The 121896-nt window shown below is 45.6% G+C and overlaps 4 protein-coding genes across 9 annotated transcripts; 3 read left to right on the top strand and 1 right to left on the bottom strand.

Moving 5' to 3' along the window:
- Positions 1–386: 386 nt before the first annotated feature.
- Positions 387–4210, bottom strand: CLDN5 (claudin 5). Its single transcript, XM_082066107.1, has one exon. The coding sequence runs from the start codon at positions 4140–4142 to the stop codon at positions 3492–3494; it is 651 nt and encodes a 216-aa protein (XP_081922233.1). The 5' UTR covers positions 4143–4210; the 3' UTR covers positions 387–3491.
- Positions 4211–13224: 9014 nt separating this feature from the next.
- LOC309446308 (septin-2) lies at positions 13225–48372 on the top strand. Of its 3 annotated transcripts, none has more exons than XM_082065919.1 (13): positions 13225–13299; positions 18723–18774; positions 19868–19967; positions 21466–21552; positions 22166–22289; positions 26924–27058; positions 27559–27676; positions 32022–32123; positions 32939–33084; positions 34144–34227; positions 35210–35267; positions 41406–41499; positions 47231–48372. In XM_082065919.1, exons 2-12 carry the CDS (start codon positions 18748–18750, stop codon positions 41472–41474), a joined length of 1050 nt encoding a protein of 349 aa, XP_081922045.1. In that variant the 5' UTR covers positions 13225–13299; positions 18723–18747; the 3' UTR covers positions 41475–41499; positions 47231–48372. The 3 variants fall into 3 exon arrangements, with proteins under 3 accessions (XP_081922045.1, XP_081922046.1, XP_081922044.1); XM_082065920.1 differs by having other exon boundaries at positions 13282–13387; positions 47234–48372; XM_082065918.1 differs by having other exon boundaries at positions 13282–13387.
- A 2414-nt stretch (positions 48373–50786) lies between these two features.
- SEPTIN5 (septin 5) lies at positions 50787–89453 on the top strand (the record flags this gene model as incomplete). 4 transcript variants are annotated; one of them, XM_082066105.1, is made up of 12 exons in its annotated part: positions 50787–50913; positions 51047–51057; positions 82103–82199; positions 82658–82744; positions 83301–83424; positions 83597–83731; positions 84283–84400; positions 84748–84849; positions 85751–85847; positions 86851–86986; positions 88851–88953; positions 89135–89453. In XM_082066105.1, the coding sequence occupies 12 exons, from the start codon at positions 50871–50873 to the stop codon at positions 89189–89191; spliced, it is 1110 nt and encodes a 369-aa protein (XP_081922231.1). In that variant the 3' UTR covers positions 89192–89453. The 4 variants fall into 4 exon arrangements, with proteins under 4 accessions (XP_081922231.1, XP_081922232.1, XP_081922229.1 ...); XM_082066106.1 differs by lacking the exon at positions 51047–51057 and having other exon boundaries at positions 50808–50913; XM_082066103.1 differs by lacking the exons at positions 50787–50913; positions 51047–51057 and adding an exon at positions 78339–78428.
- A 4766-nt stretch (positions 89454–94219) lies between these two features.
- Positions 94220–96909, top strand: GP1BB (glycoprotein Ib platelet subunit beta). The gene is made up of 2 exons (XM_082066289.1): positions 94220–94486; positions 95266–96909. Exon 2 carries the CDS (start codon positions 95425–95427, stop codon positions 96037–96039), a length of 615 nt encoding a protein of 204 aa, XP_081922415.1. The 5' UTR covers positions 94220–94486; positions 95266–95424; the 3' UTR covers positions 96040–96909.
- The last annotated feature ends 24987 nt before the right edge of the window (positions 96910–121896 follow it).

Here is a 121896-nt window from a genome sequence, read left to right as displayed (position 1 = left end):
GTATCAGGTCAGGTTGGGTCTGATCCAAGCCGCAGTGGGTTTTTTCTTCCTTTTAGTTTAAACATGAAGGAATTGAAAGCTTAAAGAGCTTTCTTAAAATAGTTGGGACTCACACTCCACTTCCTAATGTGCTCACATCACAAGACCAACCGCTGCTACTTGCTCTTTTGTCCGAGGCTCCAGTGGAGAGCTGAGATGCTGATGGCTCTGCAAGGACCAATCCTTCCTGCATCCCCAGGGTTCCCCAGCTCTCACCCCAAAGACAGCCCAGGTAAGGGTGCCCTTTGGGCACTGATGTCACACCCCACCTTCCTGAGCCCAAACAACACACTGCTTTTTCACACACACACACACACACAAAAAAAAACAACAAAACAGTAAACCTGTTCGGGGATTGGTTTAGATGTTTTTATTTTTATATGAAATCATAAATACAAAATAAAAATAGTAAACAAGTGCTATAGATTTCTCTTTTTGTCGGGATGAGGCTTAGGCCTGATCCTGAGCACTTCCGAGTCTTAAAGCTCAGGACTAGGTCTGTGCTCTTGGAAAACAAAACATAGCGGAAACCAACTTAGACTTTTACCCTGAAGCCAATGACCTCAGTAACAGTGTTCCCTTGGGTTAATTTTTACAGCACAGCAACATGTAGGCATACTGAAGGATGAGACTGAACATAAAAACATCTTTTTTTAAATTCACCCCACTTCCTGCCAGTATTGTTGGGCACTGCCCACCGACCTCAGCAAAACCTTCTTACAAGCAAGTTATGTTTTTGGTAAGACAGTGCTGTGTTTGCTAGGACATATACAGCGCTGCTTCTTCCAACAGGTCTTCTGTGTAATTGTTTCAGATTTTGGTTATGAGGGGAACTAGCCCTGCTGTCACACAAAGCTGTCTCAAGAAGTTTGCCTTGTTTAAAAAACCATCTCCCTTCTGTGGATTTCCCTCCCTCTCTCCCAGACACCAATTTTGATTTAATGTTAAATGCTGGCAATGAACGGCCCAGAAAGTCTTTTGGTCAGAGCTCAAAGCCTGCAGCACTTCTGAAGGCTCTACAGTAAAGACATGCAGGTGTGTCTGTCAGCATGGGGCTGTTTTTTAGTTCTTTAATTTGAGACAAAATAGAGTGAGGTCCAGGATTTAATCTACTATCTCTTGACTGTTTGCTAGGCACCAGAGCGCTGAGGGAGGGTGTAGCGTGTCTACAGGCTGGGTGACACAGACAGTTGGACATGATCATTTAAAACAAAAATAAAGTAACCATGAAACGAAGGCACCAAACCACATAACAAGCCATCTTTGTTAATTTCTTGCAAAATATATGCATTTAAATACATTTACAGTTTATAAGGTTACACTTTAAAAAAAAAAGTTGCAATGATGAAATACAGAATATTTCATTCTTGTACCAGAACTACATCTCACATCATAACAACAATATTATAGCCTTTATTAAAATGCAGATGGTATAAGAACTGCACCTCTTTATAGAACAAAACTGGTTCTAGACGTTTTGCTCTGCTCTTGTATTGTCTGATGGGCTCAGACCCTGCGTGTTTAGCAATGAAAGCGGTTATCTTTAAAAGGGTAAATCGTGCTCAACATTAAACATCAGTGTTTTCGGGGCAAGGTTTTAGTCTCATTCAGGTCTGTGTATGTATTGATACCACTGAGGTTTTAAATTTGCTAAGCGAAGTAAAAACACAGTTGATGTAAATCTGTCACAACCCCACAGTTAGGGTTAGTCCATAAGTCTCAGCATTATCAGAAACTTGTAAGAGTTAATGCTCCCTTAGGTGTGGGCTGTATTGCTACATGATTGTAAGAGACACATGAGGTCATGGTGTTGTGCTGAGGAATACGCACAGCACATTTCCTTGCTAATTGTTGGCAGAAATCTCCTTATGGCGATACAGATGCTGCCACAGTCTGTAGCAAAATTATTTGTTGATTTAAAAGTAGAAGAAATTTGCATGGAAGAGTATCAGGCCAACCCTTAAGCCCACCTTTAAACAAAGTGTAAAATGAAGGTGTCTGCTAATATTCCAGGCTGTGGCAAAGTTTAGCAGGTGTTGAGCTCAGAAATTTAATGTTGCGCAGAGCACCTTCCTTCCAGTCTGCACAGTGCTACCAGGGTAATACAGAGGAGCTGAGCACTGCAAGAGCCATGACTTCACAACCCCTGAATAACCTGCATAAAGTCTCAGTCAATATATTTGGTAAAACTCTTCTAGCAATTTCTTTACCTGATTTAGTAAATGAAGGAAGGCACTTGTTAACAAAATAATGGTGGGGAGCCAAAAAAGTGCACATCCAGCTGAACACACAATTCAAAATTGGCAGCAAGTGGGGCTCAGCAAAAAGGCCATGAAAGCTGTCCGTGCCCCAACCATCAATATCCAACACAATCGTTATGTTTCCAGTCTCCTGTAGCGCAGATTAGAGGACACAGAGGGATTCCCTGCTGGAGCCTGGACATACAAAGATCTCCCAGGTCTCCGAATCTAGTCCTCCAACAATTCTGGCAATAAGTTCATATGCAAGTAAAAACTGAACAGAAGCTGAACAAGGAGAAGGGATAAAGAATCTCAAGGGGCAACCTAGTATAATCTGGTGTGTTCTCCACTAAATGACTGCAACTACCTGAAGTCTCCTTCAAAGGTCTCAAAGACACACAGACCAATGCACTTCTCTGAGGGACTGAAACAACTGAAGAAAATAAAATACCCTTCTCCAAACAGTTACTTGCCCACAGGATTAAGGACCAAGGTTAGTGTCATGCTTTAGACAGAACCCCTAGTTTAGTTGCTCAAATAGACGAAGAACAAAAACCTCTAAGCAGTGAAAGCCCCAGCGGGAACAGCCAGACGCAGTTTTTCAAGAGAGACAACGAAGAAGGGAAAGTTCTCGGCGACAGTGCACATCCGACGGCCCGGTCCCGCCAGCCAGGCTGTGCCCGAGAGGCACCAGCACCAAGGGCGGGCTGTAAAGTACTCACAAGTCTCCGGGAAACGCCGGGGAAGGGCCGGGACCTGCGGCGGGAGCCGAGCCCGCGCCGGGCGAGGAGGCGGCTGCGCCCGGACGGGGCGTCCCGGCAGACACCGCCGCGGCTCGCCCGGGCTCCTCGGTGCCTCCAGCCGCCCCGGCTCGGGGAGATGCTGGTTCGGCTGCGCCGTGCGGCTGGGGAGGGCTTTGCTCGCCCCGGCACCGCGGGCGGTCAGTACCGGGTCCTCGGCGGTGCCGAGCACGGCGCTGCCCGCAGCGAAGAGGCCAGACCCGCCGGGGAGCCGGGCTGGCGGGCAGCGGGGCGCTGCCGTGCCTAGGACTGCCGCTTCGCGGGGGTCCCCGTTAAGAAGAGGCTCTAGGCAGGGGAGCTCACCGCAGACGCTCCCGGCGCGATGTCCCGTGCCCCCGGAGGAGCGCGGCAGCACCGGCTCGCAGCCGCCCGTCCGTGTCCCCGCAGGGCCGGGGGAGCGGGGCAGCCCCGCTCAGACGTAGTTCTTCTTGTCGTACTCGCCGTTGGACGTGGGCCGCCGCGGCGCCGAGTACTTGACGGGGAAGGAGGTCTCGTCGCGCTGGGAGCAGGAGCAGCAGCAGATGAGGCAGCCCCCGAAGAGCAGCAGGGCCGTGGCCGCCCAGCCGATGTAAAGCGCGGCCCCCATCTCCCGTTTCTGGGACGTCGGCACCGTGGGGTCGTAGAAGTCCCTGATGACGATGTTGGCGAACCAGCAGAGCGGGATGAGGACCAGGACCCCGCAGAGGATGTAGATGGCTCCGCCGGCGATCACGATGCGGGACTTCATCTTGCCGGGCTGGATGCAGTTGGTGCACTGCGCGCCCACCACGGTCACCATCAGCGCCACCAGCCCCAGCAGCGCCACGACGACCGTGAGCGCCCGCCCCGCCTGCACCTCGGCCGGCAGCGCCAGGATGGAGTCGTACACCTTGCACTGCATCTGCCCTGTGCTCTGCACCACACAGTTCATCCACAGCCCTTCCCAGATGGTCTGCGCCACCACGATGTTCACGTCGATGAAGGCCGACACCTGCCACATGGGCAGCCCGCAGGCCAGGATCACCCCCACCCAGCCCAGGATGCCCAGTCCCAGCCCCAAAATCTCCACCGCCGACGAAGTCATGGTGCCGCCGCTGCCCCAGCAGAACCTCCGGAGAAAGGACGGCACGGCCGCTCTGCACCCCCGGGCAGCTGCCGAGCCGGCTTGGAGCGCCGCCGCCGGGCAGCGCTATATGAGCAGCCGCAGGGCGACCTCCCACCGCCCGCCCTCCCGCCTGGCCCGGCCCTTTCCCGGGAGAGGGTGGGCGGTAGCACGACCCGCAGTCGGGGGGCAGCTCTCCCCGCTGCTCGCGGCTGCCGGGGGTCCCGCCGCAGCCGGTGAATCGCCCCTTTTCTCGGCCCGGCACCCTGCTCCGGGAGGAGCTCTACGGGACGCTCCCGGGAGAGTGTGGGGCTGGAGGAATCTCCTCCCGGATTTCGGCCGATCGGACTGTATTTCCCATTTACTGATAACGTCCACAGCCAGACCTTCGGAGAAGTCTTGTCACTGCAGGCACTGAGTAGCATAGACATCCTGATTATCAAAGCCTAACTGATCATTTCCCAAAAGACTGAGCATACTGACTGACCTGCACATCTATCTCTTGCACGCTGTGATGGCAAAAGTGTAAGCAAGCACCACCAAACGCCTTAGGAACCACCCTGAAAATGGAAGAGCTTTGCATATGGGATCAGCAAATTGTCTGTCAGTACCAATAGACAGATTCTTAATTTGGTCCAGGAAGAAAAATCGCTATTAGCTTACACCAGGCATAAAACTCTGCTTTGATATTGGAGGTTTTGATACAGGAGATCTGCTTTGATATTGGAGATCAAGGTTTTTTACTTAAATATGTTGCCACAAATATTTCAAACCTCACTTTACTGTTTTAGTTGCTCAAGTACATTTAGAATCTTTCTGGTACATCAGTGAGTTAAATGCCTGTATCAAAAAGAGTATCTTTGCAAGAGGTTTCGTTCATCAGGCCAGGCAGACATTGTAACTGCTGCAGTCTCTTCATGGACCACTGGCGTCTTGGATTGTCCTTGCAAAGAAATCTTGATTCCACCCCTGTGGGCCAGCAGCTCTCAGCCCCTCTGGGCTGGCAGATGCAGCAAGTGTTGGTGGAGTGAATGCTGCTGTTCCAGCTGCAGTAGGAAGAGAACAGATCCCACCACCTGCCTCACGGCACTCGCAAGGAGCTGCGGTCCAGCAGCTTTCCACCAGGTGCCCTGAGAAAGGCTTGTCTTGATTTAAACTGGGATTGGTTTGGTTTATCTTAAATAAGTTTAGAAGTTTTAGACAAAATTGAAAATTATGTTCACACTGACTTTTTGAACTGTTTTGGCTACGCTTGGTATCAGTGAACCCAAGGTATCCTCCTAGTCTAGAGGAGATCCCAGAGTTGAAACTAACACATTTCCTGCCCCTATGTAAGCGGTTTTCTCTGTTGTAATTTACAGCAGGTACTAGGGCATGCAGAGATTTGTAATGGAAATATTAAGACTGATATAAATGGATGTCAGACAGGGCCTGACAGAGGCCAATAGAGCCTGACAGAGCCCGACAGATCCTGACAGGGCCCTACAGAGCTATAAAACTGTGGCTACTGTTAGTGTTAAGCTTTGTAGTCTTGGACTTTCTTAGACATGTTGGGATATGACTTAGCTTGGCACTTGCTCAGTGGCCCTGGTACCTTTCTTCACAAGCCAGAAGACCAAGTCTGACACGATAGCTGACATCGCACTCTCACAAGGTGGCCAAAAAGGCCAACAGCATCCTGGCTTGTATCAGGAATAGTGTGGCCAGCAGGACTAGGGAAGGGATTGTGCCACTGTACTCAGCACTGGTGAGGCCACACCTTGAATCCTGTGTTCAGTTTTGGGCCCTTCATCATAAGAAGGACATTGAGGTACTAGAGAGAGTGCAGAGGAGGCGATGAAGCTGGTGAGGGGCCTGGAGCACAAGTCTGATGAGGTACAGTTGAGGGAACTGGGGCTGTTCAGTCTGGAGAACAGGAGGCTGAGGAGAGACCTTATTGCTGTCTACAACTATCTGAAAGGAGGTTGTAGCATGGAGAGTGTTGGTCTCTTCTCCCAAGTAGCAACTGATAGGACAAGAGGAAATGGCCTCAAGTTGCACCAGGGGAGGTTTAGATTGGATATTGGGAAAAAATTCTTCACAGAAAGGGTTGTCAGGCATTGGAACAGGCTGCCCAGGGCAGTGGTGGAGTCACCATCCCTGGAGGGGTTTAAAAAGCATTTGAACAAGGTTCTTAGGGACATGGTTCAGTGCTAGAGTTAGGTTAGGTCGTGGTTGGGCTCGATGATCATGAGCATCTCTTCCAACTGAAATGATTCTATGATTCTATAAAAATGAGGACGTGACTGATGGGTTAATGCTGAGTAATGCCCTGGTTGCATCCTGACAGTGGTACTGATGACTCTTCTGCAGAGGACCTGAGCGCTGATAACAGGATGATGGCAACAAGGTCACAACACACTCGATGTGGCCTTTCACTTCTTTTTTTCCAGCCAGAAGACAAACTTTAGCCACAAGACAACCGAAAAAGAAACAGAAGAACATCACCAGCTTGTGAACCATCATAGTGTGGACATACTGACACATGGCGACTGCAGCCTCCTCTTCATTATCTCTGCCTGAGAAGCTGTAAACATTTCTAGCATGGAAAACGTCTTCCTAACCGGGGCTGCCTGGTAAATGGAGTCAAGAGGAGTTATCTCCTCTTCCAGCTGTATATGAAATACATGCAGTTTACTTCAATTATTTAAAACTGTAAATTCCAGTGTGCAAGTCCAGGAGGAATGTGTGACTGGGGCTGTGCAGTCTGTCAAACTGAGGCTGCTTACTATCACTCAGAAAAGTCCCTGGTGTCGGGGAGAGGAGAATGTGCAAAAGAACCAGCCACAGAGACAGAGATATCTCAGAGGTGAACAGGAAGAAACCCAGAACACAAGCTGAGACTGAATAACATCTGTATTTACGATGATAATAATGATTATATAGAAAACAGCACAAAAGAACAATTAAAAAAGGGGGGAGAAATGCCAGTTATCTTAGCCTGTAAGCACAGGAAAGCCCCACCCTTGCCACTTGCCTGGGAGCACGGAACTCTGAATTTCCTCTGATAAATGGCCTGTGTGTGCTCCTGTGCGGGCTGGGAGGCACCCACGGGGCCTGCACAGCTGCCCAGGGCTTCGGGCTGAAAAAGGAAACTGGTGCATGGCTTGTGTTACCTCTGCAGCCCTCACCCCACCTTCTCTTGCTACCTGTTACCGAGCAACTGATTCCTACAAATCACTAAATCCAATACAATTATTTTTCTGGGGAAATGCATGCTTAATAATCACAGGGTAAACAAACCTTTCTGCTTAGAGGCATTTTCATTCTTGGTACTTCACCTTCATCTGTTTGATTCTCCTCCTTACTGTAGAGATTAGCTTTTATCCTGGCCACTGGCAACAACCTGCATTTTTAATTACTCTATTCACTGATCCTGAAAGTGAGCACTTGTTGCACAGACAGTGAGGAAGGTTCTCACTGGTCTGCTTATTTGACTTACTGGCTACTTGACTGACACAGGTACTGGGGGCCTGAGGAGCCTGTCAACTTCAGTACAATGTGGCTTCTGATGGTGTTAATGTTACAACACCAGCAATTGATTTAAACTCCCAGAAATGAAAAAGTTATATTTTGTAAAGGGAAACATGAATCAGCATGATGTTTTTCTTGGGATAAGAAACCACTTCTTAATATATTAAATCCTTGCTGGTAAAGTCTGAATCCCTTTCAATTCAAAAGCATGATGTTCTTTCAGCAAAGTAACACGTTAACAAATGACCATTAATGTCATAACATCTATTACTGCTCCAGCTATGTATTTGTTAAATTATTCTAGGGGGGATACACGGGGGGCTTTGCAGCCTGTGGAAATGGGCGGAAGAGGTATTCAAACTGAGAACAATTGCACAGAAGCCATGCTACAGCAAGAGGGGCTTTGGGATTAGAGGTGATTGTGTTTTCACTATTTTCCTGACGTAATCAGGACAAATACCAGGCGCAGAGCTACCGGGAGGTCTGCTAAGGGGGGTCCAGCCTCCTACCAGCGTTGCTTGTCCTGCTGTGTGAGCCCTGGGCCACGACACAGAACTGCTGTGCCCAGCCTTCCAGCCTCAGCAGGGCTTTGCTCAGCCCCAAAGCGTCTCACCAGCAATGTTGAGATAGATCTGCCTTTCGGGTCCTGAAATGTAGTCTGCAGAGCACGCTCAGTTTATAACTTGTGGAGTGTCCCTTGCCTATATGCTTCTGCTCCTTCTCATTCCTACAACATTAAGCATGTGGATGACAGAGAGGAAATTACATTTTGTAGCAAGCTTATGCACAAACTTAGTATTGTTTGTGTGAAGAAGATACAGAATGAATAAAAAAATGAATTAAAATCCTAGTGGTCAGATATAAGGAGAGGTGAAGAATCAGGAATCCTATTAGAGCCAGTTTTTGTGCCATATTTTGTCACCTAATTAGTGTTGAAATAAAGGCAAGGAGATTCATAAATATAGAGGTGTTAGGCAGGGGCTCTTCTTTATTTAGAAAGCTTGACTTTTCTCAATGAAGATCACTCCTTTCTGAATCATCCTTTAAAACACAACTGTTTTTTCCCAAGAGAAGTGATTTAGTTGGAGCTTGAGCATACAGACCTTCTTCCACAGTAAGATAGGCCTCCATGAAGTCCCTGCACGTCAGCAGTGCCAACATGTCTTCAGACCAGTGTGACACATCAGAAGACTGGCACACAGGAATGAGTCTTGTCAAATGAGCAGGTTATTACAAAATGAAAGTGCACCATTTCACCATAGGATTTATCACAAGGTCATTTCTTTTGGAAATAAGCTGAAGTGGTTTTGGCAAAAAACTGAGGTGATTAACACGAAATTGTCACTTCCTCATTTAGTTCATCTTTTGAACACAGAGAAGCAATGAATGATTTAAAAGCAGCACCAGAATTTTGCAAGAGGGACCAGTGATGCCCTGTGACTGGTGTTAATGATGTAGAATTCAATGCTTTTTTTAGTACAAGTGTTGCTGCTGCCCTTCAGGATTGAGAAATCGATGCCCACGCTACTATTCCCACCCTGTGGTGATGTGACAAGACTCATGTAACCGTTATATGTAGTTGGAAGAACAGTGAATGAGGTTACAAATCTGCTTCCAGCCTTCATGTATTTGCTGCTGTATGTCCCTTTCCAAACAAAGGCACCCTGGCCCTGTATCAGTCCCTGTGCTTCACACACTCCCTCTGCCTGGGCTTTTTCTCATACCCACTGGCACTGCCAGGGAGCCAGGAGCGGGGGGTCTGGCTGGGCTACACATGCTGGGAATACTGAGATGGTGTTATGAGCCCAGTCCTCACATAACGAGGAAATCAATTGTTCCACACCTCTCTGCTCAGATTCCTCCCCACACAAACCTCTGGATCAGCATTTGAAACTTCATGATCTTCACATCTCTGTGTCTTACTAAAGCACCCCCCGACGGGAACATTTCCAGTCACTGTTGTCAGGACCAGCTGGGCTGCACTGGTGACCTGCTGAGCACTTCACTCTTTGGCACGTTTTCTCTGAATTTGGCTTATGAGACGATACAGCGATGTCACTGGGCAGCCATAACCCTGTGTTAATGGCCTCTCAGGGCAGGGAATACGGTGACCGATGGCCCTTTCCCAAAGCTCAGAATGTCCCATTGGTAGATGAGCGCCTTAAAGAGCCTGATGATCCCATTCACCAAGAGATCACACTGAAGCCATGTCACTTTAAATACTTCTCCTTAGTGCTATGAACAGCTCTTGAGGATGTCTTAAAGCTTAGACAGGCAGTGGGGGGAAAGCTATAGGAAATATGCATTGTTTCATGCCTAAGGGTCCATTCTATATCATGTTTCCTATCAGGAGAACTGTAGTTTAATTTTGGCCTCCTCCAAAGTTAGCCTCCTTCCATGGATTGTGGTGTACCAGGATCCAGGTAGATCTCTTTCTTGTTTCTCTTTCTCATTTTGTAAAGAACAGCGTCAGTAAGAACAAATGCCATTGTTTTGAATATACATTGCAGATGTTGAAAGTAATTAGTAAAGACGTGACGGTGAAGTTACTGAAAATGGTAATTTAGCAAAGCATACATGAATATTCCAAATCAAACACAAACTTAAATCTTACGGAAATGAAAAAGATTTATGAGTATACTTAAGAATAAGTTGTTTGATCAGGACTTGAGTAATTTTAACTCCAGGGGAGGTTGGGAGAGTTCAAGATGCTCAGTGTTCTACAGCAGTGGGCCAATGAATTGCTCTTATTAGAGCAGCCATTGCAGCAATCACACAGAATTTTAGGCTCAAATTCCAAACATTCAGCTATGTGAGGAACAGACGGAATTGAAAGAAAAATCAAGTTAAAAAGGATCTCACAATCGAAAAAGAGACAGTTTTATTTTGCGTAAGCAGCATATCTTCTATTTTGTTTTAATTTAATAGAAATAATGCCAAGGAACATTGGGTTGTTTTGTCTATCAAATCTCGATTTAGTTTTCAGTTATGTGGTGGTATTTATTTTATTGTAATCAGTATCATACCATTTTCTCTGTTAAGGAGCAGAACAAAAGATACATAACATCTTTTGCTGAATGGATGAGGTATTTCTAACTTGCTAAGATGTGACTCCACACAAAGTTCAGATTTGAATTCAAGGAAGGACTTTAATTGTGCTTTAGAGAATGTAAACCAAAATGTATCAGGAACTCTTATAAAAGGCATTTGAGTTTCCAAGGGAAGACTAAAACAAAATTCTTTCAGAAATAATAATAATGGGAATGGGTGATTCACAGTCAGACTGCCATTCACTGCATTAACACGTCTAGACTATTTAGCCATTTAGAAGGAACAGTGTTCTTCAGTGCAATGATTTCTTCCTTTCACACCTGTGCTAATACCAGTGTAAAAAATAACAAATACGCAGTATGCCTTTTGTGGCCATGCATTCTCTGTAGCTTTTCACAGTGCAGCATTTCTCAGTTACAGGCAACAAATAGTCCCAGTTCTGCTGCAAAGTGGTCCTGCATTCTGCAGTTTCATAAGAAGTTTCATAACAGGTTTCAAAAGTAACCACAGTACATTTTCACTGGGTGCATAATACGCTGTAAAACTCATTGTCACAGGATGCTCTTAATGCCAAAAGTTGAGACGAGTTCAAAAAGCAATGAGAAAAATTCATGGAAGAGAAAACTATCGAGATAAAACTTCTGCTCAGGAAGCTGCTGAGCTCCAGATTGTCGGAAGCCGGGAGGATACACAGACACGGTGCTGCTTTTATCTTTTCGTAAGCATCTGCTGCTGGGCACTGCAGAGCTGGGGCACTGCCTAGAACTGACCCTTGCGCTTACCCAAAGTGCCCTTCCTTATGTTACTTTCTGGCATAACAGGACTGGTTTGGGAGGATTGTGACTTTCCTGAACACTCTATGTGACGGTCATCCATCTGATTCAGCCATGACTTGAGAAAATTACTGGTATGCCTCAATAATGAGACATTTGAAATTTCTGGAGAATGTTGCACCCATTGCACTAAATCCTGCCAAAGGAAAGGAGTGATAACCATGGGAAAGTACGAACTTCCACCAGACTCTGTGTTGATGCAAGTCAACAGTCTGGCCTTGTCCACACTAATCTCTCGTAATTTCTTCAAGTGCTAAATAGTTATTTGTAATATGAGTTTATGTGTGTAAAATACATCATGGTGTTCTAATTTAGTGAAAGAGAAATCGCCAATGTTTTTTCTTCGGTGATAGTACAAAACATCTATATGGATATCCACAGAATAATTTAAAATAAGACAATTTCTAAAGAAGTCTGAAATGCCATCTTTTAACTCCTCCAAGAAGGTACCATATAACAGTACTTTGTGTTATAACATTACACTTTGTCCTAGGAAACGGAACTTGGTTGCGCTTTCATTGGCTTTTGTCTTGTTCTTACTTAGATCACATCAATGCTTGGTTGATAATATGAGCACAATGTGAATTAACAAATAATGCCAGTCTGCCTTCAGCAGCATTTGTTTCACTTCCACATTTTCCTGTTGTGAGCTGCAAGCCTGTTTGCTTAGTGGATGGAAACACAGACAAAACAGAAATGTGCTTCTTGGTATTTAGAATTGTAAGGCAAGAGATTTGCTGCTAGATTGTACATACAAACTGCCCTCTGCAAAATGTTTGGGTGCATCACTAGGAACTTTCTTGAACCTGGTCCTTGCAGCTGGAGGAAGGAAGAACCTTTCCTGAATTTCTGTTGATACTCTGTTGTAATCTTGTCAGCCTTCTATTGAGTGCTTGAGCTATGTAATGCTGTGTTACTGTGAGAAAGGGATCTGGTTCTGTAATCTGACTGCAGGTGTCATTTACACTCTAGGTTTGTGTCTGCTGGAGTCCCCGATACCTCAGAGAACTCGCAGTCGAGCGTTCTGCTCACCGCTCAGCGATGGCACTGACCTGGGCACAGCGGCCCTCACTTCACCAGCGGGAATGCCGTGACGAGAGGGAAGACAGCAATAGTGTAAGTCAAACGAGTATGTTGGGCTTTTTTGCACAACATTTGGGAGAGACATTTGCTTGCTTCATGTGTGGATGAGCAGCCGACAACCACACAGGCTCATATTACACACTCCATTACAGCCCAGCAGCACAAAGCTCAAGCTGGATTTCCCCCTGGCTCTCACATCTACTGCACCAAAAGCTTTTCCACGCTGAGGACTATCACTAAAACCTGCTGTAGGTGGAGGCAATCTGAAACCTCAGCAGTATTTGGGTAGGAAATAGGAATCAAACTTGAGAAGGAGATATTTTAAGCAGAATTGGCTCTGGCTGTGTTTCATTCCTGAAGGTTCACTCCCGTGTGAGGCTCCAGGCCGAGGCTGGTTGTACAAGGCGGATGCCCAAGGGCGCTGCTGGGGGATGTGAAGTTGGGTACCAGGTCAGACTTGTGTCATTTCAAAGTCATCACGGCCCAGCACCGCCTGCCGCGTCGCCATGGCAACGCCCGCCCGCGCGGCACGGCTGGCTGCTTCCGCTGCCACTCAGGCAAGCGGGCGGGGCGGGGGAGACGCTCTATCCCTCCTTTCGCTAGTCCCGGAGCCGCGCCTTATCCTGGGAAGAGGCCTAGACCATAGAGTCGCGCCGAAGGTAGGTAGGCAGGCGCGTAGCCGCGGTGGCGTGTGGGATGCAGGAGGGCTCCGACGCGGGAGGTGCTGTGTCGCGGCCGGAGGCTCAGGTAAGCGCTGGCGGGCCGGGCCGCACCCCGCGGCCGGCAGGTGGGCGCCTCCGCCCCGCGCGCCGCTCGCCCTGCCCGGTGTCCGCGCCCCGCAGCGGGCCCTGCCCTGCCGCCAGCGGGGCAGCGCTGCGGGCCCGGCCCGCTCCCCGCAGCTCCGTGCACAGGCCCAGCGCTCCGGCTCCGGCCTCCTTCTCTGCCTGGGCGAGGATTTTGAAGCTGGTGTATGAAGGGAGGGGACGCGTATCGGGGCAGAACCTCCCAAGCCCCGCAGTCGGGCCGCGGGCTGGTTTAGGCACACGTTTATTTGTTTTTAAAGCAGGGCCCGCGTTCCTGAGGGATGTGGGCAAGGCCCCTGTGCTGCCGGGGTCTGCCCGGCGTCGTGTAGCCGGAGATACGGGCCGAGGATGGGGCAGGAAGTTCTGTCTCCATGAGACATTCCTCGGATGTTTCTCCAGTTGCCACATGGAGCCGGGGATGCTGCGGGAAGCGGACGGCACAGCCCTGGTCCGGCAGCAGCCAGAACGAGTGCTTTACCCCCCTTTTTTAAAATTGTTTTTTTAGGTCATAAATTATTTTTCACATGTAGGTTAGAGACCGTGTGGTATCATGGGACATAAGCATGATGTGGAAGGGATTTAAAAGACCAAATTATCACTGTTTGATATGCAGTACCAGTATATGTACAATTATAGTTAATCTCTGTGGGTGTGAGGCAGAGCTGCCTATTTTCTCATGAGTGGTCATGGCTCCTGTGTTTAGCTTTTCAATTTAATAAAAGCCTCTACTTTTCACATTTACAGGACAGGTTTAGCTGTATTTTTCTCTGATACAGTAACACTGAGAACATACTGTCAAAAATTACTTGTGTAGGAAGTGCATAATAACTAAAACTTACTGTGAACAATATCACTGCCTTCTTTGTGCTTTTCAAATTACTGTATTAATTGAAATAACAATTAAAAACTTGTCTAGAGTAATATGTTAACATTGAAATGGAACCTTAAATAAAATGTTTAGGGTTAGAGATTCATGCATTGGTTTTTCTAGATCTTTTCCTTTTAAGAACAGTACTCATACAAGATTTTTCTCTCTTAAGTGCTTACTCCTTGCCTCGCATATGTGCTGCTAAGACACAGAAGGACTATTAAAGGCATAAAAGTGTGACTAGTTTTGATGAGCAGCAATGCATTCTCAGGAATAACCTGTATTGTGTGTTGTTGGTTCAAACACGTGATCAAAACTAAGTCTGTAAAACTTAGAACACTGAATACCGACTCCAAGACAGTGCAGTGGTGTGCACTTGGCTTGGTCTGCCTGCAGGGGCCACAGCTGATTTGGCTGTTGTTGCATTTACTGTTAAATTCTCTGGAAGTGAGAGTCATTTTCTTGAAGAGTAATGCAGAAACGTATTCAGTTGTTAATGTGTAAAAGGGGCTTCCTTCAATTGCTGACATCTGTTTCTAATGAGGGAAATGGAATCACCTGGGGTTGGTGATAGAGAAGGAGTGATGCTTCTCCCTGGGAGCAGGATTCCGAGCACGGAGCTGAGGATGTGCTGCAAACAAAGTGTGACACACAGAACAGGTGCTGCTGTTAGATAGAATTGGGTGATTCATGCAACTTTGATTAGCATAAGCTACCAAAAAAAAGAGGAGGTGAATTGCTTTGTATCTGAATACCTCTATATTCAGTTTGGGAATACAGTGAGAACGTTTTTTAATTTTCATATAACTTCCTTGTTTCTTTGCATGCCAGATGATTGGAAAAGTTCTGAATCTTTTGTTTGCTTATATGCCTTAGTACTTGACTCTGACATGTCTTTGTGGGCTTTTGTAGTTCTTTTAATTGGTATTTTACTGAGATACTCTTGGTGTTTGTCTGTTTCAAGTTTGAAACGGTGACTCAAGAATGTTGGTGGTGTTGAGACCATTTCCAGCACTTAGAAACCTACTTAAGTCTTTTCTGCTTTCTGTGGTTCCTTGTTAGACTATTAAATACTTTTTTTAAAGTGTCAAGAGTTATATAATCTCAGATGGAAAGAGAGAGGCCTCATTTGATACATCAGGAGGGCTATTCTGCCTGTAAAGAAGATCGTTAAGGTCACTCTAAAGTGATTATTTTAAAGTGTTGTTTAGTATCCTTATATGGAAACACTCTGTACATTTTTCATAGCATTTTCTTTGTGCTAGTTCCTATTAAAAAGCTCCCAGACCGCCTGTTCTGTAACAGTTTACTTCTTGCATCCTGACAGGAACAAAGGAAATGACCCATTTTCCTTCCCCTCTCTTTCTCTCTCACTGGAATACTTTTCTTAGCAGAAGGCAGAGGGATTGCACGTTTCAGGCCTCTGTATTTGTAAAGGAGGCAGCTGTAACTGAATTTGGTGGTAACTGGTTCTCTTTGGTTGCCAAACAGCACATTGTTTTAGGATAAGAATTTGTTGGGATCTGAAATGAAACTTTATGACATTATCCACTGTTCAAAAAACTGATTTGAACATAACTATGCTGTAGTATAGTGTCCCTTTTTTTCTGCTAGACCTGCTAAATGGGGCCTGTGGTTATTTACAAATAAAAGTTTCACCACTTTTTGCAAGTTAATGCAATTGTATCTTAGCTATTACTTTCTCTCTGAAATACTTTGCATGTCCTCCTTTGCTCATCTTATAATGATTGAAACAGTCCTTTGAAAATCTAAAGAATACAGAACAGCTGTGTGCTTGCTCTCTTTTGACTTGTTTTAAAAAATTTCTTTATGAACAATTGATGTAAATTTCCAGATGTGGGGCTATCTAGAGTGTTGTCAGACACTCAACTTCACATTATTTTAGTGTTTGACTCGGCTGAATGGAGACAGACTTCAGGATTTCAGCAGTCACTGATGTGTGGTCTGGTCCATTGACAGCTTATTACTTGTAAGCAATGCTGCAAGTGCTGTGGTTATTTGGTGCTGTAAGATGTAACATATGGTATTTTGCTAATGCTAAGGGTTTGAATTGTAAGGTAATTGTAAGGTAAAGCTTTCGGAAGGCAGCTCATGGTCATGTAGGGAGGCTGGTTGAATTTTCTAGGCAACCTCACGAGGGCAGCATTACGAATTGGAAAATGTGTTGAGGTTGAATAACTGAGGATTTGTTTGAACCTCAGTGCCTTAGTTACGTGTTGTGGAACAGTAATTTTATCTCTTTTTTTTTTTTTTTTTTTTCCCCCCCAGCTAACTTTTGTTAGAATAAAAATATTCTAACTAAAATATGGTGGGAGATATCTAATTTGATGCTTGTTGCACACAGACGTTTAAGCATATGCTGCAGTCATGATGTGATCAGAGCAGCTGTCCTACAGCTTTGGCTACAGCACCTTTTTGGTCAGATTGTGACACAAAGTGAATGTGGTTTGCCCAGTAGGAAACAGGCTTTGTAAGTTTGTGGAGTGATTTATATGTATGTTTGTGGAGTGATTTATTGTAAATTTAACTTTTGATGAGATGACAGAGTAATTTTGGAGCCAGATGAGTCATAATCAGTTGACAACTTTGACTCTTCAGCTTGGAGTAGCTTGGATAATGGTATAATGGATGTGACTGTACTGTCAGTTTAAAGCAGGAGTAATTAGAGAATTTGCCATATGTATTTAATTGTTAATTGTTCCCACTTTTCACCTTTAACTGTAGGCAGCTGCTCTGTGTGGCTTCTCATGTGGCATTACTGTGAGAAATGGGCCTGAAAGTCTGTTAGTGTTCAGACAGTGACTGTTTACAAGTTTTTCTAAATTTTTGAATTATGTTACTGATTTTATAGGGAAAGGTGACAACAGAGATTTCCAACCATAGGAGCAAGATGTGGACAGAGCAATGAGTTACATCTGTCTGTGACTCTGTAGGGATCTGCGATGCTGGCTGGAGGCTGGAAAGAGCCCTTGCAAATTGGTCAAAGAAAAATAGGCTTTGTTTTTTCAAAACCATTCTTAAAGGATATTTCCCAGGCTGTGTTGAGGAATAGCCAATTAGAGGCTGTGAGAAGATGATTAGGATCAAGACCTCCCTATTTTCCAGTTGATTGGTGTATTAGGCTTTCATTAGCAAGCAAATGAACTGGGTATGGGGGAAAAGCAGTTGGAGAAAACACAACTTCTCTTGCTTACAGGGTGGCTGGTGTCTGCACAGCTGCTAGGATTTGAAATGGCAAATGAAATGCCCTGTGAGCTGAAGACAAGTTTTCATTAAAACTCCAAGTTGTGGTTATGCCATCTTCAGCTTTAGTCCAAAGCTCAGCGTTTCAGTGCTAGGATGCGACTGTCAAGCTGCCGGTGTCAGCAACTGGCCTGTCTCTTGCCAGCAGGACTCCCGCTCCTGACAGGAAAGCGTTTCTGCGGAACACGCAGGTGCCCGGGGAGGTCACTTCCCCGGCCCAGGCCAAGGGCTACGCTGACAACAACCCGGGCTGTGAAGTGGGGAACTTCTGCGTTTCCTGCCAGAGCCCTGCGGTCGCTTGAAATAAAAGGGCCTCGCTATTGCCGTGATAACTAATCTATAGCACAACTAACATCCTTGAGAAGAAGATAAGGGCTTGCCAAAGGCCAGCCGTTCTGGGTGTCCGACACTAAAGAACAAATCTGTTTGATAGTCCTTCAGATCAGGGTGGATGTTTGTGTGCAGTGTGGGTTAGCCAAGTGCCAAGGTTCTGCAGTGTTCCTATTCAACAGGACTTTGAAGTGACTGAAAATGTTATAACCTTTACTTGGAAATCCCATAGGTGTCCTGTTCTCATGTGAATTTTTTGTATGTGATCATAATTCTCAAATATAGTTTTTTGGAAAACACCTGTTCGTAAACCCTCTTAAAGAAACATGTAGTTCATAAGTGGGAAGGGTGACAATGGAAGGAAAGGGACCTCCTTATGCTATTCTGCATTGGGGGTTGGGAACAGAATATTTGAATTTCAGGTTTTGTTAGCTAATTACAGAGTCATAACTTAAAAGAAAAATCACATCAGGAGTACCATGTATATATCAGCATTACCTTTCAGTAGATATTTTTCCTTTGAAGACAGGATGTATAAGAGATATTTAGGGATACTGAATTTTACTATTTTAAGTTTTAAAGGAATCTTTCTATTTTAAAATATTAAAGTTTTTGAAAATCTGTGCAATTTCTTTTCTGCGGAATAGATTCACAGAAACCACCATTTTGATGATGGCTTGTTCAGGTGATCTTTGAGTATGTGACTTTTTGTTCTGCTAGAATAAAATGTGATTATCCTATGCAATTGATCAGTTAAAAATTAAAATGAATATGATATTCAAGTCAGCTAATCTGCATTATGGATTTTATTTTCCAGTGTCTGAAGCTTGGAGTGACGAACCATGTCTCAGTCAGGTGAAAAAGTAAAGGTAAAGAGATGACTGCACAGACAAAATTTTGTTTAGAATCTCTTCAACTTCTGAAGATACTTGTGGTTTTATTGGAGTGATAAAATAGTGAATAAATGATGCTTTATTGCTTCAGATGTGTTTCTTAAAAGGAGCTGTTTAGTAGAAACACAACTTGCATGCGGTTCTAGTGATACGCTTTCAGATGTCTGCCGGTTGTTCAGTGTTTATGTACACGTTTAAAATTGTGCCTTTACCTAAGGAAATTTCATTTGACAAACCTTAACTTGCAATGTTTTTGCCCATCTGGGTGGGTTTAAAAGGACTATTAGCAAATAACTAATTGCTTTTGAAGTGATTTCCCCCATATCCCCCACCCACTGGAAGTATGGCTTTAGATAAAAACCTTTCTCATTATAAACTCATCTGTTTGGTTCCAGCTAGCTCATCTGTCCCTAGGTCGGGTATCTGCAGTTCTTGTTTAGGCTCCTATTTGGTTTTCAGTCAGTTGATAACAGATGGTGAAACAGACTTTACTTTTTATAGCCCAAATTTCTCTGATAAGTTTTTCAGGCACATTTCTTTTTCCTGCTTTTGTGTTAGAAATTAAACATTATGAAGATAGGTGAACAGCTTAACGAGCAGAAGATTTCTTTGTGATTCTATCTTGGTAATCTCTGTGTTACTATACAATGCTCTTGCTTTTCTACATGTGAATGTATGCATTATTTCTTTTTGGTATATTTTGCAGATACCAAATTGTAACAGATATTTTTGACATCCAGCTTAAAGTCTTTGATTTTTACATATGTTTACACCTTAGGATTAATAATAGCATGTTCTTGCGAGCTTGCAGGTATTTTTTTAAGTCCAAGGAGAGACTTTTGTTTATGGGTAGCCCAAGTTGCTAAACAGATTTCTATTTATATCAGACTGCTTGGTAAATTGGCCTGTTGCGAGGTCTGTCTTTATAGCAGCAAAATTGTTTCATTCTCTATTTTTCCCTGCGCTTCATATACCTCTGCACTTTACTGTATAGAATCAACAGAACTCTGTTTCAACTTTTTAGGGGGAAGGGGATCTCATTTATACTCAACTGTTGTTTTCTTGTCAGTTTTCTGACTCTGCAGGCTATGTGGGGTTCGCTAATCTGCCCAACCAGGTTCACAGGAAATCTGTGAAGAAAGGCTTTGAATTCACACTGATGGTGGTTGGTAAGTGACTTGTTTAAGTGGTTTTGACTGTTAAACAACAACAGATTTTTTTTTTTTCCCACATAGATATATATGTATCTTCCTACTTAGTAACTGACTGTTATACAGAAGAAAAAACTTTGAACCTCTATATGCTCTCTAATTAAATATCATACTATCTTTTCATGTTGAGTAGGAAGAAGTATTTCTAGTGATTAAAGATGACGAGTTTGAGCCAACAGGACATTCTTGCATTCCTGACTCATCATCAGGTGGTTGGGATAGTTGCTTAATCTTTGTTTGACTCCCATTTCCCCAGCTGAAGGCATGAATGCCCATGGTGAATATCTTGCTGTTGAAATGGTGGTGCTATTCATGTGTTTTCTGCTGTTCTATACTGACTCACTCTGGTATTATAAATAAACCTTTAATTTGTCAGTTCTGTGAATGGGCACCTGTAGGAGTCTTTAGAAAGTGTTTTAGGCACAAAGCTGTTTTAAGCAACATGTTAAATTATACTTGCATTGCATCAGTTTAATGTTATACAAGTGCAAAGGGAATATGTTATACAATCCTATCACCTTTTTGCCGTAGTTACTTTGGAATGACATGTTATTGAAAAATGAAAACAAGAAGAGAGGTGTAACACTTCCTTCTTATTTTCCATGCTCTATAGTACCATTTGGGATTATTTGGTGACAGACCTATTTATTTCACAGACATTGCTGAATGGTAACTTGTGATAAGTGTGGAGTTTTCTAATTCCATGTAGTTAGTGCTAATAAATACAGATAACTTCTCCGTCTCTTAGGTTAGTAGCATCTAAAATAACGTGGCTGATTGTTCTAAGTGCTGACTCCTTTGATTCCTTGGTCTAGGAAAAACGTGACTTTCTGAAATTCAGATTAGTAATTACAGTTACAGGTTTCACTTTGTTACTTTGTAGAACAAAATTTGTATGACCTGAAGTTCTAGAATTGTGGAACTTTGCAGGTGAATTTTGCATAATTTTCTGTTTCATATATCCTAGGACCTATGTAGCTGTACCATAAGGGTGGGAAGCTCCACTGCTAGTTTGGGATTGCTTTATTCATTCTCCATCCTAACAGTGTGCCAGGTTCAATTTCTAGCTTAGGAAAGCCGTAAAGCTCTCAGAAATTCTCAACAGGAGAGTTACAGCTCCTGATTTTGTAAGTTGATATGAAAAAAAGCTTTTATTTCCCCTGAAGTGGCCTATCTCTGGATCTGTAGTCAAAGTGCTGTATGACCTTTCAGCTTTTATTATGAAATCTATTACAGTAAACCTAGCATTTTCATGTAACACTTATAAAAACACTAGAGGCTTGTTTTTCCTGTGTTTTTAAAGTCCTTAGCTGGACCTTTGATGTTTTGTCTCAAGAACTAGGGTGGATCCTGATGAACAAATTTTTCTTCCATACTGTGGGCTTGGGAAAAGGTGCTTTAAAAAGCCTGCAGTAAAATTGCATGTGCTTAATAATCTGAATTATTTTGTTTGTAGGTGAGTCTGGCTTGGGAAAATCCACTTTAATTAACAGTCTGTTCCTGACTGATCTTTATCCAGAACGTTATATTCCTGGAGCTGCCGGTAAATGTGATTTTGTGGTTCTTTTAGCCCATACCCCATGAAATTTCATGTTCTTCCAGTTAACATTCTGATGATAACTTCCCCCATGAGACCCTCTCTTCACGCTGTCTAGCTGTATTTTAATCCTCCAAATTATATTTTGTGGAGCTGTTATTTTCTCATTTATATTTCCTTTCAAAGGTTCAGCTTTTGTTGTTTCTTCATCAATTGTTATTAAAGAGACTAATCCCTCAAACCTTTTAGGTGTCAATATACCTAAATGTGGTTTGGTCTGATCCCTCTTTTCTCTAGTGTTTTTTGCCTATAATACCTTAAATCCTGTTTAGAGGTGTAAATGCCTTTTGACAAAGGACCTAGCATGCTTCTGAGTATTAAAATTTTATTTTTGCATTTTTGTCATGAGTAAATCCACTTTTTCAGTTCATTGCTTCTTGTTTATTTACAAAAATGTTAAATTTTGACTAGCTAGCTTGTTTTGTTTCTTTAAAACATTTTATGTAACGTCGGTTACAATGCACTTCAGATTGCATTTCATCCTGTGTTGCTCTTTCCTGCAGGGCTTTCTGCAGCAGTTGATAGGCACACTAACAATCAAAATGTTCCTTCATTTTAGAGAAAATAGAGAGAACTGTTCAAATCGAAGCTTCTACGGTAGAGATAGAGGAGCGAGGGGTGAAACTGCGTTTGACAGTAGTTGACACACCAGGATATGGAGATGCCATTAACAGCCAGGACTGGTATGTGTGTAAATGCTGCTTTGCTTGATAGTTTGTATCTTACACAAATGCTACTCTAGCACCTGTGTCTCTCTGAACTTAATTGATTCAGCTGGTGATCTTTGGAAAACTTTTACTGAAAGGAAGTAACAAGTTCATTATTCTTAACATTGATGGGGTGTTACCGTTAATTCATAGTAGTGGGTCTTTTCTGAGCCCTTGCAGTTAAGCACAGTCTTCTAAGACTTCTGTGTTCTGGGTGCTCATCTTCATATCATCAGTGACATGAGCGTTTAGTTTGTGTGAGCTTTTAAATCAAATTTCTCCTTTTTTTTGTTGTTGTTGTTTAAAATGCACATCTCTAGTAAAATTGTTTCAATTTTGTAACCTTTTCTTGTTGCAAGGTTGGGTTAGTGTTCTCTGGGCTGTGATTCTCCTTCAAAATGAATTTCCTTTCCTCTAGGTTCTCTCTGACAACTGCGGTCAACTTTTTTGTCTCCGTGGCTGTTCTAATAGGGCAGAATTCTGGTGGAGGGAACTTGTTTTGTCTTTTCCTTTCTGTGTCTGTGGCCCATCCAGTTTCCGTGAATTTAAGACAGTACTTTTCATTTTTCATTCCCTGTCCTTTATATGTACTACTAGCAATTTGGATAGAACTGCTTTTTGTTTTTTACTACTTAGCTCTCTCTTTCCTCAATACTGCTGATAATTTTTAACAGCTGAAATAATTGTCTACAGGTACACAGAACAACATACATAATTGCTTTAGCATAAAGACTGTGAAGAAAGAATTTCCAAATTGTCATCATTGTGCACTTTTCTTTAACCGTGGAAAACTGATCTTATAATAACTTTTTTCAAATAAAGATGAGATATATTAATGTGCTCACTAGGATGTCTGAATTATTCCAGCGCAACTAGAAGCTCAACTTTCAATTTCCGTGTGGCTGTCTTTTAAGAAATGCTAACAGTATTTTTGCTTAGCCATTAACTTTCATTGATGTTGTTTTTTGTGGTGGGGTAATACGAAGACAAGCACTGTCACTGTGCAGAGAACGGGAGCATAAGGCTAATACTGGTTGATTTGAATTCTTCAGTATAAATCAAAGATCAGGAAGGAGGCAAATAGCTGATAAAATAAACATCTATAATGCCAATAGAATGTTTTGTAATCATTTCTTGATAGAATACTGTGTTATCTGGAGCATTCTGAAGAGCATTGTTATCAGACATAGTTTTTCTTTCTGTTGTGTAAATAAAGGCAGTGAATTTGTATAATATACTAAATGAAAATTTCAAAGAGAAGCTGTAGTGGGATTTTACGTTTTCCTCTCACTTTTCCTACTTTATTAAGTTGAAAAAAATGCACTTTTAGAATAGCACTGAGGCATCTTTCTGGGCTGCAATGTGGTCTTGCTTGTTTTGTGCACTGACTAGAGCTTCCTTCCGCTGGAGCGAGGAGCTCTGCAGCCCGTATTGTGTTACACAGAGCCCTTCCTGTTGATTGTGTGCTAATGCCCTTTGTTTATTCTGCTAAGATGTTTCTTAGAGACCTACGTGTTCAGGTTTTTCCCCTCTCTTTCTGAAGGCTTGCTAAATAGAGTTGTTCCATGATGATTCAGACCCAGTAGCACAACTTACGGGCTTATACTTAGTTGTCTGTGACAAATCTTAAATGTCAAAATACGTTACGAGAACAAATAGTACCTGGATACTACAAAATAAAAAGATGCAGTTAATTTTAATTGTCTCTCTCCCAAGTCCCATTTTCTTATGCCACATGAAAAGACTTTGTTTGAGCTGTGATGAGTGTCATTTTGACAAAAGCTCTTAGTCTTTACAGGATGTCACAGGGACGTGGATGGATGGACTCTTTGTTTCAAACTGTAGTCAAGACTAACCCCGGGCAACAACCTTCCTTCCTTGTCCGTTCAGAGGGAGCAGCAGGTTCGTGTTCTTGAACTTATGTTTGTGTTCAGGAGCACTTACTGCAATTATAGTTAACCAGTAGATGGTGCTGATTTTAATCCAAATTTTATAAAGCACTTTTTTGGGAAAGCTGCAGTTTATGCACACTACCTGTTTTTCGGGGTGATGAATTTTACTAAGGTTATTTCTGAACAGAGGTGAATCAAACTGGTGTGATGTCCCTAGGAGGCGGCAGTTGCTGACAGTGTTTCAAATATCTTTTTCCAGAGTAGGTTTCCTAATGGGTTTTGTTTCTGTCTTTGCACTGATGAAAGGGCTTAATTTTAGAGTCTGACTTTCAAGGATGTGCAGTGGTGTCAATTTTTATGTATTTTCCATCATAGAATAAGTGCTAGGAAGGACTATGTGTTGTCCCGAATTTGTCCAGGAGGTCTCCTGGATTGGAAGAACAATAATGGTGGATTGGGAAATGAGTTATTATAAGTCTAGTACAACATATCTAGTGATTATTGTTTGTTTTCCAAATGCTGTTGTGCTTAAAACAGCCTGTAAGAAAAGGTAGATGTTAACCATAGTGATAATTTTTTAGATTCTGTGTGGAGCTTTAGTGCTGGCTGGAGTTGTATATTCTAGAATCAAACTACACCCAGGAATGCTCTTGGCATCTGTTTAGGTGTGTGTTTGGAGAACAGAAAAATTCTTTACAGTGGGAAGTTTGAAGCATAGAGCTCTTCCATGCATAAGGACATTGGGATTGTGAGAGCAGCATGTCCTTGGAGTAACAGCTTTCATTAGACAGAGAAATGATGTAAGGAGAGGAGGAAAAAAAATTGCTTCATGCACAGGTTTGGGATCAAATCTGACCTCAAAATGATGGTTGACAAAAACAGTCTACAGCTGAACTTGTTGGATATTGCTAAACATACGCCTTGTTTCACTTAGTTGCAGTGTCGCAGGTCACTCTTTGGTAACTGCTTTCTTGCTGCTGCTAAGTTTCATTTTTTACTGGCTCGTGTTGAGTTGTATTTTGTGGTTTTTTGGCACCTTGGTAATAGTGTTAATTTTCCCCTGGTGGGCTTAAATGCAACACTTGTGTTTGCTGTTACAGTGCAGGATGTGCTATCTCCTCAGTCATGGTCAGCACAGCGCTGCAGGGCAGGTGTTTCCCGGAAGTCCAGGAGGTACAGGACACTGACACCATATTTATAGGGAAAATTATAGCTGTTAGAGCTAGAAAACTGCACGTAAACTAATTACATTGCCAGAGAAATGTGCGATAGTTGCTTTCCCATTGTTTGTGCTTGGTTTCTGTCCTAACGTTTTACGTCTTCAGTCTCATTACCTTTCACCAGCTAAAAGGAGACTATCTAAGATTAACAGGAATGTAATCCATGTCCTTTTCCACGTTTAAGTATTAAGATATTAGTTCTTAAGGACTTGAGCAGCACTAAGGTCAAAATGGAATAAATTCCATGTGTTGCTCTGTCGTCTTCTGTAGTATGAGTTAGAACAGTGCAAATCTTGCAAAGACATAAACGTGTGTGTATATATATGTTCTAGTATGGATTTATTACTCCTAGACCCAAAAGCTTACTCAGCTTTGGAAAACAAAATTCCTTCCAGGATCTATTCAATCGTTCTTGTAACTTTCTTTCATTACCTTCATTTCAGGCATGCAGCCCAGGGTTGAACTTTGCTGCCTGTCACAGTATTTACCATCATTTTATGAGTTCATTTTCTAGATTACTAATTTTTTTTTGCGTTCTCTGGTCTGTTTCTTCCATAAATTTCTCTAGTCAAATTTGCTCTTTCCCAACAACAGAAATACTATTTTTCAAGTTAAGCTTTCTCCTCAGTTTTTCTCCAAGTAGTTTAAGATATGTTCATGATGCGCAGTCATCTGCCTAATCTTATCTTCATCAGTGTGTTCATTTCCCTTTCCCCTGCAGTACTTAATATAAAGTGTCCTTTTATATTAATGTTGTTTACAGGTGGCTACATGGTCTGGAATTTTTAAAACAATCTTCTTAGTAATGCATTGTGTTTTCTTTCTCTAGTCGCTGCTCTTTGTATCTGGTTGAACTATGTGATCAAATTTTGTGTTCCTTTACTTCTTTGAAGGATATATTTTAAAATACCTTGAATTAAGTAGGAATTATGTTTTTCTTTGCCAACAGAGAAGGATTCTGTAAGGTAACAAAAATAGCTTAATAAATCATGTGATGCTTTAGTGTGTAACTTGCAAATCTATTTGTACTTAATTCAAACAGACTAGAATACCCAGATCTTCGTAGGTATCTATAGAAACATGGTTCTAAGGTCAGGGTTGTAAATCAAGAGGATATCCGGGATATGTCATTTGTCAGCTGGTTTAAAAACAAATCTTCACCCTGTACCCCCAGAAGAAAAGCAGAAAAGTCCTCAATCTTGTGTTCCTGTCTGTGTTGTCTCAGCACTGTCTCAGTGCTTTTCTCTGAGCTTGCACTCGAACTTTTTATCCAGTGGACCAAGTAAAGAAAGTAGCTCAGGGTGGTTGCTCTGAAAATATCTTTCTACATTATTGAAATACTTTTCCTCAGTAGTAAATTCAATGCTAGCAAGTTTAATTTTTGTGACAGAAATGTTCTTAAGACAAGTGTGATTCTCCTCCTGTTTTTATCTTTGCATAACTCTCTTTATTATTTTAAAACTGATCTAAGATACCTCTCTTCCCCCCCATATCACAGCTTCAAAACAATTATCCAGTACATTGACAACCAGTTTGAACGATACCTTCATGACGAGAGCGGTCTAAACAGGCGCCACATTATAGACAACAGAGTCCATTGCTGTTTTTACTTCATCTCTCCCTTTGGGCATGGGTAAGTAAAAGCTCTTGGGCTCTTGTCTTTTAGAGCGTTATATCTTGTTCGTAAGTCTGTTCATTACTTGAACTGGAAACTTAATTTTAATTAAGTTACTTCCCACACTGTCAGTTAGCCAATGCAATTAAAATGGTCCTTGGGGATTAATGCTCTACTCTGCTTTGTCTGCTTTTTGGCTTTTAATATTGTTTTGAAGCAGTCAGTATCGCATTGTTTATCACCCAGAAACAGAAGAGCTTATAACATCCAATTTATTTTATAGTGACAATTTTAATTTCAATTTAGACTCTACACAACCAAGCTGATAAGCAAGTGCTCTGACTTCATTTATTCTGAAAATACTGTTTATGTAGATGCCAGAAATAAATAACTCCTAATACATTTGGTCTGTTTAAAAAACAAACAAAAACCATTAAAAAACCCACCCAAACCCCCTCACAAACAAATGAAAAACTCACCTTTTTATTGTTATTGTGTGTTTTTTTTCTTGTTGGCAGGCTGAAACCATTAGATGTAGAGTTCATGAAGGCTCTTCATGGAAAAGTCAACATTGTCCCTGTGATCGCCAAGGCTGACACACTGACGCTGAAGGAGAGAGAAAGGCTGAAGAGAAGAGTAGGTCTAACACTTGATCACGAGAACAATGCAACCCCTACAATGTTAAAGCCAAATATAAAGTAAATTAAAACTGGAGAGGGGTGGATGATAGTGGCCAAGGACCTAATCTTCAGGAGGTGTGAGGTGGGAAATCTTCACTGGGGTCTGATGTGCTTTACCATTGGCCGTTGCTTGAGAATTGGCCGTTGTTGCTTGATCTGCTGTAGCAAGCAGCGCACCCCGCTGGAGCAGGTTTTGAGCAAAACGGTTTGTAATGAGGGCTCAAATCATCCTGCAGTGCATGTAGTGTAGATGTTTCAGACTAGCTGTTGTTTAGTCCAGTGGACTTAATGCCCATTGGTGGTGGGAGAGCATCAGATGTGTTTCGAGAGTCTTCATGTTTAGTTTCACCCAAAACAAACTTGCTTGCATACTCTGGCTGTGCCATGTGGTTTGTAGGGAAATGTGGCTAAGTCAGGGTGATTGGAAACTTGCTTAATAAGTGCACCATGATACAAATTAACATGCTTATATAGAGGCAGGACAGTTGGACTAATGTATGATGCAGATGCTTTTGGTAGCTCCATTGTTATGGAAAAATGTATGTCGTTTTGTATACGTTTTTTCCTACTAGGTTATCTGTTCATGCGAAATACCAGGATGTACTCAGGATTGCATTGGAAAAAGTCTTTTTGTGTTGGAAGATTTACTGGCTGTCTTTAATATATTTTGCCAAACCTAAAACAGGCCAGCCTCTGCCAAATACGACATGGTAGTGAATTCTACAGGAATGAAGTACCTATTTGTGGTGGTACAGCTCTTTCACCGTAGATCTAATTTCCATTTAATCTCATAATAGAACAATCTGCCCAAAAAATGTAAATATTTAATATTTCCTGTTTGATTCAGACTGGCTTCATGCACCACACAAAGAAAGGAACGGGTAGGTGGTGAGATTATATTATGTTGGAAGATGGCTCAGTAAAATTTATTGAGATTGAGTCAACAGAACCTGAGAAAAGTTTGCAAAATCAGTTCATTCACTTGTTAAGCGTAACAGATATTTTTTTTATTCCTCCACAAACGCTATGAGGAGGTGACAGGTACTGTGGGCAAAACAAAGCCAGATGTGGCTGCTGGCTTCACTGCTTCTCTTCTTCTGTAGCTGTACTGACTTGGTTAAAGATTTTTGTCTGATAGTAGGCAGTGCTTGTGGAGCTGCTACTGTTTATAAAGAATCTGTATTTGATCTTTCAGCAGTGTACTTCAGGCTTGGTTTTCAGAGGTACTTTTTTTTGGTTCAGCATTTCTTAGCAGAATGATGTTGAAAGATTTGAAGCAGGCATTTAAGTGGAACGGTAATCATTTTACAATATAATTCACTGGGAATCTGAATGTTCTGCTTTGTCAGTTCAAGTATATAAAATAAACTGATACAAGTTAGCTACAGTCATCTTTCACAAGAAGCAGCTCTTGGGTGAAATGAAGAGGAACATGCTCTTTCCAGCTTTCAATACTTGCTGTAATTGTTTTGGGACTCCTGTGTGCTCCTTTTATCTGCTGCTTGGTGGCCTTTCCTAGGGTCAAGCACACCACAGTGCACGTCTTGTTTGATGTTCGCTTCTGTGTGTTGTTAACACCGGAGTTTAGCTGAAACGTGGCAGTAGCATAAACAAACATGTTTCCCAATGTGAATTTGGAATTGCTTATTTGTCAGTACAGTTTTGTAAGGGATGTTAGATTGAGGGTTAATGATGTACATTTATTGTAGAAGATGGAGATGAATCCCAGTTTACATACCCTGTGATGAGCAGATTAATTTAAAGGCAACTTCTCTTGACCATGTTCAGTGCTAATCCTTATGTAGTTATTTCTAGACTTTAAAACAATCTTGACTTACATATATGGACACCACATTTATGCATTGCCTAAATGTAACGAGATGTATGGCACTGAAGCTGTAGTCTGAGGGAGTGGTTAGGAAACAGGTAAACAAGTCTTCATTATTTTTGTGCTGCTGGCAAAGGTCACTCTACAAACTGAGTTTATTCTAAGTCAAGTGTATAATGTGGTTCCAAAGCTTTGAAAGTCTAGTTACTGTATATTGTTCTAACTCAAAGCATCTCGGCTCACAGAATCTCTAATCAGGAGTAAGAATCAAAATCCTGCTTTGCTGACGCAGCTTGAAGTCCTATTTTTTTTTTAGATGTTTCTGCCATTTGGCCATCAATCTGAAGTGTGATGTTTTTGTTTTGCCGCTTTGGACTAAGCAGCAAGATCAGCTTGTGGGGCTTGAAAAGGAAACCCAGCTTGGAGTAATTCCTGTTTGGTCTTTCTGGAATTCAAAGTTATTTTTTAGAAGTCTTGAGTGGGAAGAAATGCAAGGCAGTTTCACAAGCTGTGCCATGCAAGGCTGCGAAGGAAACCTGCTCAAAAGAATGACTTCATGAGAGGGGAACTAATATTTTGACTTTTTTTTTTAATTTCCCATGGGAAGGCTAATCTTTAGGAACACAGAATCCTCTGAGGCCAATAAAATTCAGATTTGAAGAAGCAAAATGCTGTTTCATTGTTAGGACCATAAAATACAGTTTGTTTTTATTGCAATTCTTTTTCCTTTCAGGAAAGCACTAGGTTTAACAGCTGTAATATATTATTCTAGCACCCTTGTTGTTGGCCTTCCCGTTATTGTTTCGCTTGCATTTTATCTTGAAGATCTCAGCCAGGTTAAATGTGCTTTCTTGTTTTATGCAGCTACTCCAAGACATTGCACTGTAGTGCTGCCCCACCTATTCCAGCTGTGCATCTTTTAGTATCATTTGGTGACAAGTTAGTTATCTTCCATTTTGCAAAACAGTAACAACATGCATTGGTTTACATTTAGTTGTGTGAATGTAACTGTTAATTGCTTATTGGCAGCACTTATTCCCAGACTTTTTTCTTTTACAAATATTGCTCTCTGTGTAGGTGGGGGCTCATAATATTTTATTCAGTGTGCGCGCGTGTGTGAGTGCGGGGGATGTTTATATACCTGGCAGGGAAACATTGTCCTGGGAATAGCTGTGGCTCATACATGGTCATTCCTCTTCTAATGGTCTGAAGGATTGCTCTGTTTTAAACAGCTGTTTTTAATCAAGCTCTGGTTGGACCAGTTTTATTTATACAACAATACTATGAGAAGGCTCATTAAGGTGTCTCGTCTGTTTGAAGTCTGGTTGTATTTGTGTTATCAAGTTATATGGACAGCCTTGCGTAGGCTTTTCTGACTGTTTTTTATGGTTACCTCAAAACTGCCTCTGGTTTTACCCCAGCTTTGCTGCTGGAGTTTATTACTGCAGTGGTGCTGCTGCTTGGTTCTGGTGCTGGTTGTGGGGTTAACACATGCAGATCATTGGGGAATACTAATCTGGGAAGCTTGCAGATATAACCTTTTCTGCTGAGATATCCAAGATGCCTTTGAAGAGAGTTACTGTGCAGTCTCAGTGTTCTTCATGCTTTCCTTATACCACCACCCCTTAGTGAAAGAAAATCTTGTCAGTGCATTTGATGGGATTTCTGACTTAAAGATTTTGAACAGTATGGCAGTAGAAGTATTATTCTCTTCAGTTTTGAAGAAAGCATTGACTCATATCACCTTATGAAACTGCCCAAGGCCTGGCGTTGTGCTAGCTGCTTACCCTGCAGTGATTTCATTAGGGAAAGAATGCACACAGGAATACAGATAGGATATTTTTTTTTATATTAATCTCAGACATTAGTGACAATAGAGAAAACTGTGTATGGATGGTTTTTCTCTTAGTGGATTTTGAATAGCTTTTGTCTTTTTGATTCAAGAGACAATAGGCACTGTCTTCTAGATATTTGTGTCTATCAAATACCCAAAAATATACTTTGGCATGGGCTGCATGGTTTTGATGCTGTAACTAATTAATCCCTTCTCCAAATTCATTGCCTTTACTTATTTTTTTCGTATTAACTTCACTTTGTTTTTTTCTGTGTCTGTATTATGCTCCATGTAAATCTTCAGGTTTTTTAAAAAATTATTTACTTGGTATGTTTACAGGATATTTGTGGACTTGAAGTCTCTTTTAAATGAAGGAAAAATGCTGGGTTTTTTTCTTCATAGGTAGAATAAAATGAATGCTGTGTAAGATGGTCCTGTTGGACACACACTAATTTGGTAGTACATACACTCAAAGCATAAGTAATGGCAATTTCTGCTAGTGATTTTTTTTTTCTAAGCAGAAGAGCATTCTGATTTTTCTAGATGTGACAGACGAGTAAATCAGTTGTATATATTTCTAATTTAATACATCTTCAATGAAATAAGAACTTGTTATTCTTTCATTTTTGTAAACTTCAGGTTCTAGATGAGATTTCCGAGCATGGCATTAGGATTTATCAACTTCCTGATGCGGATTCTGATGAAGATGAGGAGTTTAAAGAACAAACCAGAGTTTTAAAGGCAAGTTTCACTCCTAATTTGTTATTTTGTTGCAGTAGTTCTTCAAGCCTACAGGATGCTTGAAGGTACTTTATTCCTTTATAATGTGTTGAAAATTCGACTTTTCTTCGGATGTTAACTCCTCTGAATTATAATCCTTTTTATTCCAGTTTCTGCTTCATCAGAATTCTAAATGTAGCGTGTCATGACTTTCCTTTCTCTTTTAAATGTAAGCAACTGTTCAGCAAGAACTGTGATTTGCAGTCTGTTTTCTGACTCAAAAACTTTACATGCAAGCGAAGAGAATGTGCATGTGTTATGGTTACTATACTAATTAACAACCTCCCTCTTGTTAGGGCAGATAATAGATGTTTTAAGTAATTTCCTCTTAGTGCTGTGATACTAGCAAAGGTGCTTGAAGAATGTATCTGAAATTCTCTTTCTAGCTGCTTCAGTCTGTATCTGAAGAATGTTTCTGTTGGCTGTTTTCCATGCATGATGTTATGTCAGATGACACATTATGCCCAAACTGTACTTCAACAACAGTCAAGTGTTCCTAAAGCAAAGCGTCATTTCCTTTTGTGCCTTGTGTTTGGAGACAAACTGATCCTAACACAACTACAGGTGTTAACAATGAGAGGTTGTGTTACCTAGAATAGGATTTTGTGGTTTTCTCATGTGGAAGGATTATAGTAGAGTGCATTTGTCAGCATTTCTTTTCCCCCCTCCTGTCTGTTACTTAAGTCTTTTTGCTTTCTTTAAAAGAGAAACAAAACATGCAAAAGTAACCAGTCAAAAATCAAACCAGGAATTTGTTTTGCTCTGTCTCAACTTAGGCCAGCATTCCCTTTGCTGTTATTGGATCCAATCAACTTATTGAGGTGAAAGGCAAGAAAATCAGAGGCCGTCTGTATCCCTGGGGAGTTGTTGAAGTTGAAAATCCAGAGCACAATGATTTCCTTAAACTGCGCACAATGCTGGTGTGAGTAATGGTAAAATTATCCCATCTCCGGTGGTGATGTAACTGTTAAGATGACTAGAGAGTTACAAGAACATGAACTCCTGAATTCAAAATGAACTCTAATGGCAGGTACTTTCAGCCCGCTGCAGCTCATTTTGCTGCTGTAATCCTCTGATCTCAACTTCGGAAAAGATTTTCTGTGTTTTACATTGACAGTTATATGTGACAGTTTTTATGTCTTATGTGAACTGATGGCTTTACATATACGTTGATGTTTTCTTATAGTGCAGTGGGTGAGGCAGAGAGGCTTTTAAAATATTACTAGAAGTGATTGATTAAAATGTGAAGAGTGTTCTAAAGGGAAAGCTCAGGTTTCTTGGCAGTGTAGGAAATCCTGTTTTAAATAGGATACCCCCTTTTATGATTTTAGTTGATACAGATATATTGTGCCTGTGTAGATGGTTTTAAGTGTTGTGGGTATGGTGGTTTTGGTGGGCTTTGGTGTGTGTGTGTTTTTACGACCTCTCCCTGTTGTTGGAAATTGAGTTCTGTTGTGCATTTCTGGTTTCAGTCTTTGCTGGGCAGGGATCGCCCTCTGCTGGTCACTCATAGTGAGCCCTTCTTTCCTGACAATCAGAAATCGTTAGGCAATGTCAGCTGCTATGTGAGCCAAGGAGCTCCACCTAGTTCTCTGTTACAAATTACACCTAATAGCACTTAAGAGGCAAAAAATACTTCAGGAATTAAAGTATCTTTCTGAATAACTGTCTTCTCAATGTTCTTAAAACTGTAAAGACAGGTATGAACAACTCCTGTAAACTCAGTAGTAAACAAGAGGGTGATGACATACTTTGGGTCTTTGAAGAATATTGGTGGGAGGGCGCTTAAGTGTGAATTAAAGACCAATAAACATGAAAGCAGTGTTCTGGCTAACTTTACGTCAGGCTTGATCTGTAAGGATTATTTTTCCAGTAAATGCATCCATTATAGAAAAAAAAAAAAAAAACCAGAAGATAAAAGGGTGTTTTTCTTCCTTTGACAAGAAGGACAAAGTGTTCAATAGTCCTTTGCATGTTCTAGAACACACATGCAGGACCTGCAGGAGGTGACCCAAGACTTGCACTATGAAAACTTCCGTTCGGAGAGGCTAAAGCGAACCGGCAAGTAAGTGCGTGTGTGCGCCTTTGGGCATTGCTGCTTGTGGGTCTCTTCTTTTTCCTCTGTGCCATTGAACTTGTTCATCTAACTCATCTCACCTGTAACTAATTATTTCTCTTGAGATTTCAATCTATGGAGTTGCCGAAATTTGTATTAAATGTTCTCCCTGAAGAGCAGTAATATTAGCAGAATGCAGTGCTTACAAACAGCCGTTCTTGCTTTTGTATCCATTCCATTTTCTCTATGCTTTTAATTGGAATGTACATAAAGAAGTTGTGGGCTGCAGGCAAGGTAATTTTTTATTGAACGGTGTCTACTTGGAAAAAAAAATTCTAGTGGGCACATTTGAATAGGCCCCATCCTATCTGATCAGGCAGGATGTTGTTTCTCCAGTTATTGCAGGGCTTGCTCGTTCATATACAGCTAGAGAGAGAAATTCAGACCAAACAATCATTTTTGGTAATGTTTGTGGTGTTTTTTTGTGTTTTTTATTTGTGTGTTTTGTTTTTCTTATTTCTTGGTAAGGTTTCTGTCCTTGGCAACTTCATGCAAAAAATCTGCACGTACCTGTGCTGCATCTTTTTTGATAGCAACTTATTCTTGTGTCCACTTTACTTGTTCTTTAAGTATTCAGCCAAGCATTTTGATCTTAAAGAAGAAAGGAAATAGCCTACACTGCCTTTTGATGCTTGATTTTTGTACCATGGATACATAATGGAGGGGATCTCTTGATTAAATAGCTAAAAAATCACTATAGTAGTGAATAAATAAAATTTTAAGAAATGGGGAGTGAATAACAGGAGTGTGAGGTAAAGATGGTGTTTTACAAAAGGGAAGCATGGGTTTAAAAATATCCTAATTTCCCCTGTACGGAAGCATGTAGACTTTTTGTTGTAGTTCTATTAACTGAAATATGAACCTTGAATCTGTTCTTGGAGAGTTTTGCTTCTGTATCCTACACCCATCAATGTGTTCTTTTGTTCAATAGGCCTGTTGAAGAAGAAGTGGTAGATAAGGACAGAATCCTCCAGCAGAAAGAGGCTGAGGTAAGAGGAAAATTCTAAAACTGTTGTTCTTTAATATAACATGCTATATTTCAATTTCAGTGTTCTATGTCAACTGCCTGTGGAGTGTAGGACTGGAGTTGTGAAAAGTGACAGACCTTATCTGAACATACAGGTTGCCCATACAAAGTGTTTTGGTTATAGTCACTTGTGTACTGCGGATGGTAGGTAGCACGTGGATCCTTGGTTGTAGGCAGGGCATTTATCACTTCCAGTTGTGCTAGTTTTCCATAAGGATAGTTGCTATTTAAGTATTAAGGTCAATTTGTTTTTCAGCTATATATACTGCTATAAACATAGTATGTTGGGGTAGACTGATAGTCTAATAGATGTGCATGGCTTACTACAGTCGCGTTACCAGTACATTTCTTCTTATATCTTGTGGCTCTGGAGTAGAAAAATGTTGTTGAATCTTAAGAATCCCATGATATCACTAATACGTATGTTTTTTTAATCTTGACTTGCAGCAAAATTCATAGTATTTCTATTGTACCAGTCTACTTATGGATTGGGTGTTTTCTATCTGATTTCTTACTCAAGTTTCAAAATATTACTAGGCCTTTCAGCTTAACATTTTTATGGTAAAATTCTGAAGATTTAGAGATATTTAGCGCAGTATTTAAATTCAAGCAATGCACTGCCAATGCTTATGACTGCTTGCATTGTGAAAACTTAAGACCTGGGGCCAGTCGGAAGACAGTGTTTGTTCTGTTTACCATTCTTTTGTCCAATTCAGCTTGGATCCAAGTCCATAAATGCAGGAAAACATGATTTAAAAGATAAACACATATATGCAGTGATTTGGATGAAGCAGTAAAAAACTACAAGCAGTTTTGTCTGTTTCTGAGGTGAAAGACTCAGGCTCCCATACATGGAAATTTTTGAAATATAGTTACTTCAGTCTGTGCATTTCCTTTTTCCTTTATAGCATCCACATTTAAAAATAGCTAACCCTGGTATGTTGACTTAAATAGTAACAAATTTTCCTAAAAGGAAATGCAGAAGCAGCTGATTATCACCGTAACTTGTAGTTAATAGTAAGAATTACTCGAGATTAAATGAACTGCATCTTTATCACTGTATAACTTCATAACTTCATTTCAGCGATGTAAGTGCACTTGATGGCCATGCAGTCATGACAGTGGAACTTCTGCAAGTGTTCTGTGCACAAATTAACTGTCTCCCATTTACTGATGTGTGTGTAAAACAAGAGTAGACCAGCAGCTGATAGCCAGGGATATGGGATGTTTTGAAAACGTCAGAGGTATTTTTTGAAAAGGTTTTGTGGTGTGTGTGACTTTTCTTCTTTTGTTCTTAATGCTTGCAGGATTCTGGGCTTAGAGAATTTAAGTCATAACTGTTTCTCCTGTTACTTGAACTATATAAATTGTATGTGTCTAGTAAAGGAGAAACTAGAGTATCCTTGTAGAACTATTTGTCTTAAGGTTTACGTCTGAAGAGATTCTCCTGTAACAGTTTCCACTGGAAACTGTTGATATTGCAGGCACATTATTAATACTGGTCTATTCTGACCACTCTGTGTGAATGTGTATATATATGTATGTGATGTATTTTTTTAATATAACATGGTTGAAGGGGTGAAATCTTTAATTTCTTGAAGGACAGTCTCTGCAAGTTTCCTCTGGGAATAATCATCTCTGAATAACTGCTGCTGAAGTTGCAGAAGATTAGGTTAGAATTTGAAAAAACAAATAGATTTTTAACTTCTGCGTTCTATTGTCCCAAAGAGATCAAGAGGCTTTGCTGAATCTTCTGTAGATAAGCTGGTATGAAATCCCTTCATCTCTGTATCATCCCTCAGGTTCCGACTGGGAAAAGTCTGGGGAGGAGAGAGGCACAGAGGAAATGGGCTCGCATTCCATGGCCTTTGCAGAGAAAACAAATATCCATTTCCCCTCCTGTTTTGCATTCCCATCAGTAACGGTGCTTGACATTCTATTTACAGTTTTGTGAGGTTTATATAACCTTGGAAGGAATGAATGTTTGGGCTAATGCCAGGATCATCTTTATAAAGGCATCACTTTTGCTAAATGATCTTTTATTATGCCAAAGGATGTGGTCCCCAGTTCAGCAATTTGGAATTTATTGCTCAGTCTGGTTGTGATTTTTGCTCATTTGCAAGTGGTGACCTGTTTTTCTGAGCTGGGATGTGAAAATAAGAAGCAAAGCACCCATGTTCCCAACTGTAAATATACAGCAGTTCAGATTATTTGGATGTTGTGGTGCAAATGGGCACAAACTTAAGAAAGCTTGTAGTATTGTGCCATACTCTTCCTACTCTGTAAATATCTCATAATAAAAGCATTTCAAAGTTTTGAGAGGCAATACTTCCAGAAAAATGTTAGAACCATGATTACGTGAAATGACAAGGAACAAACTTCCTCTGTGGGTGGGTTGGTTGGTTGCTTGGTTTGTTTGTTTTCCTCCATGAGCTGCCCCAAGGCTTTGGGCAAATCCCTTCTCTCTACTGTCTTCAGTGAAGCTGGTCAGCAATAGGCTGAATGTAGTAGAATTAATCGCGAAGTCAAAATGTTTTTTGATGTCTTTGCACTTTTAGGCTGTGTTTAACCCTTTATCAGCTGAGCTGAAGAACCCTGGTTTGGTACAGGGGTCTGTAGGGAACAGCGGGGGGGCTGCTGGGCTGCGGCACAGCAGCAGCTTTGGGGTGGGTGAGGATGTGATTGCTTGTGGGGAACCACCTGGTGTTGCAGGTATTTGTGTCTTCTGGAAAGATAAGGTGAGAACTTAGATGTGGAGAGACAGCAGGGCTGCTGGTGCAGGCCTGCAGACCTCGGGGAAATACAAACCGCTCTGAAGTTTCGTTTGTTTTGCGGGATGTTATTGCCCAATTCAGGGGAGCAAAATGCTTCAGACTTCCTCCATAAAGTGATGTAGTCTTAGTCCTGGGAGAACATAATGAGAAGAAAACCCTTGATAAGCAATTAACAATGATAATCCCTTGGGGACTGGAATGAAGACCAATTTTTTCTTTTTTTTGGAGTAACTGCTTTCTTTCTGTCCTTTTGAGTTGTTCTTTGAAGGAACAATGTGTGCTGCCTGTGGAGTGTGATGGCTGTGGCCATAGTGACTTCTATTATTTATAACGTCGATATGTCTTATGAAATACATTTATCTTGATTGTAGCCCCTTTTCTAATATATCATAGTAAATTTGTCAGGAATATTTTTCTTGTCTTCAGTTAACGAGATTAATTGTACTCTTTAGTATTGGAAGTATTTTTAACCAATGGTAACTATCATGGGAACATCTCGATTTTAATAGAAAATGCACTGTGCAGTTTTCCATCTCGCCCTGTTCTTGCAGCCTCTTCCCTTACGAACTTTCTTCTGTAAAGGCATGGGCTGAAATAATAATACTTGGTGTGGGGAGGGGAAGCAGGTCAGTGGGAATCAGATATTGTTTGGTTTTTAACATTTATTTTCCTGTGATATCTGTAGGGTTGTCACCAAAAAGCCACTCACCTTATTCAGACAGGAGTAGTTGGTTTTCTGGGCAAAGCACAGTAGGATAGATGAAATCCTGGAGGTAAAGCAGGGCTGTGGATCTGTGCTTTCTATTAGTGACATGGGAGCTGTTAAGAAGCTGTAGGGTTCACTTTTAACTCTGTAACCTTGACTCTCATTTTAAATGTTTGTTTCCTTTGTGTATTGCTATGGTAGTTATGTGTAGTCATTACCCAGTAGTTACACAATAGTCTGAACTAAATTTTAGTCCTGACATAACCCAGGTATAAACTCCACCTAGTTTACTTAAGTTTACTCTCTTGATGTCTGGGAATTCACAGGACTTACCTACTAGTGGCCATAGGATACAACAATGTGAGTAGTTTTTTTAACAGGCTTTATGCCTCAAAATTTTTCTACTGAATTATGCTACAATCGCTTCAGAAACTTGCCATTTTTTAGCTAATGGATGAGACTGACACATCACCAGCAGACCCCAAAAGCACCACATGAAGAAGGAAAATCTTACAATCTGAACGCTAGAGCAGAGGAGGTCTCCTAGTGCTTTTGCTCTACCTTACATTTGAGTCACACAGCATCTGTTTTCTCTCATGGTGTGGGCATATTTTTATCAATTAAGGTTAAGAAAACACGAGACTGTGCTGTATTTAAGTCTAAAAATATGACGTTAGCTATTAGCAGAATTGTGTGTTTGAGCAATCACTGTAATACATGTGCAGCAGTATCTTCCCCTGTGATTACTGAATGGTTTCTATTTTGGGGATGTTTCATGGCTCAGCTTGGAGTGCTCTTGGGAAGGCTCAAGTAGGCGAGCTTTCAAAAAGCTGGTTTTATTCTGATGGTAAATCTGCAGAGAGGCAGTTGAACAGACCAGGTGTCTTCCAGTTCTGCAAGTTGATCTTTGAAACCTTTTTCTTGGGCCATGGAATCAATGCAACTCTCATTTCTGAGACTTCCTGCTTCTTTTTCCTCCTTCCTGCAGCACTATGCTATGTTTTTGATAAGAGGCTTTTTGTTTAAAGTGTTTAGCAGAAAGATGTAGGTAGGTATATAACCATCACTACCAGCTGTATCTCATGCTGTTCTTGTGTGATTCTCCTTTTGTCCGTGTATCTATGCTGCAGTCACAGGAACCTGAATTAGCCTCTGTTAAACCTGTGCTGCTGCAGCAGGAGAAGTTTATAAACCTGCTGGTTTTAGGCAACCTCTGTAACCTCTGGTTACTCTGCAATCTCTCTTTTTTCCATACTCTTCAGTTTCTTACTCTTTCCCAAATGTGTACCTGAGATCAGGCAAGAAAACCTAATAAAGGCATCTGCAATTAGTTTTGCCGTGGTCTTTCTGGCTTTGGTTAATTTTCAGCGTTTTGTTTTGGGTTTGGTTGTGTTGGTTTTTGGTTTGTTTTTCTTTGAACTTTAACACCTCAACACCACATACATGTAGTCAAGCGTTTATTGCAGATCCTTTTGTGTTGAATCTCATGAAGTAACTAGTATCACTATAGCTAATGTGGTTGACTGGGTGAAAATACAGTTTAATTGTTTAAACATATAGTGCTTTTTTGAGTTGAAGAGTTTTTCTCCCCTCCCCGTCCCTGAAAATAAATGAAAGCAATTCTGTAATTACTTTTTTCTAAAGGGAAAAAAGGCTGGATATATTATAAAATGATACAATGATTCTTAGAATAATGAAAACTTGCTATGCAAGCCTCAGATTATTACGTGAAACGGACTCTTATTTCATACAGTGTGCATGGAAATAGCAGCCTATTTCTTTTCCGGTTAGTAAGATAGGGCACTTGGCAATTGTCTATGTGGAACCTCCCCACCTGCATCTGGAAGGAACTGCCTAGTTATTTGTAAACCAAATCAGAGGTATTTGAATCTACCTTTTGAAAATCTGTGTGTCTCGTATTCTTTCTTAGGAACATTTATTGAAATTGTTATTTTTCGGGGAAAAAAATGAATTATATGAGATGGAAATTAGCTTATAAGTGTCATAAGAAAATGCCTTAGGAAAACAATTATTTCCAGGAAAAGTAGTTGTTTAGATATAAAAATATTGGTGCTTAATATGTTTAGTCTGTCTTTCCCGATTTTGTAAACATATTTCTGTTTTCTTTTTGAAGTAGTTTTAAAATTCTGTCTGCATGTTCGGCTGTTGCTAAAGCTTTGCAGAATGTCCTGGTTAGCCACAAGATGAGTAGTCATACATAATATTATGCTTTGAGCACTTGTATCAGAACAAAACTGCTTCAGTTCACTCAAGCAGTGAGCCTCTGTACACACCTAAATGGCATATTGTGTTTATTGTAGATTGAATGTTGATTCACATGTGTGCAAATATAGCTCTCTCCAAAAGATTTGGATTTTCTTGCTTAATTGTTGTTATAAGTATCTTACAAATCTTTTGTGAAAGTTAAATGTAATACTCTAAAGAATCTGAGACTGAAAAAAACCGAAGTATTCAATTATGCAATTTAATGTGCCATTTCCAACTTATAAAGAGGCAAACAGGATCTGCATTCTACCATGGGAGAAAAAGACGTACAGATTCCTGGATTTTGAACTCCTCGTGAAATTGTTCTAAACATGTGGGTGTTTTTCTCTTCCAGCTGCGCCGCATGCAGGAGATGATTGCACAGATGCAAGCCCAAATGAGGATGAAGCCTGGTGATGATTAAGATGCTTGACATCTGGATGCCTCAGGTATTACTTTTCTGACTTGTTTACTCCTCTTACGTAAGGTTTTCACAATGATTATTGCTAATTTTGCGCTTTAGACTTTCTTCTAAAGTACTTATAGAAAAAAAATTGAGTGATGTTCTGGGTAGACTAGAAAAAAATGTCTATGCAAGTGTTACCTATGTAGCTGGTTTTAAGACCTGTAAATGCTTCTCTTCAGTGCCTTATTTTTGGATCGTCTGTCTTTGTTTCTGTTAGCACAAGCTGCTCAGAAAATTAATTTGGCTATATATAAACAAAAGTTAGGGTGTTTGGGGCCATATAGGCTGCTGAATTTTTAGCAGTTTTTTCAAAGAGCCAAATGAAAGTTTAGACAAACTGGTTAAGTGTACTGAATAGAGACTTCCTTGATGTTATATATCACATATTAGGTGGGATCCAAGTGAGTGAAGAAACAAATGGTTGTAGCAAATATTCATGCTTTCTTCAGAATGCAGCTCTTCTGGTAAAATTTTTCTTTTTAAATGCAAGAATAAAGACACAGAGGGATATGAGGAATCTTGTTGCTTAATACTTCAGTTTAATTCTCCAGTTGTGATTGCTGGTCTTCTGGAATGTAAAGCTTGAATAAAATGGATTATATTATCCCTTATGACCCTGTGGCAGCTGCCAACATTCCAAGCCTAAAATAAGGAGATTTTTTTGTTGCCTTTATTTGAACCTTCGGTCTTCCTGTTTATATAAAGCAAAATAAGAGAAGAAAAAAAGTCTCCTAAGAAATAAACTTATTCACTGGATTCTTATTTAAACAGAAGTTGATGGTTTTGCTGGTATGTGCACTGTGCTCTGTGAGTTAAGTAGTTAAGGGGAAAAAAGTAATTCAAACTCAGGTTTCTTACTGTCACAGTTCCAAGTCTTGCAGATAGAGGAGCCTTCACATCGTGTATTCCAACCTCCATACTAAGATGTATTGTCCTAGAGCTGGAAATGTAAACACTGAGGGTAATTTTGTGGCTCACCATGCAGCATATGCAATAGTGGTGTCTGACATAAAGCTCTTGCTTTCTCAGACAGGAGCTGGTCATTAAGAAGCCTGTTAAATATTTGACTCTGAACTGAAGGTCCCAGATTTGCATGGTGGCTTTGTTATCCTGCGGCCAAACTCTGACCACGTGTGAAAATGGCTGTTTGATGCAGGAAACTTATATAATGTAAATTATATCGCTGGGGTTTTTTTTGCAAAGGGGCTCAATTCTTTCTGTGGCTTACAAATCACGTTTGATCACATAGCATCCTTTAAACGGATACTCTGTAAGGACCACCCCCCTAAATCTAACAGGCTTGTCTGTAGCTGTTGCTTGCAGAGCACGGGATGGCAAATGATACAAATATATTCAGAGCTCTTTCTTCAGTTCCTACATCCTGTATTTGCTGTGAAATCAGCATCTGAGGGCTGATGGTGTGTAGGATTCCCACTAATGGTTAGCCAGTAATGGCACCAGGTTCCCTGTTTTTCACAGCTTCTGGCAAAACTGGGCATGGTATTTATAAAAATGAATTGAAGCATGGTTTGTCCCAGGCTGAATTTGCAGCCATGGATACATAAGTAAACAGAGTTCTGAGCGTGCTCATGTGCATCCAAGTGAAATGTTATTTTATAGATACTTTACATTGCTAATCAGAAATACATCTCTGACCACTAAATGTGTTAAGCAGGAGAGCTTTGCAGATTTAGCTAAGTGTCCGCATGATCTTGTTGTGATTTAGTTTCAACTAACTCTTGAGAAAATTAATTGGTCTGAAATATTGAATGTGAACAAATTGAGGAGGATTTGAATGAGAGCTTCATATGTGGAGGTCCTGCTGTTGTTTTTTTGGAATCTGCTAAACAATATTTCTACAACTGCTATGGAAATCATATTGTTCAACAGCTTGCTTTCAGGAAAGACTCTTGAACCTTTTTTACCCTTGAGATATTGATAGATAGCCAACAAATTATGCTAAAAGTCTAATACACACAGTCAGATCTGTAACTGCAACCCTGCTGAACCAGAGCGTTGCTGTATGAACCTGTCAGCATGTTGAAGTGACTCCTCACCCAGAACTTGGCCTTAGGGGAGTTAACTGATTTCGCAGTTTAGGAGGAATGGTGATTTCAGCCTCCAGCATTCTCATCAGATTTATTTGCTGTATTTTATTGAACTCACTATTTCCAGAGAAAGCAAGAAACTTCTAATGAACACAGTGGTCAACAGAACCAAACTGCTAACAAATTTAAATATATTTGACATCAATCTTTTTGTTTTATCACAGCTTATCTTGAGTATGTCTCAGGCTCTAGTTTTACAAGAACTTAAAGGATCAGCTCTGCTACTGAAAGCACAGTCTCTCCTCCAACTGCTCTTTTGCACCTTTACTTATCTTTCTGCTGAGAAAAATATGTAACTTTATAGATAATTTATGTAGAAATCAACATTTTCACTCTTTTTATTTTAAATACGCACTTACTGATTTTCTTCAAAAATCCCTTAAAAACAATTTCCCCTTCATAAAGCACAGATAAAAGGATGTTTTCAGATATTTTGGGAAAAGAGAAGTATGGTGTAAATACCTTCATAGATAAGACCTGGAGAGTAAATAGCAGGATAATGAAATATGGTAATATCCAAATATGTGAAATACTCCTGTTTTCAGATATATTTCAGGGTGGGGAGAAGATTGCTGAAAGCTTTAGGGTTTTCTGGGAAGAGTCTGGCATTGCATAATGATTAAGAAGTGCTAAACTCAAATCCTTGCCAAAAAGACTAATGAATCTGTATTACCATAAAGTGCTACACAGATGGGATGACTGGAAGGTCTGTTTTGCCTGTTCATTTTTGAGTAGGGGCATCTTTAAAGGCTTTATGGAAAGAGCAAAGGGAGAATTTACTTCAAGCAGTTTCCTTTACTTTCAAGACTAAAGTAAGAGAAGCATAATGGGAATGACAAAGGCAAAGATTATACACAGAAAATGTTCAAAGTTTCCAAAGAGGATGAACTGATTTCTTGCTGTAGAGAAATGGAAACCCAGCGGGGGTGAAAAAGGGCACTGGTGGAGATGGGGTTAGAAGTAGGAAAGGAAGACGATGATTTTGGAAACAGTAGGGACCAGTGTGCCAGCTGCAGTTTTTGACAAAAGCCAGTGAGTACAGACTTACTCTGGCCCTAACAAGCTGTGGTAACCTACACTTGTCTGTTTCCTCTAAACATTTAATAGCTTCTGTGTACAAACAATGTGTGTAGAGGTGCTTCTAAGCATAGTGATGTAAAGTATAGGAGCTTATTTCTCTTATATCTGAAGGTTCCAATTGAAGGATTAGAGAGGAAGGACAGGGAGGGGTGGAATAAGTTACCAAAGCAATAACAGATTTAGGTTTGTTTGGATACTCCGATAACAAATGCTTTTGAAATACGCCTGCAGTAATTCCAACAGCATATTTACTAGTTTCTGAACTCATCCACCTCAGATGAGCAATTATTACGAAAAGCTGGAATTATTTTTTCAAGTGAAATGGTTATTGATGGTGTTTCTTCCTTTTCCCTTTCTATTTCTGGAAATGTATCTCTTTGCAATCTGTTTTCCTCTTGTTATTCTTACAAATCTGGATTGTCTGTCTTCCACTCCACTTCAAGATCATACTGGGACAAACCAATAACAGAAGCCAGACTATGGAAAACAGATATAGCCAGCTGGAAATGTAGTTACGGTTAGGGAAATGTGTTCGGAAAAAGAAAGGAGAGCATCTTGCACTTAAAATATCTGTAGGATGTTGAAAATTCTTCGAGTATAGCTCATGATCTCCACAAGTATTTTAAAGCCTCCTGAGCTCACTAACGCTGTTCTGATTCTTGATAAGAACAGTATTAAAGGCACCAAACAACTCGTTCTTTATACCAATGAATTGACATCATTTAACAGAACAACACAAAGGGTTGTCATAGCAACCAGCCTTCTAAAACGATGCTGGTGAATTGATCTGATGAGAAATGTCACTTAGGGAAGATTATGTTGTAGTTTTTGGCAGCCGAAATTGAGTCTAGAGAATATGAAGCTTGGGCAAATGTGTAGTATTTGGAACAACTGCTTGGCACTGCCAGGGGATGTTTCTCTGGCTAGAAACTGGGGGAGAAGACCACCCACCATTGGTCTCCAGGTTCAGCAAACATTGGTGGCTTTTGAAACTCTCACAGATGTGGGATTCTGAGCTGTGTGACCACGTGCATGTGGCGCTGGTTATGCCACTTACTGAGAAAGTTTTGTTTTAATGACATGCTGGAGAAATGTATTGTCTTTCTTAAATGATGGTATGAATTCACATTGTAGTTTGAGGGGCTTATTAAAGCTGTGTATTGGTGAAAGGAGTATAGGGGACTAATGTTAGTCTAATAAAACTGGAGATCAAATTTGTAAAGAATGGTATCAGCCTAATAGAAGATACTGTCTCATAAGGAGATTAGGAAGAAAGAGCAGTGGAATGAATCCACACTGAAATGCACAGATGTATTTGCCCAAGTGCGTTCACTCAGCATATAAAATGTGGATATTGTGTTGCTAATGTTGCTAACATCAGCGCACAGCTGTGCTTATAAACCCAAACCTTCGTGTTTATTGGAAATTCCAGTCTTTTTGTGGGTCTGAAACATAGGATATGCTTTTCTCTTGAGGGATCTTCTCTCAGTTAGACAGGCAATGGCAGAAATTTAGGGTTTTTTTGTACTCAGAAGTAGCAGTATAGCACAATTTGGTTAGCAGTGTATGGACTATGGCTTTAAAGCCTTAATGCTGGCTTGCTTGTTCTGGGACTTGATGGCCTCCTTCAAATGTTAAGTAATTGTGTATTGAGCAGCTGTGAGGATGATGCAGAGCAAAGGACCCTGTTGTCAGCTTTCCCTGCTCCTTATCCCCCCTGTAATCAGCAGCTGTAGTCTGAGTGCTTCACTGGACTTGACAAGTGAGTTGACACAACAGTGTTTTCTAGGGTATTTACCTTTTCCATCCAGATGAATGTTTAGATTAAGCTATTTTTTCCTATTGGGAATGAGTAGTTTTGGGACTGGAGAATTCAAGGCGTCTCCCAAGTTCCAAATCTGACACAGCTGCTTAAGCAGGGTCCATTTTCCAGGGAAAGCTGGAATTCTGCTTTCTGTGTAGCAGCCTGTTCGAATGGCAAACAGAGACATCCAAAACTGGTACTTATTTTGGAATTACATACTGGTATCCCTTCTTTTGACCATACGAATGCTGCTGTAAAAATGCTTGGAAAAATCTATTTGCTTTTCTGTTTTACCTAAGCAATGTCATAAGTGTGTTCGTGCACGACCTCGAACTCGCTGCTTGCTTTCAGCTCAATGTAGATAAGCAGTTTTCGGCTTCCTCACCAGCAGTAACAGGCTGACTGAGGTTGGTTTCTTGCATGTATTAGTGTTGAGATGAGCTGTAACACATTTCTGGTATTCTTGCAGATGGAGGGGGCTGTGGGTGTTTCAGAAATTGCATAGGTAAAAATAGATTCTAATTTATGTGCTTGTATTAGACATTTGTGATAAATATTTGGGGCCAAACTGCCTCTGATTCAGCCGATCTAGTGGAGGTCCCTGAAATGCTGTTTCTGGACGATGCCGCTTTGCTCAGAGGGGCTCAGGCCGCCCCAAACACTCCGACACTGCTGAGAGTTTGTCCTTTCTAATGCTCTTTGTTTTCCACTTCTGTTCGCAGCAGTATACGGTTCTCTAAGTGGATGGGTGCTCTGTTTTCTTTGACCGCATGGTAACGTTCAAATGCAAAAGCTGGATGCCGCAGATCAAGACCTGCGTTAAAACAAAGTCTGAAGATCGTGTTGTAAAACGGCTTGTTTTATATCTTCAATGTTAAGCAAGTTCTAATGTATCTTTTTTGATTCTTTTGGTAACACTGTCTTCATACTTATAAATGTGGTTTTATTATCCTTCCTATACCTTTTATACCAGAACTGATAGAGTACGCTGTTTAGACTAGTAATTGTGGTGGGTTTAAGAAGTTAATAATGTATCTGCTACGTTATTGTGAACAGTTTCATAATTAATAGTAAAAGACATTGTGGCCTGTTTACAGTAAACATATGTGTGTTTGCACAGTATCATAACTTTCACTTGCCATTTTAAATCATTGTGTATCGTATCAGTTTTTCATAACTTTCTCTGTGCTTTGGTTGCTTTTGAAGCTTCATCTCTGGTGATGTATATTTGTGTGATGTATGAGACAATGTACAAAACACTGATGATTCACCAGTGATGCAAGAAAGCTGACTTTTCTAAATCATCGTGCCTTAACGTATCGTAAACACTACACACGCCAACAACTTCTGTGGATGCTCTGAAGATTTGTCTTCAGGTCTCAAGTATTGATTGCAAGAATTTCTGTCACAGGCATTTTTATCTGTCAGCTGAGCGATGGCATGTACTGAACTTTTTATATACCACAACACTAATTTTCATTGAAGTTTTGTAATAAATTGTACGAATGTGGAAAATGTTGAATTTTGGGGTAGTTTTTGTTGGTTTCTAGATTTTGGCTATTTTAAGCTAATCTATGAAGTGTTGTAATGACATCATGCACAGTGCATATTCAAAGGAATTTTGATATTTACCCTCAGGACTGAAGGTGTTTTCTAGAATTCGGCTACATACAAACTGCTTTGATTTCATATCAAAACAACTTTGAAAGTGTTTTAACGGGAAGTTATGTAGCAAGACTTTGCATTCACTTATTTTTTTGTTTTGTAGAGTTCATTAGGCGCCTACTAACGTCTTTTACATGTGTAAATACCTTTGAAAATCTGATTGCATATCTTAGTTTATAAATTCATGAATGTTGCTGTTTCCTTTATGTTATTACCGAGTGCATAGCTCTCTTCTGCATGCTTTTGTAGTCTTGCATGTATTATATATGCATAAGCGTAAATTATTTTGCAAATATGGGATTGAGACACTTAGTCTTCTGTATTAAGTTGGGGTGTCTTTCATGGAATGATTACCCCAAATTTGCTGCGCAGCAATGAGTGTAGGATTAACAAACAATGTGCATCACAGGGGCGCATATTTGGCTTGTGTTTGGAGTTGAACTGCATAAAATGGACATGACATTGTTACCTCAGTGGCGACGGTAATGAAAGAAGAAATGAAGTGACAGATTTGTGTTCATCCAAAGTATCTTCAAGTTTTATGAAGGTTTTAATTGTAAGGATGTCTGTCAAGAGGGCTGAGGTGAGAGATTTAACCGTAAACATTTTCTCATGGATTGTGTGCCATTGTGTGCACCTTCCTTGTTGTGTTTCTTCCAGAATTTTCCATCATATTTTGTAACCTTCTGAAAATGATGTGCTGTCCTTTTGTGCTGTGAAAGTCAGGACAGCCACACCCCTCCTGAGAGCCAGGACTTGGCTACATTCATTAGTACATGCTGGATTAGCTCTGTGAACAAAGGTAACATGAAAGGTTCATCTTTCGGAGCAAACCAGGACAATGGGGAAGCAGGCTTTCAAAAGCACCTAGTTTTTAATTTTATTAAAATCAGAGCTTTTTTTCCCTCTCCCTCTTTTCAAAGCAGAGCACCTGAAGTCACTGTCACAATTCTTGTGTATGAAGCCTCAGTGAGCAGATTTTTACTAGCAGATACTGATTATTGATTGTCTCTGCCTTCTTTGGGCTTGTGGATTCCAGCTGGAGCACTTTGGCTCAAAACCTGAGATCTATTTTAATAATTGTCCAAGGAGGGCTTGCAGTACTGCTGACACTGAGTGCTTTCCTTTCAACGTACGCTTCATTTTTATGCCTTCTACCACTTCTTTGTTGTTTGATGTTATTATAATCTTCGGTTACGTTTGAACTCGGTTTTGTTAAAATACTTGACAGCTTAATGGGGGAACATATAGTTGTTAAGCCAAGTCTTTGCTACTGTGAAGCTACTGATAGAGGAGCCTGGCTGGAGTCTAATTTCTGATGTTGCATTTCCATGCCTGTCATTCAGCGGTACTGGGGCCATGGAAGACAAGTCCCTTTCTCTGGATTCCATCCCAGCCTTCTCAAGGCTCACACTTCCCTGCACTGGGCTGAGGTGCCCACATGTAACTATTTTAATGACAGTTCCACAGGGTCAGGAGCATGAGATTTAAAACACTGTGGCAGGTGATAAAACAGCTCATGATTTGCTTGTTGGTGCCTTTAATTGTGGTGTAGTCTGTAGTGGTCTGTGGTGCTCTAGCATTTAAAAACAAGCAAATGTGCTGACAGTTACCTGATTTATATTTTTTCTGATTCTTTGAATCAATGGCTAAAAGTGAACTCAGGATGAGTTAATGGGTTTTTTAAAATACACGTGCCTGGGATTGCCAACCTGTGGTTTTGGAAGTGTCGTCTCGTTTTAGTATGAGGCATGTTTTGAATGAGATGGTGGAAGAAATGGCAAGATAAGTGCTGTGGTGACTACAATAATTTGAAAAATTAGTACTGTGGCATCAGTGTCAGTTTTGTGCCAAGGCAGGGGTCTGTCCTGGCGTTTGTGCACCTGTCACCATGCCAAGCTTATCCTGTCCTGTATTCAGGAGAGTTTCAAGTCTGATAATTTACCTGTCTTTGAAATGTAGAAGACATGACCCCTCCCTGCAGCTGTGGAAGGTGCTGGGTGTCCTGACGCTTCCCATGCCCCTCTGCTTGCTCCCTGACTGTTCCTATAAGCTGTGCTTAAATCATGTGCTATACTGTTTTTGGAGTGTTTAGAATTCATTTGAGTTCTCTGCTGCCTTTCCTTACGCAGTTCTACTGACAGCTTTTACCTAAAATAACTTTCTGTATCACCTCTTTAAAATGCTTTAATGGAAATGGAGCACACATGCCTTCTTTGCACAGTACAGTTGCAGTATGATTCAGGGCTTCCCACTGTATTTTGAGATGCTAAATCTGGAAACACATTTCCTATTTATTCCGTTTGTGTTTGGTTTTTTTTTTTTTAAAGGGTGTATTCCTTCTTCTGGGTGTTGTGTTTCTATCCCAGAGCAGGGAGCGCTTCCTAGCGCGGTGTTTTCAGGTGGGTGGACACAGCCGCGATTCGGGGAGCTGCTGTGTCCATCCCCGGGCCCTGGCCGTGCTGTCCGGGCGGCGCAGCGGGGCCGCTCCGGCCGGCGGGCGCTGCGGGAGCGGGGGGTCGGCGCTGCCGCCCCCGGCCCGGCTGTCGCCCGGCGGGCAGGGAGGGCGGGGCCGGGGCGGGGCGGGCTCCCGGGATTGGCGGCGCCGGGCGGCCCTCGCCGCACACACGCTCTCACACTCACACTCGCACACGGCGCCGTTGTCGCTCCCGGGAGGGCCGGGCCGCCGCCGGCACCATGAGCACCGGCATGCGGTACAAGAGCAAGCTGGTCAACCCAGGTGAGGCTGCGGGGACGCGCGGCCGCTCCGCCCCGCGGCCCGGCGCACCGCGCACCCCTCACTCTCTCTTCTTTTCTCTCCTCGCTGCCGGCTCCTGCCGCGGGCATCCCGCCCTCGCCGATCCGCCCTGCAGACGAGAAGCAGGTAGGTGGGTCTGCGGCCGCTGCAGCCCCGGCCCTGCTGGCTCTGTGCTTTCCCGTGGTGCTGCGGCAGTGGGGGGTGTCCTGCTACCTGGGCACAGCGGCGTTTCAGCCTGGGGGTTGGCGTGCTGGCCCCTTTTTAGACTGGATCCACCCGGGAAATAGGCATTTTGGTTGCTTCGCGTCCATGGGTTTTGGGCTGGGTTTCTCCTTTTTTCGGTGCCTTTGGGTGTGTCGAGTAGGTTCGGGTGGAGAAAGGCAGCGCAGGGGCTGGCGAAGGCATTTCAGTATGAGGAGCACGTCTCCCATCGCTCCTGTTCCCTCCGCAGCACAGATGCGCAGGCACAGCCCCGCTCCCTGGCTGCTGTGGCAGCTCAGCACCTCGCTGTCCGCCAGCATTTGGGCGTTGGGGAACGTCTGTTTTGCTTTGCAAAGCTAATAGCTATTTGGAGATATGCCTTTCAGTCCTGGAGGTGGGGGGGGTGTGATGCAATCGGATGACATCGACAGGCTTTTTTGTTCGCTTTTGGTATTTAGAGGGATTTAGGGTGTTTGACAAGAAGAGGAATCCTCCCCTGCTGAGCTTGAATGTCTAGGTAAGATGTTATCAGCAGGATTTCATGTGTTCCTTAGCACCCATCATCATGATGTAGGCAATGTCTGCTGTATATGGAGGAGGTCTTCTGTCTCACAAAGGTGGGGATGAGGCGATGGTTAACACAGCGGGGCAGCGCAATGGGTCCCTGCAGCGGGAGATGGTGCACCCATTCACAACCTGGCTTGCGCTTGCCTTTGGGTCCAGTCTTTCTCCATTTGGGGCTGTAATTCCTTAGGCAGCAAACACCTTACTAGCGTAGACAGTGGCACTGTACAGCTGTTCTGGACCACAGACAAGCAAACTCATTTTGTAGCAGCTTGAGCATTCACCTGGCCAGTGCAGGAGATGGTGTTTCCTTCTGTAGTGCAGACTTGGGCACTGTGAAAAGACACCTGTGCAATTTTTTTAGCCGCTAATTGCAGTGATGAAAGGAACAAAGTAAATCCAGGAGTAATAAGATAATGGGGTCATCAGGCGCATTTTTCCTAAGCTACTTAGTTTTGCTAACATTTTGTAGTTATTTGTGAGTATTGCTGTTAATTTTTGTTTTATTTCTGGAGGGAAACAATCCAGAAAGTGTTCTGAAACTGTAGAAAACTCAGTGTTAGCTGTGAACACCCTGAAAACATGCTGTTCTTTAGTTAATTTGTTTTAAAATAAAGTGGGAAGCATGTTATGTATAAGGCTTGTTTCTGCTCGTTCCCCAAGGGAAGAAGCAAGGTGAAGATCAGAGTAGTCTGCTGTAGATATTACCATAATTCCCAAAGGCCCTTGTCACACCTCATAGGCAAAAGTGGGCTGGAGTCTGTGCCCCAAAGAGCTCGTGTCAGCAGGAGAGCGTGATGCTCTGCTGGGGCGAAGGAGGGTCTTTGTCAATGTGTGTGTGTCCGTGGATCTTATGCTGAGAGCGTAGAGTGGGTCTTGCATGACAGAGCACGGTTCATTATGAATTTGTGCCAGCCATGTTACTTGTGGATGGTGGAGGGAAACCAAGCTGTGAATACAAAGCAATCTGTTAAAATGAAAGTGAATATACAAAAACACAAATGGTCTTTCTTTAGCATCCTTTGAGATCGGGGATTTTCCTCCCGTGCTGCCGTGTTCCAATCCACCCTCATCTGGCAGCAGGTAACAATTTAAAAGGTTTACTAAAGCTTTAATTCTTGCTTGAACCAATTTTTCAAAATTTATCGTAAAAGCTATGTTTTATGAATAATTGAGAAATGAAATGAGCTTCTAAGAGGGCACTACAATAGATTGCATGTAAGTAGAGTAGCTTTCAGTAAAATCTTAATAATATTGTTGGCTTGTGGAGACCAAAAAATGGAACAATGTAGTTTCAAAGAATGTCTTCATCTACCCTTATAAGCCTAGTCAGGGCTGATGCACTGTCTGGGTCCAGGAAACTCTGATTTGCAGGTTGAACTCCTAATTGGTACCATTTATGAAGAAAAAATAATGGTAGATTCACCACGTCTCTGATTTCTAAGGGATGATCTTCTACTTGGTGTATTTGCTGTGGAACTCGTGCCCCATTGAAGTCAGTGGAGGTTTGATACTGGTGTCTGTGTGCAGAGCATCCAGCTTTCCAAGGGGAATGGCTGTGGTTTAAGACCCCGGACTGGGGGAACCAGTTTCTGGTTTGATGCTCTGCAGCAGGTCACCTGGTGAGACAAAGCTCCTTAGTCTCATTATACCTCGGTTCAGCACCTCTCAAAGAGGGATGGTTTCTCTCCTGGCAATGTATATACCACTGGAGCGCTGAGAGGGATTCTCGTGGTGAAGCTCGGTAGGCAAAATAAGCAATGACTAATGTCCCATGTGCAGAAGAGTGTGCCCTGTGTAAGGAAAACAGAACAATTTGTCAAGAGTATTGACTTGAGAACCAAACGGGGCAAGTGCGGCAGATGGATGCTCTGCCAAAGCCTGAGGTGTTGCTGTGGGAGGAGTACAGGTGAAACCTCCCAGATACCTGGTCAAACTGGAGTCTCCTGGCACACTCCTGCAGAACATGCCTCCCAGCTCCTGTTGTTGGCATGTGTTTGTTTGGGGTGTTACATGCCGTGGCTCTGAAGCTGGCTCCTGCTCGCTCAGGCCCGTGTCTCTAATGTTCTTTGAAGTCATCGTTTCTTTTTAAATCAGGAGGATGGGAACCTCTCCATCCCAAGTTGATCTCTCCCCGCCCAATCAACTTGCAAAGCTGTTTGGGTGTGGGAGCAGAGACTACCTGGTGGATCCAGTTCTTTCAGTGGGTTTGAAATTACAGGGCTGTTCCTTTTGCATTAAGCTTGGTCCTTTTTTCTACGTAAGCATGTTTTGAGGTGGTCTGCTTGTCAGTAAAAATAGAAATGGGGGGGGTACTGTGTGTAGAGAGGATGCTGTGCAAAGGTAGTTTGGCTGAGGGGATGGTTTCAGCGTGATTCTAGGTATTGAGAACTCCTGAATTCATTACATTTGTGTCTTGGTTTTTGAGAATCTGGGATTTATATCTTAAAAACTCAATAGAAACTCCTTTGCTTCCTTCTTAGAAAAAAAGGAAAGAAGCAGATATTTCCTGGAACAGTAGATATTACAAGAGCAGAGATGTCTTCCATCCTGTGCATGTGGAGAGATAAGCCCAGATGGACTTAAGAGAAATGTTTAACCCACTGAAAAGGCTGCGCTATGCATGGTGCAGAGGTACCCGAGCTATTTCTAGATGCTGCCCTTGACACACTGATGATGACTCCTGATGACAAAGAGCAGATTAAGAGGAGGAAGGAGCGGGGATTCCTGTGTCTTGAGCTGGTTGAGGATGACCTTAATGTGACCCACGATTTCTGTGTAGACACCTATGTGGTGAAAATTGATTGTTTTGTGAAATATGTGATGAAAAGTCTAAACAGGTTCCCTTGCAAACTGTACAACAAAGATCAGGTCCTTACAGAATCCCCTCAAAGTGTGCTGGAGCAGCTTGGAGGATTCATACCTGCATTAAATGTTTATAGTGTTGCCTTCTTTCATCTATTTTCCTTAGATTAACACTTCTTGTAATGTTGTGACTAGAGGAAAGTTCTTTCTTGCAATTATGCTTGTGCAGAAAAGCGTGGAACCTGGAAGGCGAACAGAGTACCACTCGGAGTTAAACCAGTTATTTTATAGTCCTGGTTCTTTGAGTCACTGGCAGCGGCAGTATGGATCTGTGCTCCCGACTGGCTGTTGTGCTCTGTATCAATTCAGACAGGGTGGTTGTGGTGAGGTTTTTTTTCATTAGGGGAAAGCAAAATTGTATTTGCAGCTGGCGAGTGGGATATTTCACCACAGCTGGATAGTCTCTCACTGTGTCATAGATCGCCCTGGGTGAGGCTGTTTCTCTTTGACTCCCCATGTTAATGTTTCTTCCAACCTCTGTGTTTTCCAACCCTGGTCTTGCATCCTGGCTACCAAGATGCGTCTGCCAGAAAGGGAGTAGCGAATTAGTCACAGCATCTGGAGGTAAATACTGGAAACACTCTTGAAGCAGCACATCTCTGCTTGTTTTTCTGATGTCCTAGTGTATCTTGGCCAGACATATCGTAGGAGTGGAAGCTTTTACTTCTCTGTAAAAAGCTCTCTGTAGTTCATTCATTTTTTTTGGCCCATTTCAAAAGACAACCCTGGTCCCTTGCCCTCTGAGCTGGGCAAGGGCTCAGTGCTCAGAACAGTGTCAGGAGCTGGGTGGAACTGCAGCAGGTCAGGAGGTTCAGCCCTGCCTGTCCTTGTGCTCTGCATCTGTCCAAACAGTCCTGCGGCAGGAGGTCCCTGTGTCGCACAGACGGGCTGTTCTGGGCTGGGGAGGGAAGTCCATCCTGGGTACTTTGGCTTTTTTTCTTTTTCTTCCCATCTTTGCCTGCTTGCCGCCTTGGAAAAGGGCTGTAAAAGGAGGTCAGCACATGGGCTGCATGGTGAAACAGAACTGCTGGAGAGCTGGGCACAGAATCTGCCGCCTGCTGCTGCTGATGTCTCTCTTCAATTATTTATGCTCCAAATGGATAAAATGGTCATTAGTGCAGGGCAGGGGAAGAGGCTGAGCCCTCTCAGTGCGAGCAGCAATCTGCAGTTTATGAAAAGGAGAAGTGTTTCCTGCATGGGGGTTTTTGTCACTTGAATTTCCACAAACTGCTCGGCTACTCATGTATGAGTCCAAAATTCTTCTGCTCTCGTGTGAATTGCGCAGGACTGTTGTGGGCGTGTTAGCCAAATGTGTAAGAGTGACAGATGTTGTGGCCTGATCCTGGCTGATGCTGAGGAAGTAGGAGCAACCTTCATTTAACCCTAAGAGGTGCTTGTGACACTTGCTCAGCTGCTGGGTTGCAGCGTGCTGGGGCGTTACAACAGAGCTGAAAATGTTGCTGCCGTCTGAATGAAGGACAAACCCAGCCCCTGGATGCTTTTAGTCTGTGAAGTCAAGGAGTTTCTCACAACTGCTTAATAATCTCAAAAATGATACTGACTTCACAGTGATGCTGTTCTTCATTTGATTGTTCTAGCAATAAATGCTATGGCAGTTCCCTGCAAAAGCTGAGGAAAGGCAAGTCTAGAGGGAGAAACACCTGGCGGAGTTCAGTGTCTTCTGGAGCCCTTATTGTCCACCCTCAGTTCCAGTCTCGGTTGCTGTTCATTAAATACCCAATAAAATAGACATCTTGGACATCCAGGGGAAATTGCACCTTCAGCCAGCTGGTTGCTTCCCGTGCCAGGCCAGGTTGAGTCCCTGCTGTGTGTCCTCAGAGCTTTGCTAAATTCATTTTAAACGTTGAGTCCAAGGACTCTCCCTGGCAGTTCTGGGACACCCCACGGCTCGCAGCGGCGGCTCCTCTGCCCGCGCTGCAGCTGCCGCTCACGTGTGCGGAAAGCAAGCCGGGAGAGCTCTGCTCCATCCTTGATACTTTAAGCATTTCTTGCGGAGAGAACACTCTTGCTTGGCCAAGAGGGTTCCTCTCCCACTTTTCCTCTTCCAGTTCAAATGGCTTCTGTGTTACTTTTTTCCTGGATAGCAGAGCACAAACTGGAGGGCACCTTCTTTGCTTACCTGCACAGCTTTCTTGCATGACCAACACTAAGCCTTTGTCACCTTCTTGCTCAAGGCAAAGATTTCCCAGAGACAGAGAAACCACACTCTAATATTGATGAAAGAAACATATGGCATCTCTAATAAACTGTGTGACTTCAGATTTTTGTGAAGCCTGTGCATGTTGTTTCATAGCATGCTGGAATAATTCCCACATGGGCTGGATTTTGTCTGTGTGTGTGCGCGTGTGTGTGTCTACAGTGTGGTTAGCCTCGAAGAGCAGGAAAAAATGTTTGTCTGCTGTTACACATTCCTTTTCTCCCAGAGAACTGTCCCTGGAGCTGTGAAGAGGTTTGCAGTCATCTTGTTCCCACAAGGGTGTTGAGGAGCTGGATTTGTGTGTGGTGCATTAGAAAAGCTGGAGTCAGATCCCAGAACACGTGTTTCTCATCCAGTATGTGTGCTGTTGTTCGTCCGCCACTTGGTATCCCAGAAATACTGTTTAAAATGAGTAGAGGAAGGTGGCACAGAGCACGGGAAGAGGAAGCGTTTGTATGTGCAATGTTACAGGGGCTGGGCTGCAGAGAGTGGAAGAGATCTGTTGCTCCCAACTCAAGTGAGAGTCCTTTCTGTTTTAAGGGCTGAATGGGTTAATGTTCTTAATTCCTTCTCTATTGTCAGTGTATTTCCAGTGCATTAATTGACATCTATCATGGCCTGTTAACATTCAGCTCTAAACTGCTGTGCTGTCCCATGGTCTGTCACTCCCAGACTTTACCCACGGGGCTGGTACCCCCAGCAGTGTCACGGCAGCCATGTGCTGGATGTGGCTTGGAGAAGAACGTGCTGGAAGGCTGCAGGGACTGGCTTGCTGATGAGCAAAACTTGGCCAAGTGTTGGCCAAGAGCTGAAGAGGAAGTGAAACCCTGCACAGGCATCTGCAAGGGTGTGATGCCAAGAGGGCGAGGAGGGTTTAGTTTCTGGCTTTAGTACAAATGTCCGCTCCCAAAGTCAAAAAAAAAAGAGAAGTTGAGGCTGCAGTTCAGTTCTCAAAGAGGGCTCTAGCAGTGTGTGCAGGGGATGCTCGAGATGGCACAAACGTCTCTGGATGCAGATGCACAGCCTTCAGATTGCACCACCCTGTGCCATGGCAGGGAGGGCTCAGGGATGCTCAGGGCTGACCCTCAGAAGTGCAGTGAGCTCGAGCATCTCAATCTGTGCTTCACACCAGCTTGGGCCTCTCTGGGGTGGCAGCCAGTGTAGCGTAAAGTCAGCCAGAGGTGGGAAGCCCTTAGTAGAAGTTAACTCCGGTTCTTTACTCACCTTGTCAGTTTGGCCTGATTTTCTGCACGGTGGCAGCAGCTGACAGCAGTTTTGGCCAGTGCCAGGACCCAAGTGTTGGCTGATGGGGAGAGAGGAGCCGCGCCGTGGCTGCCCTGTCCCCGTGTGCCACTGCGGTGGCCGTAGCGTGCAACTGCTTGGAGCCAAGGAGCAGCGGAGCTGAGGTCTTTACTTGCCAGCTTTGTTCAGCTCAGCTCTTTGCTCTTCCTGGGAACACTGGGAGTGCCCCGTCTGTTTTGAAGCGCGTTATCAAGCGTGTGCAGGGTGTGTGTATGTGGAGCTGGGATGGCCTGTCTCTGCCGGACCTCGCCCGGGGCAGCTGGTGCCGTTCTCCCGGAGTGACTCCTGGCAGGGAAAACTGGGAGCGGGGAGTGCAGGCTGAGCAAATAAACCGCGGGATCCTGAGTGCTGGCTCCTGGAGACTGGCCATGGGGACCAAGCCTGTCCCGCTGGCCTCTGGACATTCTCAGTGCAGAAGCAAGGGAGGGGAAAAAAAATCCACTCAGCCTGTGGGAAAAGAGGCTCCAAGGGCTTAACGTCTTCCTTCTGCTTTCTGTGAGGCAAAGCCCGTGGCGGTGCAGATGTGGTCTGGGCTCCGGTGATGATGTTTCATTTTTCCTCGCAGACCCCTGGTGCTTGGAGCTGTGTGAACACACATGAGAGCACAGGCCAGGCCTTTTACTGCTTTATTTTGTATTGCAATTATTTTTAAGATGACTTCCCAGGCAAGTCGCTTTGCTTTCAGCCTTTTGTAATGTCTCCTGGCTATTTCCTTAGTGTGGGAACTATTCTAATCCTGCCTGCTGCACTGAGCTCATTCTTGCTGTGATACATACACACATGAAATCTCTTTAGATTCTGCAGTCTTACATCCACTTTTATTTTCAAATAAATTACATGCTACATTAATTATATATTCAGGTGAAGTATGAGTCACAAAGACATCTGCTGTCTGCCAGCCCTATATACATGGTCACCGTGGTTGGGCTTGCTTTTTATTTTAAAGCTCTCCTGAGTCTCTGCCTTGGGTATTAAGTGATATGAAGTCCTGGAAATGTTGATTAGCAGTATTGGAAATGCCCAGCTGGACCAATAGTAATTTTCCTCTGCCCAAGGTCTGCTGTAAAAAATGTCAGGGCTGTTTATGACTTTTAGGATTGTACAAATTCTCAGAGGATCCTGCTGCTCAGAGGAGCTGGTGCCAGCTGGGATCAGACAGCAGTGGAAGAAGCATCACGGCCTTCAGGAGCTGGTGTGTGTTTACCCAGTTTTGGAGGCGGTGGGCTGAATCAAGGCAGTGGGGTTAAACTGCAAATGATGCAGCTGGCCTGCAGCAAAGCCTTGCTGCTGCGATTGCACAGTGACGAGATGAGCAAGAGTGTGTCATCGCGACAGCAAGAGAGATGCTGTCTGAGATGATCTCGCATCTCCCAGCAGCTGCACTTACCATCTTGACTCTGCATAGATTTCTGCGAGCGCTCTGGATCCCTGAGCTGGAGCACACAGAAGGGAAACCGCTCGTGTCTCGCTCCTGAGATTAATACCTTTGTTGCTCCTCCGCCTGCTTTAAAGAGCTCTCCTTCCCTTAGAAGGAGCCCTTGACAGTGCATGTATTTTTGAAGCAAGCGGATATCAGACAGGACAGTTATTTAACAGGACTTGGTGCTTTTTCCAGGCAGTTAATCCAGGCACATGCTTGGGAAGGACTCCAGGTCCACCGAGCACCCAAATGCTCTGGATCTCTTCTAGTCTGCTGGCAGCCCCAGGGCTGGCACTTCAGCAGCTCAGACTAGGCCCACAGAGGTGAGCAAGCTAGAAACATGTTTTCTGTAGGTGCTCCAGTACTGTCACGTTGATCTGTTTGGGATGCTCCTACCATCACTGTGCAGCAGGACTGTGTCCTTTTTTCACTTGGATAAGCCTCATCTGTCCTGCCCCACCACACTCAGCTCACACCAGGTTCACAGCATTTGACTTCACAGCAATTTAAATAAACCAGAAGTGACTGGATGGAGCCCAGCGTTCCTTTTCCTCAGTGCCCGCTCTGTTCAGCCTGCTGGTCCTTGAACAGAAAGGCTGCATGCCATCTCGTAGCTGTGTGGTGGCATTATTTTCAGCAGCCCTCATTAATGTCAGTGAAAGCCTTTCTGTTTGAGGTGGTAGGGCTGGTCCTTAGCAGCTGCTCGGAGGCTCCGGCCAGTGCCAGGCGTTTTGCTGCCTTGATTGAACGGCCAGTGTCATCTGAACATCTCCCTGCTCCTCCCGTGGTCACACTGTCACAGGCAGGTGTCAGTCAATAGTAGAATTGTTCTCTTGGTAAACAAGTGATGGTGTTATTGGAGCTGCCCTTCATGTAGCAGCAGTACAGTATGTGCATGGGGTTGCTAACGAGGTATATCATGGGGCTTGTTAGTCTGAAAGCTTAATGAGCCATCTTCTGTTTCTTTGCAAAGTGTGCGGATGCTCCTTCACGTGTGCTGTTCCTCTGCTGCATCTTGCACTCAGGTATGTTTGGTACTGACGTGTGTCCCTGCGAGGGGACAGATGTGGGTGACTTGGAGGGCTCAGATCTCATCTGTGATGACATTAATGACAATGGATGTCTAGGAAATGTCTGGTTGAGACCTCTGCTCTTGTCTCTTCAGACACCGTGTGCCCGACGGCTGAGCTATAATAATTTGTGGCTCCAGTGAATCTGTGTGTATTGGGTACCCAGAACCTGTCCCCTAGGGGATTAAGGCTTTCCCTTTATGACAAATAACTATTTTTCTTTCTTATTTTTTAAAAAATAAAATAATTAGGGCATCCACCCACCTTTTGGCTAGCACCCTGCAGTACTACACTGGCGTGTGTTTTCTCTGATGGAGGAAAGCAGTTCTTGCTTTGTATTCGCAAGGCAATGGTTTCAAAATGAGCCTGAAAACTGATTTCCCCACCTATGGCAAAATTACATCAGGAAAGAGTCACATCAAAATTTCTTATAGCTTGGACATGAGTTTGGCCTGATGCTGTTGATTTGATCAGGTAGAGTGGGAATAGTCCGTTCCAGAGGTGTGCGGGTGAGGGAGCACGTTCCCTTTGTGCGCATTATTAAACCAGGCTTCCTCCGTTCCTTGCCCTGTCCCTTGGCACTGCAGGTTACAAATCCTCACATTACAATTCTTTTTTTTCCCCTGAGGCTGGAGATAAGGGAAAAACCCTTGATTTTCTGTAGTCAGAGGGCATGTGAGGCAGCTGTGAGCCAGGCAGACGGCTGTGTTGGGGGCAGAACCTTGTCTCTGGGTTAAGCTGCTTTTGTTTGGGTTGGTGACTTGGAGTAGGGCTGCCGAGTCTGGATAGAACGGGGTGACATCGAGCATGGCTGTGAGGGGATGGCATGTTCCTGACAGACCTGCGAGGTGCAGTGAGGGGAAATCCCACAGCAAAACATGGCTAGAGAATAAATCCCAGAAAATAAATCTCAAGAGATTTGACCTGGCAAGCTGAAGAAAATTCCTCCTTGTTCTGCATGTGACATCGGTTCTGGGATTTGCTTGGAGATGGCTACCCTTGAATTCTTAAAAAATATAACGGTTTGGCTTCATGCTGTGCTGCAGGTCCCAAGAGCCACTTGTGGGTACCTAACCTGATTTGGCACCCCATTCTCGTTAAAGGGCTGTGAATGACAAGTCGCTCCGGGCCTGCTGTGGCTGTCGCTTGTGCTGACGTTGCGCGGGGGTGCTGGCTCTGCGCTAACCTACTGACTGAGCTGAGCGCTCCTTGTCCTGCCCCGCTCTCCCTTCTTACCTACGTGGCTGGTTCCGTTTCCTCTGGGTTGCCTCGTGGGGAAGCACAATCCAGCAAATGCAATTTTTCCACTCCATTGCTTCCGAGTTCTTTCTAACATTGGGTATTGCTGTGCCTTGTGTGTCCAACAACCACAGTGTTTACAGTCAAATGACTTTCTGTCTTGTCTAATATCTTCTTTAGTCCAGTTTCCTTTCTCTGACTGCCAGAAATCCATTATAATCATTTCAAAGGTGACATTTTCATGAACTCTGCTCATCCAGCACCTGCTGTGTTAGCATTTCCCATCTTATATCTTGCACACTTTACCATTTTTATTATTTTCAGGTGGAGCCCAGAAAGAAATCGGTTGAATAGGCAAAACCATTACAAAAATCCACAAGAGTGAGGAAATTACAATTATCTGTTCCTTCAGATCAGAACTGTATTAATGAGTTGCTGTTGACAGTTTTGCTGGAGGGCAAGTAGGGATTGTATTGATGACTCTGGGATGAACTTCATAGTGGAAATCAAGACTGAAATAGCAGCAAGACCAGTGTCACAGCAAAGTTACCTGCAGAGAACAGATGTTATCAAGAACACAGTTTGTTCTGTGTGATTGGGCTGTGTCCCTGATGCAGTGACATTAGCTTTTCAGCTTGGGGCACTAATGTCTTGTGACTGCTTCCTCACTCAGTTTTTGAGGGGAGGGAAATTGTTACCTTAAGGTGCAAAGGATTTGAGGAGCAGTGGAACAATATGATTCCAAATGTGTGGCCTTCATGACCCTCTGTGAGATTTAGGGTTTTGGTCTCTTGTCTCCTGCAATCCAGTTGGATGCTAACATTTGTTCCTAAGGCTGTGATTTTTTTTTTATGAGCGTGGAAATGCTTCTCTCAAATTGGGTAGAAAATTCCATCCCGGCTCTGTCCTGGTCAAACCGGGTTGCCTGGTCTGGCCACAGTATCTTATATTAATTATCACTGGTGAAATTTGCCAAATGGCAGAGCTGGGTTGTAAAACCCCCTGTACCTTCTTTGGAAGATCATAACAGCTGCTCTGATGTTCTTGTTCCTAGTGCGAAGCTCAATGGGGCCTCGTGGCAGAATGGTGGGGATACTGGGTGTGTGCATGGTGGTGGTATCTGTGAAGTCTTCTCCTGGCCCTGCAGTTTTGCATTGTGCCAGCCCAGAGCTGTGCGCTGCCCCTGCCCCAAATTAGACGATCCCATTTGCAGTGCCTCTGAGATTGTCGGCATATTCTGGACTAACCCAGGAGCTGACACGTTCCTCTGGTCAGGGTTGGTGGTGTGGGGATAAAAGGCAATAGGATGAAACATCAGCTTTTCCACAGGGCCATTGTACAATATAGTTATTTTTAAAGGCACGTTTTTTAGGCGGTTTGCAATAATCCAAACCAAGAGCCAGTTTGTTTTAAATATGGATGAAAAGTGCCCGAGTCCTTTGAAACTGAGAGGAGCTGGGCACCTCCTGTCTTTTCATACATTTGGCTCTGGTGAGCAGCTTTGCCACTGTTCTCCCCCCACCACCATCGCTCTCTCTGATTTCAGTTGCTCTGTAGCACGAGCTTTTGCGCTGTCCCATGCGCAGGATGCTGCAGAGGAGTTTACACACCTGGTGTTAGGGTTAGAGCTGCCTTTCATGTGCTGCGGTCCACGGATTAGGTCCAGGAAAGGGGTTGGCGAAGGAAAATAACTGGAAAAATACTGCAGGAGGTAGGCTTCAGGCTGCTCTGAATGGCCCTTTCATCTCAAAAAATCAGTAAGAGCAGTAGCTCTGTGAGAATGGGTCTAAAAGAATCATGGCCACGCTCAGGAGTGATAGACCCATCTAAAATCTAGGTTTCTTTATTGGAACTGAAACTTTTACAATGCTGCTGCTTTTTAGGGACTTTGTTTGGCAAAGATGCTCCATTGTGGCTTAGTGGTCTTAACATATCATCCTACCTTGTTTATTTTGAAAGTTGTCCTCTATATCCTCTTCTTTACTTGCTATAGCAAGAACATCAGTATTGACTGGGCTCCCTGCAGTTTGGAGTGGGTGCTTTCACTTTTAAAATCCATTTCTAAGGCTCTTGTGTAAGCAGTGAAATAGGATCTGCTCCCACAGGAACAGTTTATATAGTTAAATCGAAGTATTACTGGAATAGGAAAATACAACCTTCGTCATCTCTAATTCTGCCAGGGCATTGATGTCCTTACGTCTGTGGAATTCCGTTGCATAGAGGAAGCCGGTTTGCCTGGGAAGAGTGGTGTTTGTTTTTTTTCTTCAATTAGGTTACTTTCTGTTGCTCTTAATATTCTAATGATTTCACAGCATCTCTTTAATATCCTCAGATCTTGCTGTCTACAATATTCAACAGTCCCTCAGTACATCTTTCCAGCCTATAGCTTTGGAAAATATAGGATGTGGTTTTGCATCTGTGAGTTCCTCAAGTACAGTACAGTCTGATTCTTACTAAGCTGCACTCAAGTGAAGCCTTTGCTTTCAGTCTGAATGGCCTTTACCTGTAAATTGAGCAATTTAAAAATTAAAAGCAAACAAAAACCCAGAAAAACAACAATATGTAGGAAAACTCTGTAGGAGCATTAGTGCATGGCTGCTCTCACTTGCAGGATTATTCATGTGCAGTTGTTTGCAGACACAATGGCTGTCCATTCCTGCACACAGGGAGCAGCTGAGCACTGGAGAAGTGTGAAGCTTATAGCAAGCAGGAGTCTCCTGCAAACAGCGTTGGTGGCATTTTCCTTGGGAGAGAGAACATGGCTCAAAGCTGTCCAGGGTGTCTGGTGCAGGGTGAAGAGCACAACCCTTTCTGAATGCCCTCCAGCCCAGGATCCTCGAGGGGCTGGCAGGCATTGCTGGCCCAGCCAGGGGTGTTCGTAGTGATGTTCTCCCCATTGCTGTTTTGGGGGTGGCAGAATCTAGCCCACAACATAACCCCTCTACATTTCTGTCTGGAGGCCATGATTTTTACGGATATGCAAGAGCTACTTTGAAGAAGTGGCTTCACTCCTCTGTGAGTCACTCACACCACAAATGAAGCTTCCCAGGGGCGATGGAGCCTCAGGAGTCCCTTAGTCCAAATGTTCAACTTCAGACCTGCTCCTTCCTTCTAGTGGTGCTCCTCGGGGCGCTGGGGTGTGACACACGCCCTGCTCAGCTCCTGGCTGTTGGAGCTTTCCTGTTGGGAGCTGGCGGGCACTGCTCCTCATCTTCCCAACAAGGCAACCTGTCTGTTGGACATTGGCTTCCCCACTGGGTCATCACTATGCTGATAACTTCTGCTGGCATCTTACCAAGTTACAGGTGTGAGGGAAGGTGTCATACCCAGGGTTGCTGTGGCACACGTGAGGCCAAGGCCATGTACATGGGCTCCAGTTGAACTGCATCCAAACAGCATATGGGTTGCAGTAGCTGTATTTGGTGACAAAATGGCCCCATCCAATAGCTGCCATTGCAATGAGACTGGGAATTCTGGAAGAGACCCATAAACTTTCCTGTGTAAAGCAAAATCTGGAGTGAGAGGAGAAAACCACGACCGTGTAGGAGGGAACTGTGTGACAGTGATGTGTCTTGGCCGTTACTGCTTGAGGCGCTGTTGGATACTGTGGTCAGTTTAGTGCTTCCAAGAATGAGACACTGATTCATCTGTGGTCAATGTGTTCTTAAAATGATGCCGCTAAACTTGTCTGTTTTCTCCTCACCAAGTGTGGCCGTTGCAAGGCTCTTTTCCTTAGGATGCCCCTGTGCTGGTGACCTGAATTTACATCCTCCTTGCTCAGCCTGGTGCCTCAGGTGTTGGATTAAGTACCACCTGATCTAAGTAGGAGAATCCTGCTGCTGCTTTGGCCAGTGTGGTCACCTGGACAGTGGACTGTGTGGCTGTGCTGGAGAGGCCACAGGGTTGTGGTGTTGGTGCTCGGTGCTGCATGGATAGCATCAGTTGCCAGCACAAACCATTTCCAACACCTTGTGCATGGGGAGAAAGAGTTGTGCTGCTGCAGTGCAGGTGCTGGTGGGCCAGCGGCTGGAGCTGAGCACGAGGCAGAGCGACGCGGCTGAGCTGGTCTGACAGCACAAGCTGTGATTTCTCCCCAGTGCTCTGCTTGGGTTGGAGTGGGGGAGCTGGAGGTTGGGGCATAGTCCTGTGAAGCTTGTGCCATACGCTGTTATTAACTCAAAGCAGTTCTTGTAGGGGAAGGAGGGAGGGTGGAGGGTTCAGATGGCAGCCAATGGGGAGGCAGAGATTAATGAAGTGTTGAGCTCTTAATGAGGAACATGCTCTGTTGATTTAGGTTTCCCTCCCCACCCATCCCACTCTTTTCAGTCTGTGGCACAGTCTTGAGAGCAGCTTGAGAACGGAAGTGATTTCAGACTGGAGGTGACCTCATCTGTCTCCAGCTCCGAGGTGGAGCAGCATTTGGAGCCATGGCTACAGCTTACGCCACTAGTTGAATGATGCAGGCGAGGGGCTGAGGCTCTGGGAAAGCCTTGTGCCTGCGACTCAGCGGAGTGCTCTTGGCATGTATGGGTGGTGAGATGTCACCCTGAGGCCTCCTGTGAGGTCCTGGCATCTCACCCCAGTTACCAAGGTTTAAGGCTGCTTGGCGATGTCTGGTGTCTGCCGTGGATGGAAGAGTCTCTGCTGGGATTTTTCTGAGGGCCCTGTGGATCAGGGGAAAAGGGGATCAGAGCCCTCCTGGAGGCTTTGCTTTCTAGGAGTGGAGATGTCAGTGGGAGCGCTGAGGATCTGGAACGTGGGGTGGGAGCCAGCTGGGCTGTCAGCTCCAGGTCCTCGGTAGTGGTGGGGAGCTCAGGAGAGCGCAGGCAGAAGCTGATTGCAGAAACTACCAGAAAATTCTCCTTCCTGACATGGCAAAGGGCCCTTCTTCCTCCTGCCTTGATGTCTGCTGCTCTGAGATGGCCAAGATTTTCTCTTGCACAGTTAGAGCCTGGAGTCCTTGCACTTTGCCACTGTCCAGCAAGCTCAGCTCCACCCTGGCTGCTGGAGCTGGTCTACCAGGCGCGGCTCTGAACTTCAGTAAATGACCGTGTGCTCCAGTAAGGACAGAAGGACGGCTTCCAAGTGCCGTGTCACAAGCTGTGTGGGGGAGTCCAGCCACTTCCCCTTGAGCCTCGTTGTCTTCTGGCTCGAGCTCAAGCTGAAGAGATGCTGGGCTGTGGCGGGCTATGAGTGGGAAAATAAAAGCAGTATTTTCTCATGTCCCTGTGGCTGTGGAGGAAACTCCCTGAAGCTGGGTTGGCAGTATTGGAGGGGGGATAAGTTCACAGGAGGAATTCGCTTTTCCCTTGGCCTCATCCCAGATGGTATCAAGACTCTTGCTTGGAGATAAATCCCCTCCCACCACTGTTAAATAGGGAGATTGTAATCATTCATAGGCTCTACCAAGAGATATCCCCCAGCCCTCCTGCCCCCCTTCCCTGTTGCACTGGAAGCATGGACTGGAAACAGATCCCATCATGCCTTTATCATGTTGAGGACAAGAGTTTGTGGTCCTATTTTCCTCCTTCCTGCCTCAGAGTTGTCTCCATGCCTGTATGTGATGGAACAATCCAAAAGCAGGAATTTTGCTCCAAAAATGTCCCTTTTGTTCCCTCTGCTGGGCATCCCGCAGCTGTGTGCATGACACTGGAGTGCAGTGGCAGGTGACTGTGGCTGGCTGGGTGACAGAGGAGCTCTGCCGTGTCTGTGAGAAGGGGTTTGGGTCAGCGGAACCCAAGGGAGCCTTGTGCTGCTGCCAGCGGTGAAGGACACGCGGTGCCAGTGCTCGTGGCTTGGCAGGGCTCAGGTCCTTGGCAGCCCCCTGCAGCACCCCAGGAAGGGGCCATTGAGCCTGTTGCCCAAGTCAGGAGGGCACAATAAAGAAGATGTGTCCGAGCAGCAGCCTGGAACGGGCTCGTGTGTCGGGAACAAATGAGCCTTTGTACCAGGCGCTGCCTTCAGCAGGAGATTTGTCAGCTTGGGAGATGGGATGCTAATGCAGGGCTCTGTGCCCAGCCCTGCCGCTGGTTCAGGGCTAACCGGCAGCTGGCGGCACACTCACCAGTTCTCCCTTCGCTGTGGGAGGTCTCTGCAGCAGGTCCTGCTTGCCACGGTGTGCTGAATAGCTGCAGGAGGCAGGACTCCCCCACCTCTCAAGTGCTGGTGTCCAGCAGCCTGGCCTGAGCCATGAGCTCTGCATGTGTGCGGGCTCTGTGTGTGCCTTGCCATGCAGCAAGTCCCCAGGAATGGCTTCAGGGTGACTGGGACAGGGCTGTAATGGATCAGGATGGCAACGTCACTGTGTCTGGGGCTATCTTGGAAGAGTCCAGGGCTGAGTGGGACTGCTTGAGGTCAGTCCCCTGGGGTTCCTCTCCCATCTCTGGGTGCAGTATTGGTGCGGAGCTGAGGGCGGCTGTGCCTGCCGGGTGATGGAGTGCCACCCTCTCCAGAGCTGTGTGGTTGGTGGTGGGGTACACAAAACCACAGATGGGCTGAGAAGCTGGTGACAGGGTTGGGGCAGTAGGACAAGATTGTTTTTGGAAGGATCACCTGCATGAAGTTGTGTAGGGTGCTCTAGGCTTTTGATTTTGTGGCAGTTTTGTCCATCTGGTTGCTGCTACTTCAGTGTCACAGGAAGTGTGCTGCTGCTGCATTTTATTCATGGTATGTCCTGATATTTCATCCTTTCTGACCCAAGAGCACTGTTCTCCATGGAAAGCTCCGTTCAGCTCTCTCCAAGCAAGACTACAAAGATTTGTTGAGAAGGAAAGGAGAGTTCAGTGCATGTTCTGCCATGGTTGCAAATGCACCACAGACACCAGCTCTTCCAAAGGTGGGGGTGCTAAGGGGCATTGCAGGGCCTGGGGACAGGTTGGGATGAGCATGACATCTCTTCTGGCTCTGAAAAACACTGTGTACTCAGAGAGGAAGCAGCAACCGCAGGAAAAGGGTAGTTGCTGAACTCAAATTTCTAAGAATTAAGCAACCTATTTCAAAGCATGAAATCTCCTGTTGAGCAAGAGAACCATTTACCCTCCTGAGGCAGGTGTGACTGGTAAAACAAGGCTGCAGTTCAGCTGCCAGACAGGGCAAATACTTCCTTAGCCCTCCCCACACAGGGTGTCCCCCGTTTTCCTCCCTTCCCTCCTCCTGCTTCTGTTTTCAGAAGCCGACTAGTCACTCCTATACCACACACTACAGTTTCTATCCCTGTTGTCTGCTCCATGCTTTTGTGTGGGCTTGGACTGCGCAGGCACTGCTGGCACATCCTGCCCAGTTTTGGGGGAGGTGGGTACATGGTTGCCTCAAGCAGTGCATACATACAAATGCATACATGAAAAAGGAGCCTAGGTAAGGATTGGTTTGCCCAGCGTGATCTCCGTGGGACCCTGATATGGAAAGAAAGAGGGCCTGGTAGCTGTTAATTCTGGGATCTTGGCTTATCAGTAGCAGATGCTTTTTGACTTTGTAGAGGGCAGACCAAGAGATGGGGGAACAGCTTAGTCAGCCCCTCTGCTGCTGCGGTGCCATGCAGAGCAGTAAGTGCAGCGGTGCTGTCTGCTGGGAGCTCTCTGTGCCCCAGGGAAATGGCCTGTGGGTGGGTGTATGATGGAGCTTGGTAGCACAACCCAAGTGGGAGGGCTGCTGTGCCTCCCAGGTGTGTACTTTGCACAGAAGGGAGTACTAGGTTGCTCTGGGGAGAGTGAATTCAGACTGTGTGTCTGTCCCAACTGGTTACAGTTTAGTCCCTCTGTGCTCAGGAGCGCAAAATCTCTCTGGAGTCCTTTGCTCTGTAGCTGCTCCTGCAAGCCAGCATGTAAGTGGAAACAGATGGCGTCATCTCAGTGGTTAGTAGGAATATCTCGCTGCTGGAAAACTGCTAATGAAGTTTGGGGCCGCACTGAAGAACACTGAGGCTGCTGTGCTGATGGGGCATGCTGGCTCCTGGCTCTGTGCTGGGGTGCCAGTTACCCCCTCTCTGTTGCAGACCAGTGGGATTGCTGAGCAGCCTCCCAGCCCAGTGAGCTGCAGTGTTTCCTGTAACAGCTTCAGACAGAATGTTCCTCTGGGTACCACAGAGCCATCAGGACCTATCAGAGTCCGTCAATCTTGGTAAATAATCCTTATGGGCGTCCTTATTGTGAGCTCTGGACCTCGCACCTGCATTATGGAAGGGCCTGGGTAGCTCTCGTATTCAACACGATCTCTGCTAAGACTCTGAGCCAGATACTTCTCCATCCAAAAGGGTCTTTTGCTCTATTTCTCTACAGGTCAGCATTTCTGATGAGGAGAAGCAATGCTCAGCAGTTACTGACTATTCTTAAGCTTGAAAGAAGCTTTGTTTGCATTCCCTTTGACAGCACAATTTGATTTAGATATTCAGTGACTTGAAGTTTTCTCTCATCATCGTAGCATTTAATAAAAATGTGGGTCTCCAGTTGTGCTGCAGGGCACAGAGAAGTGGTGACTTGCGCAGCAAAGGTGCAACCAGGCTTGGTGTTTGCTGGAGCAAGTAGATGGGGGAGAAGGGAAGAGAAAGGTGTTGGAGAGCATCTCTTTATTCCCTTTTTTATTATTCTGACAGCATCCTCCCAGACATGGCTTTGCTGCCTGCACTGGCAGGGTGCAAGGAGCTGGCGTGGACACTGGATGGCTGCACAGCCACAGGGAACTGGGGAATAATCCTGGTCCCCAGCTTCTCTCCGTTAACCTCAGCTGCACCAGCCTTGGGCTGTAAAACACGTTGATAGCCTTTGAAGTGTGGGACTACCCCTGCCGTTTGCTGCCTTGCAGTCCTTACTTTTTCTTTTGTGCAGCAAACTGCCAGGCTTTACATCTGCATGGCCAGTGCCACAGCCATGTTGGTGGTCCAGCAGGACCAACTCCTCCGCTACTGTCCTCTGTCAGGTGGAAATGGTGTGTCTGCATCTCTGCAGGTTCTGGGGATGCTTTTGCAACCATCATGGCTTCAGGGATCAGCACTGCTTCCCAGAGAGCCACTGCTTGGTGGCAGGGGAGAAGGACAGGTATCCTGCAGGCTCAGTGAGCATCTCTGCAGATACTTCATGTGAGCATATGCTCCTGTGATGCAGCTTTTGTGTTGATTTACTCCAATTTCATTGTTCTTCCATTTCTTCCTCAGGTTTCCTGCAGGAGAGTGTTATGATCTTTTTCTGAGAGCATCTCTCACCATTGCTGGTAATCGGGTGTGCTTTTTTAGGCACTACCTGAAAGGAGTGTTTTGCACCACAGCTCATAAATTGAGGTGTGCTGATTAGCTAATTGCTTCCAATTGGCAACAACATCACATTAATTTTCATCACACACATTTTCTGTGTCATCTGGGGAGAAGGGGCAGGGTGCAGTTGTGGGAGGGAAAGCCGTGTTTGCCAGACTGAAAAGGACAAATGCTTCTGCAGCGAAATACTCAAACTGTTGTGCAGCTCATTCTGCTGTTTGTATTGAACCAAGAGCAACATCCAAGGGAGGAAAGGAGCAGAATTTCCCTCTGACTAATGCTGCTGGATCGTACAGAGCTGCGGGGGAACTGCCAGCCAGAGGAACCATCAGGAGGAAAAAGGAAATGGAAAGGGAATCTAATTATCCATCTGCAAAGACAGACACTAGTCATGATGCAGGGCCCAGCCCTGGGCGGGCTGATGTGGGCAGAGAGGTTTGCGCAGACTGGTTGTATGGTGGGGCTGGGAAATGGGCTCCCGGGGGTCCCCTCTGGGGTGGCAGATGGTTGAGCACACGTCATGGGGAGGTGGGTGAGACTGGAAGCCATATAGCTGTGTTTGATACTGCCAGGCTCTGAGGGGTGGCACTTTGCAGCCGGGTATGGCTGTGTCTCCTCTCAGTGGAAGAGGAGGGTGGATAGAGCTGTGCAGATGCACAGGGAGGCGGGTAAATGCCTGGTACCTTCCAGCAGGCTCTTCTCCGTCAGCTGGGCTGGTCGTGCAAGTCTGAGGGTGAGGGAAGGAAGGTGGAGGCCCCTGCGAGCCTCTGCCGTCTCAGCGAGCGTGCACCAGGGCTGTGCTCAGTGTGACGGCAGAGTGTCTGCACGGGGGCAGGGAGGGAGGGTGAGAGAATGGAGCCTGGGGGTCTGAGCACTGTGGGGAGACCTGGAGGAAACCCCCTGGGAAGGAGAAGATGCTTCTTCCTCCTAGTCATGAAAAGCAGCAGTCTGTCTGTCCTTGAGGGGTGCAGTCTGCAGAGCTTTTTGGGGTTATTCATCACCCGGGCTGGGGCTGGCTTTGCTCTCCTTGCGTGCCTCCCAGGGCTGAAGGTTGCTTTAGAGAGCTGCCTTTTTTTCTCCTTAACTAATGGAATTTAAAATGATCTACTGAGCTAAGAGTGGGCTCGTTCTACTCTCTTGTGGGCATCAGCTACTCCTAAAGTTATGTTAATTGTAGCTCAGAGACCCAAACAGAGGTCGGGAGCAGCCCCAAGACAGTTGGCTCATATTCTCCCACTATTGTTTTCAGGAGCCTGCTGGGAGGACAGCAGGATTAAGAAAAACCTCCTTGCACAGCTGGGACTATCCATGAGATGGGTGTACTGAGGATAAACCAGGAGCATCCCTGCTTGGGTGGAGCATCCCTTTTCCAGCCTTATTTGTCCACTGCCTTGCTCTCCGTGGTCCCCGCTCGGTGCGCTGTTTGCAGGTGTCGTGCCCCAGCCTGGACTGTCTTCCCCGGCGATGCCCTTGGATTAGCCCTGCTGGACCAGGTGTGAGTGTCTCAGGCTGCTCAGAGGCCATGATGTCCTCTTCAGGTCAGGATCCAGCCTCTTTGGTAGACAGGCCTGATCCTGCATCCCTTACTCACGTGAGCAGTCGTCTCTATTTCATGGGACTACTCGGTGAGTAAGGATCGCAGGATTGGGACCACTACCTGTAACTTTAAAGTGGACCTTCTGTAGGATCCTGTCCCCAGCCTTTTGCTGTTCATGGAAGTTAATGTGCATCAGTAGCTTCCAAAACTGCTGATGCTCTTGTCATTTGGATGGAGAACCTGAAAGCTGGAGAAGCAGGGCCCTTCCATTTCTGAGGTTAAATCTCCATTATTTTCCACCCTCTCCGTCCAAACAGCTCCCAGTCCAGCCAGCTTCCGTGCCATGGAGCAATGTGTACCTGTTCGTCTCCGAAACGTTCCTGTTCCCGGCTTCCTGAGGCTGGCAGGGCTCTGCTCTGCCTCTGCTTTTCCCAGCTGTGGCTTTGAGATGACAGGGAGGGAATCAATTTAAGTCTGATTTGTGCTGCAGAACTGGAGGATGAAGCAGAGAGAAAGATGAGTAGCAGTAGCGCTGAGAGACTTCTGCAGGCCTTCCCGCACCACCTGGTTTCTCCTGAACAGGCTAAATTTGGAAACCTCTTGCTCGCTAATGTTTTGAACGTGTTTGCAGTTAGAGATGCCAGTGCCTATGACCCTACATGTGGCGGAAGCAATAAGTGTTGCATGTTTGATCTGCAAATTTATTTCTGTCTGTCCCTGCTCAGGGGAGCTGGGGTGGGAGCTCACAGTTCAGAGCTGAGCCCTGTGCCCCACGGGACCTGCTCTTCTGTGGGACGGCTTCTCCCTCGCGTGGAACTCGTCGGTACCGCACCGAGAAGGTCTGGCTGGAAGTGGCTCCTCCTGTGCATCTGCAGAGAGGAGAGCAGCCAAGCGTCTAATGGAAAAGTTCCAGCCAGTTCTACATCTGCCCTATTTGTTACGTTTTGCAGATTATCCTAAATGATAGGCAGAGGAGCCGGGTGTGACAAGAGCTGTGAACTTGCTCCAGAGGCAGTCACGAGTTTAAACAAGTGGGAGGCAATTTATGGCCGTTGATCCTTTTTCAGAGCTGTAAGTGGAGGCATTGGGTGCGTCACATGGTGCCTCTTGGGAAGCGTGAGGCACTTCACGTGGAAGCAGGGGACACAAATACCTTTAAAATGGAATTTGATTGATTTCTGGAGGGATTATGTGGCAAAGCAGCAGTGATCCTTGAGCGGAAATTGAAGCTTGACCTGTGGTATAGGTAAAAGAAAAGGCAAGACATCTGGTTGCTGTGCTGATTGTGCTTGTGGCACTGTATGTACAGGAGATTAATCCTGTGCTTTGGGACTCCTGCAGTGCTGGTATGGTTTCTTGCTTTTCTCTGAATATCAAAGGATGAAGCCTGACTGAAGTGTCAGGGCTCTGATGCTCACAGTAATCGCTTACCTAGAGCCTTGTGTAACAGTTCAAGGCTAAATTAATCATGAGAATTTAGCAAGGCATTTTCTCTTGGGTCAAGTCAGCAGGAGCCTCAGGGTGAATGTGTAGCTCTCCTGGTGACAGAGCAGCAGAGTCCAAACCTTGTGACACCCATGAGATTCACATGTCTGGAGTCAACACCGAGTTCCCATGCAGTGGGAGCAGAGGCAGCAGGAGGAGAAGGTGGGAACTGAGCCATGGAGGTTCCCAGCTGCACAGCCACAGGGGTGCTCCTCAGCCTCTGGTCCAACCTGGGACCGGGCCTCCTGCCCCGTGCCAGGTTTACTGCCTGCTGCTGCTGCCACTGTTTGACTTGAACAAGCACCTCTGGAACTGCTCCTCCTGTCCTGGTAGAAAACAGCCAGGAACCGAATTTCCCTTCTATGGGGAATTCCGAAAATAGCTTTGTCCACTTCAGAGGAAAAAACATAAATGTTGTCATGACGTGACTGTACTGACCGTGCTGAGGCATGGATGTACCAAGTTTCACCACCCTCTACGCAGGTCAGGTCAGCTGGGTGCCTCCCTGACAGGACCCTATTGCCTGGCTCTGTGCTGCTCAAGAGTGTCTGTCAGGACCAGGCTGAAGATTTTCCTGGCACGTCCTGAGCGCTCTATTTTTTTTTTAAATGGGTGTATCACTTCCACATCTGATGACTGTGCAATAGCACAGCCCTGTGTCTGCCTTCAGTTAGTGCTGTTGGTGAAGCCTGGCTCCTTGTTCTTTGTTCCCTGGGCTGGCGGTGTGGAGTGCAGCATGGGGGTTCACCCCTGCCTGCTCTTACAAGGCTAATGGGCTACTCTTGAGGAGCATTTCTATGCTCCAGCCAGCTGCCCAGTGCTGAATTTCACGTTCTGTGAGATTACATCTAAATACCTGCAATAATGTGTTTTCTCTCCTCTTCCCAGAGCCCATCTTCAGTGCTGCAGGCTAGAAGTTCCCTCTAACAAAAGAAGCAGGACATTGCTCCATCACCGCTAGTGCACAGCCACAGCTCTTCCCACACGTGCTGCATCGCTGCCAGGAGCAGCCCTTGAGGCTGTGGTCGCCCCACGCTGGCTTTTACAAGCCAAAGGAGAGGGACATTGCAGAAGGATGGGTGTGCGGTTTGGCTCCGCCCTGGCTCCATTGTTAGTAAGCAAGTGCTTAACACAGAGGGACCGGGCTGTGCCAGACAGTGGTCATTGATTATTTTTTTTGTCTTCCTCTTTTGCTGTCACAGTTTGACAAGAAGGGCTGGTCTTTGAGGTGGAGTTGGCTTGGTGCACCCCGAGCCTACCTTTCCCTTGCTGAGTGATCAGCCGGTTGGGACCGAGCAGTGCTCCTCTCTGGCAGTCAGAGCTCTGGATGCTGCTCCAGCTTCACCCCGAGCTGCTGCTGCCGCCTGCCTGGAGAGGAGGTTAGAGCTACCTGTGCTTCACAAGCCAGGGGAAGAAACACTTTGGCTTCATTCTAGGTCTTGTAAGGGCAAAGATGTGCATTGCTCTGCTGCACACCAGATGTGAGATGTACTGTGTGCTATTTTTCCTCTTTCAAGAGTGTCATAGAGGCTGGGGTTTACTCTAGGCTGCGTGGAAAGGGAGCGGGACTATCAGGAAGGACAGGGGCAAAATAAGGTTGGCTTGGCTGTCTTTGGAAAGTTTGCACACAGACCAACCTGAGCCAATGGCTCTGGGTGTGTCATGTGGCACATCTGCTGGACACGAATGTGTCCTCTCCATGGCCTGTCATTTCTGGTTTGGTGACTCTGGGTAGGAGAGGAGCCAAGAGGAGCATCTGTAGGAGAAGCAGAGGAAGCAAAGTATGGGACCAGTTGACCCTCCTTCAACACTTTGAAAGCTATAGAGTTGTCCAGGCAGTCTTAAGATGCTCTCTGTAGCCAAGACCTGCTCTTCTGGGTTTCTTTTCTTAACCCACTCTCTGCATTCCCAGGCATGGCCTCCTGACTGGAGTTCCTCCCTGGCTGCCAGTCCTGAGAGCGAGTGTGATGTGTGAGAGCTCAAGGCGCTCAGGAGACAGCGGCTCCTTGTTCCTCTCTGCACTGTCAGCACTGCTCTTGGGGCCATGATCAACACTGTGGTTTTGTTGCGACCAAACCATTGTTGACTTCATCTGTGATCCAAGTTCAGAAGAATGCTCTGATTTGGTACAGTGGGCTTGTGGGGACACAGCATGTCTCTATGTACCCATGGAAGATGCTTGTGGTTGTTGGCCATGTGGCCTGTGGTCCCTAGTCAAGGATTTACTAAGCCATGAGTATTCATGGAGATTGGACGGGATTTGCATGCAGCGATTGTGGTTTATGGTGTGGAAGGACTGGTGAAACCTCTGTGTTATCCCAAGTAAGTTTGGATACATCTTTGGGCTGCCCAGTGCAGACAGTGTGGTACCTTCATTGCTCCTTGGTCATGCACAAGCTGCAGACCACAGTGGTGAAGTCCTCCAGTGGGGAAAGCAGGGATTAGGTATTGTGAATCTCAGAGAAAAAAAACAGTGTGTCATGAGCATGGCTTGACCTGCTGGTGGGCTGGGGGGCTGTTATAGGATTATTGTCTCCCTGAGGAATGGAGCAACACTGCAAAGCAGGGGCAGAGCTGCCAAACAGGGATGTGTTCTGAGAGGTGCCAATTCTTGTCACACCTGGGTCTCAGTCCAGACCCTCTGCTTGATTGTTACAGGCAAAGACAATTGGGAACAAAACCCAGGGGTGTGATTTAAGGATGCTGCTGGCAGAGCAGGGTGGTTTGGAAAAAGGCTTTGTGCATGTAATATGGCAGGAGTTTTCCTGCTCTGGGATTGTTTCCCAGCTCTCCTCCATTTATTTTTCTCAGCCTTTAGGACCTTGTGCTTGCAACTCCTGAGATCGCCTTCCCTCAGCCTGCAGGATGGCAGCATAGGTAGAACACTGTTCTTCTTTTTCCTTCTTCTTTCCTTTTTTTATCAGCATGTGGTGTGTTTCTAAGATCTTTCCAGTCTCACAGCTGCCACCAATAGGCCACTGGAACCCTTGCTGTAACTTGGTGCCTTATAGCAGAACCTGGTGTCAGCCATGCTTGGGGTGCATGGTGGAGGCCCTGGGTGGTGGCCTGAGGTGACCAGGGCAGACCTTGCATATCAGGTGGTCTCTGGAGCTGCTGCCAGAGACCTGTGGTTCCCAGAGAAGCAGCAGGAGCTCTGGCTGGGAGTGAGGTGGGAGTGTGGCTGCGGTCTGTGTCCTTCCCTGTTTGTGAGCAGAAAGCTGCTCGGGAACCTGTGTGGCAAGTGGCAGGTTCCTCCAGCACCACCAGTGTTGCCATCTTGTGTGACTTTATTACAGGCAGTGTGATATTAACCCCCTAGTTTCTGGAATCATATGATTATAAGAGATTATCAGCTTTTGTCTGTTTCAAATAAATTCCTGTTCAGTTTCTATGGCAGCAGGGGAAAGCAGGTCTTATATGTAGGTTCAGAATCCAACCTTGAGATTTAAATGATTTTTCTGTGCATGCTAGGCCGTTGCTGGGCTGGGTACTTGTGCTTAACAAATACACATATTACACTTATTTATTTTGAAATGTCTTCAAAGCTGAAAAGGTTGCTGTATGGTCCAGAATACATCAGCTGCTATTCCAATTGGATTCAGAGATGAGGCTGCAGTATCGCCTGGACTAGACAACAGATGGACCTGCACCACGTGGAGGCAGATCCACGTCAACCAGGGCTAGGATCTGGGGCTTAAGTTTGGACTCGGCTTTTGGGATGTTTTTCAGACCCTTTAGACCTTCGCACGCACGACCAGAAGCAGCACATTTTTGCTGAGAGCAGGTTTCCTTGCAGCAAACCTTTGTCTTGGCTGCATCAGTCAGGATGTCTAAGAAACCCTCCAGCTGAATAAGCCCATCTGACAAAAGGAGTCAGACTCATGGCTGGGACAGCATCCGGTACGTGCGCAGCCTCTCCGCGGGATGCTGGCAGAGTGAGAGACAAGAGACGTGTCCTCTGGCCCGCAGCCGCGGTGGCTTTTGTGCTGTCCTTGCCGGCAGGCTCCTCCCGCGGCACCGCACGGCACCGCACGGCTGCGGGCAGGAAACCCCGGGCAGCTGCCGTGGGAGCCATCGCCTCTCCGCTCTCCTCACCTCTCTCCTTGCCTTGCCGGGCTGCGAGGCGAGCTGAGCCAGCCCTGCGTGTGTGTGCATGCGTAGGCGGGGGGGCTGCCGCATGGATTTAGCGAAGGCTGGGAGGGAACACATGGGTTGGGTTTTTTTTTCTTGGCCCGCGGTGGCTGTCCGTCCTGCCGGTCGCGGTTATGGATTCAATCATTATTCAGGAGCGGTTAGTGGAGCGGCTGCTTTCTCCCCGAACGCAGGCACAGCGAAGCCACCCGGCCAAGCTGAAGGTACGGGGATGTATTTATAGCACTGTGCAAGCCGGGGAGCAGCGGGGACAGGAGGGGGAGGATGGTGCCCGAGCAGACGTGTGCAGCACAAGATGAGACCTCTGAGGAGCAGAGGAGTGGAAAGACACTGGTAAGGGAGAGAGGATGGGGACAGGAGGAGGGGAGCAGCCCCTGCAGGAGCAGAGCCAAGGGGCACGATGGACAGCTGGGAGATGCACAACATATTTTTGTGCGGTTATTTGATGCAGTGATTCCCGACTGAATGGCGTGTGTGTCCGTGGGGGGGCTCTGGGCAGGAGTAAGAGCTGCGTATGTGCTCAGACGCAGTCTGGTTTGTGTTATCATGTTAACACTGTCCCTTGCCAGCCTCTTTTCTTTCTGCAGCAGCAAATGCTGGTGGGCTAGTGGTTTTGCTGAGACTCCCATGCTCAGCACCAGGCCTGAGGAAACAGATGTACATGGGAGATGCCCCAGGGGCTGCTTGCGTTATGAATTTATGCAGCTTCGTGGCAATGAAAGGAAGCAAAGGGTCTGCTTCTCCTCTGGGGCTGGGCTGTGCTCGTTCGTGCGGACGCAGATGTGGCGGCTGTGCCTGGCCAGAGGGGAGCGACTGGAGGAAGGGCTGCCCTGGAGGCAGCAACACCAAGAGAGCCCCCCGCAAAGAACTGCAGGCACCAGGATCCCAGCAGAAGGTCCAGAATTTCTGGGATTTGCTCCAGACCTGGGGTAGAGGCTATTCTTCAAATTTTCTGTGGTCCCATGGTGCTTGATTTTAGCCCTTTGGAATATACCCAGCAGGGCTCCATTTGTCCTCAGGCTGAATGGTGAATTCACACAGGGTCTGTATTGGTTTAAACAGTGTGTCCACCAAGCAGGTGAGGAGGGAGGGAGGGATGGCAGGAACGATGAAGGCCGTGCTGTGTACCCTGGCTTGGAGGTGCAGACAGCCCTGCGGACACCTCGGTACCAGGGATGCCTTCTCCCCTGTGCAACAGATCCCAAATGTTTCTGCCCCCAACAGGAAGAGGACTTGAACCCACCAGTGCTTTGCTCGTTGGCTTGAACTCCCAGGGAGAGCACTGCCTGCCAGGGGGCCTTGGCCACCTCGGCTGGGTGGTGAAGGATGTGAGGTCGTGATGTGTTGCTGTGATGTCCAGTGAACCAGCGAGCGTGTGCTGAGGGAGAAGTCAGACATGTTTTGCTTGGCATGGAGTGCTTTGGCTTGTAACGGGGCCCCAAAGATTGGCCACATCTGTTGGTGTCCTCTGCTGCGGTGTGTGGGCGCGTTCCCAGGCACGTGTGAGTGGCACGCTGGGGGCAACAAAGGCATCCCGTGGAGGAGGCGATGGGGAGAGGGGCTCCTCACGCCGGAGTGCCGCTGGCTCTGCTGCCCAGCGCCCGTTCCTGACAGCTGCGGCTGGCCAGGGAAGCAAAGTGCAGCGACAGGCTGTCCCAGCCTGTGTCAGCTTGATGGGAGCTGGCTCACAAGGGTCAGGAGCACATAGGAGGGGGCTGTGGTGCCTCCAGGAATTCCCTTGGTCCAAGTCTCTCATCTAATTAATGGATTTTAGCTTTTCACAAACCAGAAAGCCACCTGCATCCCTTAGTAGCCCTTGCAGTCCTCTACACCCTTTTCAGCGCCCTCCGTCCTGTACACAGTCACTCTGTAGAGAGCGTCTGTGGCTCATTGGAGGGAGGCATGGCTGGGGACAGAGCTTTTCCCCTGTGCCTCTGGCTGCCTCCCACTGCGAGGGAAGCTCTGCTCTTGGTATCGCGCTCAGCTCTGACCTCCCTTAGTGCAAAGGAAATGACTCCATGATTCTTGGGTAAAGGGCAGTGTCCTGCGCCAGCTGGGAATTGCTAATTTTAAATGTTACGATTCCACCGGGCTATGCAGAGGTAACCAAAGGTACCAGAGGTTTCTTGGTTGGGCTGAACAGAAACGAGAGATCAGGTTCAGCCAGTTACACCTGGCTGAAGTAAGTGGAGTTGCACCAGAGCTCAGTTCCCCAGTGTCTTCATTGTCAGCCTTTAGTCATCTAGGTTAAAAACCAAAGAATATAAGAGAAACACGCCCTGAGCCTCAGGTATGGTTTTATTAGCACATTACTAGTACTATTTCGCATATCAATTCAGCTGAGAGAGCAGGTGCTCGTTGTCTTTCCAGTCTGGTGAAGATCCAGGCGGGTCTTTTCCTGCTCTGACACACAGCGTGGCTGTATGAGAAGTGCAAGGGGAAGGATGTTGTATATTTGTGCCCCTCACTGAGCAACACTGGTCCTTGCACTGTGGCTGAGGATGCCCAAAGATGCTCACATGGGTGGACATGCAGCCAGAGGCTGCTCAGGAGCTGCATTGCCCACCTGCAGCGTGGAAATAGGTGCAAGTCAGCATTGCCCTAAGCTTGACACACTGAACTGTAATTTCTGTTTCTTTGAGCGTGTGCCCCAGGAATGGAGATAGTTAAACTTAGGAACACAGGTCTTCTGTGCTGTGCCTGGAGAACCAGTGCCAGAGAGCTGTGGGGTGAGGACAGCCGTATAGCTGAAGGCATCTGTGGCTGGGTGGGAGCTGGGGCTGGTTTTGACAAACTCCTGCCTCTCTGGATTTGCCTGTGGTGTGAATCCCAGGGGTATGTTTATTTTAAGTAATGTTGAAAAGATGAGTCTTATGATGTCTCTAGCTCAGGCATTTGTGAACGGCTGCTTCCCCTTGGATCTAGCTTGAAGAGTATGTGAGAAGGGAGTTGTTTACCAGGGTCCATGCCCACACTCCCTCTGTGATGGGGCCTGGCGAGGGGATGTGCTGCTGTGGGGGTGTGGGCTGTGAAGGCCTGGGGTGCTCAGTGGGTGGATGGATGGAGCGAGTCAGCTGTGTGGCACACAGTTATGAACCGTGTTTGCCTTTTGGGATGTACCCTGCACAAGCATCCAGCAATACCATATGTAAGCCCTCACCAAAAGCATCTCGCCTGTGTTCTCAATTCTTTTGCATCTTCCCGCTTCCTGTGCTCCTTGAACTTCTGTCTCTTCAGAATAACACTAGAGATTACTCAGGATTTCCTCTTGCTTAGCCAGGAGTGGCTGTGACACAGCAGGAAATAATCCTGTCTGAGGTCAAACAGAAGCCAAGCCACCGTGCCTTCCTCTAGACATGGCTTGGGACACCATAAACCCAGGGGTGTTGGTTACAGAGAGCTGTCCATCACGTACCACACGTGCCTCTGGAGGGAGGGATGCAGAAATCGGTCTGAAAGACCAGGGGACAGGTGACATTTGGTGACTCTGCTGTGAAGGGACCCTGCAACAGTGCAGGAGAAGCAGAGTAAGGAAGGTTGTGTATCAGTAGCAGCCCCAGATGTGCTCTCTGGTGGGATTGGTGGGATGTGCCTTTTCCCTTGTGCTCTCCATGCTGGGAGGCTGGAGGGAGCAGCCGAGCAGGGCTGTGGCTGGGAGGACGTGGCCTCCGTGCCCACCTGCGGGAAGGGCAGAAGTCCCTGAGCCTCAAGGAGCTGTGTGCCCTGCCCTACAGCACTGCCAGGGCAGGGACCAGCCTCTCCTCCACCCCCTGGCTCTGCCTCAGGGGCTTCTTGAGTCAGCCCTGTGTCACTGTGTGGGGCTCGAGCAGGAGGGCTGGCACACCCTGACCTGCTCCCGTCCACCTCTGCCCCGCAGGACCATGAGAAGCAGTACGTGGGCTTTGCCACTCTGCCCAACCAGGTCCACCGGAAATCCGTCAAGAAAGGTTTCGACTTCACCCTGATGGTCGCAGGTGAGACTGCCCATGGATGGAGGTGGCTGGGCCATATAGTGGGTGGGTGGAGGGGACCAGCTCTCCTCACTTCCCTTAAGTCAGACAGTTCCCTCAGGAGGAACGGGCCATCCCTGACCACTCGTAGCCCTCTCGAGCCAGCGCCAAGTGTAGCTTCTTCTCCAACAGGGCAGCTGGTCTGCATGGTGAAGGCAGGGCCAGCCAGGGACCCAGGGAAAGAAAGGGGAAGGAGGGTGGAGGAGCTGGGAGATCACATTTATGTAAGGATTGAGACATCTTACAGCAAAAGTCCTCCCACTGCTGGAAAAATGTGATGCCCATAAACAGCATCTGACAGCTCATCTCTCTCATTTCCTCTGACTCAGGATTCAAAGCCTTGTTCAGAGTTTCATTTGTAAGTCAATAAGTGGGTCATGTTGCTTGCTTTTTCCTCCTCTCCTTTGCCTTCTGTCAATCAGGAGAGTCGGGTCTGGGCAAATCCACGCTGGTGAATAGCCTGTTCCTGACAGACCTCTACAAAGACAGAAAGCTCCTCAATGCAGAGGGTAAGTTGGGGATAAAGGGGAGTGAACAGTTCTTGTGCCTGTGGATCTAGACTGTCCTAGGGACTAGTACTTTGGTTCCTTGCTTCAGCAGCATCTACGAGCTTGGCCACATTCCAGCCCTGTTTGTTGCTCTGCTCTCCTTTGGCTGCAGAGGTACTAGTATTTGAGCAAGAAGGCTTTGGCTGTGGGGCTCTTCTGTCCTGTGAAGGGAAGATGAGGCTGCAGAGCAATGCTGTCTTGTTGGGTCGAGATGTTGAGATTTGCCTTTTGCTCTTGGGTGCTGGAGTGTGGAAGGGATTCCTCTTACCAAATGAGTGGAGAAAGTGTTCAGGGCTACAAGCACTTCAGAGGTCTGTGTATCTTCCTGAGTCTGTCTGCCTGCTGGTGTCCTCCCACAGTACCACTGCCTTGAGGCTCCTTAGAGGGTAATCAGGGTTTTTTGAAAAACATGTTACTCCCTGTGCTCAGTGATAAGGAGGGAGCCAGCTTGTGATGGGTGTGAGCAGGAATCCCCAGCTTTACTGCCTAGCTTTAACTCATGTGTTCTTGTTCAAAGAGAGAATCAGCCAGACCGTGGAGATTGTGAAGCACACGGTGGACATTGAGGAGAAGGGTGTCAAGCTGAAGCTGACCATAGTGGACACACCAGGCTTTGGAGATGCTGTTAACAACACTGAGTGGTGAGCAGGCCGCTGCTGCCTTCTTCCCAGTCCTTGGCCACGTCTGTTTTCTGTGGATGCTTCACAGGAAGGCAGTCTGGCAGTGGGAACGGGATGATGCTGCTTCATAGTCCCTAGGAGACACTGACCTGTTAAACATGTGATCTTGTTTTGATTGAATTACCCTTCCCAGCTGGAAGCCTATCACCGACTACATTGACCAGCAGTTTGAGCAGTATTTTCGTGATGAGAGTGGCCTGAACCGTAAGAACATCCAGGACAACCGAGTGCATTGCTGCCTCTACTTCATCTCCCCCTTCGGGCATGGGTGAGAGTCCCCGCTCTGGGGCCAGGGCATGGTAGGGCTGTTGGCACACGAGAAGTTCTGTCTGGATGCTCTCCCTCAGCTGAGCATCATACCACCTCCCTCTCTGGTGTGACAGACTGTCTGTGATAGGGCAGAGCTGTTCTCCCTCAGGCCTGCAGCCTGTTTTGGAATTCAGGAGAAATAATGCCACATAGATTTATATCGTCTATCTAGCTAAGCCTGACTGATAGGTAGGAGAGGGAGTTTTAAGCTGTCCTCTGTCTGTGCCCCTTGCTGGCTCATGTGCCTGCCTCACCTGGAGCAGCTGGGGGATCGTGTTGTCTGCCTGCAGCACAGGGCAGCTGGAGGGAGCGAATACCATGTGCCCGTGTGAGACATTCAGCAGCTAAAATCTGAGACAGGTTTCCTGAAGACACAGCCCCAGCTGAGGGCTGTCCCAGTGCTGCCCCATGCTCTTGTGACAGTGCTGTCCTTTTCCCTTCGTGCTGGGTTGGTGGGGGATCTGCCCAGTCTGTCCTTGCTAACCATGTACCTCCATGTCTCTGCTGCAGGCTGAGGCCAGTGGATGTTGAGTTCATGAAGGCTCTGCATGAGAAGGTCAACATTGTGCCCCTGATTGCCAAAGCTGACTGCCTGATCCCCTCTGAGATCCGGAAGCTAAAAGAGAGGGTGAGATGCTCTTTCTCTACAGGAGTATCCCTGATGTGCTGGCAGGGTTGGGCTGAGGAGGTAGGGGATATATATGTTAAAAAAAAAAAAATATATATATATATAGGTATATAGCATGTATGTGTGTATATATGTATCTTCACATTACCTGCAAATATAACTGCAGCAGTGCTCTACTGTGAGCGGGGAGGTGGTGTCTGCAGAGAGGCCAGCTCTAGAAGAAATGTCAAATCCCTTCACTGTCCATAGGCTATAGCAAACCCATGGTAGCACAAACATGGAATAAACCCAGCGTTTCTGTATTGTTCAGTGTTGCATTCTTTTGTGTTTGTCTTGCATGGACACAGATCCGGGAAGAGATTGACAAATTTGGCATTAAAGTGTACCAGTTTCCTGAGTGTGACTCTGATGAAGATGAGGAGTTCAAGCAGCAAGACAGAGAGCTGAAGGTAAGGAACCTGCTCAGCAGGGGACTGGCAAGGCAAGCTCATGGATTTGGCAGTTGCTTCAGGAGCCAGAGCTGCCCTATGTGTGCCAAAGGCCTGTGCTACTGATACCCAGGGGACAGCCTACGTTGGCTCACATGGTAGATGGCCTGGAGAAGGTGCTGCTGTCCTTGCTGGTGCCATGAAGTCAAGTGTGGCATAAAGGCATGGCATGTCTGCTCTCTCACCAGGCAGTGTCGGTCTTTCCTCAGTCCACTGCAGCCTGTATGTTTAAGAGGGAGTCTGGGTTGTACAGCATTTGTAAGCACCTATTTCTGAGTGATGCCATCAGCAAGGAGGAGCACTTTGCGAGTGATGAGGCACAACTGTGATACATTAGTTGCATGGGGGGAGACAACATGATCATACAGACCTGGCTGGAGGCCCCAGCAGGCCAGGCTTGACCCTCTCTCAAGCAGAGCCAGCCCTGTGTATGCATGCAGTATGGCCTTGTTTCTCCTGTCAGAGACATGCAATGGGCTTTGACTCCATTCTGAGCAGAGAGGAGCACAGCCTGTACATCCCTGCCTCAACATCGTCCCATTTGCTTGGTGTCTCAGCCTCTCTGCTCTGGCTTCCTTGTAGAGCTTCCGCTCAAAGAAGGGATGCAGGCACCTGCAGAGACACAGCCTCCCTCAGGACAGCTCAGAAGGTCAGGCTGGGAATTAGGCTGCCTGCAGATCCCATGCCTTAGGCTTTTCTCTGCAACTGTGTTGTGGTGTGCTGTGGCACACGTGGATGTCCCCGTGCCTTTCCCACCAGCACCTTCCTCCTCCTGCTGTGTTCCACTTGAGCTTGGCCCTTGGAGGAGGGGTCCGAGAGCAGCCTCAGGCTGAGCTGGACTCAGCAATGCCTCTCATTCCAGGAGAGCGCTCCCTTTGCCGTCATCGGCAGTAACACTGTGGTGGAGGCGAAAGGCCAGCGTGTCCGTGGACGGCTCTACCCCTGGGGCATTGTGGAAGGTAAGCGCAGTGCCTGAGAACTGGCGCTGTGAGCAAGGGGCCCCCAGCTAAACTGAATCTTAAACCCTCCTGCACTCCCTCTTTCTCTGCTGCTGCTCCTGTACGTGCTGGAGCCTGTCCTGATGCACAATGTGTTTGTCTCTATCTTCCTTTCTAAAGGGAGAAATTTCATAAAGCCCATAAGCAGAATAACCCTGGAATGGCTTTTGCTGCTGTTGCTGACTCCCTCATGCTGGCACATTGCTTTAAGGTGTTGCAGCTTTAGATCTCCAATGCCTGTGTGTGCACCCATCGGCTGGTACCGGCTGCTTGGGGCTGCCCAGCTGCTGGCTCTGCCCTCTGGCTGGCTCTGGAGGTGGCTGTGCCTGTCGGGGTGCTGGCAATTTGGCAGTGGGATCAACTTTGTGAAACCCTGGGCCTGACACAGCCAGCTTTCCCCAGCCCTGCAGAAAGGTAAACGGAGATCACCATGGCAAGCACACTGCTACTGAGCACAGCCCTTCCACGCAGGGTCCTACTGTGCTGTCTGGAGCCTGGTTCCCCGTGCTAACTTCAGCTTTTTCAGCTCTCCAAAGCTCACAGCTTTGCCCCTTAGCATCTGATTTTGCCTTCAGGGGCCTTTCGATCAGTCCTAAGTTCTGAGGAGATGAGCAGTTTGCCTCCGGCACTGGCTATACTCACTGTGGTTATAGCAATGACATCCCATGTACCCCAGAGCAGCATCCTCTTTCAAGACTCTGCTGCACATGCTTAATTAATCCTCTTACTCAGAAAAAGTCTTGTGAACACAGTGACTTCAGCAGCCTGGCCTCAGTGTCTAGAAGCATGGAGCATCACCAAGGCCAGGGCCAGGGGTGACCCCCAGTGGTGGGAGGGAGCGAGAGGAGGATGAGGAAGGAGACCTGTGGCATATTTCAGTCTAGCCTGAAGGTGGGCAAGGGGCTCCCTGGACAGGGCTGGTGAGATGTGGCATCCAGGTACTCTCCTGTTGTTGCTTCCACAGTGGAAAACCAGGCACACTGCGACTTTGTGAAGCTGCGGAACATGCTGATCCGGACACACATGCATGACCTGAAGGATGTCACTTGTGATGTCCACTATGAGAACTACCGAGCTCAGTGCATCCAGCAAATGACCAGGTGGGTCCCCACTGTTTTAACCAGAGGCAGCAGGAGTGTCTTTATCTCTGTGGATGTGAGGTTGCTGTCAGAATGGCTCATCAGTCAGGAGGCTGTGTGTCTGCTGGGGACATGCTGGGCTGCAGCCTATGGAATGGCATTGGGAAGTAAAATAGCAAATCCAAGCATGTCTTCTACAGTCTGAATGCGTGGAGGGGTTGCTTCTGAGAATCCGTGCTCCTGTCTGAGCATTTCCCATGCAGGTCTTGGGAAATAGGCCTGGAAATTCTTTTGAATTGCTATTCCTAGCACTGGGTGAAATATATCTAGCCTTCATGAAACCAAGGATAAACCCTCTCTCTGGTGGGTGGTAGCTGTGTGCATTGCCAAAGAGGAAGGCATTCTGCAGCCTGCAGTTCTGTCCAAACGACAGCATGACCCTTGGGATGCTGCTGTTTCTCAGACAACAGAGCTCAGGCAATTAGCAAGACTCTTAACACATCTCCAAAGATTTCTCTGCATTGTCTTCCCATGGCATCTGATTCTCTGTGGTTTTAGTCACAATTATCAGAAAACAGAAGAAGGAATGCTCATGGGTTTCTCATTTGAAACCTTTTATTTTTTCCATTGTCCCTTCCATGACTGAAATACTGGTGAAAAATTGTAGGTTTAAGTAGGTCTTGGCTCATCTGCTGTAAACCCTCCCCTGGGCTGGCTGGGTAGCTCTGTGCTGCCACGTTGCAGGGCAGAAGTGGCTGTGCTTTGCCAGGGAGCAGTCCTGCATGTGTGCAATGTGTGGCACATTCTGTTCACACATGTATCTGAGTACTTTTGCATAGCAGACAAGCCTGTCTTTTTCAACAGCGAGGATATGGAGTCCCAAAATAACTATGTGAAATGCTAGAGATCTGTGAGAAGTGTCACAGCTGCTCTTTAGGTAGGCTATGTATCTATTAAAAGAAGAACACGATGAAAAAGCAATTGTTCAGCTTAAGCAAAGCTGAAGTTTGGTACCATTTCTCATACCATGGCTAACTCCAGTGAACAAGTCTCAGAAAACACTGTGGCCACTTCTCACAGTGGGATAAGGGTCGTTGTCTAGAGAGATGTTTTGGGAGGAGATCCCAAGCTCCAGGGCTGGAATTGACTCAATAACAAGCCAGTGGTGACTCCAAGTGGTGAATAATTGCAAGTGGCATCTTGAATTCCCAGTTTCAGCCCAGGTGACTTTGGATACCGCCACCACCACCTTCTCACCTATGAAGAGCTCTGACTTTTGGAAGAAAGTCACCTCTTTTCTCTGTCCCCTGCCTGCACTTATGTGCACCTCCAGTCTTCACTGCAATGCTGCTGTGCCTGTTGTGTCTCATGTCTCCCACCTCCTGACTGTGAGGGCCAGCTTAGTCATCAGACTTGCAGCAATTGAAGTGCTCCCTTGGTTTTATCTTCCTGGAAAAAAAAAGAACCATAGTGAGTGTGTGGTACCTTAGGGATGCTGATAGTTTGTGTTGATGCTGTGTATATATGTAAGCATATGGACAGGTGAGCCGAAGTAGACTGGATAAATTGTCTGTACATGTGTCTGCTAAGCTTGCCATTGCAGTTACAAAAGGTGGTCAGAAACATTTGCAAGCCTGTTTTGGGTTTTCTCTGTTAGCTAACCACAGGCTTCTATTTTGAAAACTTTTACTGACTTCTGTTTCATTCTGTATGCAAGCGCATCCCACACCTCTGGGCTAGATTGCCCCACAGCCCCTCCACCTGGCTGGGTGCATGATGCCATCTTGCTGGCAGGTCTGCTATCATGAGTGACAGCCATGGTGACACTAAAGCCAGCCAGCCTGAACCACAGCTGACTGCGTTTCTTCCCTCTCTGTTTCTCCAGCAAGCTGACTCAGGACAACAGGATAGAAAGCCCGATTCCCATCCTGCCTCTCCCAACACCAGACACTGAGACAGAGAAGCTGATCAAAATGAAGGATGAGGAGGTGAGACCCCTTTTCTGCCTGGGCCTCCTTGGTGTTGGAGCTGGAATCTGAGGAGTTTCTCCCAGATGGCCCCATAGAGGCTATCCTGGGGCTTCCCGCTCCTGCCTCCCACCATCACAGGCTGCTGGTGTGGAGGACACACGGATCCCTTTTTTGACTATTTCTTCTCTGTCTCACGCAGTTACGGCGGATGCAAGAGATGCTGCAGAAGATGCAGCAGCAGATGCAGGATCAGTGAGAGGAAGGTACTCGGAGGGCAGAGGGAACTCCCCAGTGACCATCTGAGGCCTGGCAAGAGCTGTGGACGTTTAGAAAAGGTTTCCTGTTGTATAGAGACTTGTGGGCAAGAGCTGCACCCACACCCTCTAATTTATTAGCAGCAATGCTGGCTTTGCGGTCAGCTGGATTGTGGAGGAGGCTGTTCACTTAACAGTTTACTGATGTGTATTTCTTTTTTATTAATTATTCTTTCTTTTCTTTTTTCTTTTTTCTTTTGTTTTTTTTAAAAGAAAATAGCCTGGGAAGTCTCTAAGGCATCCTAAAAAAGAAAAACAGAAAAGAAAAAGATCTCCCTTTCCCATGTACTAATCTGTTGTTAGGGAATGCTCTGGTATTTAAAGTCCTGGTTTCTCTGGTGTACGAACTTGAAGACTATCTGTGTCAATGCACGTAATTGTTTACTCCCAACTGAAGTGCTGTGCTCCCCTCCCCGTTCCCCTTGTCTGGGACCAGCACCAGTGTTGTAAAGGCAGCCGTACCCTCCGGTGAGTGTGACCTGTGCTGCTCGGGCTCCTCAGCCTGGGGCCAGCTCTGGCACAGAGAGCTGGCGCTGGGGCTTTCTCTGTGCACTGATCTGCTCAGGGGTCCTGATGGTTGCCTGGTTTCCTGCTTGGGTTTTTCTGAAGTGCTTTTATTTAATTGGTTGGTTTTTTTTTTTTCTGTCAAGAAACTCCAGGATATTTACACTGAACAGCAAGGGACTGAGTCTCTTGAGGTCAGTTAGAAGAAAACGGCTTTTAATGCTCTCAGTTATGTCTTTCTAGCAGAGAGCATGAGTTGCCGACTGTTGCCTGCAAGGAGATGATGGGAGTGAGCACCTTCACGGCCATGCTTTCCTCCCACAGCAGGCTGGAGGTGTTGGTAGGAGAACCCCAGGGCCTTGCAGTAGCTGAGTGAGGGTATCTCATGGTTTAGCTCTGATCATCCAGTTGCAGTGTCTCCAGTGTCTGCTCTGAAAAGCCCCATGGCAGCCAGAGTGCTTGGCTGGGACTGCTTTGGAGGGAGTAGAAACCCGAGGGCTGAAATCCAACCCCAAATGCAGAGCTTTGCCCTACCCCCAGACATTGCGGTCCCACAACTGCTTTGCTGGCTCTGAGCTTCTCCTGGGGAAAGGGGCAGTTTTTGTAGGCCTGTACTGGAGATCTGCAGCTGCCTGTCTAGGCAGGTGTTGGCTCAGCCTGGCAGGTGCAGGATTGTCCCTGCATGGACAGCAGATTTGGCACGTGCTCCCCTGCCCTTCCCTTGGGACTCAGCCCTTCTCCCCCTTCCCCTGTCCGAGGCTTTTCCTGTCTCAGTGCTGGGAAGACTGGTGGATCTGCTGGGCGGAGATAAGAGCACTCTGGGCAGCAGCTTCTGTCCTGTTCTTGCTTCCTGCGGTATTTTTAACTTTAGTCCAGCCAGAGCAGAGCCGCGGGTTGTGATGCCTGGCAGGGCAGGCCTCACCAGCAACACTGCCGCGCTCGCAGGGAATCAGGGCTGTTGGAGGGAGAGACAATTGTCTCTTCTCTCTGATCCAGGGAGTGTTGTCATGGGCTGGTCCCTTCTGCTCCTCTGGCTCCTGGCTCAATTCCTCTGTCCCCTTTCCCCCTTTGTATCTTCTCCTCCATCTGTGGCTCTCCCCAGCAGAGCTCCCTGGGTAGGAAGCAGTGTTGGCCAGGAATAGCCAAGCCCTTTATTCTGTTATTAGGTGCTGTGTTTGTCTGATTCCCCTGGTGGGGCTTTAGATTCCTGATCAGAGCTTGTCCAAGTGGTAAATAGGTTGGCTGGTTTCAGTTATTCACTGTACAGAGCCTCTGCTTAGCCAGAAAATGGGCTGCAGGGGCAGGGGAGAGACCCTGGCAGTGCAGAAGGACAAAGCGAGGGTGGAAGCCCCTTGCAGAAATATGCAAGCTGGGCAAGAGCCATGTCCAACAATGCTTTGGTTTTCTTCTTTCATTCTCTCCTGTGTTGGGTTTATGAGTGACAGTGGCAGTGCCAGCCTAGGAGAGGGAAAGGGTTCAGCTCATCTTCAATAACATGCAGGACCAAGGAGGAAATTGAACCTTTTTTTGTGCAATGTGCTTATGTGAGCAGTGGAGTAGCCTGAAACAGGAGCTTCCTCCTGGTTCTCTGGAGCTGGTTTGCTGCTGTCTGAAGCAGGAGGACTGCTGAGTTCTCAGCTTTATCCGTGCTAGCACAATGGGAAACAGCTTGCAGAACCTGTCCTCTCTCTTTTCTTACACTTGTCTGTGAGGAGGATGTTCTACGGCGAATGAGCCCTTTCTAGGTAGAGGTGTCCCTCTTTCAAACACGTTCATTTCTAGAAGATAAAGGAGGCCCTTACCCTTTAGCATGGCCATGGAGGAGCTGACAGCTTTTATCCTGGGCTGTGTGAAGGTGAGAGCACAGGGTACTCTGGTCACAGGTAGGTGGGATTGCTGAGGGTGACTCTGCCCCTGTCCCTCTGGGTGAGGAAGTCTCCATCAGCTCAGCACACATGGCTCCCACATCAAGTCAATAGTCACAAGTCTGTACTCTACAGAGGGCTGAAGCCTTCGGCTACCAGCTGGCAAAGATGGTTCAAGTTGCACTTGGGAAAAAAATGCACAGGAGGCACTAGAGACAGCTTCTACTGAGGGGCAGTGGTACTGCTGAAATCACATCCCTGTGTAGAAGGTTTGCTGCTCAGAGCAACAGAGTTTGGGGGCTGCCCGGAAAGGGATTAGAGGTTGGCTTTGGGGGACACCATGGATTCAGACTCTGTCCTGGAAGGTGGCATCTGTTTATTAACATAGGAATGTTTTGTACTGCTGCATTGAGCTGCACAGTAGGCAGAGACTCCTGAACAAGTGTAGCTTGGCCGTTTGGCTCGGGCAGTGAGAAGTGTGGGTAGGAAAGTAATTTAACACCCCCCCCCCCTCACACAACCCTCCACAGCCTCACATGCGACCCCTGCGCCCTCAGGCACATTCCCACGCCACTGCCAAGCTTTGCCCCACTGAGTCACTGCAGGGGTGGCTCCCATTCCGCAGAGCTGTCCCAGGCTGCAGCTGGGGCTGTTGGTATCATGTCTGGGACCTTGTGCCTGACTGGGGAGGGAGCTGTGGCATGGACTCCTTGTGTCCCGCTGCTGTGCTGGTCCTGCCCATGCAGTCCTTGCTGCCTCCCTGCATGCTTCCCCCAGAGAAGGAGGGAGTCCCACTATTCTTCGTGCTCTGCAATGGCGTTCCCTGCTCCTCCTCACAACCAGCCCCCCCATGCTTTAATGCTGGCTTGGTCCTGCCATGTGACTTCCTCACCCCCTGCTCCATTCCTAGGCTCTTTGTTTCCTGTCCATCTGTTGGGTTCTTACAATATATATTTTTTTGTAAATTTCCGTTTGAACATTTTGTCATTGTGAACAAAGAAAACTGAAACCTTTAAAAACATATCCATTTTATTAAATGATTATTGTTATTATTATTATTAATAATGTTTACTACCTGAATTGATCAGTGAAATAAATACATTCAAAAAAGCCAGCCTCTTTCTGTTTAATTTTCAGTCCCCTTGAGCAGCATTGGTGATATGGGCACGGGATAGCAAAACTGACTGTTTTTCTTTTTATCCAATTCCATCAAAGCGGGCTCCAGTCAGGGCTTCTTGCATGGGATTTCTGGCCTGTGTTTATGTCAGAAGCCGGATGAGATGATCTTCTATCTTTAAGCTTACCCTGGGAGTGGTGTCTGAACCAGCAATGGACAGCTGGGCAGGATCCAGTCCCAGGAAATCCATTTTGTGAGTGGTTAAAGCAGCATTGCAGAGTCTGTGCTTCATGCAAAGCCAGGTTGGGTCTGGCTCTAGATCAGCTCCATGCCACACCTGACCTGAGCACCTGCCTGGGAATAAATGTGGCAGCAGATGCATGAAACAAGGTAAATTTGCTGAGCAAACTTACCCTGCAATAGCCAAGCTGCTCCCAAGTGCAGGTGCTGCAGGAAAAACTGTGTTCATTTGTTAGCCTAAGATCTCTTTCCCACTTTGCCTCCCTGCAACAGTGAAACAACTGGAATGATCTCCAGTTTACTAGAAACTTAGAGCTTAATTGATTCATTTAGAGCATTAGAGATTTTCCCTTGCTTAGGGCCTATTTCTGCTGTTGTTTACACCCTAAATTATGTTAACATCAGCACATTCAGGGTGCTCATGATTTCTGCTCTGTACAATGTGCCCAGTACTAGGGTAATGGAGAGTTGGGCCCAATGGGGCAACAGTTTTGCAATGGAATTCTGGTGGCCTTACCCTAAGAAACGTAGCCAATGCCTCGGGTCAGGCTGATGGCAGAAAAATGTCTGTGAAGGTGCAATGGCCTTGAGAAGACAAGATTCTTCCTAAATGTAGTTTTGACCCTTGGACTTATCTGTTCAAGTGTTCATGTAATGCGACTTCTGAATACAGGATGTGGTCCGTCTTTCTCAGTAACTGCAAGTAGCACTTGTTAAGAGCTGCCAGCTCACTTAGCTATTAAAAGAGCGATCCCTCAGAACACTGTCTTTCCCAGTTTGTCATCCTTCCTGTGAATCTAACTAGTTTATTTTGATGTAGACAGTGAAACACCAAGAGTTATATTTTACCTCTATAACAACCATGGGAGGATGCAAGTGTGTGGAACATCTTTCTCCTTGGCTCAGCTGTTGACACCAGTGTGGTCACTGCAAGTCCGTTTCTTTCAGCAGATCTTCCACTGCTAATTAGGAGTAGATTTTTTCCCTGTTTCAAGGGAAACCTCAGGTTCAGCACGCTGCAAAGTGTGAGCTCTCACTACTCTACCAAAAGATAATCTTCCTGACGAGATGGGAAACCAAAGGCTAAAGTGCTCAGGGAGTGCAGTACAAAGCAGTAACATCACCTTCCAGGTTGAAATGCGTTTTGAGTTACTACTTTGCAACTGAGACTTTGCAGTGTTTCTGTTGGACTGAGCATGGTGGCCCAGAATCACAGTTACCAGTACTGTCAGCATCTCTCCCAGCAAACATGTTCTTGTGAGCAGTGTCAGCTCCCATTTCTTGGAAGACTTGCTCAATGAAGCCTCAGCTTCCAGTGACATGCAGCAAACTTACAGGAAGGCCTCATGTGGGAGGTGTCCCTGGGATGAGCCTGACCCTTATCTTGGCAGCCAGCTGCAAGGGGATTATCCGGGAGCTCAGCTATGCAGCTGCAAACACTCCTGCACTGGCTGGACTGCCTGTAAGGTCTCTTGTAAAGCCAGCAAGAAATCAAGGATTGAACTACTCTGGTAAGTCAACAAAGCTACCTTCTGGTTTTTGTTTTTGTTTGTTGTTGTTGTTGTTGTTTGTTGATTTGGGTTTTTTTTGTTGTGGTTTTTTTTTTTTAATTTTTATTTTTATTTGGCTGATGGATTGTGCAGAAAAGCACTGCCTTGTTACAGATGTGTGTATTTGTTCTAACGAAGTTCTAGCAGCTCATGTTCAGCAGTGGTATGAGACTGCACTACAAAGACAGCTCATTGACCCAAGTCTCCCAGCATGGTCACAGCTCCAGAAGGAAATTATTCACCTGATGATTATTCACCTGCTGGAACAATGTCTAGTGTGGAAAACTCTGCTGACCTACAACCCTGGTGGTCAGCAACCCCCAAGGGTCGGCCAAGGACTGTTTATCACTTATTTTCAAAACTGGAAAGGCTATTTTTTACTTGTGGTAACAGTAAATTTATTTCTGAATCTCCTCTTGCAGTTTGCACAAACAAAGCTTTGTTTACAGATGTAATTCACAGCTATGATAAGGCGCGAGCAGTTTCGTATTCTAATTTTTGATTCCTTTACATAAATTTTCTTAGCTACCCTAATAATGTGCCTCCAGTAATGCTGAAAATTCAAGCAGCTCTTGTATACTTCTGAGCACTAGTGAAAATTTGATGGCTGCATCTGAGCCTCTCAGTAGCCATCTGTTCATATCCTTCCTCAAATCCAGGGTTGGCAGACCAGGAACATTCCTTTTCCTGTAATGAGAGACCAAGAATTTGCACACCTCTCTTAACTCTGTTTTTTTCAGAGCTCTCGTAGGACACCGAATTTACCCAGCTTTGGAAACTCATCCTCAGAACAAGCCAACAAAAGACCTGGGCTGTGGTGTCAGTCCTAGAGTGTGTGGTGTCTACTTGCCTGAACTCCACCTTATCCAGTTTCACCAGGGGGGTGTTTGCTGCTCAAGATGAAGAGTGGAATTCTCTTCTTGTCCCTCCTTGGCTTCCTCCCTCTTGTGATACCCACATGCCCTGTGCCATGCAAGTGTGCCACCAGTATTATCGACTGCACGTCAAAAGGCCTGACTGTAGCAAAACTACCAGCTGCTTTCCGTCCTTCAGCTGAAATTATCCACCTTGGTTACAACAGGCTCACCTCTATTCCCAGTGGGCTCTTTGACAACCTGAAGAGCCTCCAGGTAGTCTACCTGCAGGGCAACCCTTGGGAATGCAACTGTGACATCCTCTACTTGCGCTCGTGGCTGCAGTGGCAGCAGAACCGAACCTTATACAGGGATGTGAGATGCAGCTCCCCAGCTCACCTGCAGGACAGGGTCATTGCCTACCTGACAGAAGATGAGATCATCTCCACATGCCAGTACTGGTATTGCAACCTGGCTCTCCTCTCTCAGCTATGCCTCTTCATCCTCCTTTTCCTCCAGGGTATCTTGGTTATCTTCATCATTGTCTACTTGCAGAAATTTCGGAGAATGACTGCTGAAGCCCGCAGTGCCACCCGAGATCTAGACCTGCAAGCAGACACTTGGGTATCTTCTTCAAGAGGCCCCTACAACAGTGATTAACGTCACAAGACCGAAGACCCTCCTTCCCCTTGGGTGATGCTGTGCCAGGGATATGTGGTTTGTGATATCCAGAGGGGGCAATTTAGTGCAGCATCTGATCCTGACTGCAGTCCAAAGCAGAACTTGAACTGATCAGACACTTGCTGTATTTCCAAAGACCTGATCCTTGTGTTTTTTATTGCTTTAAACTTGTATTGCTTTGCTGAGCTGGGCATGGTTCTGGTTTGGTAGACTAAGGAAACCATAAACTACAGCAATCAGAACTGACTCAAACAGCTTATAAACTCATAGGGGCTACAGTGCTTGATCCCTTCTATGCTAGAGTGTTTCAGCCGTACTTTCCATGATGCTTCTGGTTGCATTGGGTCAGGTGAGGGCAGAGACAGGCAGTGAACAGTTCAGGTACTGGACTAGGACAATGGACAAATACAGTTTCCTTAATGCTACCACAGGTTGCCTTAGTAACACTTGAACAAGCGACTTAATCTTCTCCTGACTCAGTTTCTTATCAGGGTAAAGGAAAGGATGTTTCTTGTTGCCTGATGGATCATTTCCAATGTTTTTCTGGCAGGGGGAGAAGGATGTTTGAAAACCTACCCACTTACTCTATCTTCATTCCTTTTAATCTACTGGTAGTTTTAATACTGACTTCAGCATGTCCTGAGTCAACCTGGGGCCTTGAATGTTTATGAGAAATTCACCCTGAAGCCAAGAGTTGTTGAGACCAGAGGCTCTTTCTGGCGATGCTTGTACAGCACCTGGCACAAGAGAGACTCAAACTGCAACACCCACCGATGTGCCTACTGTTGGTTATGTCTCTTAATTATTTTTTGAATGAAGCAAAATTGAAATAAAATAATGATGCATGATGATGTAAAAGGCTTATTTTTCAATTCTGCACTAGGTGTCTCACACTCTGTCACCCTCTCTGATGCCTGAGCTTAGAGCCAAGCAGAATGAATACTGAAGGCAAGTGGATGTGTTACCAGAAGTGCTCCATAGGGTTAAACTTGACAGTTCCCAGCTGCCACAGTGGGTCAGTCTGAATGCGGAGTTCCTTGTTGTTCTCCTCAGCTGCTGCTTATTTTTATATGATGAGGGCTGGAAAGCAAAGGGCGTTTTCTGTTGCAAGCACACCTGTGGGGCAACGGCCCTGCCGGCTGCAGGTGAACGGCCCCTGTGCCCTCAGCCCCAGTTCAGGGAGGTTCAAGTTCTCCACATAAAAGCTGAGCTTATCCGCAAGACGAGCCCCCGCCTGGCGGCCAAGGCCGGGACAGCGGGAGGGGTGTTCAGGGGCTGCCTGAGCAGAAAAGGCGGGACCTGGGGCTTCTCTGCCTCAGGTTGCTTCACCTCAGCGTTCCCTGCTGCCCAAAAAGTGTGACGTGCTGCAGTGGAATAAGCCCCTGGTGCTGGGGTGGAGGTTGTGCAGGTGGAGGCCGAGGCGGGAAGGTGAGGTCCCACGTTGTGCTGAGGGAGCGCCGACGTGCCGTGTGGCCGATGGCGTCGAAGGCTTCAGTTCACCCACCGTGCTGCGTGTGCCTGGGCCGGCCTGAAGGGAGGTAAGTGAGACCTGGCTCTGCCTCAGGGGGCTCTTTCCTCCCTTCGCCGTCTCTGCCCCATGTCCCTCCAACACTAACCCTAACTGGAGCTGATGCACCTCTCAGCAGGGGCTGTGATATCCCTGCGGTATCACCAGTGGTCGTGGCCTCCAAGGGGCTTCTCCAGAGGAGCCTGCTCTGTGGGGATGCAAAGACTAACGCTCCATGAGGACACCTGACACTTCAAATCCCTGAATTTGAAGTACTGGGGCTTTTTGGTTTGGTTGGGTTTTTGTTTGGGTGGTGTGTGTTTGTTTGTTTCTTTTTTCCCTAAGGAACAAGCTTTCCATAGGAATACAAAGCCTGTTTTCTGGATTTTTCTCCCCCAGTGTCCTTTTCCCCAAATCAAGTTGCAGATGTTTAAGGAAGTAGCTCAACCTACTGTCTTCCCTTCACCGCTTCCTTCTCACTTCTTTAGATCAGCTATACTGTTGTTTTACCTGGTTTATGCCTGTTGTTGAAGTCAATTTCCTTTACTGATACATGCAAAGGATGTGAAAGGCCCTTTGCTTCCCCAATGCTATTTCAAAGTGTGCTAGTGTGGCAGAATGAATCCCTGGTTTTGCCTGCAGATTTTTAGCTGAATTTAGCTGGGTCGGAGGATGTTGATAGCGCACATGGGCAGGTACTGACAGTGCGACAGGCGCAGGCTCAGCTGCTGGGACAGGCTGGGCTGGGAGCAGGCACCATCCCAGGCCTGCGCCGGCTCAGCTGCTGCCTGTCAGCGCTGCTGAGGACTGCTGGAAAACCTTCGGGACTCGGTGTGCCCACAAACACACAACAACTGCTGACTCTGGTTTCACTTCCCTGGGGAGGCAGGAGGGGTCCTGACTCTGCATCATTAAGTCTTAGCACATGAAAGGTAAAAAGCCTTTTTGGCATCATTTGCACCTGTGGAGAATGTGACCAGCCATAGCAATGTGATAATGAATTGCGCAGAGTGATTTGTATGCCATGGCAGCATGTCTAATCCATAAATCTAGAGCCTGCATGTCTTGGCTTCTCCTGGCTCAGAAAGCTGCACGACTCGGATGCTTTCCTGCTCTGTCGTGCTGTTGAAGAGAGAACTGGTTTTCTTTCTGAAGCGGAGGGCTGTCCAAGGCTGCACAGTGGCTTCAAAGGGGAAGCTGCAGGTGCTTGTTTACATGTGATACCTGGGAATTTACCTCTCTTGGTTTAAATAGGCTTTCATAGTTTCTGCACCCTCATATGCGGGATGAACATATCACATAAAGAACAACTTGTTCTGATCCACTGTAGGGCTTGATCACTGAGACAGGCCAATTCTATGCAACATTTGGAGATGATATGGAGGAAAGTCCTGCAAAAGTGTGGCATCTCCTAGTTTATCAAAATATGTTGGGAGGTATTTATTTATATTTCCACACAGCAGCATTAACCTGAGAGTTACGAAACCAAAATGCCAAGAATGCTCTCTATGTATGCAAAATGATTCAGGCTCTGTAGCACTGATCTGACACCCTCATCTGTAATAACTGATGATCACTTCTAGCCTGTCCTGTCACAGCTGTTTGATGCCGTAGGAGTCATCAATTTTGCATGGAAACGCAGCTCTGCTCATTGAAGTCTGTCTCCAGAGCTGTTACCCGTACTGACATGGAATTGGGTTTGCTCGGAAGAGGGCAGCAAATAGCTTTTAATCTCCTGTTTGTTTTGACTAGTGAAATAGACGTGCCATGTGGGCCTGAGAGAGAATGAAGGCAAGTGTTATGTGTGTGTGCCCAGAGAAACTGACAATGGTGCTCCAAACTTAGTTGGCCAAGCAGCAGATGTGGCTTTTTGAACCTATAACTACTAGTTTAACTAGTCCTTTTGTTGTTGGTGTTCCAAAACATCAGACTGAAACTGAGAGGCGGGGAAGCTGGGCAAAATGTTGCTACGGCTATAATGGGAATAGTATTAGTTCTCTGTGGGGTGTTTAGACTGATGAGCTTTGGAGGCCTGAAATCCACCCCTTGGCAGGTGGGGGAAAAACTTGCCCATCATCACTGTGCATCTGTGGGTTGGAAAATTCAGAGGCTGAACAGGCAAACATGTAAGCACCCAGGGAACTTAAATATCCCTGCACTGGGCAGGAGCTGTGGGGAGCCGAAATCTGTATTGAAGTACTGTGAAACAGCAGCATCTCCTGTTAGGAATCACAGCCCTTAACTTGATTGTCTCTCATGGGGTAACATAAGGGCTGTGCCTGTGTTTGGCAAGCTTTTTCCACCAGGGGCTTTTACCTCCGACATTCTCAAGCTCACCAAGAGATGGTGCAGGTGCCCACACTTGCTCAGCATCTCCATTACCTGATCTTTCAACATAGTGTTAGCAAGCTATTTTTCTCCCAGGATGAGACTTTAATTCGCTCCCATTGATCATGGCCAAAGAAGAGAGCTCAAATGCAGATTTTATTCCAGAAACAATGGCCCCCTTATGTGCTGTGTTGTGCTCTCTGTGAATGAACCTGCTGGTGAAATGAAGGCTTTTCCCCAGGCTGTTTTGTACCTTTCTCAGGTGAATCTTCATATTAGATCAGCTGCCTGGATTCCTGCAGGGAGAGAGAAGGGAGGTAAAGTATAAAATCTTTGTTCCATGGGGACATGAGACAAAATGACAGTGGGGCTTTGTATTTAGTCTCCATAAATCCCTATGTGCTGTGCCAGGATTGTTGACATTACACCTACGAAGTGGAGGGCAGCTTCCTTGTGCAGCTCTACATGCTTTTCTGCCTTGTAACGCTTCTCTCCAGGTCCAGTCCAAAGCCTCCACCCTGGGCTGGCTGTTCACTTCAAACCAAAGCTGGCGTCATCCTTCTTGCCTCATCCTCGGCTCTGCTGTCAGCTGCTGCCTATTCTGTTGGTACCTGCTCTTTCCCACCCTTCCCAGTGCTGTCAGCATTTCTCAAGTTGTACATAAAATATAGCTTGTTACTTTCCCATGCTTGGTTCTTTGCCAGCCAAGCTGCACCAAAACCATCAACCTGATTAATTTGACAATCCAGTGCAGGCTTTCATCAAGATGTTGTTGTTCTCAATCACTTCCTCTACTCTCACCCCCGCTGCCACTATCTGTCAAGAATGGCATTGTTAATGATTCTTTTGCTGCTTTTCCCCCTTGTCTGAGATTTGCAAAAGTACAAGAAGCAATGCTGTCATTTCTGCGGTGCCTACCCCTAAATGAAGTGCTGTGCCTGAAATTCAGCATGCAAATTCCCCTGCAATTTTCTACAGTGCTTCAGGTAGAGGGGTTTATAGCTATCCATTGCTGGTTCTTGGCCTAAGCAAAGAAAGGACCGTAATATTATCTGTTTTATGTGACAGTGTGAGGCAGATAGAAGAAAAAGAGATGTGCTTACATAAGGCAAGGACGGAGAAAAAGAAACATGTGTTGTCTGTAATTTGAAAATATATCACAAGATATATTTTCGTGTGTGCATCTGAAAGCTCTGCATTAAGTGCAGTGTGGTTTGAACTGTGTGGTGGTGTTCACACTCTGGGACAAGTCACTCTTTGGGTACGTGGCTGTGTGTTGCAATAAACTGGTGCCCTAGTTTCTTTTCTAGACGTGTGGGGGAAAAAATGATGTGGAGATGCAACTGCTGAAAACTTGTAACTTGAAGGCAATGGAAACAGGGAGTGAAATCCTAGCTCTGCTGTGTTCTGCCTTTGACTTCATAAAGCCAGGGTTCACTGAAGGAGCCTTGGGAGTGTGTAGAAATGTGCTAGGCTGTGCACACAAACTGCCAAGATGAATCTCTTGTTTGATGAGATCCACTGCAGGAAGGCACAGCTGTGGGGCAAGGGCACTTGACTGTGCATGCCTTGGTAGTGTAACATTAGTTAGGTAAAGTAAGGCAAGTATTTCTAAAACCACCACAAGTACCTAAGTCCTGTTAGAATGAGAGGAAATTGGGGGGAAGGTTGGGCACTGTATCCCCTAAACTTGTTCCAGTGGTTAATTAGCTGTGGAGAAATTAGCGTGTAATTTCAATCCCTGTCTGTGAGTTTCCAGCATTCCTACCTTGCCTTGCCTTTATCTGTAGATGTCTGTGGGGCCCCGTGTGCTAGGCACTCTACATTCCCAGGGATGGGAAATTGTGAAATCCATGTGGGATGGGAAATTATCTCAGAAATTTCCCATCTTAAGTAGGGGGAAAAGAGTCTATCTTGGAAATGATTCAGCTGAAACCCAGGGCATACAACTTGGTTCATCTTCATGCTCATCATCCTTCCTACTAGCAACCCACTTCACTTTCTAAATGAAAAATGCCTCTAATCCAAAAATTGGACCTTCAGTATTTGTGGACTGGAAAACACACATCTGAACAAGTCCACTGACTTATATATATACTTTTTTAAAAAAATCCATGTTTTAAAAATAAATACTTATACCAACTGTTCCTTGGTCTTGCCAAGTTGGAGGTTTCATAATAAAATAATAATTTACTGAATGGTTTCCACCTACTTTGTATCTTGCCCAGTGAAGTGAGTCTGTTTGCTGGAGTGTCTTTCCTTGTGTGTGGTGAGACAGCAGAGGAACAAAAAGAGGAGGATGGGTAAATGATCTTTGTTAGTAGGGCTCCCAGTGACTTCATGGCCTAGTGGGCTGCTGCTGTTGAGGAGACTGGTCCTATCTGGAGCCAAGCTTCTGTGGTACAAATTTTCCTGCAAGGGGATGGATCCTGCCAAAATTACAGCTTTGTTTTTCCTTTGCTGTGCAAGTGGATCCAGCTGATGGAAGTGGAGCAGCACTGACAGCATTTGGGGTTTCTCCCCTGAAAGGGAGAAGATTTTTGTTGCTCAGAGGCTGAGAGTTTATTAACGACAGTGATCCAGCAGAACTTGGAAGGGGTCCCAGGACCCCTGGAGGTGTTGAGCTACATGTGTTGACACACTGGGTGTCCAGCGCCTGCTGTGTTCCTCTTATTTCAAAGGAAATGTCAGTCAGAAAGGGAACATCTCCTCTGGCGGGAAGCAGCTGGAGTGCATATAAAACAGGAGTTTTTGCTGGGGTAGGAGGGTAGGGCAGGAGGCAGCCTCTTGCATGGAAAGGAAGGGAGCGAGTGGGGATCCCGATGGCTGATCCAGCACGGGGATGGGCTGGCATTAGGGAAGTCAGGGGCCTTGGTCCCCTGCCCACTGCGAGCAGCCTGCAGCCCCAGAGATGCTGGGCTGACATCTCCTTGGACTGTGCTGTCATGGCTGGTTGGGGAAGTGGGTGGAATGCGATGCTGAGCTCGGGTGCTGCACAGTTAACAGCTGCATCCTGCCAGGTCCCTGCATCCCCCAACATTGGCACCAGCAAGGGCATAAGGTAACTCAGTACTGAGGTAGGCTGGGACAGAGATGGATGCCTGTGCCCAAGACAAGAAGTATGTAAAGCCAAGACATTGTGTGGAACCGCTCTCTTTCCTGCTGCTAGAGCCAGCAGGAGCCTTGTGTAAACTGTGCTGCGGCTTTAATGACTACCTGTTAGAAATGAGAACTTACTACAGCACAGGCACTAATTTGTACCCTTCTCTGGAGAACTTCTGAATCCTTGGGCCATGAGTGGATTCATGGGCAGTGTTCCCCATATTGAATGAGATGGGCTGTTCTCCACCTGGCAGTTGCAGGGTTGGACTGATGTGACAGGGAGTTCACCAAGGCTGCAGAAGAGCAACATGGATGGGGTTTCCTCACTAGCTGCCCAGGGTGGCCGACAGAGAGGTTGGAGAGGTCCCTTGCAGGTGTGTGGGAGCTGGCTGTTCACTCACTGTTGTGAGCTGCCTGGAAAACACGGCCTCACTGCGGAGTTCAGCATCAGTGCTACTGATGCTCAAAGCAAGCTGACCGCAGACATCCCTCAGGATGAAGTCTATGCACACGACCAAGAAAACCAACCAGGAGTGGGCAGAAAAAAGGGCTAGACCTGATGGGCAGTTTCCTGGCAAGAAGGAGCTCGATCTGGGCTGATCACTGACTATTTACATACGCTGAAGCAGTTGTCGCCTACTAAGCTGGCCTACTTGTATCCTCAGCAATTCCTGCAGATGGAGAATGAGTGGCAAGAATAACAGAGGAGGGAGGATCTGGTTACAGGCTCAGAGAGGAATGCCAGGATTTGCCTGTCTTGATGATGGCTTTCTGCTCCTCCTGCCCTGCCCTCCTACCTTTCTGGCTGATCTAGCCTGGTTCAGAGTCCAACACAGCAGGAAAGGGAGGCTCTTCTGTTGGAGTTGCTGCAGCCATGACAGTGTGTGCCAAGCTGTACATAAAATAAAACATTAAATATATTAGACCTGCTGCACTTATGCTTGCAATGGAAAGGAAAACAGTAGAACTTGTGGACTGCCATGAGGAATCCTACAGCTTCACAGCAAAGCAACTTTTGCTGGGACTTTGTGAACAGAAGAAAAAAGTTGAAGTCTGTTTTATTGAGTGGAGTTATCAAGAAATTTAATCTAGAAAGTTAATCTCAGAAGTATGCTAAGTTTGAACATCTGTAAGTGCTTTGAGATTAGTAAGTGAAAAATGCTGGGCAAGAGAGGATGTATCTGTGGTTCAAAGCAGGGACAAGGATATACCTCCTGCCTACAGCTTGGCTATGCAATAACTTCCGAAAAACTATTTCTTTGCTTTTGAAATACATTTGATTACACTAAGTGGCATGGCTCTCTCAAAGTATTTTTCTTGGCTTGTCCAATGCTCCGTGGCCTCTATTCCTTCTCTTTTTCCTCCCTATTCTTTGCAAACAATTTTGTTCAAACCTTACTTTACTTTGCTTAGGTTTAGTATTTCCCTCAAATATTTAAGGCTATGATACTAATCTTGAGCAGCAAGCCAAGGAATCACAGATATGCTGTGTTAATGTCTCAACCTCCTTTTGTTGCACAGAGGCTTCCCTGAGCAGATTTGTAAGTTCCCCAGCTGCTGTTTATTCCATCTTAACACAGCATAGAGGATTTGGTCTGTTACCTCTTGGATGATGGGACACTTTAAAATAGCTCCAGTCACCGTTCAACATTTTACCTACCTTGTGGTGAACCTGCTGTTTTAGGAAGTGCAGAGAACATACTTAGCAAAATAAAAACATTTGTCTCATAGATACTTCTTATCAACAAATCTTAGAGGGCCTTTCTAAGATGGACACTAGTTGCTACACCCATTGCAAAGATGGAGAAACTGAAGCAGTTTTGGGACATGCTCGCTCTCACAGAGCAAAGCTGGGATTGAACACCCCTGCGTCTCACACCAGCTTCCTGGGAAGTGGTAGGGAAGCGTGTGCAGCCCAAGGTGGCTGTCCTGCATGTAGCTCTAACTTTCATCTCAGTTTTCACACTGCAGAAGAGGGACCATGTTCCCCTGTTCTTCATGGTTAAGTTAATCAAGTTTGCTGTAGGTTTCAGTAAGTCTGAGGCTGGAAGAGCTGGCGTTACAGGCTGACACCAGGGTCTTGGGGTCAGTGTCTGTCTGTTGGCCCTCCCCTTAGATGAGCAACTGCTGCCACCTCACAGAAGTCTTGTAAAATGTTGCCATCAGTCTTCTCAAAATATTAAAATTGTGGGTGTTACAGGAATGGCAGAGAACAAGGGCATTTTTTGGAGCGTGGCGCAGCTGGGAGCTGCTGCACTGGAAAGAGGTCTCTCTACCTTTGGTCTTGTTGAGCATGAAATGCATCCCGCAGTCTGGCAACGTGCAGAACTAGCGGTAGGAACAGCCGACTCCAGTCCCAAACACACTTTACTCAAGTGTGCACAGAAATATAGGACAATGTCCTCCCTCATTGTACAAGAAAGGCCAAATCCTGCTTTCCTCAGATCTGCATGGCCTTGGAGTCACTTCATTTCTTTCTGCTATGCCACAGTGATTTTCTTAGCTCCCCTGCTTGTGAACCACAACACTCACTGAGGGATGTGTCTTCAAGACCCTTCAAAGCCTCAGTTATTTTTCCTGGAGGCTGAGATACAAAGGCACTTGTGATGCTCAGAGAAGGGCAGGCAGAGTGCACGCCTGTCCCATAAGATAAAGCATCTCCACCTACGCCTGGCATGGCTGTATTTTTCTAGCTCTTTTGTGGTTTTGTTGTTCTCCCCTTGCACCCGCAAGACCCTGCTCTGGCTGTAGCAATCGGCTAAATTTTTCTTGTGTTCCTCCCACAGGACCCAGGCACAAGCCCAGCCAAGCTTTTCATAGATGTCTGCAGACGGACCTTTGCCCCTATGGTTTGCTTGGCCCCCTCTTCACCCGTGGACAGGCACTCCAGTGCATGAAATGGACATTTTCCAGCCCTGAGCTGCCGGAGTTAATTAACCTTCTGCTAAGGCCAGGCCGGTCTTTCTGGGAAACCAGATCCATTGAGCTGTGCATTCCACAAGCCCCTCTTTGCCTGGCATCTCATGTACCTGTACAGGAAAAATACTTTTATTCCTCCATATACTTGCATTTTGGGATTGGAGGATGTGGATGCCTGGGGAAGAGAGAAGGTTCACCCCAGTCTTCCTGCTGTCAGCAGCTGCCAGGAGCTTACCATGGGAGAAAACCAACCCAGAGCCACTGGAGATCCTTCAGCTCTTCCTGGGCAGAAGTTGCACACATGCAGTTTTCCCGATCTCTTCTGAAAAAGGGCCAAGTCTTTCCTTCCTTGCAGCAAAACTGACTTTTTGTACAAGGCAGCTGCCATTGTCCTAGGAACGACTTGGTGTGACTGGTCATAACGTTGCTCTCCCACTTAGCCCTTGTCCTCTTTCTTCCAGTAGGCTTGTCCCACTTTCAGAGGAAAGCACAAGGTTTTGCTCTGCGCTCTGTTTAATTTATGTGGTATTACTGGTGAAACCCCTGCAGAACAATGTTTTCAATGCCGTTACCTTTTTGGGCCATGGGACCCAATTCCCTTCTGTACCTTGAGGTTTCAGAGGTCCTGGAGATACCCTTCTCCAAAGAGCCTGTGGAGATGAAGCTCAAGCATTGACTGAACTCTCACTGAAACACACTGGGCTTCAGCGGCTGAGTTCTTGGGGCAAACTGTAGAGACAATTGTTGAATTCTTTCCTGGCTGATCTTTATCTCAGAACAAAATACCCCTTTTGCACTGTGCCCAGTGCATCTGTGTGTTTTCAGGCTCATACCACCTGTGTCACTGTGCTTCATCTCATGATGGGTTAGTGCTGGTGCCGGAGGGAACAAACGCTGGGTTGTTCAGTCTCCTGATGCATAAATGCCTGACTCCCTTCAGTATCATGTTGTATAAGGCCATTTATTGCCTCCTCTGTGGGGCAAAATACTCCCTTCCAAAAGGCCTTAATCAAGCAGAACGCTGGCCAGACCCGTTCCCGTTAACTGAGCCTGTCTTTCCTTGTAAGAAAAAGAAATCTAATTGTGCTGTCTTCCAAAAATAATAATTAAAAAGTATAAGCTTGCATGAAAGCATGTTATGCTCTGGAGAAAGAAAGATAGGGACCTTTTTGACTGGTGCTTAGGGCAGGATACAGAGAGTTGTTTGCTTAATGTGAAAAAAGCCAGAATTTACCTGTATGGTCCACTCCTGTTTGGATAGAGGCTGCAAATCCCCCCTCTCCCATCTAGTACTGTGAGTGAGTTGTAGTAAATCAGGACAAGCTGAGAGGGGTGGTGTGTTGGTGGTTTTTTGTTTTTTTTTTTTTGAAAGAGCCTTGATTGTCCAGCTATTTTTCTCCCTTGGTGCCGCTTCACGCCACTTCTGACTTTGATTAATAGGTCTCTGAATAAAATGTTAATCTAACTAGGGGTCCTTGGCCCAGCCCCCCTGCCCTCCATGCCGTGCTCTAGAAATATCAGAGAAAACACACAGAGGTTTTGTCTCCCTGCAGAGCACTTGTAGCTTTTGATTAATGGGTGGAAGGGCCCAGCTCCAGGTTTGTGGCATCTCTCCCAAATGCAGAAAAATAAGCAAAAAGTCACCAAACATGATACAGAGAAGGAAAGTCCCAGGAGCTGCAATGAGAAGAAAGAATGGAGAGAGAGCAACTTGTAATTCAAGATGTACCCCACTGTAAGCCCTGGTATTTGTGAGTCTGAGTTCAGACACTCATTCCCAGTTTAACCTTTCTTTATAATGAGCTCAGACCATGTTGCTAGATTCAGCATTTTCCAAGCTCTGGGATGCCTTAACTTCTAATATCTGCATTATGAACTACTTTGCACATTGCCCTGGGCTGACATTTCACATGCATGTGTTAAGAGTGGCTAAGATGGCTTAATAAAAAAATGAGACCTTACACTTCAAACAGGACATGTGTTTCCCTTCTTCCCCTTCCAATTCTTGCCCATTCTCTGAATCAAACTGCTTTTGGAGCTTCTGAAATGATCAGAATCATGTGTTTCATTCCTGTTTTCTGGTCAGTATGGAACTTGGAAAGGCAGACCTATGGGAAATTTGCTTGTTCCTTCAAGGTGGATGATTTGGTGGAACTACACATATAAGAAGCTACTAATGTGATGGCTTGTCTATATGGGGCAATTAGACTTCAGGGGGCCAAGGCGTCAGCCTGAGCTATGTTAGTCTGAAATAAGAGTAGCCACTGAAGGGGCTTTTTAAAAAAGCTATTTCTGAGGTAAGCCTTAAGTAATGGTTTGAGATGTGCATAAATTGTGAAGGAGAGTGAAGACTAACATGGGTACCACCTTATAGTTCTCTTTTCTTGCCACCTTTCTGTCAAACAGTCTGTCCTGCTATGTTCTTCCATTTTGTAATAGGGTAACTGGAGCAAAGCTTGTATCACTTAGCTGCCGGTCACAGTGCTGGAAGAGATAGGATGGGCTGTAAGGCAGGTGGGATTTCTTGTATGTGCTCAGCACTACAACACTCTAATTAGGAAAAGGCTCACACCACTGAGAAAAAAGGGGAAAAAAAATATCCCTGAATACTTTGAGCTTGGATTTTTGGTCAGGATATATAAAAGGCTTTAATTTGTACAGCTGTGATACTCCCTTGTGCCAAGAAGTCCTGCATCCTCATCTTCTGAAGAAATCTTTCAATTAAGAAAAAAACAACATTGATATCAAGAGATTTCCACTTTCTTTACCTGGAAGGAATCAATGCAGCAGCATGGTCTTTCCTGGCACTGGTGTGGAGTCCAGTGGCTGTATGGTCTTTCTTCTCTTGGCATCTCCCTGGAGGCTTCGTCAGTCCTTGATGAGCCTGTCATCCTACTCACTCGACAACTGACATGCCTGGAGGATGCAGCCGTTCCTGCTGACAACAGCTTTGTTTCCTATATGATGGATGTCTCTGTGGCCCAAGCCTCACTATTGTCCCCACGCCTGTGGCCTTGCTCCAGTGATTCTTATCTCTGCCCTGGGCATCCACTCCCTGCAGCCAAGGTGAGCAGTTGCTAGTGCTTCACCTTCTCCATAGGTGCCTCCCCAGGACTGGGCTGGGGGGAAGGACAACAAGCATCCCCTCAAGACTGAGTAAAGCCAAGCTGTGCTGTTTACCCCGGCCTGTGTGGCATTTGGCTCTTATCGGCAAGGGGAAGGCAGATAGGAGGGATTCTTTGGGTTAGTCAAACAGTCAGTTGTATAGGCAGTGTGGAAGCGCTCGTGTAATTACCATTCTCTGGCTCTCACACCCCTATCTTGTAAATCACCAATCCATCACAGCCCTCCTCCTTGTATTGTTCTATAATTAACTGGACAAACTACAGGAGCATTGTCGTAGCTCCCCATTTACAGAGAAGGCACAAAGACTTGAAGGAAGATTTCAGTCCCTTTCAGCTTTTTCCGTCCTCTCTTGAACTCTTTTTTTCAATATCTTCTGATCCATCTCATTACTCTAAAGGTGTCTCACCTGCTTCTCTGAATGAGCATTTATTTGCAAACCTACAATCAACACGGAAGGAGTGGCCACAAAAGGATAGACCCAAGGTCTTTAACCCTTCTTGTTCCACTACAGATGTGTGCACATGTGCTCGCTCCTTAGTGCAAGGAGCTGCTCAGTTCTTCTGAAAAGGCTTTGGACCATCTGCTAATGAAAACAGGCTGCGGTTGCCTCATCTATTCCTTCATGACAGTATGCTGGGTATCCAGCTTCTAGCAAACGGTCTGCTTATGAGCTAGATGCTCCATAGGGCTGGATTTTGAGCTACAAGGGAGATGGAAGATGTCTGAAGGGTGAGGTAGTACAGTGATTTCAGGAGTTACTGATGCTTTGGTGCTATTGACCCAGGAAGGCAGACAATATATTTCAAGGTTCCATATAGCTCTGAAGGCTATAAGAAAGTTTGATGTGAGCTCTGGACCATGGAGGGAAATGGCAGTGGTTTGGGGTAGCACAGCCGGTTTTTTTTCTGTAGACCAGATGAGTGAGGATGCTGCGCTGCTGGGCAGCGTGGAGAGCTGGTTGAACTCTGCAGGAGGTGGAGGCAGAACTTTCCCTGAGTTGGGTCAGCTTTGAAAGATTGTTCCTGACAGCTTTTGGAGAGAGTATTCTGCTCCATTGCCAGTGGGAGAATACAGGGCCATGAGTGGACCGGAAGAACTAGGCTAAAGCTCTGCTCTTCTCGCTTTATCTTTTTTTCCCCTTGCCTACAGAGATTTCACTGCTTCAGAGCAGGGTGTTTCTCTCACTTCAGCTTATAGCACCTAGCATGCTGTGGCCCTATTTTCTGCTAGAAGCTATAGACACTACAAAGAACAATGGTTTATAGGCCCTCTGTTCTCTTCCTCTGAAAGTTTTTAGAAAAGGTCACAGTTCTCATGGCTGCTGCTTTGACAGCAGAATTTAGTCCTTTGTGTTGACAGTGTCACACAGCCAACTTTGCTGACCCCATGGCCATCCCTTAGAGCAGATTTTGGCTCAGAGGCTGAAGTTCTACTTTTCTTCCTTATTTGAGGTGTCAGGTAGTTCTGCTGGGTGAAATTTATGCCTTCACGTTCTGGTAGGCCAGACCTTATAATAAAAAGCAACAACATTGCTTATTTAACCTCCATCTCTAAAATTTTCAATTCAAGCTCTTGTGAGCTGGAAATTAGACCTGTCCACCCCACGGAAACTCTGGAGAAGTGACCTGAGGCTGACCTCCAAGCCAGGGGCACTTCTTAGTGCTACCTGCATCCCAGTGACCAGGTCACCTGTATTAATACCTGAGCACATTGGATCCCCTCTTGTGAGGCCAGTGAAGCACAGGGTGTCTAAGCTCTGCTTGGAAAAAGGCTTTGCCACATCAGTACGTTTGAATGGAAAGGGGAAGACCTGTTCGTGTTTGTTTTACAGCCCCTTTTATTGACTTGATTTATAGCCTGAGGCTGTGAGTTAATTGAGGTCCAATTCAGGAGAGGGCACCTGGGAAGGGGAGGTGCTACAGTGCCACCAAAGGGAAAACCCTCAGGAAAGCGCTTGTATGAAGCACAATTTGTTGCAAGCTCTGGCCCTTTCTCTGTGACAGCAAGCTAAGCTCTTGCCACCAGAACTGGTTGCTCTGGCTGAAGGAGCATCCTTAGCTCACTGTGGGTGGCAAGGACCAGGGGGCAGAGGTTAACCAAGAGAAGGTGCTTTTTCATGGTGTGCCCTTCATTAAAGCATCCTCCTGCCTGAATCTTGTGGGTGAAACCTAGTCACCTGTATAAGTGCGACTGTCATCGCCTTCTCTAATGGAGACCTGATAGGGTTGTTCCCACAGCCTGAAAGCAGTTGCTTTGCAGCGTGCACCTCCTGGACCTGCAGAGAAGATGCCAAGGCCAGCTCTCCTCTTTGGCACCTGATGTGTGGGATGCAGTGAATGATGCATGTTTATGTGCAGAGTGCGTGCACTGAGTCAGGCAAGGATGGAGGGCTCTTACCCAGGTCAGCTGGCTCCAAGACAGGTCTGGGAAAGGGCTTCTTCAGCCCAGTGCTACCCTAACAAATGAAGAAGAGATAACATTGCTGTGGGTGGCCAAGGACTAAACCTGTTGTAAGGTGGGGAGTGGCAGATCAACCTGGAGGGGCTGGTTCACCCTTTTCTGTGTGAGAAATAGTGTTGTGGCAGTGAGATTTTGTACAACCTCCTAGTGCAGGTGCCCTGAGCCTGCTCTGGCTGCTCCTGAGCTGTTGGGTGTGGGGACAAGCTGGAGCTGAAAGGATGCCAGCAGCTCTGCTTGTTCTTCTGAGCTGGTGGGGTGTGAAGTCCATGTGCTGTCCCCACTGAAGCTGTGCTAAGAGAGCAGTGTTTCTATCCTATAAAAACCCCTGATAGGCCCAGTGTAAAGTTACAGCAACTTCTCTTGCTAGGCTGGCTCTCCCACAAACACAAATGCCGCTCTCTTTCCTTTCAGCTATTTACAGCATGCGTGTAGCATAAATAGTACCATGCAGCCACTATGCCCTTCACAGGGAGACCCTTCCTTGCTCTGGGAAGGCCTTTTTAGCCTGGTTTGTACCAGGGAGGGCAAAGGGTCTAAAGATGCTGTCAGATGAACTGCAAAGCTTCCTTCCCTTCCCAGGCTTGCGTGGAGCAGGTACCATGAAATCATACCTAGCACCCAGTCACTCCTTGCATGGCTAGTTCAGTAAATCCCAACTGAACAGGATGCAGCAGCCACGTGTCCCATGTATGGAAATGAAAGTGAACTTGTTGAGAGATAAATATCCCAATGTCCTTGCATCCCAGTGGCACTAGAAGGGATCAGCTAGCCCATCTCTCTCCTTCTACATAATGCTATCCTAAAGCTTGGCAAGGAAGGCTGGGTTTCTAGGGAGAGGCAATATCCTTTTTCAGATAAGCTGATACAGCCAGGAAAAGCAGAAAAGCTTTGGATGCATGAACCCTTCTTAAAATCTGAGTATAATCTCAGTAAGCTTTTCCGTCTGTAGGATGTGTGATCTCATTTCTGGGCCTCAGAGGAATAGTTTGGGGATTTCTTTATTTGTCTTGCACAAGATTGGTACTGAGCACTGTAGATCAAACCCCCTTTGTTTTGGGAAGTCCTGTCCCAAAGGAAGGCACATCTTGCAAGTGCCCCATGTCCTTCGGGCCTAGTATTTGTACTGCAGCCCCATGATAAAGTTGTGCCTTGTCTGTTTGTCTGGTTTGAACTACTTTATGTTGCTTTTTGGATGAGCCCCTTTAGAAAGGGGCCTTGTTGGAAATGGGAACCAATTTTGTAACTTAAATTTTGTCTGAATGGTGAAAAGAAATGTTGAGGTCAGCCAGGCCAGAGCAAGCAGAGGAAAGGTCTGGAGTTCAAAGGCTGGCACACCTTTAGCAAAGAGCCCCACTTCTGCTCTCTTCATCCCCTTCAGCAGCAGCAAGATGCTGCTGGACAAGGCAGCCCAACGGGTCCCTGAGGAGCTGAACCTCCCGAACTCTCAGCCTGCTGGTCAGCTCACTGGAGTTCTTCAGCACGGATCTGTATTCCTAATTCATCACCAGCTGACATGAACAGGAAATAAAAAGAGCAATTTACCCTTCATTTATCCTGTGCAATGAGCCCTTTTCTTTAAGCCATCAGCCTCTTTATCTCATGTCATCAGAGTGGCCGCAGTATAGCTTGTTTTCATCTGTCTCTGGACATCACTTGAACTTTCAGGGCACTTGTTTAGTCCCAGTCAGATAATCCCCTCTTTCACTCCGAACAAATAGAGTGCTCCTGGGCTGTGCTGCTCTTCCCCTGCCCCATTGTAGTGCAAGAATATAGGGGCTGATACACCTCCGTAAGTGCTGAGGGGACTGTTCATTGAAAACAAACCCACAGATGCTGGTGATTTTCAAAATGCCTGTGGCTGAGACGTGCCCTTGGTGACCGGAGAGAGGCTGGGAGTGGCAGGGATGCTGAGGTTCAGAATGGCACTCACAGTCATCCCGTGTGCATGATTTCATCGTCCCTTTGCAGATGTGTGGCTGCATGGGGTACCTGGTCAGACTGGGGAGGGGGAAGGAGTTTCCTACGCCAAGGCTGAGCTGTGCATTGTGTTTGAGTCCTTCCGACACAGGCTGGCAGATGCCCGGGGTCTTTTCCTCCCCTGCTCGCTCCCGTCAGGTGTGTCCGCTGGTCGGCAGAGGGCACCAGTCCCCCGGAGAGAGGCCTCGGGATGCGCTCGCTCTGCGGCTTCCACCGGCGAGCAGAGGAGAAGAAAGGAACGTCCTGCGCTGGGGCAGGTTTCTGTGCAGTTCGGATAGAAACCTCCTCCAGCTAGATCTTCCCTCCGCTTGCTCACTCCGGCCAGCCTGGGGCGATGGCTCCAGGGACTGTTCCCACAAAAGGATTCTTTGAATCTCATCGCCTGCCCACAGGGCTCGAACACACAGACACGACTGTCCCCTGCTCATCTCTGCTGCTAGTGGCCTAAGCAAATGTTGACAGAGTCAGTGCCTGGATCAGAACCTTCTGCTTTTCCTTTGCTGAGTACTTCAGGTAGTCTGGAGGTGTTTTACACATTCCCAGATCAGGGTGCAGCTCTTCTGCATTTTTGTGTGTGAATTTCCATTAGATCAGGAGAGCCAACTTAAGAGTTACCACTGGCTGTATGCGCACTTCCTACTTAAACTTCACTTGGCTTTTTCAAACTCTGCCTCAAGTCTGACCGTCACAGCTCTGCTAGGACTGTTTACTGCTCTTGTCTACAGACACAAGGGAAAAAACACACGCTGTCCTGCACCGGCAGCTTTGAAGCCAGACATGCTGCACTGACTGGCACTAATGGCATTCCTTGTACCTATTTGCCCTGGTTTTAAAAGCATGTGGTATCTGAAAAGACATACCTTTTTCCTTGGTTTTGTTACATCTGAAACTCCTACTTCCCTCATGGCCTGCTGAACGTCTTGTTGTATGACCCTTTTAATGTAGGCTCTGGCTTCAAGTTAAACATAATTAAGCTGCTTCTGCAAAGACAACCTTATTTTCCTTCTCCTTGGTCTCATCTTTACACTAGATTTAAAGCATGTGTAGTTGCAGGGGAATTTGATAGAAAGCTGAAAAGAAATACATTTTCTTTTTTTCTGCAAATTATTTTCCCAACTGATGAACAGTGGAGAGTGAAGCCATATTCTCTTTTCATTTCAAATTGCTCAGCAGGCAATGGACAACCTTGCCATCCCTCCGTGTGTGATCTAAATGAAGCAGTCCAGCCTTCGGAGTCCAAACCAGTTCTGACTGTCAGGCTTCAGTTGTTTTATAGCACCTCCCTGTCAGAGAGGCATGTGTTTCAGTACACCAGCTGCAGTGAAACTAGTGATGATATTGCACGCCTCCTGATTTATTGTCAGAAGTACCTTCTAATCTCAGTTTCATGTATGTAATTCTGGAAGAATGGCACTGATTTTAGCAGACTTATTCCAGGTTCATGTGTTGTAACTGAGGTTGGGGTCAGGCTGACTGATGTCCCAGCTTTTGTTCTTTCGTGGATTTCTGTTCCATTTTAATTCCATCTGTTGTTTTCTTAATTGTGGATGATCAAGGATGAGCAGTGAGTCATATAGGAAAGTCTTACGCATCTGCTCATGCATGTCACCTAAATCCCAAACCAAATCTGTCAGGTGTTTGATTTCTTTTTCATTCATTTCTATGTACTGTGGCATTTTCTAGCTTGAACTAGAAAAGTAAAAGAGGCTGGAAGGCTACAACAGAGCCTTTCCTTGGAGGTTTCTTTTTCTACATGGAAATGTGGGAAAGGATCTCTATTAGAAGCTATTTCTTTCCAGTGTTCTAGAGTGTTATTCCTCAAACCATAGAAGTATAATGTAACTGACTTTGAGTTATGTGGCTGATTAAAACAAGGAAGGTTTGGCTCAGTGTTGGAAATGACAGACAAATTTGTAACTGTATTGAATTGCTATTGATACTGGCACACTATTTAATTTGTGTAAATAATCTTTGTACTAGCCAGTACATAAGTGTTTATCTTAAATTCATTGATTATATATAAATGCTGGGCATCTCTAGATGTGCTTTTCCAAAACTGAATTGAAGATGCTTTCGTATACTCCAGAAGGCAACATTGCTTCTGGAAATGTATAAAGCTGGTGGGTTAGGAGTAGTGAGTTCTGTAATGTGGTCTATATAGATCTACTGGTTGTGGATCAAACCAAGAATGTGTTTGGATGAAGGGATGAGGCGCAGAGAATGAATCACAGGTGATTTACATTAAAGTAGGTTTCTCTGGCCATGATTTCATTTCATAGATGTTCCTCAAAACAGCTTTGTTTGATCAGGAGAGCAGGTCTTACATATTCATATCTTCAGTATACCACTAGCAAAGTCTGTCTACGTGTCTCTTCAACTCTTAGCTTGCTGGTTTTGTTTCTGGAGTCAATTGTCCCAGAATGGTCCAGTTCTTCATTACTGCCCTGATTTCTTTCATCTCCACATAGTTGTCATTGACTAGATTGCCTGTACTGTGGAAAGTTAAATAACTGAGCTTCATGCTTTGGATTTGGCCGGTGAAGAGCATGTGAGCTCAGAGCTGATGTTTTCTGTTGGCACCTGCTGCTCATTCACATCTGGCTATTGCTAAAACTCTGACACAGGAAAGTGGTTTCAGTCTTCTGGGCTGTAGTCAATGTTTAGATTGTACTGTTTCTTCTTCATGGAAAATCTTGGTGCAGGAAAATATTTCCAGGAAACGGTATTACTTCTAGTGCAACCTGGAAAGAAAAATTAGCATATTACCTTTGTGAAAGTTGTATTTCACTCCTGAGTGTCGGATTCTGCTATAGAAAGTGCCTTTTACAAGATAAATACTTCCCAGGATGTGATACTGTCAAAGGAGATTGTCCTTCGGATGCTTGCTGTGGAAGAGACTTCATGGATTCACTAATACATGGTTTGATGCTCTACACCGGGATCCTGTGAGTGAATTTTTTAATCACAGTTTAACACAGGACTGTATAGAAAAGTAAAAGGGCGCTTTTGTTTAACCATCACCATTTTAAATGCTGGAAGTTGTCTTGATTTTATTAGTGTTGCAAAAGCTTTTTAGTTTAGGTGTTTTAATTTGGCATTTAATTTGTGCATATAGTCCAGTCTTAGAGCATTTACTGCAAAATAGGAGCCAAAACCATGTAAGGATTATGCTTTTTCTCCTGGTTCTGTGTCTCCCTGTAGCTGTGATCTGCCAGGTACCACAGGCCCTGGGTTTCAGAAATGTTTTGAATCAAATGCTGTGAACCTTGTGGCTTTCTTGGGATAAATGTCTTCTCTGGTGGGACAAGGTTGATGGGGTTTGGGGTTGTTTTATGGCCAAGACAGATAGTTCCATATTCAGCTTTACACAGTTTAAAATAAGCCATGTTTTTTTTGTTTGGTTGGTTGTTGTTTTTTAGTGGCGCTGCTGATATAAGAGATGGTGGGGAATACAGAACTCTGGTACAAAGAGAAACCCTGCAATGAGAGCACTGCCCCAAAGGGACTGTGAGGAGCGAGGGCAGAGAGAGGGAAACAGCCCACACCGCTAATTGAAAGCGCATCTTCCCGTCAGTCATGGGACTTGCCCATCAATCATTCTGGCACCAACAGGATCTGACATCAGTAGGGAATTAAATAAGCTCCTCTCTCTTTAGGGACCTGCTGATGGAAACCCATAGGGGGGAAGTGAGCAGAGAAGACCAGAAAGCGTGTGCATGGGGGAGGAAGAGTCTCAGCAGTCCCCTGGGACGGTGCAAGTCTGTGTCCTTCCTCTTTACACACCAGCATGTACAGCTGAAGGGATTTTTCACTGAGTCCCCAAAAAGGTGAATTTAAAGCTGGTAACAGGCTAAGCTCACCTTGGTTTAAATAAACAAACTGCAATAACAGTATCCTGTGGTGAGTGCCATGAAAGCTGAGTGGTGCTCTGTGCAGCTGGAAAGTAGTTTTCACTCTTGGGTGAAATTAGTGTTATTGGGCTACAGTAACTCAGAGGTGAATCTGGACCAAGGTGTCAGAGCAAAACACTGGGAAGAGAAAGTGGACTAGAGCCGAGGAGTCTGTTTTCTAATCTGCTGTGGATCTGTCTCTATGGTGAATTAGGATGCAATGTGAATTAGGATATTACAGATGGGATCTGGCTGAAATCAGGGGGTCAGTGCAGATCAAGTGACTTGTATCTCCACTGGCAGGGCTATCACCAGTCAGTCGGCTGAAGTGGGTAAGTGTCAGCGTGCGTGCACGTGTGCTTGTGCGGAGGGGCGCCGAGCAGCTGGAAACCATTCGGGCACTGACAAGTCCCCTGATGGACCTCTCCTGACATGGAGCGGCTTTGGTTTCAGGAAAGCCAAAGGGAACCTGTCACTAATTAGACACACAGCTAATTAACGAGAAGCAAACAAAGAGCAGCAGCTTGTGTTTTGGGAAAGCTCAGCTTTAGTAGCCAAGGACGTCTGCTCCTCCTTTTCAAAGCATTTCAAAAACAAACAAAGCGGGGGAGACTTGCATTTCAAAGCAGTGCAAACACTGCCAACCTCAGAAAGCCTTCCAGAAGGGACACCCAAGAGTGGGATTTAGCAGTGAAAGGAAAAAGGGCTCTCCAGGTGCAATGAGACCTTCCCTGTCCCCAGACCAGAGCCCTCTGAATCCCCAGTGTGCATCTCTTATCCATTAGCTTTAAATTTTTCTTTTTCCAGATAAACACTCCTGTTAAAATTTTGGGTGAGTGGATGGGGGAAAAAGGCAGGTGTGGAAACATGAGCTGCCATTTTGTGCTTTGCTGCTTTCCAGGTCTTACAGAGGTGTGTGTTGTTTCAATTTAAAAACCTCTTTTTTTTTCCATTGTTTTTATTGATGTATGCTGCTTTATTATTGCAGGGTTGGCTAGATCATAGAATCATAGAGTAACATAAAAAAGGAAAAACTACCTAGGCTATATAAACAGATGCTCTAGAGTCAATGAGTTTCAGTGCTAATATCTCTAATAAGAAGTGTGCTTTCAGGACAGGAGGAATCCAAAGCTGTGATCCTAGTTATGAGTCCTCCAATGACCCTGAGACAGCTTGCTTTAGGGCCCGATCCTCCAATAAGCCTCGTCAGGGTCCCAAGTGCTGCTCAAAGCAATAGTTTTTGATTGCCTCCACGTTACCAGTGCTTGCAGGATTCATTAACTGAGGTTTGCAAGTGCTTTGAACATAAAACATGGCAAGAATGCCAAGTTATATGATATTTGGTGTATTTCCTAAAACCATGGATGTAATTAAAGGAGAATCTTAGTTTTCAAAAACCAAGGCAGTTTCTAGTCCTCCTTGTCATAGAAAAAAAAAAAAAAACCTGGAAAACAGGACTCAAGGCTCAGAAATTTAAAAGAAAACAACAACCTACCAAGTTATGCTATCTTAATACTAATCTTGTGGGTTTTGGGACTAAATCATAAAATTGAGTGCTTGTGTTTGGCACTATGTTGCTATGCTTTAAATACTTATTAAAAGAAAATGCGTTTTTAATCTTCTCATGCATTCAATATAGGAATAATTGTCTTTATCACCACTGTCTAACGTGAAAATTTAGCACGGCATTTGCCCTCAGATCAGCCTGTCAGCATACCTTTGTCTATTTTCTTCTTCCATCTTGGAGGAAGGATTGTGTTCCTGGTTGGGGAAAAGGCTGGGAGTTGTGGGTTCAGTCCCAGTGCTGTCAGTGGCTTCCTGGCTGAGCATCCTGTGGTCCTGCTGGGATCAGAGTCCCCAGCCCCACAGGGGTGGGAGCAGTGTCAGCTCCACCAGGCTGCAGAGTGGAATGAACGGCACCTCTCTGCTTCCACGGGCTGCTGCAGTGTTTAGCTCATGAGTGTTTTCAAAGCACTAACCCCCTTGGCCAGAAGGAGTTATCAGAGCACCTGGTGTTACACTGCAGTAGTAGGTCACCACATGCACTTACATTTGGTATTTCTTTTTCAGCACTCATCTGATTTTGCTGCTTTATGATTTGAAATTGCCCTATGCTCTGCTATCAGCTTAGGTGTTTATTGCTGTCAAATGACCTGTTCAAAGAATCAGCAAAGCCACAGCAGGATTCCTTCTAACATCATTTTGGCTCAGGTCGCAAACGTCTACCAGTAATTAAAAAAAAAAAAAAAAAGAAAGAAAAAAAAAAGAAGGGGAGAAAAAAAAAAAGGCAACGGCTTCAGGTTACAAAAAATAAGGAGCATATCAACTTTTCCAGACACAGATTGATTCTGCTGCGCCTCTCCCCATGAATATCGTTAACTTCTATGAAAAAGCTATTGGAGGCATTCACGTGAAGCGTTTCATAAAGAAAACATTGTGTGGCACTTCAGTTTCTCTTTCTGGGATGCTACTTAGCTTTTTTAGTATTGAGATACTGCAAAAACCCAGCAAGGTACAAAGCAGGAGAAGAAGATAATGAGAATTTTCTAACCAGACGGCACACAGCGACTGAGGGCTGTTTCAGATAGCATCAGGTTTCTTTAGCCTACTCAGAGCTTGAAAATGTGCCCTTGACTTCAGCCCACAGGAACGTGGGCTTGTGCTGCTTTATTGTCTAATGGATCTTTCACTTGATCTCCTCATACAAACACGTTGAGCATGTGCTTGGGTCACTTAGAGAAAACTGAACCCCACTCATGTTCTTAGAGGGTAATCCCTTAATATTGATTACTGTGTTGCACAGGGGCAACAGGTAACAAAATCCATGTGGATTCAGACTGGCAGCTGATCGTCCCACACACGCACGGTTCAGCTGGTGAGCTCTTTGCAGTGTTGGAACTGCTTTGCTTAATCGCTTACCACTGATATATGAAACACATAAATATGTTGGAACAGAAATACTGGATTGCAGCAGTTGTTCATATGAAGTGAACAGATGCAATGGAGTGTGTTCCTCTCTAGATTTATCTTGTAGGCAGCTCATGTTTACCTTTTGCCAGTTCATGTTAGACCGGAGTACAGTAACCTTGAAGCCGGTGCATGAGAAAAGTATTTTGTGAAATAAAGTCAAGTAACCAACTATAAAATGTATGGGGGAGCAAAATAATTATTTGTAAAAATAGCTTTCCACTGACCAGAACAACTCTTTGGTTGGATTTTAAATGTGGTTACGGCCATATCTTCCATTTCCTGACTTTTTTTTTTTTTTTTTTGACTCAGTGGTAACCCCCTTCTTGTCTGTGGCTTTTGGGGACTATGCAATATTAATTTGTAATTGAAGTGATTTGTGGGTGATACATTATACACTTGGGCCTGAAGGGAGATAAGAATCCCCAGAACTGTTGTAGCCTGAGGCTGATTTCTAAATATAAAGTATCCTGAGATGATCTGTAATGTTTGAGTGTCTCCTTGGTTCAGTTTAATGGGAGCTCAAATGCTGGAGGTGTGAAATACAGGAAAATGGACTGATGGGAAGCCTTACAAACACTTGAGTCAAGATGAGTGAGTGGTTAAAGCTATGGTCTAATACTTGGTGGTTGCTGGGCTATAAAGGGGCATCTTGTGGGGAGAAGGAAAGGAGATACCAACTGGCTTTCTACTCTGCCTCCAAATATAGCAAGTGCAGATTTTGCACCCAGATGGGTAGAGCTGCACATACAATACTGCTCATGCAATAGCCATGCACTAGAGTATGAAGGTGCAATCCAAGACACTCATGGGAAATGTGTCCTTTAAGACCACTGTATCATGTTACTCCCAACAACAACAAAAAAAGGAGATATGCTCTGAGGTTCATCTTACATGAACCATTTGCCCGTTTTCTACTGTTTGATAATTAAGAGTGTTTCTGTTGAGTTCCACACGCACACCTTAAATGAGCTTGTGATTTCTGAAAGCTATATTCCCAGCAAAATAACTCAAATTATTTTGACGCTCTCATTTCCCAACTAGACACCCTGAGACTGGGTTTTTTCACAGCATTTTTATTTGTGGTTGTTTTGGCATGAATTTCAAACCTGAATGCATCAGTATCCCCAGGCTATCTTAAGGATCTGATCTAAGAGGCATCTTCACACTTACCCTAAAAGGTTGGAGATGATATGTGCTGTTAGCTCATGTAAGACCTGCGGGTTTGTAATAGACTTGCACTTACAGGTCACTAAGGATCCCTTACTAGCTAGTGAAAAAATGACCTTGGCTGTAATGCCAAATGCTGCTGAGAATAATTATATCCATCAGGATATTAATGACTTGCACTTATAAATTGTGGTTTCCTTTGGGACAAGACAGTCTCAGGGACAACTGTGTTTGAACATGACAACAAGTGAAGAAATAAAAATCTGATGTGCTGAAGGGGTTTGTATACATAACATTTCAGACTGACATTACTGGTAGATAATACGTTGTTGCTTAGGGTATGACAGATCTGTTATTAATTATTAGTTCATTATTAGCTTAATCTATTTC

The sequence above is a fragment of the Streptopelia decaocto genome, assembly GCF_964273445.1.
Source record: "Streptopelia decaocto genome assembly, chromosome: 15".
Classification (NCBI taxonomy): domain Eukaryota; kingdom Metazoa; phylum Chordata; class Aves; order Columbiformes; family Columbidae; genus Streptopelia; species Streptopelia decaocto.
This window is presented reverse-complemented; position numbering and strand designations above follow the sequence as displayed.

Coding starts and splice junctions, on each gene's coding strand:
- CLDN5 (XM_082066107.1), bottom strand. CDS start 4,142: ATGACTTCGTCGGCGGTGGAGATTTTGGGGCTGGGACTGGGCATCCTG.
- LOC309446308 (XM_082065919.1), top strand. CDS start 18,748: ATGTCTCAGTCAGGTGAAAAAGTAAAG. Junction 22,290..26,923: donor GCCATTAACAGCCAGGACTG/GTATGTGTGTAA, acceptor CCCATATCACAG/CTTCAAAACAATTATCCAGT. Junction 33,085..34,143: donor AAACTGCGCACAATGCTGGT/GTGAGTAATGGT, acceptor TGCATGTTCTAG/AACACACATGCAGGACCTGC.
- GP1BB (XM_082066289.1), top strand. CDS start 95,425: ATGAAGAGTGGAATTCTCTTCTTGTCCCTCCTTGGCTTCCTCCCTCTT.